The sequence below is a fragment of the Leptodactylus fuscus genome, chromosome 8, assembly GCF_031893055.1.
Source record: "Leptodactylus fuscus isolate aLepFus1 chromosome 8, aLepFus1.hap2, whole genome shotgun sequence".
NCBI lineage: Eukaryota > Metazoa > Chordata > Amphibia > Anura > Leptodactylidae > Leptodactylus > Leptodactylus fuscus.
Genome location: NC_134272.1, coordinates 21,742,295 through 21,886,473, shown reverse-complemented (window position 1 = coordinate 21,886,473; position 144,179 = coordinate 21,742,295). Strand labels below are relative to the sequence as shown.

At 42.6% G+C, this 144,179-nt stretch overlaps 10 protein-coding genes across 10 annotated transcripts; 5 read left to right on the top strand and 5 right to left on the bottom strand.

The window, feature by feature from the left end:
• Positions 1 to 3,729: 3,729 nt before the first annotated feature.
• Positions 3,730 to 4,629, bottom strand: LOC142217192 (taste receptor type 2 member 40-like). Its single transcript, XM_075285381.1, has one exon. It carries the CDS (start codon positions 4,627 to 4,629, stop codon positions 3,730 to 3,732), a length of 900 nt encoding a protein of 299 aa, XP_075141482.1.
• Positions 4,630 to 9,096: 4,467 nt separating this feature from the next.
• Positions 9,097 to 18,056, bottom strand: LOC142217191 (guanylate-binding protein 3-like). The gene is made up of 12 exons (XM_075285380.1): positions 17,867 to 18,056; positions 16,286 to 16,416; positions 15,721 to 15,830; positions 15,072 to 15,268; positions 14,669 to 14,917; positions 13,992 to 14,269; positions 12,344 to 12,556; positions 11,520 to 11,601; positions 11,005 to 11,340; positions 10,460 to 10,583; positions 9,717 to 9,790; positions 9,097 to 9,371 (listed from the first exon to the last, which is right to left on the bottom strand). Exons 1-12 carry the CDS (start codon positions 18,054 to 18,056, stop codon positions 9,097 to 9,099), a joined length of 2,259 nt encoding a protein of 752 aa, XP_075141481.1.
• Positions 18,057 to 24,505: 6,449 nt separating this feature from the next.
• Positions 24,506 to 34,192, bottom strand: LOC142217558 (guanylate-binding protein 6-like). Its single transcript, XM_075285847.1, has 11 exons — positions 34,172 to 34,192; positions 33,203 to 33,405; positions 32,947 to 33,074; positions 30,839 to 30,948; positions 29,304 to 29,491; positions 28,689 to 28,937; positions 28,328 to 28,608; positions 27,364 to 27,576; positions 27,143 to 27,245; positions 25,232 to 25,425; positions 24,506 to 24,763 (listed from the first exon to the last, which is right to left on the bottom strand). Exons 2-11 carry the CDS (start codon positions 33,381 to 33,383, stop codon positions 24,545 to 24,547), a joined length of 1,866 nt encoding a protein of 621 aa, XP_075141948.1. The 5' UTR covers positions 33,384 to 33,405; positions 34,172 to 34,192; the 3' UTR covers positions 24,506 to 24,544.
• Positions 34,193 to 36,315: 2,123 nt separating this feature from the next.
• LOC142217736 (uncharacterized) lies at positions 36,316 to 54,383 on the top strand. Its single transcript, XM_075286102.1, has 5 exons — positions 36,316 to 36,369; positions 36,727 to 37,072; positions 48,017 to 48,140; positions 50,544 to 50,617; positions 52,639 to 54,383. Exons 2-5 carry the CDS (start codon positions 36,745 to 36,747, stop codon positions 53,007 to 53,009), a joined length of 897 nt encoding a protein of 298 aa, XP_075142203.1. The 5' UTR covers positions 36,316 to 36,369; positions 36,727 to 36,744; the 3' UTR covers positions 53,010 to 54,383.
• Positions 54,384 to 55,157: 774 nt separating this feature from the next.
• Positions 55,158 to 67,116, top strand: LOC142216427 (uncharacterized). Its single transcript, XM_075284234.1, has 5 exons — positions 55,158 to 55,205; positions 60,787 to 61,083; positions 62,111 to 62,293; positions 65,500 to 65,519; positions 66,668 to 67,116. Exons 2-5 carry the CDS (start codon positions 60,813 to 60,815, stop codon positions 66,881 to 66,883), a joined length of 690 nt encoding a protein of 229 aa, XP_075140335.1. The 5' UTR covers positions 55,158 to 55,205; positions 60,787 to 60,812; the 3' UTR covers positions 66,884 to 67,116.
• A 13,484-nt stretch (positions 67,117 to 80,600) lies between these two features.
• PPIL3 (peptidylprolyl isomerase like 3) lies at positions 80,601 to 92,043 on the bottom strand. The gene is made up of 6 exons (XM_075286049.1): positions 91,957 to 92,043; positions 82,108 to 82,182; positions 81,763 to 81,856; positions 81,611 to 81,678; positions 81,256 to 81,374; positions 80,601 to 80,952 (listed from the first exon to the last, which is right to left on the bottom strand). Exons 1-6 carry the CDS (start codon positions 91,957 to 91,959, stop codon positions 80,826 to 80,828), a joined length of 486 nt encoding a protein of 161 aa, XP_075142150.1. The 5' UTR covers positions 91,960 to 92,043; the 3' UTR covers positions 80,601 to 80,825.
• Positions 92,044 to 92,206: 163 nt separating this feature from the next.
• NIF3L1 (NGG1 interacting factor 3 like 1) lies at positions 92,207 to 95,311 on the top strand. Its single transcript, XM_075285865.1, has 7 exons — positions 92,207 to 92,269; positions 93,134 to 93,575; positions 93,666 to 93,819; positions 93,892 to 94,018; positions 94,473 to 94,611; positions 94,694 to 94,777; positions 95,076 to 95,311. The coding sequence occupies exons 2-7, from the start codon at positions 93,152 to 93,154 to the stop codon at positions 95,258 to 95,260; spliced, it is 1,113 nt and encodes a 370-aa protein (XP_075141966.1). The 5' UTR covers positions 92,207 to 92,269; positions 93,134 to 93,151; the 3' UTR covers positions 95,261 to 95,311.
• Positions 95,312 to 99,405: 4,094 nt separating this feature from the next.
• On the top strand, positions 99,406 to 103,600 carry LOC142217423 (very long chain fatty acid elongase 4-like). The gene is made up of 8 exons (XM_075285662.1): positions 99,406 to 99,511; positions 99,682 to 99,748; positions 100,262 to 100,449; positions 101,129 to 101,209; positions 101,996 to 102,052; positions 102,312 to 102,426; positions 102,809 to 102,936; positions 103,384 to 103,600. The coding sequence occupies exons 2-8, from the start codon at positions 99,691 to 99,693 to the stop codon at positions 103,552 to 103,554; spliced, it is 798 nt and encodes a 265-aa protein (XP_075141763.1). The 5' UTR covers positions 99,406 to 99,511; positions 99,682 to 99,690; the 3' UTR covers positions 103,555 to 103,600.
• A 5,246-nt stretch (positions 103,601 to 108,846) lies between these two features.
• LOC142217190 (transmembrane protease serine 9-like) lies at positions 108,847 to 121,337 on the top strand. The gene is made up of 10 exons (XM_075285379.1): positions 108,847 to 108,995; positions 109,131 to 109,405; positions 109,585 to 109,754; positions 110,839 to 111,229; positions 115,707 to 115,733; positions 115,847 to 116,009; positions 117,728 to 117,996; positions 118,080 to 118,228; positions 120,800 to 121,018; positions 121,242 to 121,337. The coding sequence occupies exons 1-10, from the start codon at positions 108,847 to 108,849 to the stop codon at positions 121,335 to 121,337; spliced, it is 1,908 nt and encodes a 635-aa protein (XP_075141480.1).
• Positions 121,338 to 122,644: 1,307 nt separating this feature from the next.
• On the bottom strand, positions 122,645 to 128,319 carry LOC142217189 (serine protease 33-like). The gene is made up of 5 exons (XM_075285378.1): positions 128,286 to 128,319; positions 126,415 to 126,619; positions 124,228 to 124,499; positions 123,400 to 123,569; positions 122,645 to 122,875 (listed from the first exon to the last, which is right to left on the bottom strand). The coding sequence occupies exons 1-5, from the start codon at positions 128,317 to 128,319 to the stop codon at positions 122,645 to 122,647; spliced, it is 912 nt and encodes a 303-aa protein (XP_075141479.1).
• Between the last annotated feature and the right edge of the window lie 15,860 nt (positions 128,320 to 144,179).

The window sequence follows — 144,179 nt, the reverse complement described above, 5'->3', positions numbered from 1 at the left end:
CCGGACTGAACTCGTTGGGTGTCCTCACATAGCTGTAAGCATTTTATGGTAGGATCAGATGATCGTGAGAACACTGGTAATATAGGTGATTTTAATAATAAAAAAAAATGCTTTCATCTTATCTGAAGGTTTTGTGACCTATATGACATACACAGGTGTATCTGAACCCTCTGCAACATAAGAAACAAAGGGACTACCGAAATATCTGCTATACAAATACTGCACTGACCAGCTATTAAATATCGATTGGCTCCCCTACTTCATGTACCCACAAATGGAGTGTTTTATCAGTATATATAGTCTCTAGCACTGCTCCCAGTTATACACTCTGAGTCTATCTACAAGATATTGGAGTATTTCTGCATCTTTACCCTTATTATCAGATGTACAGGAATCATCCAACTGCACACACAGCAACATAGAGTTGTATTTTTTTTTTTTTTGGGGGGGGGAGGGGCATGAAGTTCTAGTATATCTGTCCCACAAGCTGAGTCATCATTATCAGCAGCAGCCTGTGCTGTATACACCCATAGGAAACAATAGGAGAGGAGTGCACGATGTATCGTGCACCAGTCTAATTAGCATATGACTAAAAATGGACTTATTCAGAAACCACCGAGGCAATCTACATACTAAAGGTAGATATGGAATAGCCTTTCTAAAGGCTATGCAAAGGTGTGATTAGTTAAAAAATGACTTTTCCTAATGATAGAGCCCCTTTAAACAGGCTTTAGTTTTAGTTTTCTGACCACCTCCTCCTTTTTCAGTGAAAAGACTGAGCAGAAGCACAGGCTGTGTGTGTCAGGGAAGTAATAAAGAGAGATAGGAGTCAGTCTGTTTCACTGTTAGAGCAGCAGCACAGGCTTTGTGTGTCAATGAAGTAATAGAGATAGATAGGAGTCACTCTGTTACACTGTTAGAGCAGCAGCACAGGCTGTTTGTGTCAGTGAAGTAATAGAGAGAGATAGGAGTCAGTCTGTTTTACTGTTAGAGTAGCAGCACAGGCTGTGTGTGTCAATGAAGTAATAGAGAGAGATAGGAGTCACTCTGTTACACTGTTAGAGCAGCAGCACAGGCTGTGTGTGTCAATGAAGTAATAGAGAGAGATAGGAGTCACTCTGTTACACTGTTAGAGCAGCAGCACAGGCTGTGTGTGTTAGTGAAGTAATAGAGAGAGATAGGAGTCACTCTGTTACACTGTTAGAGCAGCAGCACAGGCTGTGTGTGTGTCAGTGAAGTAATAGAGAGATAGGAGTCACTCTGTTACACTGTTAGAGCAGCAGCACAGGCTGTGTGTGTCAGTGAAGTAATAGAGAGAGAAATAGGAGACACTCTGTTACACTGTTAGAGTAGCAGCATAGGCTGTGTGTCAGTGAATTGATAGAGAGATAGGAGTCACTCTGTTACACTGTTAGAGCACTAGCACAGGCTGTTTGTGTCAGTGAAGTAATAGAGAGAGATAGGAGTCAGTCTATTTCCCTGTTAGAGTAGCAGCACAGGCTGTGTGTGTCAATGAAGTAATAGAGAGAGATAGGAGTCACTCTGTTACACTGTTAGAGCAGCAGCACAGGCTGTGTGTTAGTGAAGTGATAGAGAGAGATAGGAGTCACTTTCTTACATTGTTAGAGCAGCAGCACAGGCTGAGTGTGTCAGTGAAGTGATAGAGAGAGAAATAGGAGTCACTCTGTTACACTGTTAGAGCAGCAGCACAGGCTGTGTGTGTCAGTGAAGTAATAGAGAGATAGGAGTCACTCTGTTACACTGTTAGAGCAGCAGCACAGGCTGTGTGTGTCAGTGAAGTGATAGAGAGAGAAATAGGAGACACTCTGTTACACTGTTAGAGTAGCAGCATAGGCTGTGTGTCAGTGAATTGATAGAGAGATAGGAGTCACTCTGTTACACTGTTAGAGCACTAGCACAGGCTGTTTGTGTCAGTGAAGTAATAGAGAGAGATAGGAGTCAGTCTATTTCCCTGTTAGAGTAGCAGCACAGGCTGTGTGTGTCAATGAAGTAATAGAGAGAGATAGGAGTCACTCTGTTACACTGTTAGAGCAGAAGCACAGGCTGTGTGTGTCAGTGAAGTGATAGAGAGAGAAATAGGAGACACTCTGTTACACTGTTAGAGTAGCAGCATAGGCTGTGTGTCAGTGAATTGATAGAGAGATAGGAGTCACTCTGTTACACTGTTAGAGCACTAGCACAGGCTGTTTGTGTCAGTGAAGTAATAGAGAGAGATAGGAGTCAGTCTATTTCCCTGTTAGAGTAGCAGCACAGGCTGTGTGTGTCAATGAAGTAATAGAGAGAGATAGGAGTCACTCTGTTACACTGTTAGAGCAGCAGCACAGGCTGTGTGTTAGTGAAGTGATAGAGAGAGATAGGAGTCACTTTCTTACATTGTTAGAGCAGCAGCACAGGCTGAGTGTGTCAGTGAAGTGATAGAGAGAGAAATAGGAGTCACTCTGTTACACTGTTAGAGCAGCAGCACAGGCTGTGTGTGTCAGTGAAGTAATAGAGAGATAGGAGTCAGTCTGTTACACTGATAGAGCAGCAGCACAGGCTGTGTGTGTCAGTGAAGTGATAGAGAGAGAAATAGGAGTCACTCTGTTACACTGTTAGAGCAGCAGCACAGGCTGTGTGTGTCAGTGAAGTGATAAAGATAGAAATAGGAGTAATAGTCACTTTGTCACGCTGTTAGATCAGCAACACAAGCAGCAGGTGTGAATTAATCTTATATAGGCACATAGAAGAACAAGGCACCCAGACAGCTGCTTGAGAATCTCTGTTTGAGTCGCTTGCACATGTGGACGCTGGTGCATGTGTACTAGGTTTGGTGACAGGGCCTAAAATCGTGCATGCACATCATTAATAAAAAGCTAGTGGTGCAGGCAAGGGCACTTCTATATATGCCGGCAGTGAAGATAACCAGCTGGCTATTGTCAGTTTGGCACGCTGGCTATTAGCAATGAATGTATTGTCGGCAGAGGGAGTGTGAACGGACTTTTCTGTCAGCAATACAAAAAAAGAAAAAAAAGTGTGATATATTATCCAATCTGGCAGAAAATAATGAAGTCTATTCTAGTCCCACTAGGATACCCTCCCTGTCCAGTCCCACATTACTAACACAGAGTTGATTCTCTGTTGAGCTTTTTTTTTTTTTTTTTTTTTTTTTTATTTATTAAAACTGGTAAAACAAGGCCTATAACAATATGGTATCACCAATAGCTTAACAAAAACCCTAAATTAAAATTTCCATACAATTTTTAAAAACAAAATAGTGAGTTTTTTTTTCCATAAAGTCACCCCAAAAACATAAATGAAAGCTAAATTAAATATCATACTCGCAACTCAAAAAATGCATCTAAACATGCAATATATTGCTCACTAAACAAAGCCTCAGGGCCTCTTCCACATGGCGTAAGTGCTCGGCTCATTCCGAGCCGTATACGCGAGCGCTTCTAAACACTTCCCATTCACTTCAATGGGAGTGCTCATAAAGCCAGCTTTACGTGCGCTCCCATTGAAGTGAATGGGAAGTGTTTAGAAGCGCTCGCGTGTACGGCTCGGAATGAGCCGAGCGCTTACGCCGCGTGAAGGGGCCCTCATATGGCCAAACTGATTGCAAAAAGTAAAAGAATCACTGGAGTCTCAAGGCCTCTAATAGGCGAAGTCCTTAGAGGGACAAATTCTATAAAATTTTTATGCACAACCTTTATGATCAACATATCAACTTCAATTTTTAGGTCTCAGGAACTTCCCAAGAAGGGTCTTCCTAAATTTGCAGTTGCTTTGGATGATGATGATGGCTTCTGATATTGGGTAGGATATGGTAACAATCCAGATCGTGATCACTATGGCATCGGAGACACTCGTTGGGATGGTGAAGAGCGAAAACTGTGTTACGCTGTAGATGACAGAAATGAGAAGAAACAGGACCATGGTTCTCGTTGCGTTAATCTGGGTTTGGAATTTAGAACGAGTAAACCCCGGATTATTCTGTTTCATTGTCCACATATGGTTTATAAGAGACCATGAGGTGAATGCGGTGGAGACAAGAGCTATAGCGAAGGGTAAGAAGCATCCTAAGATAACACATATTATGGTGTAGGTTCCATTTTGAAGGAATGTTCCCTGGATAACCGTGAAGTCATATGTGCTGTTCCCAAAGTGATTTAGGCGACAAAACCAAAAACCAGGAAAACAGACAGCAACTGAGCCAAGTCCTGATACAAGAAGCAAGTGATGCAGATAAGACGAAAGACTCCTCTTCATCCAAACAAAGATCCGATGACCACAAATGGTGATATTGGTGCAGTAGTAGACGCAGAGCACCGCTGTCAGCCAATAGCTGTACATTGTCAAGACATTCAGAATCACTAGTATCCAGAGCAAGTCTTCATTTGTGAAAAACAACAGCGGCCAAAAATGAACTATTATATGTTCTGCAACCATGGTCAACTGTAGAAACACATTGACCAGAACCTTGGTGAGATGGACCTTATCAGATGAGGCAAATGAGAGTCCGTTTTTTAGGTTTCTCATGTAAACAAGCAGGATGTCCATGTTTAAGGCTATTCCCACCACATACTCAAAGCCTATAGCGATCAGGCCGACCAGTTCTACAGTAGTCATAGTGCCAAGAATCATGTGTCTTAGGACAGCAAGCAGCTTATTTCTGGCACTAGGACAGATGGAAATTTCCAGAGAGCTTTAGTTACCTATTTACATAATATTATACAAACAAGCTTTCTCTGACCTATACACGACTTCATCAAAGCCTTATACCTGAAATAGTCTCTCCATGGAAAATATACAATGTTAAAGGGGTTGTTCAGGAATTTGTAGTTTATGGCCTATCCTTAGATTAGGCCATAAATATCTGCTTAGTGGGGTGTTGACAGCCAACCCTACATGGATCAGCTGTCTAGTGGAGAATACAGTCTGTGTACTATATAGTGCATGGAGCCAGGCTTCAATGAGAGTTGGGCTCCAGTACCAGCGCATGGAACTATCTGTTTCTCGCCCTGTGTTTTGTATTACGGGTGTCGGAAGTGGCTCCCATAGAGTTAATCCATATGGGAGACAGCTATTGGCTCTCCACCAATCAGATATTTAAGGCCTGTCCTAAGGATAGGCAATAAACGACAAATTCCTGGACAACCCCTTTAATATTGCAAAGCTAGTCACATCTTTAAAGGGGATGTATCATCTGAAAATTACATATTGTACAAATCAGATCTTTTTTGTTTTGTTTCTTTTTTACTTATTCTATTTTAATTACAACTAAATGATGTAGCAGAGTGTAATGTAGTATTATTATATGTACTTATATGTCAGATTAGATAGTGTGAAAGTAAAACAGATTATCAAACAGCATGAAACACTTAAGAAAATCTGGTGGACTTTGGACTGTCTAAAAGTTAGTTTTAGTTTATCTGCCCCACTTTATGTCCATAAAACTTGTTGCCTAAGCCAATGATCTGTTGCTTATCTTCCCAAATCTTTTAATGGACCCTCCAACCCAATTCCCAATTCCCATCCCACTTGATGAAAGTCTTAGAGAGACTGGTTTTCACTCATCTCCGCCCTCTAGTGAGCTCTATTATCGGACGCCGTCATCCACCTTCTTCACAGAGCTCTTTCTCACCTGGAGAAACCCGGGAACACTGTAAGAATAATGTTCTTTGATTTCCACAGTGCTTTTAACACCATTCAGCCAGGGCTACTGAGGGATAAGATGAACCTTGTTGGAGTGGCCCATCACCTGTCCAACTGGATCCTAGACTACCTGACTAACGGCCCTCAGTATGTGAGAACCCGGGACTGTGTGTCTGACACTGTGATCTGTAGTACAGGGGCACCACAAAGTACAGTTCTTGCCCCTTTCCTCTTCACCCTGTACACTGCTGACTTTAGGTGCAATTCATCTAGCTGTTACTTACAGAAGTACTCTGATGACTCTGCTATAGTAGGTCTCATCACAGACTGAGACGACAGGGAGTACAGAGACTTAAATTGGGACTTTGGAGTCCAGAGGGCACTTATTATGGCCTTTTCCAACTCTGTAGTGGCATCAGCCATCTTCTTCGGAGTGTCTGTTGGGGAAGTAACATACCAGCCAGGGACACAAATAGGTGCAATAAGCTGATAGAAGATCCAGTGCTGTCCTTGGGAGCCCCCTGGACCCAGTAGAGGTGGTGGGTGACAGAAGGATACTGTCAGTGGAGAGCTCCATGCTGGAGAATAACTCCCATCCCATGTATGAGTCTGTGACAGCCCTGGGCAGTACTGTTTACTGTCATTGACTGACTGCTTCACCCCAAGTGTGAGAAGGAGCATTACCAGAAGTCTTTCCTCCCCGCTGAGGCTAGGCTCTACAATCAACACCCAGCTAAACAAAGATCATTCCATACAAGAACTAAAAGATCCTTAAGTTGTGATATCCCTTCTACTACAACATCATGTAATAGGAATGTGGCATCTAGAATATCTGATACACACTGATAAGACAGAGGGGCAGATAAACTAAAACTATCTAACTTTTAGATAGTACAATGTTAGACAGTCTTAGGCTCAGTTCACATCTGTACTGGCTCTCCATACAGGGATTCCATTCCCCTCTCTGCACGGAAACCGCACGGACCCCATTATAGTCTATGGGATTAACGAGTTTCCTAAAGTAACCACTTTTTTATGCGGATTAGGTTTAGATTAGGTTGCAAAGAGAAGGATCCAGCTTCTGCCACTATGAATCTCACTTGTGTCTCGATATTATCTACATCATGTTTATTCCCTCCCCATTATAAAATGGGGGAACACAAAGAACACTACAACTTGTCAAGTCTCCATTACCAGTCACTAGATCCCCAACATGAGTAATGAAAGAAACTATAACTAAATAACAATTTACAGTCTGAATTCTATCTTCTAAAACTTATCTTCACAACCTTCATGAAGGACGTATCACAACTCTTGTTAGGTCTCGGCCTCTCTGTTCCTTTTTTTTCTATCAAAGAACTTCCCAAGTAGGGTCTTCCTAAGCTTGGAGCTGCTTTGGATGATGATGATGGCTTCTGGTATTGGGAAGGTAATGATAATAAACAAGACCATGAGCGCTATGGCATCAGAGGCACCGGCTGGGATTGTAAAATAAACTAATTGTATTACATTGTAGATAAAAGAAATGAGAAGAAACAGGACCATGGTTCTCGTAGCGTTAATCTGGGTTTGGAATTTAGAATGAGTGAGCCCCGGATTATTCTGTCTCATTGTCCACATGTGGTTTATAAGAGACCATGCGGTGAAGGTGGTGAAAACAAGAGCTATAGTGAAGGGTAAGATACTGCCCAGGAAGGAGAACATTACTCGGTGTGTTACATCTTGAAATTGTGCTGCCCGGACAATCGTGGACTGATATGTAGCGTTCATGGCAAGATTTAAGTTACAAAACCAATATGTCGGAAGACTTATGGCAAAGGAAACAAGTCCTGATACAAGAATGATGTGGAGGAGGTAAGACGAGAGATTCTTCTTCAGCCACACAAAGATATGGTGACCACAATTGGTGATATTGGTGCAGTAGTAGACGGAGAGCACGGCCGTCAGCCAATAATTGTGAAATATCAAGAACATTGTAAGAAATGTCATCCAGAGATAAACCAAATTGACAATAAACAAATGTGTCCAGAAGACAGAGATTATATTATGTATAATCACCGTCAAGTGCAGAGAGAGATTGAGCAGAGCCTTGGTGACGTGGATTATATCAGATGGGGCCAGTGAGAGTCCATTTTTTAGGTTTCCTATATAAACAAGAAGGATGTTCATGTTTAAAGTTATTCCCATCACAAATACAATAGTTATAGCGACTACCAGAGAGATCAGGTCTGCAGTAGCCATAGTGCTGGGAGTTGTGTGTTTAGTAATAGCAGGCAGCTCAAGTACTGGACTGGGATGGATGAAAATATCCAGCGAGATTTAGTTACCCATTTACATAGAAGCAGATGCTCCAGCCCTAAACTTCTCCTTATCTGCTATATACAAACATAAGGTTATAGAACCAGTCATGAATAAAGTTCAGAAATGATACCACTTTCGATATGTGAAATCTATATCAGAAAGTGACATATTATGTAAAACAGCTTATAGTTTTATGATAAACATATATTTGTTGGTGTATATTGATTTAAAAAAATAATTTGACACAGTTGCGATTCATTAATATCTCCTGTTCTCTGCAGCTCATTTGTTAGCTTTGTTGTGTAGACTGGGATAGAATGAGCAGAGTCATCTCATGATCATTAGAATGCAGAGTAAAAGAGTCATCTCCTGTACATTGGAGTCAGTAGGGTCATTATTATTAGAGACTGTCATCAACAGACTCATCTTATTATCAAATGAGGATGGGGTCAGTGGAATTATCAAATTATTATTCCATAGTGGGTTAATCAGAGTAATATCATTGCCTTTAAAGGGTGGAATCATCAGAGTCGTCTTCTAATCATTAGAGGATGGGGTCATCAGAGTCATCTCATGATCATTAGAGGATGGGGTCATCAGAGTCATCTCATGATCATTAGAATGGGGTCAGCAGAGTCCTCTCATTACCATTAGAGATTGGGGGTCATCTGAGTCATCTCATTACGATTAGCAGGTGCGATTAGAAGGGTCATCTCTTTTTTACTATAGAGTATGACTATTAAAGTCATGATATTATCATTGAATGACAGGAAAAGCAAAATAAGGACAAAGTACATGAATTCCTATGCCGGCGAGGTATTCGATCGAATACTACTCACTCAACATTAATATTAAGGCATTTTTCTTTAACAGAATCCATTTGTGCAGATGATGACCATAAAAGAAAGAATGATAAGAAATAAAGGGAAAATGTAGATATTTCCTTGTAGATATTGTTGAAGATATTCCATAATGGAAAAGTGCATCTGTGCATCGTATGTGGGAGTCTTTACTGAACGTTACAGAAAACCAAGAATAGGCCAAGAAGAAGATTATAAAAAAGGCTAAAACCAGCTCTAGAGGGTATAGAGTCCAGTGACCATCACATGAGGACATCTAGAAGATCCTTGCTGTCTGTCTCTAGTTTATCATCCTCACTTTATTCATAAGTATACTTGCAATTTCCTGTTTGTTTAGGGCATTAGATTTGGTATTCAGGTGGTAATTGGCATAATCCAGGATGTCATAGAGGATGGTGAGGATGTTGAGGTGTTTACTCCGGATGGCCAATTGGTCAGACATGGTGTAGTTCTCTATGCAGTAAACCTTTTCCATTCCCATTTTTAAAAACTTGTCCTTCAAGGATGCTCCATTCCCCATTTTGCTCTTGGTTAAAACAACGAAGGGCAGGATTCCTGGGTGAGGGTAATATTATAAGATTATTCCTTTTATTACTACTATTACTGCACCACATTTACACAACATCACCAAATATCAAGCCTAGTGCTGCACAGTTCTCCTTCACGGGTCTTAAGAAAGCTAGGACTCAATGACTATATTTGATGGGCCAAGAGTTGTGGTAATATCTAGAAAACACTGTCTTAGGTAGAGAAAACATTTGCAGTTGATCTGACCACAATTTTGATTAGTGTCATACAAGTTCTTCTTCTATAGAGCAACTAATTTATAAAAATGGACAGAAAATGGTGGAAAAACTAGGGTAGGATCATCAGACAGGGATCAGCTTATGGACTACTTACTGGTGATCGAATGGGCTTGTTTTAGGAATTTCTTGATATTCTCATGCTCTTCACCATTGAGGCTTTGTTGGGAACTGGAATGGAAAAATTAACAAAAATTCTGGAAATTCTCAAATCAATGAATAACTGAAGACATCCAAGAGTTTTATGAAAACCCTTAGGATACATCATGAATCCTATCAGAATCAATGAAGAGTGAAGCCCCCTACTCCCCCCCCCCACCCCACACACATACACACTTATAGAACATGGCTCGTGGCCCACTCATTACCAGGGTTCATCTCCTTTTCTTTGTGTCCTCCTCTCCTTCCCTTTCTTCCCTCACTCTTCATCTTCTCCTCATTCTCTTAGTCTCTTTCTTAAACCCTAAGCAGAAGACCGTAGTTGTTTTCCATATATAGATAGTATAGAGATCCATTCATTTCTATAGCCCCATTGACACAAGCATATTTTTTTCAGATCAGTGTCCGGGCCATAGAAAACTTTGACAAAATATGGATCAGGTCTTATTCCTGTCTGTTTTTATAGCACAGAATCACCCATAATAGTGTATTAGGTCATACAAGTCTTTTTATTATGGCTGACAGATACAATATGGACATGTATTTACAGAATACGGATGTTTTTGTATTATAACCCTCAGTCGTGTGCATGTAGCCTTACTCTCCCCCTCTTTATCTCCTGTGATCATCCCACTTGTATGAAAACCATTCCTGACATTGCCTCTGTGTCTTTGCTGATACCTGTAAATCAGAACCGGCACAATCACATCAGTGGTGTCCTCGTTGGCTCTTTTTATCACCAGGTTGACACGTTCATCTTGGCTCTTACCCCACGTAACAAACTCATTCAGAGGCACGCAGTTACCTTAAAGGTATAAAATAAGAAAAAGTTCAGCTAGTCGCATAGACATAGAGACAATCCTCCTGGAAGCAGTTCATGTTTTATTCATCTAGTCCATAATGTGTTGGTGACATCACATCTATGACAAGCTATAGGCATGAGGATCAATACAATAGCAAGTGAACTGAATCACCCAACATCAACAGTGGCCTATGTGATTACGAAGTGGAAGGTGAACGGTGATTGTCGGAATGTTCCTCGAGTCGGCAGACCTCCGAAACTGAGAGATAGAGACCGACGGGTGCTGGCCAGAGAAACCGCACCCAACCGATGGCTCACATACACCAGGAGTTTCACCAGGCATCTACACATGACCTGTAACATCTTTACATTTTCGGAAACAATAATGTGCTTATTATAGGTAAATAATATAAATGGAACTTACTGAGTTGAGCATAAATTTCCCATTCTTGAGCAGAGTCCATAGTAGAAAAGCCTCGATTGTCGACAATCGTGATATTTTCTGTGAGTTTGTAGCCCCTCCGGTCTATGGTTTTTCCTCCCAGGCATGCCGCCTCGCCTGCATAGTCATGAAATCTGCCGCTGCCCGAGGCATATAGGCAGGAATTTACAAATGAGGATTTCCCATGGCCGGCAAAACCAAAGAGCTGGATAAGAATACGACTGAAGGGCCCGGCAGGCAGGCGGTAACTCTGTATATACTGGGAGAGTTGGGTGGGATCCGATTTATCAGTCAATTGGAAGATCATTGGCTTGGAAGCTGAAGGAAAACAGAATAGTGAGAATTAAGAGGATGGATCTTCTGTGATAAGATATGATGGTGGTAACTGGAGCAGGTCGAATCAATGGGTCAAGAGTTCGAGACCAAGATTCACATTCAGGAGAAAGAACACAGTAGAATTTTGTAAAACAATACTGACTTTTTTTTTGTTGTCTCACCTGACATCTCTTGGTCAGTCTTTAAGATTATTTTTTCTACATCTTCTAATGAGCTCAAAAATTGTTGGCGGACGTCTTCAGCCTTTTCAAAAATAGAGGGAATTTTACCATAATTTATAATAGATTTTGTACAAATATTCTGGGAAAAAAACTTCTACTTAAAGGAACACTCCAAGAACAGCTGATAGGTACTTAGTGCAAGGTCTGAGGGGGTGGAGCATGTCACAAAGATTGATGGTCTTTGATAGCCTATGTCATTCTCCACCCCCTCAGTCCCAGCATAAGGCATCATACAATAAGCTTTGCCCATACTGTTCTTCTAAGCCTTCTACCCCACACAGTGTTCTTCTAGCTGCTTGGACCTCCAGGTCTCTGTCACATCCTGTTCTTTGTTTACAATGTTTGGTAATTTTTGTAATGTTTATTGTAGCCCAATCCCATTGACTTGTATAGTCGTGAGGAAGCCAGAGGGTAAACCCTCAAAAATTTCCTAAAAATAAGCCATCAATATCAATGTCATTAAAAAAAAAAACCTGTAAATTCAGAAGATTTGGTATCTCTGTAGAGTCTGTCAGTTCATGGTACAGTTATATAAATACAAGGCGGATATATAGATGTTATACAGATCTTTTCCTAGTCTGATGAAGCCATGACCCCATGTCATACTGTCATCAAGCCTCCGAGCTACTTCATACAGAAATCTAAGAAAAGGCAATTCTGTGATGATATTAAAGACACATCAATGTCTTAGTAGTCAATGTGTATAATAGAATTCAACTTCAAAGAAATGGAAGACAAGCCATGAGGACCCCACTTGACCGTACCTTGACCCCTTTGTCCTGTTTTTGGTCATATTCCTGTATTATTGAGTCCCTGTCAGTAACAAATATTTTGTGTCCTCCGGCGACATGATATTTTTTCCCCTTGATATTTTGGACTAGATTACTCTTCAGCTTTTCCATGATTTCTTTACAACTCTGCTCGGAAGTCTCTTCACACTTTTTCCAGATTTCATCTTTTTTGTTCTGTAAGCCATTCTGGTCACCAAAAAAAATAAAAAATCAATTCATTGTGTCAATTATAATTTGTCAACTTTGCTATATTATACAATATGGAACCACCCCCACCCCCCACCCCCAATACACACAAAATGGAAATTCATTAAAGTGACAATCAACTAGGGTTGAGCCGATCTTGAGATTTCAGAATCGATTTTAAAATCCAATTTCCGATCATTTTCCAGCTGCTCCCGACTGCAATCGTGAAATTTGCTCAATCGCCGATTGGGATCCAATCTTTCCCGATCCCGATCGCTCACCCTAATTGTATATTATATATACAGTGGGGTTAAGTCTATCTTGAGATTTCAAAATCCGATTTCCGATCATTTTCCAGCCGATCCCGATCGTGAAATTTGCTTGATTGCCGATCGGGATCTGATCTTTCCCGCTCCCGATCGCTCAACCCTACTCTCAACCCTAAATGGAAGTTTTATCATGTTCCCAAAGTATTGTATGCCTTGGTCTCTCTTGTTCTTGCTGCCTCTATCTCTATATATCACTCCATGATGGTTGCTTATTGAGATCTGGTTAAACGCTCTCCCTATTTGAGTATATAGAGCTATGTGTCACTATTAACAGGTTTCAGGAATTCCTGTACCACAATGTCTTCCACCAGTAGGACAGAAACCCCTACAATAATTACTGATGATGACTAGGCAGCAGAAGAAGGAGCTGATGGTTCAGCCTCCCTAATCGTATACGTATGGTATTTCAACCTATTTAGCTGAATATAGGGGGATAGGATAATCACAGTGCCCCCAGCAGGCAGAGATGGTGTTGTCTCTAGCTGGTAGCTGATTCTGTGTTAAGTGATTATGGGATTGATAGCAAAGTAGAAAGTAAGAGAAAGCAGGAGGAAATCTAAAGCTGGGTATTTTTGGAAGTAGAGAAAACACACTTGCAAAAAGTACAGTAAGTACAATATACATAAAAAAGGGGCAACATGTGGTAAAAAGTCAGCTCTGGACAGAATTGTTATGGCTTATTCTTAGAATAAGTAAAATAGCTGATCGGCTTTTTGGGGCCACTTCTGACACCCATTTGTTATAGAGCACAGAACCAAGAGAAGTTGACTTAGATTCCAGTATGGTAGGTCCACCGACGATCAGATATTTATTTCCTATCCTAATGCCAGACAACCCCTTTAAAATTTGGTGCCTATATAGCTGCCATGTTACTGGAAGATTTTCCATATCCTAGATACAGGTGAATGTAGGACCTTGGGTGACAAGGTATGTTCCCCTTCAAGTGTAGTGATCGCTACCCAGTTTGGTATGGCGTAATGTCACCATTGGGTCCAGAATATCATAAAGAATCTTTTAGAATTGATGTTGTAATGCAAATTATTCTGATTGTATATTTCAACAGAAATACAATGCACCCTTTATAATATATGGAACGTATATGTGACCTTTAGCTCCTCCTTGTATTCTTCTAGACTTTTTTCATGTTTCACACACAACTTCTTAAAGTCTTGCATGATCTCCTCCACTGTAGCCTTATGGGCCTGCTGGAATTCCTCATGGTTGTTCACATGTCGGGACAACATCTTGTTTTCATAACTCTCAATAGATCTTTGTATCTCTTTCCGGTTTTCATTGACGAACATGGCTGACATAGAGCTGTCCAGAAAACCAATATCATGGTTTTTAACAACATCAAGGTATGACTGGAGGAGGTATGCAAATCCTGTAAGGAAAAATGAGAAAGTATATCAAATTGGTCCATTGGTCCACTGTGATTTCTTATGCATCAGAATGAATGTCAGGAAAATTTGCCCTAAATATGGTACCAAATGGACCCACACAATATATTGTCAGCGGGAGAGTGCTCCATTTGGTAGAATGTACAGATTTATAACCTGCATGGCCTTATGAAACATGTTTACCCTGAATGAGTTTGGTTCGAAATTCTGCCAAATGGTGACTACGATCTATAACCAGTATATTTAGTGCGGCAACTAACTAACATAGAAGGATCTTCTGCCTAACCAACAGAATTGATGAGTAGATGACCACAATATTACTGGTGACATAGGCATATTTCTTCCTTCTACCAATGTCCCCATGCAACCAACAAGAGACTCACTGGATCCTGTGACGGGTGTTCCACCTTTCAGTTGTTTTGGTGGAACTTTCTCTAGAATAAACTGGCAGAAGTCTTTGGTCTCTTCTACAAATCTTGATTGGAGCTTGTCCTCAGATACTTGGTCCATCATGCTCAGAATCGCTTTGTCTGATGATGGTAAATCGAAAACGAAACATTTTCTTTGAGGAAAAAAATCTCGGATTGTCTTTCGGGCTCTATTTTGTTCTTTTGTCCTTGGAGTTTTTGCAGCTAAAATATAAAACAACAGAACAATAGTAAGAACAAAGGTCCACGTGTCCATACGGAAGTCTACACAGCATGGTTCTAGAAAGGATAAGGAGAATTTGGTTTGGAAATATTTTTGTTAATTGTAGCTGGTGGACATGTCAATGGTAATACACACACGTTATGTCCTGCAGAGATTTTTCCAGGTACTCATCGGCAGTGACTGGTTGTCCATTCATCTCTAATTTGAGTGTAACATCTCGTAGAGTCCATACTAATATTGGCAACATGGGGTCCTGGTCCTTTGTAGGTACATCTTGGCCATTCTGTTTGGAAGCCCTGTGAGTGATGTCTTGGTGGGTTTCCGTCATGGAACTGAGTTTTTACGTTAAAGAAATTTGTGAAATTTAGGAAATAGAAGGGTCTACAACTGGCTGAAATGCATGGTGTATATATATATATATATATATATATATATATATATATATATGTATATATATATATATATATATATATATATATATATAATAAAAATAATCTTGGAGGTCAAGAAAATGCACTCAAACAGCACTGGGTTCGTCCCTAATGCTGCGAGAGAACTCTCTCCAGCACCGCCTCCATCTTCGTCAGCAGCATCCTGTTCAGTCTCTTCTTCCGGCGGTGGCTTCTAACTTCTAGGCCTCGGGCCTTGGGCAGAGCAGACTACACATGCCCACAGGCCACGAGAAAATGTCCGCTTGCACAGTATTTATACAACCCATAGCCATATGCTGTAGCATCAAACCCAACACCTGATACTTATGATGATCTTACACAAATAAGGATACTAGAGTTTCTTCACAGCATCTTGGTTTATAGCAGTTGTACTGTTATAGATGACAGCGCTGCTCATGAGCATGGCCAGTGACAAGATCATATGGTCATTCTGCACGTTGCCCTGAAAGACATTATTAATTCAAGAAATGGCGTACATTTGTAATATAACAAGTCAGTAAATTGGGTGGACTGTGGCCCCCCACGCCCTGGCCTGTCTAGGTTCCTGTCCCAATCCACCCACTGGTAAGCAGGGTTCAAGAGATATGATGCATCACAGTGCAACAAAAATTAAAAATTTTGACCGTTTTCTTTGAAAGTTTCAAGTAACAAGTGTTCTCAAACATGGCCATCAGGTGGTTGGTTTTGACAGTCAAGTGATTGATTGTGAAAGCCTGAACCCTCCTTATGCAGCCTCACCTATACCCCACCAAATTTTTAACAAAGTGGTTAGGTATCAGAAAAATTAGAAAAAAAGACTGATTGTTGGTGCAAAATATCTTAGAATAAAAATGGCACTTTTTTGTATCAGAAAATGGTCATGTTTAGTTTGAGAAATTCAAAATTGTCATGACTTACCTTGGTCACATTTCCAGTACCTTCGGTGTCTAGCAGGATGAGGGTGTGACCACTTTTGTTAGGGTGAGGGACACACTGCATCCAGATGCCCTTTGTCTTTGCATCATATGTATGTCCTAAAGAGAATCCACCTGCAGATGGAGATGACACCTTGTACATCACAATGTGTATTGTCTACGTATGGTGATAGTGTCTAAACCTGTATACAAAAATAACTTATCTACATCACAATCAAAAACCAATCCAACCAACCCTTGAGTGTCCAGAAAGCTGCATAGGTATAAGATTAAACATAGGAAATACATACAAATATTCCAATGAGAAATCTATTACGGAACAAGAAGTACAGAAGGTTCCTCTACTATGGGCCTCAACTTCAGATTACACACCTAGGAAATCCTCCTCATCCAGGCAACTAAATTCCTATGTCTACAATATACTGGTGGGGGGGCATATGAGGGGGACATTAATCTCATTAAAATGGTACAAGTCAGAGCCCCCTCCATCCATCCACCAGTGGAGAGAAGTCACTCATCACTGTCCTGTATCTGACTGGTAAGACAACTGGCTGCAGCAGGAGCCTCCCCTCACTGGCCTATATGCAGTAGGGCAAAATATTAACTTCCCTACATAAATTCCATTTCTCAGCTAAAAATTGGAGAGATCAACAGGAGAATGTCAAAGGTCAATTTATAAGTGATGAAGTCACATATTTGGCCATAAAAGAGGTGATGTCCTACTAGGTCCTACTAGTTTTAGATAATTGTCCTTGTGTTCTTCGAGGTTATACGTTATGAGAATCTGCTATTAGTTGATAGTATGTGTGGGGCTTGCTACAAAATAAAAGAAGGTACTAAAACAAAGAAATCACATACTATACATAACAGATGTGCATGGCCAAGTAAAAACAAGATTCCTGTACATTTACACAGTCCAGTCATATTAACTTGACCACTGCCTACTTTTGACGTCAACGTTAAATGCCCAATCGCAGAAGACACGTGTCATTAGCCATCTGGGTGCACTCATCATTGTGGAAGGCATGATGGACCAACACAAGTATGCATCTATCCTTGTGGACCATGTTCACCCCTACATGCGAATTGTTTTTCCTCAGGATGATGGCATCTACCAGCAGGACAATGCAACGTGTCATAAAGCTCGCAGTGTACGTGCGTGGTTCGAGGAGCACCAGGATGAGTTTACCGTACTCCCTTGGCCAGCAAATTCCTTGGACTTCAACCCAATCGAGAATCTGTGGAACCACCTTGATTGGGGTGTTCGCACCATGGATGCTCAACCGCGTAACCTAGCGCAGCTGGCCATGGCACTGGAGTTGGCATGGCTCAACATCCCAGTGAACAACATCACAACATCCCCTCTCTTCCTGCACGTCTCGCAGCGGTCCGCTCTGCCAAAGGGGGTTATTCTGGATTTTGACTGGTGGTCACATTAATGTGAATGGACTATGTATAATATGGCAGCTATATACATTAGGATAAACCTGATAAATGCTAGTTGCAATAAAACAAAATGTATTTTCTCCTAACAAATAAAAATTTAAATAATTTGACCTCTTACATTTTGAGTCTCCAGAGAGTTTGTTCATTAGATAGGATTTCCCAGACAGGTACGGCCCTACAATGGACACCACAACCAGTGGCTGCGAAATGTTCTCCAGAATCTTCTTGGCCTCTTCCTTTACAGATAAAGAATCTCCATTATTCTCAATCAGACAAATAGCTTCGGAGATTTTTGGGATTGGAGCCATGATTACCTGAAAATAAATTTTGGATTAATTTTTGGTAGGAAAACTTGCTTTCCTACTATGTGCTGCCAAAGTCTCGAGAGGTGAAAGTCACTGTAAGTAACTAGATATGAGCGAACAGTAAAATGTTCGAGATTCGATATTCGTTTCGAGTAGTCCCTCAATATTCGACTACTCGAATCGAATATCGAATCCTATTATAGTCTATGGGGGGAAAATGCTCGTTTCAGGGGTACGCAACATTCGATCAAATTGAACTTACCAAGTCCACGAGTGAGGGTCGGGCTGGATCCTCCAAGAAGTTTTCTCCGTGCAGCGTCCCCGCGGCGTCTTCCGGCTCTGAATTCACTCTGCCAGACATCGGGCCTGGGCAGAGCCGACTGCGCATGCACGCACTACAAGCCTGGCAGAGTGAATTCAGAGCCGGAAGACGCCGCGGGGACGCTGCACGGAGAAGACTTCTAAAGGTAGGAGAAGAACCAGCGTTGATTGGCCAACTGTATAGCATTCGGCCAATCAATGCTGGTTCTGCATCGAACTTTTCCATTCGAATAGTGAGTGGTACTCGATCGAGTACGAGTATTTTGAATACCGTAGTATTTGATCGAATACCTACTCGATCGAGTACTACTCGCTCATCTCTATAAGTAACATCAGTTAGAAGGGTTTCAGCCTTCAGTCGATCCTAAACAATCATGTTCGGAGAACTTCTTCCACATAGCAAAACATACTTGCCAACACTCCCAGAATGTCAAGGAGGCTCCAGAAGAAAGGGTTGACCTGGGGGATTTTGGGAAGAGCAGGTAAATTTTCCTGCCTAGGTGTTTTACACTTGACTTGAGCACTTTATGTGCTGGTCATGTCTGGAAAAGGAGTGTGGCTAACATATAAAGTGCCTGTGTCATGAAAAAGTTGGTATGGCTAATTCCATTGGGAAGTAACAAAGTTCAGAAAAGGTGAGCACAAGCCTTAAAATTTTCATGCCGCCATTCTCTCTGAGAAGTTTTTTCAAATATTGGCTAATTTTTGGGGAAAAGGTGATTAACCCATTTATGCCGGAGGTTGAAATTTTTGAGTCGTGTGCTATGAGGCTGCCGTTCCAATAATGGAACACGAGGCATAAACGGGTTAATGTAGGTTTATTAGTCAACAATGCTATCAACCACCAGAACACAAAAACAGGATGTGTTGACATAGAGACAGAGGCAGACCAGTGTATATCACGGGAGGTTGAAACTTTAACCCCTTGTAACTTTGCAGTGATCGAGACACGATCGAGTTAAGACATTTTCTGCATTTTTTATTTCTTTATTTTTTTACAGTTTCTTCCTCTTTCTTAAAGAGGAACCATTTCGATTGCTGGTCGCTCTTTCAACAGAAAAGAAAAATACTTCCCGTACAGAACACCACACAAGCTGATAAGAAAGGCGGCTTCATGTTACGTGTACTTTGTTCCTGACCTGAAATAACCTGCAAACTATGTTGATTATATCTTACAGCTAAAAAAAAAAAAAAAAAAAAAAAAAAATCAAAAATTTTATCTAGTGTTTTGAATTCTTGGTAAACAAAAAATAAAAATTTGGGAAAATTAAGGTTTTCCAAAGGAGGAGTTTGACTTTTTTCTAATTAACATTTATTTTAAAGAGGACCTGTCACCAAATACAAATACCAAATGCCATATGTCATGGGGTTCTCACTGCACTCCTGATCAACTTGGTGTTTTTATTTGTAATATCTTCCTGTCCCGATCCAAAAGATGCACCCCTGGGAAGATTATATGTGGACTAGCTCTTAGGGACCTTGCAAGTCTCATCTGTGGACAATGGTCCATGTGCGGGCCATAGTACCTGGACTGAACTCGGCCATCTACACAGAAGTTACTGAATCATAGTCATCATTATGTCAGTCCATTACTCTAGTGATTGGGGCTATTTGGAGCTCACTGTATCATAACTTACTAAGCAGTGGCTCCTATGCACATGGCCGTGTTCAGTCCAGGTACTATGGCCCACACACAGACCCTTTTCCACTCGGTCCTATGCAAGGGCCACTATTCACCAATTATGTATATAACAGTTTGCAGGGTGTTCTGACTAATTTCCAAAGCACACGAGTTAGAGGTCACAGGTAGTCTCAGGTAGTGATGGTTCCCACGTGTAGGGTCAGGTAATCGAGATTTCCAGCAGTCCATGTTGACTTACTGTATGGTATGGATTTCATCATCTCTTTGGATACCATGGTTCTCCTCAAAACTCCACCACTATGTGCTGTCTTTGGTGGTTTGCCTGGGGAGGTGTCAGGAGGAACTCTTCACTGGGGTAGTACAATACTCGGATTCTAGTTATCTAACTATCTAATGCCTCGAGGTGTGTTTGGGAGCTCTCTTTAGTAATCTGAGGTCTTCATGAAGACCCTAAGGCTATTTTATACTATGGCTCTACATGTGGCATAGACTCAGCTGACCTTAGTGTTCCATGTCTTAAAGTCCCAATGTACCCAGAATAACATGTACACCACAGATTATACAACTAACATGGCTGTCCAATCCAACCGATATCCCAGAAAGCTCCATTATTACACCCTGGGTGTTATCACCATCGTAACGTGACATAGCATAGCATTGGGAGATACAACCATGATAACAGTGAGCACAACATACTATGAGGGTGTAACCAAAGTGACAGGCCCATAAGTAACCCAATGCAATGGTTCAAGGATATAGATGGCGGAGGAGAACACCGACTGGACATAAACTAATACGGTCTAACCTTTAGACAGTGCAAACTTGGACTAGACAGTCTTATATTACGCCAGAATTTCCAAAGTGCTTGATGTTGTCTTTTACACTGTCCAGTCTAATTTTACACCACTTAGTAGGTGATTACTCTAAATAAATTTTTGATGCATCTTCTAAAATTTTAGCGCAATTTCTGGTGGACAATTTAGCATATTGAGTTCCATCCACATTACAACAAACCTCACCACCTGCTGAGCAAGGCGCAGAAACTGTCAGAACATATGTAAATCACATAGAAAATGAGATGTAATGCGTGTGCTTCAGATTTTTTGTGCAAATTATACCAGAATTCTGGTGCATTTTTGTTAGTTTGTCTTCTCCACTGACTATCCTGCAGTATTCTGTACGTTACGTATTGGCAAACCTAATTGTCCCCTCATCTGCTCCGAGCGGCAGAGACGAGGCTGAAGTCAACTTCCTACCACTGACATGTGTAAAGCAGTCAAATGTTCACAGACAGAGACTTACAAAAAATCTAGGTCCTCGCAGAAGACTTGAGTGACTTTTCACCTTAGTGTCCCCAGACTGTGTCTTGCATCTAGATCCAACCGAAGTCCTTCTAGAGGAGCTCAAAGAATATGACAAGAAAGCTTTATAATAAAGGGTTAAGAAGTTTAGTCCTTAGACAAGGGAATGTGAAAGTGAAAGGGAAGAACGTTGTTATTAATACTATCGCAGGCGTGTGCAACAAGCGGTTATATCAGAGGACACAGGACTGAGGTGGACTTTGTCTTCTGGTATCTGATTCAGCCTCAAGAGGCTTCCCTGACATACCACAGACACAGCTCCATAAAATTGTGCCAAGATTTGTCCAATAATGCTGCCCTAGACGTGACACTACCTAGACCAGACCTGGGCAAAGCCCGGCCCCCGGGCCATATCCGGCCCGCAGGCTGGAGAGAGAGAGAGAGAGAGAGAGTGTGTGTGTGTGTGTGTGTGTGTGTTTCTATATGTGTCTGTCTGTCTGTGTGTCTCAGTAACCTAGGGACAGAGATGGAAGGGGAATGTTATACTGGGACAGAGATGGCAGATGGAGGGGGGGACATGAGACTTGGGGGAGAGATGGAGGGAGGACATGAAACTGGGGGAGAGATGGAGGGGACATGAATCTGGGGGCAGAGATGGCAGATGGAGGGGGGAGATGAAACTGGGGGAGAGATGGAGAGGGGGCATGAAATGGGGCAAATAAAGGGGGATATGAAACTGAGGGAGAAATGGAGGGGGGGACATGAAACTGGGGGTAGATGAAGAGGGCACAGACTGGGGGGACATTAAACCATGGAGGAAGTTTTAGGGGAACCTGTATGCCTCTAGTTGCCCCCAGTTTAATGTCACCCTCCAGCTACCCCTACGGTTTTAATGTCTGCTTCCAGCTTCCCGATGTTAATGTCCCCCTCTAGTTGCCCCCAGTTTAATGTCACCCTCCAGCTACCCCTACGGTTTTAATGTCTGCTTCCAGCTTCCCGATGTTAATGTCCCCCTCTAGTTGCCCCCAGTTTCATGTCCCGCTCCAGCTGTCAATTTATTGCCCCCCTCCAACTACCCCCACTGTTTTTGTTTTTTTTTAATGTAGATTGTGAGCCCCACATAGAGCTCACAATGTACATTTTTCCCTATCATTATGTCTTTTTTGGAATATGGGATGGAAATCCATGCAAACACGGGGAGAACATACAAACTCCTTGCAGATGGTTTTATGCCCTTGGCGGAATTTGAGCACCAGGACTCCAGCGCTGCAAGGCTGCAGTGCTAACCACTGAGCCACAGTGTGGCCCCTACCCCCACTGTTTAATGTCCCCCTCCAGCTGCCCCAGTTTCATGTCCCCTCTAGTTTCCACCAATTTACACTGATGGCACCAGGAGAGGGACCTAATACTGTGAGGCAGTTGGAAGGGAACATTATAGTGTGGGGACATTTAGTGTACAGGTGACTGTAGGAGGATTATACTTTGTGGGGGCACATGGAAAGATGATTGGGAATGGGCGGAGTCAACGTAGAAGTGGGTGGAGCTAAATTTGCTGTGGCGCGGCCCTCTAGCATAGTTTCAATTTCTTATGCGGCCACATGGGAAAATTAATTGCCCACCCCTGACCTAGACGTTGCTTCAAGACACTGTCCTAAGACTATGCTCCAATATTCTGAACGAAGACACTGCGCTCCAAAACACTGCCCCATGCACCATGACACCGATACAAAGCACTGACCCAATAAACTGCCCCAAAACACCACTTCATGGCTTTGTCCCACAACTTTTCTTCATGGTTTTGTCCCATAATTCTGCCTTATGATTCTATCCATTTGAGTCAGTCTATAAAATAGGTCCATGACGTATGATGGACCAGGAACAATGCTATATCAGTAGCATTTTCCAAGGACTGACAATAAAGGAATCAGAAATTCTGTAGCCTAGGACATTAAGCATCTCCTCCTGGATCATCTTCTACGTGTACGGTCTATGGTTGTTGTGCTGTTGTGGTGGTTCTCTATCTTTATCAAGACTATGATAGATAAGACATCTGAACAGTACTAGAAACATGGTAGATGAGTCAGTAGGCCAAACCATCGACTCTGATATCTCTATTTTTACAAAACCCAATTCTGTCTCCTGCTTCGAGTCCTTCATAAATGGCTGACAGCCATGGAGGAGGGTGTTTAGTTTAGGTTTACGCATTTAATGGACGTTATAAACGTTTTAGCCTTAGATTTAGGGAGGAAGAAATAGGCTGGGTTGGGACTGGATGGGTATAACAATACAAAAGAAAACTTGTACTTGGCTGCTATCAAATGAATCCCTTTGGACACTGCTCATTGTATCTCCAGTAGTTTGCAGACCACAGATAACATCTCTGGGGGGGGGGGGGGAGGATGGTCATTTTCCCTCGGCTTTGGTCTAATCGCTCAATGTATTCTTTCTATAGCTATAGAAGCTGTACTCTCTTTGCCACCGTATTCGGCAATAGTTCAGAGATAGCCTTTCTCACGGAGTCTGTCACCTATTACCCGGAGAGACCCTTGATTCTTACTTTTCACAAGTGGTTTTGGTTTTCCAGGTCTTGCGGCAGTAGATATATTCTGTTAGGCTGGTCTGTGCAGTATCTTAGTTGTTTCGTTACAGCCTTTGCGTGCCTGGCTAGGTCATTAAATACTCCCTCTAGGAATTCCACTCCAAATAAATGTTCTATTTGAGGTCAATAAGTTCAGATAGAACTGGGACTACACCCTGCTAGAGACCTTGCATCGGAAGAATTTGGCAATCATATCTGTGTGAGTGTTGGTTTGCGAGCTGTAAGAATCCAAATCTCTTGCTCTTTCTACATTTCTACCGCTGTTATCTTTCAGTGTCATCTTGGGACCCAGCCAAGGCGAGTGTACAGATCTTTCTTTGAGAAACTTATGCGTGATTTTTTTATTTGGATGTAGGTGGGAAGGGGTGATAAAATATTATAAAACATTGCTTTTGTCTTCCAGAAATAGCACCTCACCTGGCCAGAGGTGGCTTGTGGTACTTCAGCTCAGACTCATTGACTTCAACTGGATCCATGAATAAGGTATAAAACTTAGCTGAAAAATAATCTATTGAAGTGTCTAGAAGAAAACAAAAAATAAGGCACGGAAATCTTCAAATAAGCATTTTATTTCATAAAGTCTGAGGTATTTCATCGCTGGTATAGTTTCTGGTTCCTCAGCCAGAAATTATTTTCTAAACAACTGCCTCACCCCCGAGAAGATGGCGCCAGCCAGAACCACAGATGGTGGCAGGAAACACGAAGCAATGGCCATAAAACCAGCTTCTACAAGGGGCAACCAGTTAAAGGATTTTGCTTCTTTTTCCTTTCTTGACAAATCATTAATCTGCTCCTGGTACATCATGGCATGTTCTTCATCACCTTGGGATCTGTATAAGTCCCGCTCCTGAGAAGACAAGAGGAAAGTGGCATGGTAATATCTGCAAGGGAGAAAGTAGCAGCCCAGACCACATATTAAGATAATATAAGAATAAGATATCTTCAGACTCTGGAGTATAATAGTTGGAGATCCAGAGGAGGTGCAGAAACATAACCACTGATACTCATCTTACCTCAACTCTCTTGGGCTCTTTTGACCCATCTGGTGGTCCATTACAGTAATTTTCTGGCCTCTTATGGCCCCCTGGCTGATGTCATGGTCTCTATTCTCAGGCCTTAGGGGTTCCCCAGGGTAGGTGATATCAGCTCAGAAGTCAGAGGATGACCAAAGATTACTGTAATGAGTGCAGGAGGAGATGAGTACCAGTGTTTATTATTTTTCAGTACCTCCCATAAACCTTTAGTTATTAAAGGCTGGGGTGTGAAGAGACCCTATAGGTGATAAGCTTTTGACATTGACATTTAGACTACGTACTTTTTCCTTAGTCCCCCTGATAGACTTTAATTGTTCCATCAGCAAGCGATTCTCGTTGTTCCCCTTTTCTACAAGTTCTCTAAAGTTCTCCTCCATGATCTTCCTTTGATGCTCCATCTTTTTATTCTCCTCAGATCGTTGACTTTCTTCTATTTTCAATTGTAGTTCCTTTGCTTCTTTACTCACTTTGTCTTCTGATGTTTAAAAATGTAGAAGAAATATTGGCTTATGTGAGGGTTTGATGTAGCTGACCGGAAACACATATTGCCCATATATGAATTTAACAATGAGCCTTCTAACATCACAAAAACATTTCCTCACGTAGGATCTATTATTATGGTTATTATTACATCTCCTTCATGGAACAAATCAGGGTACAAAGAAGTCCTTGAAGCAGAGATATAGCATGGTAGATGCAGTAGAGACATTCATGGTGCACAGACAAAGAATCCATGGAACACAGACACAGAGAGATCCATGGACCACAGAGGCAGAGAGATCCATGGAGCACAGACACAGAGAGATCCATGGAACACAGACACAGAGAGATCCATGGAACACAGACAGAGAGATCCGTGAAGCACAGAGACAGAGAGATCCATGGAGCACAGAGACAAAGAGATCCATGGTGCAAAGAAACAGAGAATCTATGGAGCACAGAGACAGAGAATCCATGGAGGACAGACACAGAGAAATCCATGGTGCACAGACACAGAGAATCCATGGAGCACAGAGAAAGAGAGGTCCATGGAGCACAGAGACAGAGAGATCTATGGACCACAGAGAAAGAGAGATCCATGGAGCACAGAGACAGAGAAATCCATGGACCACAGAGAAAGAGAGATCCATGGAGCACAGACAAATAGAGATCCATGGAGCACAGACAAAGAGTGATCCATGGACCACAGAGAGATCCATGGAGCACAGAGACAGAGAAATCCATGGACCACAGAGACAGAGATCCATGGAGCACAGACACAGAGAGATCCATGGACCACAAACACAGAGAATCCATGGAGGACAGAGACAGAGAGATCCATAGAGCAAAGACACAGAGAGATCCATGGAGGACAGAGACAGAGAGAATCCATGGAGGACAGAGACAGAGAGAATCCATGGAGGACAGAGACAGAGAAATCCATGTTGCACAGACACAGAGAATCCATGGAGCACAGACACAGAGAGATCCATGGACCACAAACACAGAGAATCCATGGAGGACAGAGACATAGAGATACATGGAGCACAGACACAAAGAGATCCATGGTGCACAAACACAGAGAATCCATGGAGCACAGAGACAGAGAGATTTATGGACCACAGAGACAGAGAGATCCATGGAGCACAGAGACAGAGAGATCCATGGAGTACAGACACAGAGAAATCTATGGAGCACAGAGACAGAGAGATCTATGGACCACAGACACAGAGAGATCCATGGACCACAGAGACAGAGAGATCTATGGAGCACAGAGACAGAGAGATCCATGGAGCACAGAGACAGAAAGATCAATGGACCACAGAGACAGGGAATCCATGGAGGACAAAGACAGAGAGATCCATGGAGCACAGACACAGAGAAATCTGTGGTGCACAGACACAGAGAATCCATGGATCACAGAGACAGAGATCCATGGACCACAGAGACAGAGAGATCCATGGAGCATAGACACAGAGAGATTCATGGAGCACAGAGACAGAGAGATCCACGGAGCACAGAGACAGAGAGATCCATGAAAAAGAGGCATAATGAAGTACAAGTAGATAAGGCACATACAGGTCTATGGAGTAAAGGCTGAAGTAGATAATAAGAGATTAGAGTTTTCGCCATCATTGGATTGTTTGGATGTGTCCTGCGGAAAATTTATCACACTCATTCACCAAACCCGTTGTTGTTTTGTGGTCACTTACCTTCTATTTTCTTCTGCTGGTCACTCAGAGCTTTATCATTCATCATGATGGTAATGCTAATCATTTCCTTGGACTTCTTAAAGTCCTGAAGAACATCCCCAGCCTAAAAATGATAGTAAATAAGTTAATAGAGAAAGTTAATTGAATCATCTCTTGGGACTATCATAGTATGGCTCTTATGGATGCATTTCTGCAGTAATGTCCAGTCACCCCATACCCACCTTTGTGCCCTTTCTTGGTTCATTATTGTATTTCTCTTCAATACGTTCCATTTCCTCTTTAAATATCTGGTACCCGCCCAATGTCACATATGACCCTTTAGTCAAGGAGTTCTCGAGGTCTTTGGAAAGCTCTTTGATCAACTTCTCACAATATCTACGAGACTCCATGTCGTTCCTCTTTAAAAATTCACTTTTTTTCTGCTCTTTAATCTCCTACAGATATATGAAGACAAATTCAAAGAACTACTCAAGAAAAAAATTACATTACCTCCTATACCATTAGCACTAGACAAAAATTCTCACATTTTGTATTTCTGGGAAAGTTATTGGGCAACCATCTACTCTTCCATTCATTTTTTTCAGGTTAAAGTCTAGTGGGATCATTATGACCTGCTTATTGAACCAATGGGTCACGACAAACATTTTTGAGCTAATTCTACGTATTGAAATTACGAAGTGAGCCTGCAACTAATCTTTTTCGAACAGTCCTCCCAATTGGCCATGTTGTGCTCTGCAGTGCATGGATGTGAGCAAAGGAAACTGTGGTTGGAAATGACTTGAAGACTTCATTAGATTGGAGGAGTCATTCACCATTAACCAGATCAGTCACTCAGAGCAGTTCCTTGTAGAGATGAGCGAACACTGTTCGGATCAGCCGATCCGAACAGCACGCTCCCATAGAAATGAATGGAAGCACCTGTGTCGCCGGCCGGCTGCCGGCAAAGTCAGCGTCACAGGTGCTTCCATTCATTTCTATGGGAGCATGCTGTTCGGATCGGCTGATCCGAACAGTGTTCGCTCATCTCTAGTTCCTTGGTTGTCTGAGCAATGAAGTACAGTCTGGAGTAACCCATGTGTGAACCACAAGCCAAGTAGATCATAACCACTTATCCTACTAGAGTTTTTTTCTGTAATTATTCCCTAAGATTATATTCTTGTGTCTTAATTTATAAAGTCAATTTACCAAAAATTGTTTATGGAAATGGAGTTCAGTGTCCTTGAATGATCTCTTTAAGAATATCTTTGATGCCTCCTTCTCACACTCTGCACTTAGCTCTAGAATCTGGTCGAGTGTCTCGGTGGGAAGCTTGACTTGTTCTTTCATTTTTTTCTCATAATATTCTGTTGCCTCCTTCACAGCTGCAGTGTTTTCTGCCACAGAAATATTTGCCACCATATCCTCCATGCAAGTAGCATTAGAAGAACTTATAGCTTCAGTGTAAAAGGTGGCCAATTTTGCCAGGGCTAGGAATGAAGAAGAAGTTACAAAAATATCCAAGAACTACATCTACACACAATCTCAAACCAATCCTGTAAATACTCACTTTCCCCAGTAACTTTGTGCATGTCACCCACACACTTGACTTCAGCATTATTATAAATATAGTCACAGAATTTCTTTGTCTGGGCCATGAATGCCTTACTCAGCTGGTCCTCAGATGTCTCATCCATGTTCTGGAGAACCTCTTTATCCCCCGTGGGAAGGTCAAACATGAAGCATTTCCGAGTCTTGAAATACATGCGGATGCAGTCTCTGGTCATGTTGCGCTGATCAACCTTCCGGGAGCTTTCGCCTTTTTTTTTTGACAGAAAGAAGTATCAGCATTTAGGTAAATGTACAGAATTCTTGTTGTGAATCTGGATGACTGATGGTGACACACCAAGACACAACAGTGACGTCAATGATATCTATGAGGAGGACCTTCTTTACTCAATACAGCCACCTCAGACACATCTATATCTATGGAGAGGACCTTCTTTTCTTATTACAGCCACCTCAGTCACATCTATGGTATCTATGGAGAAGACCTTTCTTACTCATTACAGCCCCACCAGTGACGTCAATGATGTCTATGTAGAGGACCTTCATTACAACCTCATTAGTGACCTCTATGTGTGTTTTTATTTCCCTATAGAGTACTGTTATTATGGTTCATTACCTTTCTGTATCATCAGGGCCTTCTCCAGGTATTCATCCTCAGTGATCGGCTTACCATTGAATACCAGTTTTAAAGTGACGTCTCTCACTGCCCATATGAAGATAGGGAAGTATCTGGAAAACTCTGCTTCATCGTTATCATTGTCTTTAGACCTCACTTTAATAAATTCAGCCATTTCACTCACATAACTGCAGAAGGGAGTTAAAGGTTAAAGACCCAAGTGTCAACGATTCAAAAAGTTCAATGCACATTCAAAAAAGTCAACTAGAGATGTGTAGGTATGTCACACTGTGATCATACATGACATAGAGAAAGGCTCATCAGCTACTAGACGTGAGCAAAGTGGTTAGGAACAAACCAGACTTGTCTCAAATTTTCAAAAAGATTCAGGTTTACCTCAAACTCCAAACTTTTAAAGTTCCCCGCCCATTATTATACTCTGGCATCTCTAAAGGACCATGCATCATGATGGCAATGCGTGCCATGTGACCAATGAGACCAAAGGACTTCAGGTCCCATGTTGGCCAAAAGATGCTGGAAGACAATCTCAAGGTTTTCCAGCAGGATCAGGATCCCAGTAGAATGGGACAATACTTCAGCTTGACCCTTCTCGTTTCCTATAATCGCAACCTGTTTAGGCTCCACCACAATGTGGGAAGTGAGCGGGGAATCAGGCTGAAGGCCACACTACAAGGACAAGAATGAGGGAGTGAAGCAAGGAATACCTGTATATAAAGCATAATACAGCTGATGAGCCTGCAATGAAAAAGAAAATCAAAGGGCTAGTTCACATGGGGCAAGAGGGGGCGGATTTTGATGCTGAATCCACCTCAAAATTCGCGCTCTCTCAAAAGAGGGCTATGTAGACCGCTAGCGTTCTTTTTTCTGTGAGCGGTCTGTTCCCGCTCACGGAAAAATAAAGTGAGCTGCCCTATCTTCAGGTAGATTGCGCAGCTGATTCAGCCGCGGTATCCGCCTTGCGACACCGCCGTCTGGACTAGACCCATTCATTTGGGTCTAATCCGGAGCGAAAAGCCGTGACAGAATGGTGGTGCACTGCACCAGCATCCTGTCGCAGCTGCCACGATGTAATGTGTTCATGCGGAGCCCCATGTGAAGTAGCCCTAAAAGATGCAGCAGCTCCTGGCGAATGCAACGATATGCACCAAAAATTCTGCATTTATCACAGAATTGCAGAATGCTGCTGCGCCATTTTGTGCTTCTTTGTTACTATACGATTTTGGATTATTTTTGTGAATCCTGCATTTTTTTTTACTTTCCCTTGCTTCTGTATTGCAAGCTGTTCCTGCCTCTCACTGAATGTTATTGTGTATGGAATAGGGGCTGTGCAATAAGTAGAGAAAATGAGGGTGGGGGTCACTTGAGACAGGTATATCGGACATTTATATCGGAGTTTTTGGTGTCATATGAAAAAGGAGATTCTCTTCGTGCACCATAAATTTTGGCATAAATGTAGACAGAACAGTGTCTGACTTCTCTGTTTTCAGCTTATATTGACTGCTTTTTAAGGATACTGTAGTTTCTCAATGGCGTCTTCATTAATAACGGCTTTGCTATTGTAGACCAGGGCGCTGCTCAGAAGAACGGCCAGGCAGAAGATCCACATGTCATGCATCTTGTCTCCCTGTAACAGCAGAATATTACCAGACCACAAGTTCTTAAAACTCCTCAAGTTCTGTCCCTAGAAATCTGGAATTACTTACGTTCATGATTAGAGATGAGTGAGTAGTATTTGATCGAGCAGGTATTCGATGGAATACTACGGTATTCGAAATACTCGTACTCGATCGAATTCCACTCGCTATTCAAATGGAAAAGTTCGATGCAGAACCAGCATTGATCGGCCGAATGCTATACAGTCGGCCAATCAACGCTGGTTCTTCTCCTACCTTTAGAAGTCTTCTCCGTGCAGCTTCCCCGCGGCGTCTTCCGGCTCTGAATTCACTCTGCCAGGCATCGGGCCTTGTAGTGCGGGCATGCACAGTCGCCTCTGCCCAGGCCCGATGCCTGACAGAGTGAATTCAGAGCCGGAAGATGCCGCGGGGACGCTGCAAGGAGAAGACTTCTCGGAGGATCCAGCCCGACCCTCACTCGTGGACTTGGTAAGTATAATTTGATCGAATGTTGTCTACCCCTGAAACGAGCATTTTCCCCCCATAAACTATAATGGGGTTCGATATTCAATTCGAGTAGTCGAATATTGAGGGGCTACTCGAAATGAATCTCGAATTTTGAACATTTTGCTGTTCGCTCATCTCTAGTCATGATATTATGCAGACAAGATTCAAAATGACTGTCAGTTTTCCACAGATATCTAGGTTGTGTACTATGGGGGAAATAAATTATAGCCTTCAACAAGTCTCTTCTCCAGAAAAAAGTTATTGATGCCTATAGTCTATGATAGAGATGGGCGAAACGTTTCGGCCTTAAAGAGGCTAGTCCCAAATATTCCAAATTGTGTAAGGGAATTGCTAATTGTGCAATCCCCTAGTGATGCTGCTGGAACAATGGAAGAAAGAAAAAGCAGAGACAGTGAGCCCTAAACATAAGCCAGCACGTCCCTTCCTAGTTGCCTGAACTGTCCTAAGCGACAGACGACAACTGGGCGCCAAAACCCTTCCTAGAAATAAGTGTCACACAGAACAAGACAGGACAAAACAACGCAGAAGCGAAGTCAGAAAGCCAAGGGTCAAAGCCAGAGAGACAAAGCAATACAAAATCGAAATCCAAGAGAATAGTCACAAGGGAAGTCAATGATCGGAGTTGAGTAACACAATAGAAAGAGCAGGTAGGAATCTAGCAAGGACAAGTCACAGGACAGATTCAAAATAGCCAGCAAGCCTGTGTGGGCTGATGACCTGTATATAGGGAGTCCAGGACCTGCCCCAGACTTGATTGATAGACAGGCTGTCAATCACACAGGCAAGATTAACTATTAACAGAGGGAAACAAGGTGCAGGAGATGGGGGTGGTGGGAATTCAATTACAGAGGTGAGGTAATAGAGCAGTATCCACACAGTGCAACAAAAAACTCTAAGCAAACAATCAAACTGAACACACCTCCTACGCCGCAAAGACCCGAACAGCAGAGACATTACAGTTTGTTTTTTAAATAAACCAAACAAATGGTGATTCTTTTCAAAGAAATTAAAATGGTCTCCTCAGACCCCAAAGTGTAGGAGGTGGAGACCCAATGGAGGTGACAAAAATTTTAAAAAAACATTCATATTCATTTTGTGTCACTTCCATTAGGCATCATCCTGGATTCTGTATGCTGAAACTAACAGCACTGATTGCTCAGGAATGGTGAGAGCTAGAGAAAACATTCCAACTGTGCTGGAATCAGAGCGGCACTTACTAAAAGATACAAAGCAATTGAGTTGGTTAATGTGCTTAAAGGTCCTCTTTAAGGCCGGGTTCACACTGAGTATTTTGGCTCGTAATGTGGTACGTAGATGCCGCGGGAGCTTTTGCGGGCCGTATACACTCCCATTGTTTTCTGTTGCTATTTTGCGCCCGCCGCAAAATCACGCCCGCAAAAGACTGTGGGCCTTTGTAACAAGCCGCATAGCGGAGCGCTGTGATACATTAGGTATATTTTAGCATTTTGCTGTTGACTGACCTTCTCCACATCTCCCAGACCTTCTGTGTCCAGCAGAACCAGAGTGTGACCCTCCCTAGTAGGATGAGGAAGACATTGCATCCAGATACCCTTGGTCTTAGCTTGTACAGTAGATCCCAAATCAAAGCCTGCATGAAGAGCAGATACAGACGCTGGAAGATGTAGCAGAGCTGAGTATGTTGCATATTATTTTGATATTTTCACACTATACATGTTCTGTATATAATACGTGATCCAATTCCCCAAAGTGACTCACATTTCTGACATCTGGCCAACTTGTTCATAAGGTAGGACTTCCCTGTCCTATACAGGCCTACAATGGCTACCACCACCACCGGCTGGCTAATTTTAGACAAGATCTCGGTGGCTTCGGCGTTAACCCGAAGTTTTCCATCTGCTGTGTTTTCGATCAGACAAACTGGGAGATCCATCTCCATATGTAATGGGAATGAAACGCGCCTAATAGGAAAAAAACATAACATGGGAAATAATGAACATAACAAGCACAATCTAATACATGATATGGTACCAAGATATCACAGAATGTACCACATCAGCCCTGACCGCAGGAGCTAACAATCTAATATCCCATCCGTATCATACACACATCAGGGGGATTTATTAACATTGGCGTCCTGTATACCAGTCTTAATAGATACCCTGCTGGCTGTGCTAAATGACTTGGTGTCCACCCTATTCAACAGACTTTAGAAGGGTCAAGCGGGGGCAACATGGTGGCTCAGTGGTTATGCACTGCAGGCTTGCGAAACTAGAGTCCTGGGTTCGAATCCTGCCAAGGACAACGCCTGCAATGAGTTTGTATGTTCTCCTCATTTTTGCATGGATTTCCTCCCATACTCCAAAGACATCCCAATGTACGCTGTTTTTCATATACACAAAATTCCAGTCCCATCAGACTTATCATAGAGGACCTCAAGAATGTCTGATCCGAGCTCAGAGGTAACCAGGGTGCAAGATGTTCCTGAAAATAAAGTTCATGCCCAGGACAAGAGAAGTGGTACTGTGCACAGCCCATATATACAGGCTAAGAACAGATACTGAGAATTACACCTAGTATACAGGACAAGAGAAGTGATACTGTGCACTCTCCATATATACAGGATGTGTATTTTTATCCTATTTTCTTTTAGATGACATGAAACTCTGTAGGAAGCGATACAACATACGTATTGATGAAGTTGTACTGTGTGGTGGATCTACTTACCCACTCACTCGTCTTACTGTCTGTTTCTCCTGCAGATCGTTCTTCTTATGCAATGTTGTATGGTTTCCTCTCTTTCACTTTCTGTGCGTGTCAATAGGGGAGGGGCAGGCAATTGCATTTTCAATAGAACTGCTATACAGAATTACTGCTTAGGCCCTGTTCACATCTGCATATGGGTTTCGTTCAGGGGTCTGCTTGGAGACCCCTGAAAGGAGATCTAACCTGCATAAAAAGGCGGTTACCTTTGGAAACCCACGGACCCCATAGACTGTAATGAGGTCCGTGTGGTTTCTGTTCGGTGGAGAGAAAAGTGCTGCTTGTAGGACTTATAATTAAACCAAAATAGTGGAGATTTGTTTCTGGTGACCTGAAATGACTGCTGCATTATAATCTAGTGTCTAGAGCAGGGGTCCTCAAACTGCGGCCCTCGGGCCACATGTGGCCCACCAAGCACTTCTGTCTGGCCCCGCAGACAACGCCGGCAGGCGTGCATTTATAATGAAGCTCCTGGGGAGCTCGGGCCAGGCCATGGAGCGCACTTCACTTTACCTATTGGAGGGCACCGCTCCCGATGTCTGTGCGACCTGCTCTGCCTCCGGCCCACTGTTTAAAAAGTTTGAGGACCCCTGGTCTAGAGTATAATAGGTAGGGGCCTTAGGGAGGTGACAAACCTTAAAAAAAAAAAAAAAACCTACTCACCTTACATTACTTCTCCTGGACTTTCTTGCAATGTTCATTACTCCCCTGAAGATATCATGGACTTTGGAACTCCACCCATTATGCTCTGGTGTCTGAAGAGACACTTGTATTTAAACACAACTTCAGCTGGGTTTGCCTTAGGGTAAGTTCATACAGGGTTTTCTGGTCAGGATTTTGAAGCCATACCCGCTTCAAAATCCTGACCAAAAAGACGGCTCCCATTGATATCAATGGAAGCAGGTTAGTTCTTTTTTCCGGGAGCCATTTGTTTCGGCTCCCAAAAAAAGAAGCAACATACTCATTCTTTCAGGCGGATTTGTCTCGTGACATCCACCTGAAGACACTCCTTCCTGATTAGGCCCATTCATTTGGGACTAATCCGGAGCGGAGTGTGCGACTGGATGCCGATGCACTGCACCGGCATCCAGTCGCAGCTACCTGTATTTTGGACCAGAACCCGAGGCAGACTGTGGTACTGTGTGCAATGGTGCATATCTGATCCTCTGACTTGTGGTACTGTAAGCAGAGGCACATATCTAATTCTAATATGTGGTACTCTGTTAAGAGCCATGTATCTAATCCTCCAGCGTGTGGTACTGTGTGCTGACGCGCGTATCTAATCCTCCAGCATGTGGTACTGTGTGGTGAGGCATGTATCTAATCCTCTGGCGTGTGATACTGTGTGTGGACGCGCGTATCTAATACTCTGGCGTGTGGTACTGTGTGGTGAGGCACGTGTCTAATCCTCTGGCGTGTGGTACTGTGTGCTGAAGCGTATATATAATCCTCCAGCGTATTGTACTGTGTGCAGACGTGCGTATCTAATCCTCCGACATGTGGAACTGTGTGCAGAGGTGCATATCTAATCCTCTGGCGTGTGATACTGTGTGCTGACCTGTGTATCTAATTCTCTGATGCGTGTATCTCAGTTTGGATATCAGTGTTGGATTGTGCATGTGGAGTGACCGTGCTTATGACAGTTGGAATATGAGTGAAAGACTTGCAGGTTTGTATTGGCTAATGCCAGTCAGTGTTTTGGGAAAGCTGTATCTCCAGAACGGTATGTCCGAATGAGTTGAGGCCTTATCTTAAACCTTCCCGGACACCTGAAGTATCTGTGTGTCAAATTTGATGAAGATCGGTCCACTCGTTTGGTCACACATAAAGAACAGACAGACAGACGGACAGAAATTCATTTTTAGAATATAGAGAGATTAAGTACAATACAGTATGTAAACAGCTGCAATATAAAATAGACATTTTTTATTATTTATAATGAGAATGATACCATAAAAACACACCCAAAGTGCAAAGAAAACCTCACACAGCAATGCTAAGTAAATGGCCAAGCAGTCATGGCTCTGAAAACATGCAGGGATAGAAAACACTCCGTTAGCAGCCTCACCCTAAAAGACGGCGAGGAGACTCTTTCACTTTCATTTGTAGAGAGAACAAAAGAAGTTTGAAAGTTCATCGGAGATTGTGAAGAAAAAAAACAGGTAAGAAGATTAGAAATAAGGCATAAAATAAAGATGAGACTTTGCTTTCTACTATATGTGACACAGGTCAGTATGTGGGGCAGGTGATCTCCAGCCTGTATCGTCTATTGATGTTATGCAGAAAGGATATTAACTCTATATCATCCACATTAAGTCCTTGGTTGACTTCCTCAATTCTCTCCACCATTGTTCTATTTCCACTGCCTGTTCCTTCAGATACAATTTAACTCCAAACCTTCTCACAATCTTACCCAATAATCTTCTATTCTCACAAATTTCCCGATTGTTGGTTGATTCCAGTATCAAATTAGTTATTACAGGTCAAAGATGATTGGATGTTCTTCTTTCATTGTCTAGTTTTGTCCATCAGAAGATATGGAAGATCTAGCAAAACTAAACGATAAGATCCTGACCTACCAGCTGGATGGCTCTACTTTGGGAAATCTTGGCTACAAACGTATCCTGCTCCAGGTTTGTGGACCTGCTGGTCATGGCAAGTCTTCACTTATCAACTCCTTCAAGTATGCCTTACATGGTGGAAAGTTCTCAGAATCAGCCCCTGTAGCACCAGCGGAGACCAGCCATGGTGGGTTCACCATGGTGAGACTACCATATGAGCTCACTGAGGTCATCACCCTAGTTGACAACCGAGGATTTGGAAAAATAGATAACTTTGAGAAAGAAGAAGTGTATGCTCAACTTGGTAAGTTATCCACTGTACTGTAATAGAGTTTCACTTACTGTAATATTTACATATAGTGCTCAATAATGAAAAGATAAATCTGTAAGGTATAGCCAAATATCATGAAATAGATGTGGGAGTGGAGTTATGTCTCCACAGGAAGGATGTAGAGACACATCTGTAGGGGTGCAGAGGTTGTAGTTTTATACGAGCCCTGGAGAGTGAAGAGTTCTAATAGGACCCACTGCCACAGGGAGAGAAGTAACCTCTATTAATGACATGATGGATAAAGACCCTAATGGTCAGTTCACATGGAGTTTTTTAGCGCTGATTTTGACACTGAATCCGCCTCAAAATCATCCTCCAAAAAAAGCCCCTCAATAGAGTTACATCCTATATTATGCTCCAGAGCTGCACTCACTATTCTGCTGGTACAGTCACTGTGTACATACATTACATTACTTATCCTGCACTGATCCTGAGTTACATCCTGTATTATACTCCAGAGCTGCACTCACTATTCTACTGGTACAGTCACTGTGTACATACATTACATTACTTATCCTGCACTGATCCTGAGTTACATCCTGTATTATACTCCAGAGCTGCGCTCACTATTCTGCTGGTGCAGTCACTGTGTACATACATTACATTACTTATCCTGTACTGATCCTGAGTTACATCCTGTATTATACTCCAGAGCTGCACTCACTATTCTGCTGGTGCAGTCACTGTGTACATACATTACATTACTTATCCTGCACTGATCCTGAGTTACATCCTGTATTATACGCCAGAGCTGCGCTCACTATTCTGCTGGTGCAGTCACTGTGTACATACATTACATTACTTATCCCGTACTGATCCTGAGTTACATCCTGTAACACCTGTATTATACTCCAGAGCTGCATTCACTATTTTGCTGGTACAGTCACTGTGTACATACATTACATTACTTATCCTGTACTGATCCTGAGTTACATCCTGTATTATACTCCAGAGCTGCGCTCACTATTCTGCTGGTGCAGTCACTGTGTACATACATTACATTACTTATCCTGTACTGATCCACAGTTACATCCTGTATTATACTCCAGAGCTGCACTCACTATTCTGCTGGTACATTCACTGTGTACATACATTACATTACTTATCTTCTACTGATCCTGAGTTACATCATGTATTATACTCCAGAGCTGCGCTCACTATTCTGCTGGTGCAGTCACTGTGTACATACATTACATTACTTATCCTGTACTGATCCTGAGTTACATCCTGTATTATACTCCAGAGCTGCACTCACTATTCTGCTGGTGCAGTCACTGTGTACATACATTACATTACTTATCCTGTACTGATCCTGAGTTACATCCTGTATTATACTCCAGAGCTGCGCTCACTATTCTGCTGGTGCAGTCACTGTGTACATACATTACATTACTTATCCTGTACTGATCCTGAGTTACATCCTGTATTATACTCCAGAGCTGCGCTCACTATTCTGCTGGTGCAGTCACTATGTACATTCATTACATTACTTATCCTGTACTGATCCTGAGTTACATCCTGTATTATACTCCAGAGCTGCCCTCACTATTCTGCTGGTGCAGTCACTGTGTACATTCATTACATTACTTATCCTGTACTGATCCTGAGTTACATCCTGTATTATACTCCAGAGCTGCACTCACTATTCTGCTGGTGCAGTCACTGTGTACATACATTACATTACTTATCCTGTACTGATCCTGAGTTACATCCTGTATTATACTCCAGAGCTGCGCTCACTATTCTGCTGGTGCAGTCACTGTGTACATTCATTACATTAATTATCCTGTACTGATCCACAGTTACATCCTGTATTATACTCCAGAGCTGCGCACACTATTCTGCTGGTACATTCACTGTGTACATACATTACATTACTTATCTTCTACTGATCCTGAGGTACATCCTGTATTATACTCCAGAGCTGTGATCACTATTCTGCTGGTGCAGTCACTGTGTACATAAATTACATTACTTATCCTGTACTGATCCTGAGTTACATCCTGTATTATACTCCAGAGCTGCACTCACTATTCTGCTGGTACATTCACTGTGTACATACATTACATTACTTATCCTCTATAGATCCTGAGTTACATCCTGTATTATACTCCAGAGCTGCGCTCACTATTCTGCTGGTGCAGTCACTGTGTACATACATTACATTACTTATCCTCTATAGATCCTGAGTTACATCCTGTATTATACTCCAGAGCTGCGCTCACTATTCTGCTGGTACAGTCACTGTGTACATACATTACATTACTTATCCTGTACTGATCCTGAGTTACATCCTGTATTATACTCCAGAGCTGCACTCACTATTCTGCTGGTGCAGTCACTGTGTACATACATTACATTACTTATCCTGCACTGATCCTGAGTTACATCCTGTATTATACTCCAGAGCTGCGCTCACTATTCTGCTGGTGCAGTCACTGTGTACATAAATTACATTACTTATCCTGTACTGATCCTGAGTTACATCCTGTAACACCTGTATTATACTCCAGAGCTGCATTCACTATTTTGCTGGTACAGTCACTGTGTACATACATTACATTACTTATCCTGTACTGATCCTGAGTTACATCCTGTATTATACTCCAGAGCTGCACTCACTATTCTGCTGGTACATTCACTGTGTACATACATTACATTACTTATCCTCTATAGATCCTGAGTTGCATCCTGTATTATACTCTAGAGCTGCACTCACTATTCTGCTGGTGCAGTCACTGTGTACATACATTACATTACTTATCCTGTACTGATCCTGAGTTACATCCTGTATTATACTCTAGAGCTGCGCTCACTATTCTGCTGGTGCAGTCACTGTGTACATACATTACATTACTTATCCTGTACTGATCCTGAGTTACATCCTGTATTATACTCCAGAGCTGCGCTCACTATTCTGCTGGTGCAGTCACTGTGTACATTCATTACATTACTTATCCTGTACTGATCCTGAGTTACATCCTGTATTATACTCCAGAGCTGCATTCACTATTTTGCTGGTACAGTCACTGTGTACATACATTACATTACTTATCCTGCACTGATCCTGAGTTACATCCTGTATTATACTCCAGAGCTGCGCTCACTATTCTGCTGGTGCAGTCACTGTGTACATACATTACTTATCCTGCACTGATCCTGAGTTACATCCTGTATTATACTCCAGAGCTGCGCTCACTATTCTGCTGGTGCAGTCACTGTGTACGTACATTACATTACTTATCCTGTACTGATCCACAGTTACATCCTGTATTATACTCCAGAGCTGCGCTCACTATTCTACTGGTGCAGTCACTGTGTACATACATTACTTATCCTGCACTGATCCTGAGTTACATCCTGTATTATACTCCAGAGCTGCACTCACTATTCTGCTGGTGCAGTCACTGTGTACATACATTACATTACTTATCCTGCACTGATCCTGAGTTACATCCTGTATTACACTCCAGAGCTGCGCTCACTATTCTGCTGGTGCAGTCACTGTGTACATAAATTACATTACTTATCCTGTACTGATCCTGAGTTACATCCTGTAACACCTGTATTATACTCCAGAGCTGCATTCACTATTTTGCTGGTACAGTCACTGTGTACATACATTACATTACTTATCCTGTACTGATCCTGAGTTACATCCTGTATTATATTCCAGAGCTGCACTCACTATTCTGCTGGTACATTCACTGTGTACATACATTACATTACTTATCTTCTACTGATCCTGAGTTACATCCTGTATTATACTCCAGAGCTGCGCTCACTATTCTGCTGGTGCAGTCACTATGTACATGCATTACATTACTTATCCTCTATAGATCCTGAGTTACATCCTGTATTATACTCCAGAGCTGCACTCACTATTCTGCTGGTGCAGTCACTGTGTACATACACTACATTACTTATCCTGTACTGATCCTGAGTTACATCCTGTATTATACTCCAGAGCTGCGCTCACTATTCTGCTGGTGCAGTCACTGTGTACATACATTACATTACATTACTTATCCTGTACTGATCCTGAGTTACATCCTGTATTATACTCCAGAGCTGCGCTCACTATTCTGCTGGTGCAGTCACTGTGTACATTCATTACATTACTTATCCTGTACTGATCCTGAGTTACATCCTGTATTATACTCCAGAGCTGCATTCACTATTTTGCTGGTACAGTCACTGTGTACATACATTACATTACTTATCCTGTACTGATACTGAGTTACATCCTGTATTATACTCCAGAGCTGCGCTCACTATTCTGCTGCTGCAGTCACTGTGTACGTACATTACATTACTTATCCTGTACTGATCCACAGTTACATCCTGTATTATACTCCAGAGCTGCGCTCACTATTCTACTGGTGCAGTCACTGTGTACATACATTACATTACCTATCCTGTACTGATCCTGAGTTACATCCTGTATTATACTCCAGAGCTGCGCTCACTATTCTGCTGGTGCAGTCACTGTGTACATACATTACATTACTTACCCTGTACTGGTCCTGAGTTACATCATGTATTATACTCCAGAGCTGCACTCACTATTCTGCTGGTACAGTCACTGTGTACATACATCACATTACTTATCCTGTACTGATCCTGAGTTACATCCTGTATTATACTCCAGAGCTGCACTCACTATTCTGCTGGTGCAGTCACTGTGTACATACATTACATTACTTATCCTGTACTGATCCTGAGTTACATCCTGTATTATACTCCAGAGCTGCGCTCACTATTCTGCTGGTGCAGTCACTGTGTACATACATTACATTACTTATCCTGTACTGATCCTGAGTTACATCCTGTATTATACTCCAGAGCTGCGCTCACTATTCTGCTGGTGCAGTCACTGTGTACATACATTACATTACTTATCCTGTACTGATCCTGAGTTACATCCTGTATTATACTCCAGAGCTGCGCTCACTATTCTGCTGGTGCAGTCACTGTGTACATACATTACATTACTTATCCTGCACTGATCCTGAGTTACATCCTGTATTATACTCCAGAGCTGCGCTCACTATTCTGCTGGTGCAGTCACTGTGTACATACATTACATTACTTATCCTGCACTGATCCTGAGTTACATCCTGTATTATACTCCAGAGCTGCACTCACTATTCTGCTGGTGCAGTCACTGTGTACATACATTACATTACTTATCCTGCACTGATCCTGAGTTACATCCTGTATTATACTCCAGAGCTGCGCTCACTATTCTGCTGGTGCAGTCACTGTGTACATAAATTACATTACTTATCCTGTACTGATCCTGAGTTACATCCTGTAACACCTGTATTATACTCCAGAGCTGCATTCACTATTTTGCTGGTACAGTCACTGTGTACATACATTACATTACTTATCCTGTACTGATCCTGAGTTACATCCTGTATTATATTCCAGAGCTGCACTCACTATTCTGCTGGTGCAGTCACTATGTACATGCATTACATTACTTATCCTCTATAGATCCTGAGTTACATCCTGTATTATACTCCAGAGCTGCGCTCACTATTCTGCTGGTGCAGTCACTGTGTACATTCATTACATTACATATCCTGTACTGATCCTGAGTTACATCCTGTATTATACCCCAGAGCTGCACTCACTATTCTGCTGGTACAGACACTGTGTACATACATTACATTACTTATCCTGTACTGATACTGAGTTACATCCTGTATTATACTCCAGAGCTGCGCTCACTATTCTGCTGGTGCAGTCACTGTGTACGTACATTACATTACTTATCCTGTACTGATCCACAGTTACATCCTGTATTATATTCCAGAGCTGCACTCACTATTCTGCTGGTGCAGTCACTGTGTACATACATTACATTACTTATCCTGTACTGATCCTGAGTTACATCCTGTATTATACTCCAGAGCTGCGCTCACTATTCTGCTGGTGCAGTCACTGTGTACATTCATTACATTACTTATCCTGTACTGATCCTGAGTTACATCCTGTATTATACTCCAGAGCTGCATTCACTATTTTGCTGGTACAGTCACTGTGTACATACATTACATTACTTATCCTGTACTGATACTGAGTTACATCCTGTATTATACTCCAGAGCTGCGCTCACTATTCTGCTGGTGCAGTCACTGTGTACGTACATTACATTACTTATCCTGTACTGATCCACAGTTACATCCTGTATTATACTCCAGAGCTGCGCTCACTATTCTACTGGTGCAGTCACTGTGTACATACATTACATTACTTATCCTGTACTGATCCACAGTTACATCCTGTATTATACTCCAGAGCTGCGCTCACTATTCTGCTGGTACAGTCACTGTGTACATACATTACATTACCTATCCTGTACTGATCCTGAGTTACATCCTGTATTATACTCCAGAGCTGCGCTCACTATTCTGCTGGTGCAGTCACTGTGTACATACATTACATTACTTACCCTGTACTGGTCCTGAGTTACATCCTGTATTATACTCCAGAGCTGCACTCACTATTCTGCTGGTACAGTCACTGTGTACATACATCACATTACTTATCCTGTACTGATCCTGAGTTACATCCTGTATTATACTCCAGAGCTGCACTCACTATTCTGCTGGTGCAGTCACTGTGTACATACATTACATTACTTATCCTGTACTGATACTGAGTTACATCCTGTATTATACTCCAGAGCTGCGCTCACTATTCTGCTGGTGCAGTCACTGTGTACATACATTACATTACTTATCCTGTACTGATCCTGAGTTACATCCTGTATTATACTCCAGAGCTGCGCTCACTATTCTGCTGGTGCAGTCACTGTGTACATACATTACATTACTTATCCTGTACTGATCCTGAGTTACATCCTGTATTATACTCCAGAGCTGCGCTCACTATTCTGCTGGTGCAGTCACTGTGTACATACATTACATTACTTATCCTGCACTGATCCTGAGTTACATCCTGTATTATACTCCAGAGCTGCGCTCACTATTCTGCTGGTGCAGTCACTGTGTACATACATTACTTATCCTGTACTGATCCTGAGTTACATCCTGTATTATACTCCAGAGCGGCGCTCACTATTCTGCTGGTACAGTCACTGTGTACATACATTACATTACTTATCTTGTACTGATCCTGAGTTACATCCTGTATTATACTCCAGAGCTGCACTCACTATTCTGCTGGTGCAGTCACTGTGTACATGCATTACATTACTTATCCTGTACTGATACTGAGTTACATCCTGTATTATACTCCAGAGCTGCACTCACTATTCTGCTGGTGCAGTCACTGTGTACATACATTACATTACTAATCCTGTACTGATCCTGAGTTACATCCTGTATTATACTCCAGAGCTGCGCTCACTATTCTACTGGTGCAGTCACTGTGTACATACATTACATTACTTATCTTGTACTGATCCTGAGTTACATCCTGTATTATACTCCAGAGCTGCGCTCACTATTCTGCTGGTGCAGTCACTGTGTACATACATTACATTACTTATCCTGTACTGATCGTGAGTTAAATCCTGTACTATACTCCAGAGCTGCACTCACTATTCTGCTGGTGCAGTCACTGTGTACATACATTACATTACTTATCCTGTACTGATCCTGAGTTAAATCCTGTATTATACTCCAGAGCTGCGCTCACTATTCTGCTGGTGCAGTCACTGTGTACATACATTACATTACTTATCCTGTACTGATCCTGAGTTACATCCTGTATTATACTCCAGAGCTGCACTCACTATTCTGCTGGTGCAGTCACTGTGTACATACATTACATTACTTATCCTGTACTGATCCTGAGTTAAATCCTGTATTATACTCCAGAGCTGCGCTCACTATTCTGCTGGTGCAGTCACTGTGTATATACATTACATTACTTATCCTGTACTGATCCTGAGTTAAATCCTGTATTATACTCCAGAGCTGGCTGGAGATCCCGTTACAGATTCCACACTGAGGCCCAGGATCTGACATCTATTACCACCTGAGTGTCTATATGAGCTATACTAAGACTCCCTTAGAGATGAGTGAACTGATTACTAGCAGGCTGGTTTCATTACAATTTTTCCAAAACTTTCAGGTTTGGCTGAACCCAAAATTGTTAGGGTTTTCCACCCATGCATAATTATTGTACTCTGTGGTCTCTTCAGACCCCAGAGAATAATAATCGGAAGCCCAGGAGGGGTGGATCTGCTGCCGCCCTCTTCCAAACTCTTGAATGACAGCAGAGGCTCTGGAGGACCACTGAGACCTGTGATTGGACCTCAGCAGCCATATGACGCTATTCAATGTCATGACACCATGGGAGAGCCCAGGAGAGTTGAGGGAAGGTGAGTATTATCAGTGTTTATTACTTTTTGTACCCCCTCTGGGATTAAACTTATTATACCCCTTACAGTATAATAAAAATATTTACATGTCAGACTGAACCTAAACCTGTGATAGGACCAGAAAACTGTCCCTGACCTCTGGCCAGCCTCATTCTCTCTGGAATCCTAATGTTCTGATGGCTCTGCTAGACATACGCCATTGTATTACAGTGACATCTGGTGGCAGCATACAACACTCCATGTGTAAATTCTCTCCGTCTAGACCAGTGAAGGCGAACCTATGGCACGCGTACGGTTGCCCTGATCACTCACTAATGGGGAATCCGGTGCAGGATTCCCTGTTAGTGAGCAATCGTTGCCTTCAGCTGGTTGTGCAAATACACATCCAGCTGAAAGCTGTCAGTGTAGATCAGTGTAGGCCATGCGTACCGCGCGGCCTACACGGATTACAGACTGTGACCTCTGAACAAGCGCGGGCGTGATGACGTAAATCATCAGCGGGTGCAGTGAACAGAAGAGAGGATGCCCAGCTGCTCTTCTTATGTATGTGTGTACTCTCTGGGTTGGGGGCTACTGTGGACATTTCATGTTGTGTGGGAGGGGGCTACTGTGTACCATTTCATTTTGCATTGGAGGGAGTTATTGTGGGCCATTTTATGCTGTGTGGGAGGGCGCTACTGTGGACCTTTCATGCTGTGTGGGAGGGGCTACTGTGGACCTTTCATGCTGTGTGGGAGGGGCTACTGTGGACCTTTCATGCTGTGTGGGAGGGGCTACTGTGGACAAGTTCATGTTGTGTGGGAGGGGGCTACTGTGGACCATTTCATGTTATGTGGGAGGGGGCTACTGTGGACCAGTTCATGCTGTGTGGGAGGGGGCTACTGTGGACCAGTTCATGCTGTGTGGGAGGGGGCTACTGTGGACCAGTTCATGTTGTGTGGGAGGGGGCTACTGTGGACCATTTCATGTTGTGTGGGAGGAGGGCTACTGTGGACCAGTTCATGTTGTGTGGGAGGAGGGCTACTGTGGACCAGTTCATGTTGTGTGGGAGGAGGGCTACTGTGGACCAGTTCATGTTGTGTGGGAGGAGGGCTACTGTGGACCAGTTCATGTTGTGTGGGAGGAGGGCTACTGTGGACCAGTTCATGTTGTGTGGGAGGGGGCTACTGTGGACCAGTTCATGTTGTGTGGGAGGGGGCTACTGTGGACCAGTTCATGTTGTGTGGGAGGGGGCTACTGTGGACCAATTCATGTTGTGTAGTGTATAATACTGTGTGGAGTCCAGCTGGAGCATATAATACTGTGTGGTGTCCACTGTGGAACATATAATACCATGTAGAGACTACTGTGGAGCATATAATATTGTCTGGGGGCCACTGTGTAGTGCATCGTACTGTCTGGCGACCACTGTGGAGCATATAATACTGTCTGGGGGCCACTTTGGAGCATATAATACTGAGTGGAGGCCACTGAGGAGCATGTAACACTAAGTTGGGGCAACTGTGGAGCATATAATACCAGATATAATATATCCAGTGATAATAATATAATTACTAGAGTGTGGGCCACTCTGGAGCACATTGTACAGGTTGGTGACCACTATGGAGCAGCCACTGTGGGGCAGATTGTACAGCATGGGTGCCAATGTGGGGCAGATTGTACTGTGTGGGGTCCGTTTACTATTTATATCACACAGTATCTGTTTTATAGCAGACATGATATTAGTACAGGCTGTAATAACATTTCACGGTCACTATAAAACAGATCCAGCGTGATGTAAATAGTGAACATTAATTGCCCAAAAGTACCAAATGCAGAGACCTTTACCTCTCAGTACAAGCTCTGTAAAGCCCCATTCACACGACTGTGTTTTGCGGGTCCATAACTGTTCGCAATTGTAGATCCACAGAACATTAAGGTTAAATTGGCGTGTTTGCTATAATTCAATGGGTTTTGGGTTGCAGTTTGGGCACTTGGTCTATAAAAAAGTTCACCATCACTCATCTAGACTACAATAACACATAGGGGGGGGGGGGGGGGGGTAGCCAGGAGCACATCTTGCATGAGGAAACCTGAGGCGAGAATAAACTGGGGGGGGGGGCATTTTTTTTTTTTTTTTTAAATCGGCAGCTACTTTTTGTGTAAATGGGGCAAAGAAAAGGGGGGTTTATACTGTGTGATTGTCCAGAAAAGGGGGGATCACAAACCATGAGTAGTGTCTATCAGTTATTAGATATATCAAACTGAAATGGCTGCTGCAAACACCAAACTATTTAGGACTAAAAATGATTAAGATTAATAGGGGGGCACAAACTTTTTCATAGGACTGTATCAGCAACAGTAAGCTAATATACAAGGAACAGCAGGACGAAGGCTGGTTCATTCTTGGGACTGGTGCTGTCTCTCGACCCTCCCGAACTGATGATAGACCTGATAATATCCATTTTTCCTACAAATGAAGGAGATGAGTAGAATTAGTAACTTACTACATGGAAGATTTCCCGCACCCTCCTACATTCCGAGTCACATGTTACATTAGTCTTCTCTCATTCCAGCCAATCTCCAACCTCTGAATGAAGAATTTGTGACGTTTCATCGGTCTTTTACGGACAGAATGAAGGCGGTGATACATGCTAAAGTTAATACTTGTGATCTGCTGGTGCCTATATTTGTCCACAGGTGAGACATGTATAACACTTGTATTCTAACTCTTCTCCTTGAGCTGGTGCAGTCACTGTGAGCCTATATCACACCACTGATCCTGTGTAGGGTTGAGCGATCGGGATCAGGAAAGATCAGATAGCGATCGGCGATCGAGCAAATTTCACGATCGGGATCGGCTGGAAAATGATCAAAAATCGGATTTTAAACAGGATCCTGAAATCTCAAGATCGGCTCAACCCTAATCCTGTGTTACACTCCAGAGCTGCGCTCACTAGTGCTGAAAAAAATCGCCAAAATAGCCAAATAGCGTTTTTTTTTCAACACTTTTCCTCCTATAAAAATTGAATTAAGAGTGATCAAACCATCAGATCTTTCCCCAAATGATATCCATAAAAACTTCATCTTGTCCCGCAAAAAAAGACACCGCACCCAGCTCCATACATCTAAATATGAAAAAGTTGCAGGTGTCACAACATGGCGACACAATTTTTTTTTTCTATTTTGCAAAAATTATCAGTACATTACAAATACTATATAAATTTGGTATTGCCATGTTCGTACTGACCCGCACAATACAGATAACATGTCATTGTTACCAAACAGTGAACGCTGTAGAAATTATACCCATATGAACTTGGCACAAATGCATTTTTTCTCCAATTGCACCTCATTCTGAATTTTTTTCCAGCTTCCCAGTAGATTGTAAAGGGTTTTGAATTTTTCCATTAAAAAGTAAAATTTGCACCGCAAACAATAAGCCATCATGTGACTCTGTACTAAAAAATGAAAAAGTTATGGCTCTTGAAATGTGAGGAGGAAAAAACTAAAGTTGAAACCGAAAAGTGACCAGGTACTTAAGGGGTTAAGCCTGATTGTGGAGCTTGACAGACAACAAGCTTAGTTGTATCTCCAGGTATCTGACAAAGAGGTCTTATCCAAGGACAATCTTTGAAGGAATCCTAACCCAGCCCCTTTCTTGGAGCTTTTTATGACTGGAGGTGACCAACTACATGTCCCAAATCTTACAATGTGCATTTTTCCCTATCAGTATGTCTTTCGAGTATGGGAGGAAATCCACACAAACACTGGGAGAACATACAAACTCCTTGCAGATGTTGCAAGGAGTTAGCACTGCAAGACTACAGTGCTAACCACTGAGCCACCGTGTTGTCCCCTTATTTTGGGAATATACTTGTCAGGACTTGAACCAAGGGACTTTGCCTCCCAGGCTGTAGCTCTTTAGCCTCCTGGATAGCTCCTGTGCTGATCTGAAGCCTAGTTCCCAGTGCCTCTAGTTTCAGTTCCCGCCTCTCTGGTTTGCTCCACCCTGTTCCTTGATTGAACTTCCTATTCCCCATCCTTGCACTTCCTGCTTTGTGAGACTATTGAGCCCTGCCTGTAATCTAGCTGCTCACTCCTGCTCTGCTGCTGATACTGATGTTAATCTTGTGCATCGACCCCTGGCTTCCTTCTGACTACAACCTTCTCTCTTTGACCTCCGATTTTGCTACTGTGTTACCTCTTAATACAGACTCGACTTGCGGACTACTCTCTTGCCTGACCCCTTTGTACTACGATATCTCCTGTTGCTGACTTGGCCATACGACTACATTATATTGGACCTCTGCCACCTGCTGGAAGCTACCTGCTATTGCATCTTCCTCTGCTTCAGGATATCCGTCAGCCTTTACATTTGCTCAACCTATTAATTTCCCCAAGTAATTTCCCCTAAAAAAGTCTGAACCTGACCCAGACCGTTACAATGTTATAACTCTGTATGGGCAGAATGATATGCTTGGAGAATGATGCAGAATGTTTTTACCAGTCCGGGGAATCCAAACATGAAGATGAAATCTGTAATCCCTTCAGCAGATATTTCATTTGGGGAGGTTATGAACCCTAATGGTCCATGTGCTTGAGGTCATTGAAGCGTCTATGTTTCCCATCCATAGTTCTGTATGTAGATGGTTATAAAACATGTATTATGACAACCATGCCTTTGATGCTGTTTTTCTTTTGCTCAATATAGATTTCAAGTAGCCATGGTGTTTGATTTAAACCACACGTGCACAGGAAGGGTCTCTACCCTTGGCTTCTCTGCATTGACCTGTAGATTGGATGGACTGCTTACACTGAATTAACATCCTTGAATCTATTATTTTCCTGCATCTCGGGGTGTAGATTGTGAATCGGAATTAACATACACAGTAGACAGATTCAGTCTTACTACAACAATGAACATTCATAACTAGACCCAAACAGTATAGGTATTAGGGTGTGCCCTCCCTGCTCTGGTTACTGGGGAAGGGGATGGAGTCAGCTAGATTACTTCATTATATCCTATTAGTGCATATGGGTGGTGGTCTCAGTCAACTCCAAAGCAGTGGTAAAAGTGTCACCATTCTCATTCTCTTCCAGTGTGGATATACAATTTGTTAAAGAAGAAAAAGAGGAAATTTTGGAGTTTCTTGAAACTGCTCACAAGATCACAGGTATGAGTATTTTCTGAATAAGGTGCGGTACTATAACTCATTGTACTAGTTATACTATGGTATGTAGTGATGGGCAAATTTCGCCAGATTCATTTTGTGAATATATTTGCCTGCCTGTTTGGTTTTGGATCAAACTTGTTTGGTCCTAAATGAAAGTGACATTATTACACTGTGAGACCTCTGCAGACCCAGGTTAATAAGTGGGGGCCCAGGGGAGGTGTAGAATTAAATTAAACCGCCTTACTATCCTTCTCTCACATCTCCTTCGAGGGTGTCTTTGATCCTCTCAAGCTTCTTCTGTCCTCCATGGTGCCGAGGGACAACTGAGACCTTTGATTAGGTCTTAGAGGTCACGTGTGGTGCACCTAAGTCATGACACGGTGACATAAGTTGTGACGTTGGACCATTCCACATGGCCACTGAGAGACAATCACAGTCCTTGGAAGTCCAATGGGGTCAATGATGGTACTCAGGAGATCAAGAGAGGCCAGAAGAGATGCCAAAATATAATGACAGAGTGTAATAATGATTTGTGGGTGTCTAACCCCAAATCTGAAATTTTTGGAAAACTCATAATGAAGTCGGCTCATTACAAAGCAGTTCACCAAACTCTAATAGTATTAGGGCCCCTTCTTACATTCACATTAACAAGCAGTATAGACAGGATCCTTGTGATGGGACAACCCCTTTAAGTGGCCACTATTTGAATGGTATCTTTCCATAGAGTTTATAAGCTGAGAAGATGAATCTTATACCATGTCCTGTACTAGGAGCAGGAGCATAAATAACAGAGTAGCACCTTAGTGGGCCCGGTGGGCACCTGATGTTTTGTTTTTTTAAAAACAATTTCAATAGGCTATTACCTACTGGAGTGACCCCAGGTAACAGTCTCTATTTACTTACCAATTCCCGCTCTTGTTCACAACTGCCTCCGCTTTTCCTTCTGTATCCCATATCATGTCCCTGGGCCCTCTGGAGGTCAGAAGGGGAAGCCGACACAGCTGTGAGCAGGAGCATGGATTGATAAGTAAAGCCGCGGCAAGAGTATTTTCTGAACAAACTCCAACAAATACTGCTGTTATTATACTTTGGGTTCTTTTCAGACCATAGAGTATAATGATCAATGGCCCATGGGAGGTGAGCAAACCTAAAAACCAGTGTTACTCATTTCTCCTGTGCTCCAGCATTCCCCAGACAGTCTCTGGGCCTCTTTAGCGATGTCCCAGATGTCATGTGGGGCAGGCAGACATCATTATTCCTCGCGACACCGGCCTGGACCATGTGACGTCTGTACCGACATTGAAGAGGGCCGAAACCAGCAGCCAGTGCGCCTGAGCCCAGGAGAGCTAAGTAACATTGTTTTTTAGGTTTGTCTTCTCCTCTGGGTCTTTGATCAATATATTATGGGGTCAGAAAATACACCAGATTATAATAATAACTAATGTTTGGCCATTATGGGGCATAATAATGTGTGCAGGGGCCACAGTGGGGCATAATACTGTGCGCAGGGGCCACGGTGGGACATAATACTGTGCGCAGGAGCCATGGTGGGATATAATACTGTATGCAGGGGCCACTATGGGACATTACACCATGTGACGGGGCCGGGGACGTTTTACTGTCTGGAGGCCACTTTGGGACATTATAGTGTGTGCACATGGGGTGTTATACTGTCTGGGGGCCAGGAAAGGGGTTGCTATGCCATGAGGGGGCCCAAGTCAAAAGTTTGATAGCAGGCCCAGTTTTTTCTAGTTACGCCCTTGCGTGAGAGATAACTACACACAGTCATCAGCATTGTAAAACTGCATTGTTACTATAACTCTGAGAATCTATTAAGCTAGAGAAATGGTGGCTTTCCAGTAGTTGCATAACTACAATTCCCAGCATGCCTTGAAAGATGTGATAGCTGTCTGAGCATGCTGATAGTTGTAATTTCAGAAGAGCTGGAGGTCCCTGATGTCACAGGACTGCCACAATGAGTCTCTTATGTGCTTAGTCTTCTGCCATCTTTTTTTTTCTAGGATTCCTCCCAGTCATTGTCCTTACGAAAAAATTAAGTGGTAATGCTGAAATAATGCATAAACAGTTTGCAGAGATGGACATGGAGAAGATATATGAAGTGGAAAATTATACCAAGGAAAACAATGGGAAAACGCCTGGGAAGGATAAAACCTTCCTCACCATCCTGTCTGAAATTCTGGATGTTGTGGATTTTGTGGCCAAAAATGTGGTCCCCAACTTGGATACACCAGAGGAGGAGCATAAAAAGCGAATGGAAATATTACTGGAGATAGCAAACAAAAATGATGCCGTAAGATCAATTATGAAAGCGAACAAAGAGAGAATAGAGAGTGCTCCACCGAAAAAGAAAGATAAATGTGTTCTCTTGTAGTCAATCTCAATGGCTCCATCAAAACCTGGTGCCAAAACATGTCAGCCTTGTATCTTAATGCCAAAGCTGCCTTCCTGGGTTGCAATCCCTCTAAGGCATCAGTATCTCATGCCTTCCCAAATAAATCAACCTTAGACCCCACTCAGACCTGCCCCTGAATGATCAGAGGTTTCAGCCGTGCAGGTCTCTTCATGGTTACCCTTCCTCATTGTCCAGGTTATAAAAAAAATGTAATACCTCCTGCAAATAGCGCAAAATATAATCTGTACTGTGTTCCCCACCAATCCCTCACTGAGTCTCCGATGGTCCTTCTAGTCTCTGTTTACATACTCTGCGGCCATTGGAGTCAATCATTGGCTATAGAGGTCATGTGGGCTAATACTAACATCATGGTTCCCATCGCTTAACCTCGGTACCAGTATTAGGAAGAGATGGCTGAACTTACATTTTTCATAGAAATTCTGCAGAGTTACCATATATACTCGAGTATAAGCCGACCCGAATATAAGCCGAGGCCCCTAATTTTACCACAAAAAACTGGGAAAACTTATATACTCGAGTATATACAGTAGTTATTATACCTATACGGAAAACAACAGCATTTGCGTAGGTATAACTGACATGTTGTGGTTTGCAAAAACCGGCCATAATCCCATCCACTTTGCAGGTAATGTACAATATAGCGTTTCTACCGTGGTCAAAACGCAAGAGGGGATCCCGAACCTAACATGAGTATCCAAACAGCATGTAGGGGTTAAATGTGAAGAAAGGCTACATTTGATTTTCTGTACCTTATAGACAGACATGGTCATGTTGTTACAAGGGGGAGCTCACTGCATAGGGCATTATACATTCCCCAGTAAGCGGGAGCCTTCTAAGCGCACAACGACGCTGGGCATTATGTAACTGAAACAGAGAACGAGTCTTATGAAATTAATTAGCATGTAATATTGGAAATTCACTTTCATAAAATGTTTCACTTATTTTTCTATAGTGTAATTTTATTAATTGTAAACCTATTAAAAAAATCAAAACATATAGAGCCGCCATATTAGAGCTACACATTTGCTTACATAGACAGTCAGTGCAGGCTGTGTGAGCTCATGAGATGCTGCAGTGAATGGGAGACAATGATCACAAAACTGTCCATAAACTATTACAGACTCCAGAAAGAGATGGAGTGAAGCTCCTTCCCCAAAATCCAAGGAATGCTGTATAGAGGTCATTATTAATTCCAACGCACTAATGAAAATAAGATGAGATGACTCTGCTGACCCTGCCCTTGAATGTATCAGTGCTAGTATTTCCCCTTGGCCTTCATTAAATTCATTATATTTATTACAATGTATACGCCATGCTTCCTGTTCTCATCTATTTCTACTTTCTGTGATGTTCAATCAGTATGTGCCTGATGTAGATGAGCGGGCTATCGCAGCGCCTAACGCGTCTTACCGCCCTTATCTTTTGTAATGATTTAATAAACAGATCATAATTCAGCAGCATTTTAATTGTTCCTGTTTTTACTCTGCTCTTGTGCCACAATCTGGGTTGTCACAGTCATCACCAGCGAGTGCAGCAGTGCCTCACCTATAAGGAGAACTTAGGAACCATAGTTGTCCCTGCCTTGCACAACCCTTGCGGTGATAGTCGTTCCAAACTCTCTTTTTGATCCATCAGTTAGGGGGCGTTCACACTACCGTCGGTGTCCGACAGCTAATGTCCGCGCAAAATCTTGCGCGGACATTAGCATCGGACACTAGATGTGTCCGTACATTTTGCATTGATTTAAATGGGACATCAGGTGCATTCTTTACAGTCCGTGTCTGTCCTTAAGGGTCCGTTCACAAAGATGTCCGATTTTTCAAGCGGACAGCAAAAACCTACATGCTGTGTGTTGGTTTCAGCATTGAGACGCTCTATGTCTCTGATAGCAAGTAAAGACACTACATGAAGTTTCGGTTGCACAGGACCGTCCATTATGTGACTGGCCTGTCTTCTCTTCCCTGATCCTGCTTTGGTCGCCTCCTCGGGGTCTTTGTCTCTGCCTCCCCCCCCCCCCCCCACAATCTCACTCAGATCAGGAAGGAAATGAAGAAGTTAATTCAGGGAACAGCTTTCGGTTTCATTTTGAGAATTTTGTTGTTTGTTCTGGGAGATTTTAGCACAGCAGAGCGAGCAGCAGAGTCGTCAGGAGAGGTCAGTATTTTGGGGTTGCACAGGAAAGGGTTAATATACATATATATATATATATATATATATATATATATATATATATATATAGGGGTTGGCCCTTAAGAAATCCAATACATAAGAGGGTCCCATAGCCCTTATCATGGTCTGATGCTGGGGGGTATTATATCTGCTGGGTGTAACCTTCTAGTATGGCAGCCATTCATAGCTATGTAAAATTATTACATAAAATACAAACATCACATTTGTCATATTGTATGTAAATAACAATGTGCTGAGCTGATAGAGCGCAGTACTGACACGTTATATCATATACACACTGTAACGCCATGGCAGACACAGAACAGAAGAGGCAAAACAAATCCTTGTATGTTAGGAACCTGTTGGCACCAATGAAAGTTTACATGAGCAACACCTGGACATAGAAGATCAGCCTGTGTAGCGTAGTTGGGTGGAAATGGAGGGTTAAAGGGTTAACTGCACCATCCCTGGAGTTTAAGAGCAATGAAACAGTTATTGGAGGCCTTCCTGGTGGTTTGGAACAGGAAATGGGTAATCTCAGCACCAGCGGTTGTGTATAGCACAGAAAGGGTTAATTTCTGTCTCCATTGTGGTCAAGGGGTCAATGCTAGTATCCTTAGCAGTCTTGGCTGAGAAAGGCGGTACGCAGCAATTAATTGGTTAATGTCCAAATTCCTAATGATCAAGGGCAGAGATCGTATTTATGGTAATATGTCTGGCGGTCTACAGCAGGAAAGGGGTTAATGTGAGGATCGCTGGTTGTCTGTGGGAGTAGATGTATTAAGGGTTAAATCCCGGTGGTTGCTCCCAGCATGGGTGGAGAGGGAGGAAGGCGACTGTAAGTGGAAAGTCATATAGACCTCTCATCATTCTAGGATCAGGCTGAGTGATTTAGGCAGGGCTGGTGTTGAGGGGGTGGCAGAATGGGCAATCGCCCAGGTCCCCAGTCCCCAAAGGGGCTCCACGGGCACCCAAAGTCAGGTCCGGCCATATCGATAACTGAAAGAGACCCAGAGTCATGTGCAGCAGTCATGTGCACCTCTCCTAGGCCTCCGGCGTCATCTTCTGGTCTTTAGGTGACATTACGCATTCTGGACGTCACCCTCTGCGGTTACATGGGGCGTGCTGGCGCATAAAAAGGGTAAACTATTATATATAAGGCATCTCTTATAAGGGATTGCTTTTATCTGTAAGAGGGGAACTATACTTGTTAAATGGGCTTATTTATAAAGGGGGCTATCACTTATAAGAGGGCTAATATTAATAGGGGGGATTATTTATAAGAGAGCAGGATTATTTTTACAGGGTGACTATTACCGATAAGGGGATATGGTACTGATATAGGGCACTATTTATAAGGGCACTATTACTGATAGGGGTGTAATATATAAGCAGGGACTATTGTTTATAAGTATTTATTGTTCTGAGACACAACTTATCTTATATATCCATTACTAGAGAGGCGTGTGGGCTTTAGTTTTTATTGGTATCGTCTTGTGTAAGATATGACATCATAATAGTCAGCCATTATTAGATATGATCAAATCAATTCGTCACAAAAATGAGAGAACAGTTCATGGGAGATGAACCCAAATTTTTTCAGGTTTGGATGAAACCTGTGAATATTTTTTTAAAAAAACAACTAATCTTATGAGGTTCACCCATCACTAGTCACAATAAAAATTAATTCCAAATTTTCAAAAAGTTTTCGATGAATCGCACGAAATAACGTTGCTACATTTGTTTATTAAAAGAAGGTCATTGGACCACATAATCTAATCCAGCCAATAGACCCCTATAAACTGATTACTATTCTTATTGGTTGGTTAAGATTGGCCAATGCCAGTGAGTTACTATTGGACTTTTTGGGACATGCGGTATTGTTCCACGTGTTCAATAAAGTCTAATAAACTACTTTTTGGGAGCAAAGAGGGCACATTCAATTGAGACCAAATCTAATCTGTTGGCCAAATCGATGGAATCTGATCCAACACAAATTTCAGAAAATTCACTCCTCTCTAGTCGGTATAGATGAGACAATAGCAAGACTGCTTTTAGGAGATATAGAGATAGTTCACCTTCACCTCCTGTTATCCTCTGTTCTACTTCTCTTCGATATCTCCATCATATTCCATAGTGCTTTTTAGATCTTTACATCACTTACTATCCCCAATTGTGGGACCATTTTCTCTACGGTTGTAGGAGATGTTACCACTAGAGATGAGCGAACAGTGTTCTATCGAACACATGTTCGATCGGATATCAGGGTGTTCGCTATGTTCGAATCGAATCGAACACCGCGTGGTAAAGTGCGCCAAAATTCGATTCCCCTCCCACCTTCCCTGGCGCCTTTTTTGCACCAATAACAGTGCAGGGGAGGTGGGACAGGAACTACGACACCGGGGGCATTGAAAAAAATTGGAAAAAGTCATTGGCTGCCGAAATCAGGTGACCTCCATTTTAGACGAATAGTGGATTTCAAATCCGGGTCATATGAGAATGTGAACTTTGTGACTATGAGACAGGGATAGCTGTACAGGCAGGGATAGCTAGGGATAACCTTTATTTAGGGGGGAATGTTATTAAAAATAACTTTTTGGGGCTCTATCGGGTGTGTAATTGTGATTTTTGTGAGATAAACTTTTTCCCATAGGGATGCATTGGCCAGCGCTGATTGGCCGAATTCCGTACTCTGGCCAATCAGTGCTGGCCAATGCATTCTATTAGCTTGATGAAGCAGAGTGTGCACAAGGGTTCAAGCGCACCCTCGGCTCTGATGTAGGAGAGCCGAGGGTGCACTTGAACCCTTGTGCACCCTCAGCTCTGCTACATCAGAGCCGAGGGTGCGCTTGAACCCTTGTGCACACTCTGCTTCATCAAGCTAATAGAATGCATTGGCCAGCGCTGATTGGCCAGAGTACGGAACTCGACCAATCAGCGCTGGCTCTGCTGGAGGAGGCGGAGTCTAAGATCGCTCCACACCAGTCTCCATTCAGGTCCGACCTTAGACTCCGCCTCCTCCGGCAGAGCCAGCGCTGATTGGCCGAAGGCTGGCCAATGCATTCCTATGCGAATGCAGAGACTTAGCAGTGCTGAGTCAGTTTTGCTCAACTACACATCTGATGCACACTCGGCACTGCTACATCAGATGTAGCAATCTGATGTAGCAGAGCCGAGGGTGCACTAGAACCCCTGTGCAAACTCAGTTCACGCTAATAGAATGCATTGGCCAGCGCTGATTGGCCAATGCATTCTATTAGCCCGATGAAGTAGAGCTGAATGTGTGTGCTAAGCACACTCATTCAGCACTGCTTCATCACGCCAATACAATGCATTAGCCAGTGCTGATTGGCCAGAGTACGGAATTCGGCCAATCAGCGCTGGCCAATGCATTCTATTAGCCCGATGAAGTAGAGCTGAATGTGTGTGCTAAGCACACACATTCAGCACTGCTTCATCACGCCAATACAATGCATTAGCCAGTGCTGATTGGCCGAATTCCGTACTCTGGCCAATCAGCGCTGGCTCTGCTGGAGGAGGCGGAGTCTAAGGTCGGACCTGAATGGAGACTGGTGTGGAGCGATCTTAGACTCCGCCTCCTCCAGCAGAGCCAGCGCTGATTGGCCGAATTCCGTACTCTGGCCAATCAGCGCTGGCCAATGCATTCTATTAGCCCGATGAAGTAGAGCTGAATGTGTGTGCTAAGCACACACATTCAGCACTGCTTCATCACGCCAATACAATGCATTAGCCAGTGCTGATTGGCCAGAGTACGGAATTCGGCCAATCAGCGCTGGCTCTGCTGGAGGAGGCGGAGTCTAAGGTCGGACCTGAATGGAGACTGGTGTGGAGCGATCTTAGACTCCGCCTCCTCCAGCAGAGCCAGCGATGATTGGCCGAATTCCGTACTCTGGCCAATCAGCACTGGCTAATGCATTGTATTGGCGTGATGAAGCAGTGCTGAATGTGTGTGCTTAGCACACACATTCAGCTCTACTTCATCGGGCTAATAGAATGCATTGGCCAGCGCTGATTGGCCGAATTCCGTACTCTGGCCAATCAGCACTGGCTAATGCATTGTATTGGCGTGATGAAGCAGTGCTGAATGTGTGTGCTTAGCACACACATTCAGCTCTACTTCATCGGGCTAATAGAATGCATTGGCCAGCGCTGATTGGCCGAATTCCGTACTCTGGCCAATCAGCACTGGCTAATGCATTGTATTGGCGTGATGAAGCAGTGCTGAATGTGTGTGCTTAGCACACACATTCAGCTCTGCTTCATCGGGCTAATAGAATGCATTGGCCAGCGCTGATTGGCTGAATTCCGTACTCTGGCCAATCAGCACTGGCTAATGCATTGTATTGGCGTGATGAAGCAGTGCTGAATGTGTGTGCTTAGCACACACATTCAGCTCTACTTCATCGGGCTAATAGAATGCATTGGCCAGCGCTGATTGGCCAGAGTACGGAATTCGGCCAATCAGCGCTGGCTCTGCTGGAGGAGGCGGAGTCTAAGATCGCTCCACACCAGTCTCCATTCAGGTCCGACCTTAGACTCCGCCTCCTCCAGCAGAGCCAGCGCTGATTGGCCGAATTCCGTACTCTGGCCAATCAGCACTGGCTAATGCATTGTATTGGCGTGATGAAGCAGTGCTGAATGTGTGTGCTTAGCACACACATTCAGCTCTACTTCATCGGGCTAATAGAATGCATTGGCCAGCGCTGATTGGCCGAATTCCGTACTCTGGCCAATCAGCACTGGCTAATGCATTGTATTGGCGTGATGAAGCAGTGCTGAATGAGTGTGCTTAGCACACACATTCAGCTCTACTTCATCGGGCTAATAGAATGCATTGGCCAATCAGCGCTGGCCAATGCATTCTATTAGCGTGAACTGAGTTTGCACAGGGGTTCTAGTGCACCCTCGGCTCTGCTACATCAGATTGCTACATCTGATGTAGCAGTGCCGAGTGTGCATCAGATGTGTAGTTGAGCAAAACTGACTCAGCACTGCTAAGTCTCTGCATTCGCATAGGAATGCATTGGCCAGCCTTCGGCCAATCAGCGCTGGCTCTGCCGGAGGAGGCGGAGTCTAAGGTCGGACCTGAATGGAGACTGGTGTGGAGCGATCTTAGACTCCGCCTCCTCCAGCAGAGCCAGCGCTGATTGGTCGAGTTCCGTACTCTGGCCAATCAGCACTGGCCAATGCATTTCTATGGGGAAAAGTTAGCTTGCGAAAATCGCAAACTGACAGGGATTTCCATGAAATAAAGTGACTTTTATGCCCCCAGACATGCTTCCCCTGCTGTCCCAGTGTCATTCCAGGGTGTTGGTATCATTTCCTGGGGTGTCATAGTGGACTTGGTGACCCTCCAGACACGAATTTGGGTTTCCCCCTTAACGAGTTTATGTTCCCCATAGACTATAATGGGGTTCGAAACCCATTCGAACACTCGAACAGTGAGCGGCTGTTCGAATCGAATTTCGAACCTCGAACATTTTAGTGTTCGCTCATCTCTAGTTACCACCATTGTTATTGACCAAGTTGCTCCTTGACTTTGCAGGAGATTCCATTGACTAACCAAGAAAGATGGCATGTTACAATTGTTTAGAGGTTGGAATATTTTCTAGGGATAATCCAACGTGCTACGAGTGCCTGATCGATGTGATCAAGTCTGCATGGGGAGTGAAGACCGTGCATTCAATACCCATCACAAACTCCATGAATGATTTTGAAAAATGGGTCCGGCGATGCTCCCTTGCCATCCTCTATCACAGCAAGACTAGAGGTCGGATCAATGTCACGGATGTGACAGACAGTCTGTATGATATGGAGCTAAAGTATCTATATACTACACTGGGTAAGTTTTGGATATTTATAACCAGACACTAACTAAAGTCTTGTGGGCCCCAGTGACAAACCTTGACTGGCGTCCCTATCCCCTCCCTACAGCATATTCTTGATAGCAGGAAACAGCTAATCTACAGGGGTCCTAACAGTCTAAGTGACCAGTGGGAGTGCCACATCTAGGGCCCCTGCTGATAAGCTGACTGAAGGGACTATGGACTTTTGTGAACGCCCTGACCACTTCACTTTTTACATTGCACAGTATGTGTTTTATAGTGACCGTGTGATGTAATTACAGTCTGTAATGGTAAGCCTTTGAAGTAAATAGGGAAGGTGCCCCACACGGTATAATATGCTCCACAGTGTCCCCCACAAAGTATAAAACTCCACAGTGGCCCTATACAATATAATGCTCCACAGTAGCCCCACACAGTTTAAAATGTTCCCAAAGCCTGAACACAAAATAATTCTCCACAATGGCCCCACACAGTATAATATGCTCCCCAGAGCTCCCACCCAGTGGAAACACACAGTATAAATTACTCCTACGCACCCCCCTTTGAGCCATGTCAGGCGAACCCCACAAAATTTGTTTCTACAAACATTTTAGGTTCAGCCTTCCAGTTTGTTTCGATGCTATTATTGTACACTTGGTTGTTCTCAGACCCCAGGCCTGAGTGGTGACCCTTGGTGTATAAGATATCAGTCTTAGGCCAGAAGAGCTCCGAAAAACAGAAGCCCTGGCGAGCCCTTTGTTATTTTAATCACCTCCCTTGGGCAGGTTTCTATTGGAAAGGGGGCCCAGTTGCATTTCCATACATCACATGACACTAGGCCCCTTAACAAGATGTATAGCGGAAGTAGTGGTCAGCGAACCAGGCTTACCCCAACTGCAGTCATGGTGCTGCAGGGCCCCGACCATCTCCAGCTGGCTGTGGGCCCTGTACCCTCACGGGCTCGGTCACGGTTCTATCCCCTGCGACCATGATTGTTACTCCACTGTCCAACATACTGCAACATATTCTCTGTGGTTTGTGCAGGAAAGGAGAAAGTAATTGTTGTGATTGATCATCTGGAGAACAGAAATGAGAAGGAGAAGACCCGAATCCTGAACAATCAGCCCAGTATACACAACCTGGCCAGTCATCTCTTTCTCTTCAACGGCAACGAAGAAACCGAAGGAGCAAAAGTGAAGAAGTTTATAAACCTAATAACACGTCATGGTAAGTAGCAAACATAGCCAGTGCCAAAGGTAACATCTCACACATCTCTATTACCAAGGATCTGACTCCATACTGTGTCCTGGGCCTGTGCAGATTCTGGGGTGCCAGGGAATAGTACATACAGTCCTATGAAAAAGTTTGGGCACCCCTATTAATCTTAATCATTTTTAGTTCTAAATATTTTGGTGTTTGCAGCAGCCATTTCAGTTTGATATATCTAATAACTGATGGACACAGTAATATTTCAGGATTGAAATGAGGTTTATTGTACTAACAGAAAATGTGCAATATGCATTAAACCAAAATTTGACCGGTGCAAAAGTATGGGCACCTCAACAGAAAAGTGACATTAATATTTAGTAGATCCTCCTTTTGCAAAGATAACAGCCTCTAGTCGCTTCCTGTAGATTTTAATCAGTTCCTGGATCCTGGATAAAGGTATTTTGGACAAACAATTCAAGTTCAGTTAAGTTAGATGGTCGCCGAGCATGGACAGCCCGCTTCAAATCATCCCACAGATGTTCAATGATATTCAGGTCTGGGGACTGGGATGGCCCTTCCAGAACATTGTAATTGTTCCTCTGCATGAATGCCTGAGGATTTGGAGCGGTGTTTTGGATCATTGTCTTGCTGAAATATCCATCCCCGGCGTAACTTCAACTTCGTCACTGATTCTTGAACATTATTCTCAAGAATCTGCTGATACTGAGTGGAATCCATGCGACCCTCAACTTTAACAAGATTCCCGATGCCGGCATTGGCCACACAGCCCCAAAGCATGATGGAACCTCCACCAAATTTTACAGTGGGTAGCATGTGTTTTTCTTGGAATGCTGTTTCTTTTTGGACGCCATGCATAACGCCTTTTTTTATAACCAAACAACTCAATTTTTGTTTCCAAAATGAAGCTGCCTTGTCCAAATGTGCTTTTTCATACCTCAGGCAACTCTATTTGTGGCGTACGTGCAGAAACGGCTTCTTTCTCATCACTCTCCCATACAGCTTCTATTTGTGCAAAGTGCGCTGTATAGTTGACCGATGCACAGTGACACCATCTGCAGCAAGATGATGCTGCAGCTCTTTCGTGGTGGTCTGTGGATTGTCCTTGACTGTTCTCACCATTCTTCTTCTCTGCCTTTCTGATATTTTTCTTGGCCTGCCACTTCTGGGCTTAACAAGAACTGTCCCTGTGGTCTTCCATTTCCTTACTATGTTCCTCACAGTGGAAACTGACAGGTTAAATCTCTGAGACAACGTTTTGTATCCTTCCCCTGAACAACTATGTTGAACAATCTTTGTTTTCAGATCATTTGAGAGTTGTTTTGAGTAGCCCATGATGCCACTCTTCAGAGGAGATTCAAATAGGAGAACAACTTGCAATTGGCCACCTTAAATACCTTTTCTTATGATTGGATACATCTGGTTATGAAGGTCAAAGCTCACTGAGGTTACAAAACCAATTTTGTGCTTTTTCGCACCGGTCAAATTTTGGTTTAATGCATATTGCACATTTTCTGTTAGTACAATAAACCTCATTTCAATCCTGAAATATTACTGTGTCCATCAGTTATTAGATATATCAAACTGAAATGGCTGTTGCAAACACCAAAATATTTAGAACAAAAAATGATTAAGATTAATAGGAGTGCCCAAACTTTTTCATAGGACTGTATAAGTACTGGATCTTTAAAGGGGATTTATTATTGGTACAGGGAAAGAAATAAGGAACAGGAATACAAGAAAGTAGGGAAGGAAGTGCTGACCTAACTGTGAACTTACATTCTGATACCAGTCATACATACACCACAACTCCGCCATCTCACAAGTAACCTCCGGCCTTCTTCATTCTGTTTCTCCAATCACGGAGAGAACAAACCAACTTCATTTAAAAAGAAACTCCACGTTGTGAAAACTGAGCATTTTTGTTGCAGATTTTGCTGTGGCTTTTTGAACCAAAGCCAGGAGTGGACTGAGCAGACGGTAGAAGTATAAAAGCTTCCTATATATTTCCCATTCTTTTTGTAGACATTCTTGGCTTTGGCTCAAAAAAATGCAGCAAAATCTGAAACAAAATAATCTGCGTTTCCACAACGTGGGGCCTCAGCCTTAGAAACTCTTTGATGATCAATAACCGGTTAATTGGAAGTCAGAAACCTTCGATTGTGAATTGGCTCTTTTAGAGTCGGACCAACTCCAAAATGGCCAGAATGGCAGCCTTGCCCATGGAGACATTGGCCCTTCCATTTGAGGCTTACAATATGGTGGGACTTTCGATTTTCCTGCCTCTCTTTTTCCCACATTGGGGCTCTGCATTGTCTGTGATTTTGGTGCAGTGGATCCCCATTGAAATCACCCATGTTCTCACACCAGTCTCTAAGTATGTTTATGTCGTCTTTAGGGGAGCTGGGATTCCCTAACGCCATTCTTGTGGCATAATCCACATGACAATGATTCGCCATTGAATACAGGAGATTAGTATCATCCTCTGACATATCAGGGCAGTTAGAAACAGTCCTATATAAGGACAGATAAGTATTACAGAAAGAACTGGATCACTGTACTTGACACCCTTAGAGTATGTTCACCTGCCTCAAAATCCGCCTGCAAAAATGGCTCCCATAGACTTCAAGGGAAGCCACTTGCTTTCTTTTTCCCCGATCGCTAATAGCGGAAAAAAGAAACAAGATGCCCTATCTTGCCACAAATTCCCATATAGACCTCAATACAATATAAAGATGTCCCATAGTGGGCCCTCCACACAGTATAATGTCAAACATTGACCCCTTCTCCAAGTATAGTGTCCAATAGCACCCCCTTCACCTGGTATAATGTTCCATAGTGGCCCCTCTACACAGTATAATGTCCCACAGTGGTCCCTTCACCAGGTATAATGTTCCATAGTGGCCCCTCTACACAGTATAATGTCCCACAGTGGTCCCTTCACCAGGTATAATGTTCCATAGTGGCCCCTCTACACAGTATAATGTCCCACAGTGGTCCCTTCACCAGGTATAATGTTCCATAGTAGCCCCTGTACACAGTATAATGTCCCACAGTGGTCCCTTCACCAGGTATAATGTTTCATAGAGGCCCCTCCACACAGTGTAATGTCAAACAACGGCCCCTTCACCAAGTATAGTGTCCCATATGTGATTTGCTGGAGGTGTATTACATTCAGCCTGATTTTCCTATTTCTTATTTTGCAGCATTCAGAGCCCTGATCTTGGTAAGCATAATAAATGATATAATATGTGTAATATAGCTATATAATATAGACGTGTCCTCCTGGATCTATCCACATATTTGTGTGTCGAGAGATCATCAGCTTTTCAGGATAATACTGTTTTACAACATAGGAGGAAAATTATCATGAGGGGAGATTTTATGAGAGTAATAATGGAAGGGCTGATGTAGGGGCAGTGAGGGGTACAATAAGATGTATACAGGAGGCCTGATGTATAGAGATAGCTAGCAAAGATTTTTGGTGAAGGAAAGAAGCAGCAATATACAGTATATAGTAGGCAGCGGCGAGAAAAAACACATAGAAAATCAGAAGAGGTTAATGTAAGAAAAAATAGGACCCTCAGCCTGTCAGCTGGACCCAAATAGTATAAAGAAATGGGGTCAAGTGTTATCAAGTATTAGAAATAGTGCTAAGTGTGAACCTTGTATGGGGCACCAGGATCAGGCATGTGTCAGTGTTATACGGATGCCCCCTGTGACAGTGTGTCAGTGTTGTACGGTTTCCTTCTGTTACAATGTTTCAGTGTTGTACGGCTGCCCCCGGCTACGTGTCAGTGATGCATGGCTGCGCTCCATTACAATTTGTCAGTGTTATATGGCTAATCTCCATTACATGTGTTAGTGACACACGGCTGCCCTCTGTTATAATGTGTAAGTGTTGTACAGTTGTCACCTGTTACATTGTGTCCGTGACATACAGCTTCCTCCTGTTAAAATGTGTCAGTGATATACGGCTTCCCCATTACAATGTGTCAGTATTGTATGACTGCTCTCAGTTACAATGTGTCAGTGAAGTATGGCTGCCCCGTATAACAACGTGTCAGTGTTGTATAGCTGCCCCCCTGTTATAGTGTGTCAGTTTTGTACGGCTGCCCCCTGTTACAATGTGTCAGTGAAGTATGGCTGCCCCGTGTAACAACGTGTCAGTGTTGTATGACTGTCCCGTTAGTGTGTCAGTGTTGTATGGCTGCCCCATATTACAATGTGTCAGTGTTGTACGACTGTTGTGCATTACAACATTTCAGTGACCTACGGCCTCCCTATTACAATGTGTCAGTGTTGCACGGCTGCCCCCTATAGGCCGCTGCTGTAATTTCTTCTTTACACCTATGTTCTTTCTTTCTCTTTCAGAGATTTACCATTTGGCTGACTTTCTTCTTTGTCGTTCTGTTCATTGTGATCATTATCGTCAGTGTCAAATATTCCAAACTGCCCGAAATCGAGAATGAGACATCCACACCCGAAATGCCCAACATCACCTGGCCCAGCACCCCAAATACTACACCCCAGAGCAGCGCCCCTGTGCTAGACAATGTGACCTCTCAGGCCATAAACACTACAGGGTGAACAGCACCATGGGGGGGGGGGATGTATTAATCCTCTCGCACCTCTTTTCTTCCAATTCCATGTTTGATGGTGTATGATGTGTGTACAATATTTATCGCGCGATTGCGCCTATTTTTGAAAGTATTCTGACATGACATTTTTATACCTGCCTAAAATTTTTGAGGTGGTCTCTACAATAGCAGAACATGGAGGCCGAGTGTAACCATGCACAGCTTTAAGGCTTCTTGTTTTTCCTATCCTGAATGTTCTTGTATTTTGTATCTTTTTGTAAGTTTTTGTATTTTTGATCTCTTTGTATGTTCTTATATTTTGTATCTTTTTGTACGTTTTTGTCTATTATCTGCGTAAACTTTCCTATCTTACTTACTGTCGTGTATTCTCTTATTTTTTCACTCGATCAGCCGTCTCTTCGGATTGCCATTTAGCTCCCTTGGAAAGCTGTGTGACACCCAATACTTGCACATTTCATCCCACATCCAGGTTTTTCTGTGTTTGTATTCCCTGCCATGGCAGCGGTCTCTGCACATAGAGCTCATATTGTTTGGCAGTGTTGACTGTATTTGTGCGGTTGTTGCACCCAGCTTTTCCACGCCTTCCAAGGAATCTGCCAAATAACGTGCCAGAGTAACATATTAACATAGTAACAGTAGATAAGGTTGGAAAAAGACACAAGTCCAACCTAAAAACCTACCACGCTGATCCAGGGCATAGCATGTATTGGCAGAATCTTGAAAAGCTGGGTGATATCTCCTGTAGTGGTTGTTACCCAGCTTTTCCAGAGACAGAAGTGAACAAACTAGAATTTTCAATACTTTGGGACCTGCTGGGGAGGTTACGGATCTACAAAGGAGGTCACGACACTACATTGTCCATTGCTTTTCCTGACACTGATCATTTTTTGCATTCCGTTCTCGCTGCTGTCCTGCCCCTTTAAGGCGATGCAGCTGAGCTTTCTCTGCATCCATTCCCAGAACTTGAGTCATAACGAAAGTGAAAGGATCTTTCATCTCCAAGAAACAGAATCCCAAAATACAACTAGAGCTGAACCTCGACCTGTCTACACCAGAACGAGAGCGCAGAGTTGTCACATAGAGAGACCGCAATAGACAGTGACAGCTGAGACCCCACATAACAATGAACAAGACATCTCCATTAGATAGTGAAAGCCAAGACCCCAGGATGAGAAGGAACGAGACCCCTCCAGTGAGCAGGTATGGAGTTACATATCAGATTGTGTGTATCGTGGTGTCTCTCTAAGGCTTGATTCACATTTGCGTATGGGTTTCCGTTTTTGGGATCTGCTTGGGGACCTCCTGAACGGAAGCCGAATTCGCATAAAAAAGCAGTTACCTTAGGAAACCTGCGGACCCGATAGACTATAATGGGGTCTGTCTGGTTTCCACACGAAAAATGTAGAGAGAAAAGTGCTACTCACGGCGCTTTTCTCTCCGCGTTTTTCATGCGGAGAGGGGAACGGAATCCCCGAACTCAGATGTGAACTGAGCCTAAATGTAAATATTCTATTCATAATTCAATTAAATTAATTTGCAACCTAAATCTAATCGCCTAAAGATTCAACGTAATGTATTAACCCCTGAAGGACCAGCATATTTTGGGCCTTAAAGGGATTCTATCATTTAAACTTAATTTTTTGTAGATCACACGTCGGAGTATCCTTAAGAAAGGCTAATCGTCTGCTACCTTTAGATGTCTTCTCCGCACCGCCGTTCCATAGAAATACCAATTTTCGCCGGTATGCAAATGAGTTATCTTGCAGCACTGGGGGCAGTCCCAAGCACTCAAACAGCACTGGGGGCGTCTCCAATGCTGCAAGAGAAATCTCCAGCCCTGCCTCCATCTTCTTCAGGAACATTCTTTTCATGCGTCTTCTTCTGGCGCAGGCGGTGAAATTTGTAGGCTGACTGCGCATGCCCACAGGCTACAAGAAAATGGCCTCTTACTTACTGTAGGCCCATTCATTTGAGCCTGCTCCAGAGGGGGAAACCGCGACTGTCGGAAGCAGCAAGAGTCGTGACAGGCGGGTTTTGACCCGAGAGCCGTGTCACTCTTGTTGCCAAAATCCGCCCTACCACCCCCCGTGTGACCTTACCCTTAGTTTAGTGCCATCAGGACTGAGCTGCCATCTATGACTACAGCTCAACTATAGGAGGTATTTGACAAGCCTTTCACTGCCCTATACCAACAAGGACTTCACTAATAAGCTTTACATTGCCGTAGACTAGAAGAGACTTTAGCTTGTCTCACTGGTAACATAAGCCTCCACCATGTTTAGAAGGGATGTGAAACAGTATCAGTGTGCTAACAATGAAATAAAACTGGATTTGATGATTAATAACAGTCTATTTTTAATCTTAATCATATATATATATATATATATATATATATATATATATATATATACACAGAAGTGCAGCCACCACTAATACAAAATCCACTAATTAAAAAAAACTGAGTCACAATTGTTGCCAAATCACAAAGCAATGTGCAGAGAAATGACTGGAAAAAAACAGTGTGAATGTGGATGGCAACAGCAACACTATTTCTGGTCTTGAAAAAAACTAGAATAAAGACTTTTTAAAAAAAAAAAAAAATCAATGAACCACAAATATTCTAATTTACCATGGTGTCTTTTTGTACTCTGAGGGTGCATTCACAATGAGTAAACGCTAGCTTATTCTGAACGTAAAACACGTTCAGAATAAGCGGCGTCTAAAGCAGCTCCATTCATTTCTATGGGAGCGGGGATACGAGCGCTCCCCATAGAAATGAATGGGCTGCTTCTTTCACTCCGTGCAGTCCCATTGAAGTGAATGGGGAGTGCCGGCGTGTACGCTCCGGCATGAGCAGAGCTTGCCGTATACGCCGGCACTCCCCATTCACTTCAATGGGACTGCACGGAGTGAAAGAAGCAGCCCATTCATTTCTATGGGGAGCGCTCGTATCCCCGCTCCCATAGAAATGAATGGAGCTGCTTTAGACGCCGCTTATTCTGAACGTGTTTTACGTTCAGAATAAGCTAGCGTTTACTCATTGTGAATGCACCCTCAACCATGTCTTTATCTTCACTGACATAGGTTCAATTCCTAGTAGTCATGTGGCATCTGCTCAGAGAGAAATACCTCATAGCCCAAGACTTCCTCTTCTTTCTCCTCTTTTTGATGAGTTGAATGAGATCTTCCAGCACTTTTTAATGTAGAGGTGGAAGACAAGAGAGTTAGTAGTACTAGTGGCAGGAGGTTCGCCCATCTCTAATAGTGAATATTGCTGATGATGATTTTAATGGTTTTGAGGACGAGAATGTATTTTGGTGTTTTCAGCAAGAAGACGACAAGTTCATCTTCAAAAGTTGGTGGTGGCTTATGTTGTATTCCAATACCAAAGTAAGTAAATCCCTGTTTTTGATCATTAATAGCTCAGTGATGATAATAGTGATTATATTGATGATGGTGACTAATATGGTGGTAATAGTGATTATAGTGATGGTAATGTTGGTAACAATGACTATAGTGATCATAGTGATTACAGTAATGATGGTGATTATAGTGATGACGGTGACTATAACGATGGTGCTAGTGATTGTAGTGATGGCGGTGACTTAATAGTGATGATGATGACTATAGTGATGATAGTGATTACAGTGATGATGGTGACTGTGATGGTAGGGACTATAATGTTGATGATAGTGATTATAGTAATGATGCTGATTACAGTGATTATATTAATGATAACTACTATAATGATGGCGGCTATAGTGATGATACTGATTATGGCAATGATGGTGACTTAAGTGATGATGATAGTGATTATGATGACAATAGTGGCGATAGTGATGAAGATGGTGGTTATAGTGATGATGGGGATTCTAGTGGGGATGAAGGTGACTGTAGTGATGATGATAGTGAATATAGTGATGCTGGTGACTATATTGATGATGATGGTGATTATAGTTATGATGGTGATTATAATTATGATACTGCTGCTACTAAATTGGACCAAGTGTGTTGCCTGATCTGTTTGTGTTTTATTCTAGGAAACGGTCTACAAAATCAGGTAAGAAGCTAAAGTCACTGCCACAAAGTGATATTGTAGTAACAAGCCACACTACGGGGAGATGGTAAAAATAATCCCCATCCTCAATCCCCTGAAGTTCCATGTAACAAAGCTTCATCACTGTACAGTGAACAGCCTTCAACTATCTGATAGACTTTGGGGCAGACTTATTAAAGGGATTTTCAATTTTATTTTATTTTTTAATTCCAGACAGCAGGAAAGAAAAAAAGGAGACTTTCCATGTACAGGTCCTTCCATGCCAGGGGTGCAGATCTGGACCCAAGGACTTTTAAAAGTGATGATGTCACGTCAACAGTTGACACGACTGCTCATTCATCATTGACCTCAGCAGTCATGTCGGAGTTCATGCTGGGTTACACTGGCTGACCGGTCGTATGAACTATTCACGTGACGACATCACCCGCCGTCTGACAGGGACTAGAAGTTTCCGGGATCAGATCGGCACCATTGGAACACAATAGCCCTTGTTGGGTGAGTCTGCCTCAGGTTCCGGTCCAAAATACGGGTAGCTGCAACTGGATGCCGGTGCAGTGTACCAGCATCCAGTCGAGAGGGAGTGTCTTCAGGCGGGTGTCGCGAGGCGAATCCGCCTGAAAGAATGAGCATCTCGCTTCTTTTTCGGAAAAAAGACCTGACCAAAAAACTCTGTGTGAACTTACCCTTAGAGTTATCAGCTTGGACTGCAGGAGGACAGGAAAGAGATTTTCACCATCTTAAGGACACAGATCATTATCTGCACTGATACACTGTAACAAGACCTCAGAGATGGTTACAATGTTGAATTAAAATGTAAAGTATAAGAAATTTTCATTGTACAATGATTACACTTTATTGACTGAGGACTGACCTCGGCCCTTTAAGAAATTACCCTCATCATCTTGAAATTTAAGATTGCATGCTCACGTATGTATAGACATATGATACGTGTGACGCAGGGTGTGTATAGACATATGTGACGCGGGGTACTACAGTGTTAGTGACACTAATGTTTTACTCCTTTTACTGATAACGGGAGGGCTCTGGCTGACATTACAGGGTGTGGACAGACATGTATTACACACTGCATATACATCCCCCCTGAAAGCAGTCCTGAAAAGTAATAACTATGACACAATCCAGGGTATGAAATGATCCACCATGATTTACATCGCTGCCTATCACCCACACAGGTAACAAAGTCAGACACCAGGAGAAGGATCCACAGGAAGATGAAAGAAGGACGAGAGTTATTCAAGAGCAGCCACATAATAAGTGCAAGTATACAAACAGATACCGATCCGGATTAAGGGTTAAGATTTTAGTCCGTTTCTGCCCTGTGTATTTGTCTTATGCATCTCATTTGTGTCTTATATGTCTTTTCTGTATCTTATGTGTCCAGTCTCCTGTTTTCTGTACGTTATCAAATAGGTTTTTCCAGCCCTAGTGTGATGATGATGACCTATGGGCCCCCCTAGCGCCTGAGCCTAGTGGTAACTGTGACCCCCTATAGCCGTGATGGCGAACCTATGACACGGGTTCCAGAGGTGGCACACACAGCCCTCTCTTTGAGCACATATCTGTGGAACAGATTATACTAAGTGGGGGCCACCGTGGAGCAAATTGTACTGTGTTGGGAACAACGGTGCAGCAGATTATACTGTGTGGGGCCACTGTGAAGCAGATTGTACTGTGTGGGGCCACTGTGAAGCAGATTATACTGTGTGGGGGTCACTGTGCAGCAGATTATACTGTGTGGGGGTCACTGTGAAGCAGATTGTACTGTGTGGGGCCACTGTGAAGCAGATTGGACTGTGTGAGGGTCACATTGGAGCAGAAAGCTCTATAAAGCCCTGCTCACATGACCGTATTTTGCAGGTCCGTAATTGTCTGCTATTGTGTATCCGCACATTATTAAGGTTAAATTGTCATGTTGGCACTTTGTGATAAATTAGTGGGCTTTGGGTTGCAGTTTAGGCACTTGGTCTCTAACAGGTTGGCCATCTCTGCCCTATAGCTATACCAGTGGTTTTGTCTCCTGTCTTGTGTATTATCTGAGTCCCGTCTGTGTCTTGCATATTTGCCAATTATACTGAATTTTCCGTTACCAAATAACATTCCTGGCAAATTTGGACACAAACTGACCAAAAAGAGGTAGGAAGGGAAAAGTCTTACTGCAACCTGGGCCCCCAAAGGCCTACAACTTACCCGAAGCAGGTAGTCCAATCCATTTTGGGTTGCGCCTCAGGGAGGCCATCTTGGAGTCTCTATTCTCCTAACATCAGACAACAGTCCCGTCTTTCCATCCTTTGCTCTTCATCTTCTCATGTCTACTCTTCGTAGGTGATCCCACCGATGGAAAAAGTTGTTCATTTGAAGAGAAAATGAAGAATATACGAAGCGCAATGAAAAGTAAATGTCGTGTTTTACTTTGGCTCCAGTTATCTAATAAAGATTGTAATATATTTTATTTTCTCTTTTTAGGTTCAGCAACTTTCACACCGGTAAGTGGATAGGGTTTCATCTAGTTCGGTCGTGACCTGAAGCTCTTGTACCCCAATGTAACGGGTCCTCCAGTCTACCATGTGATGTCTATAATACTTGGAGGACTTTATGTGGTGGCTCCATGGCCCTAATGTGACTGTTATCTCTGTAGCCCCCTAGAGTTACGCCCCTGTTCTCCCAATGGGATTTAAGGTTCACTTGGGTTTTTATATGCACTAGAATGCCATGAGAACGTGTCTGATCTGGTGTATTTCATCTGGGCTGATCCTGAGATGATCAAGAGCCAATTGTTTGGCCTTGAACCGTCATAAAAAAAAACCCTTCAGTCAAGACTGGAGTCAGGGATCAACCAAACCGGGCGTCCATCAGCTAAGAGTCCCAATCTGGCCCACCATTACAAATCATAGAGGGCTTATCCAGACTCCTTTCTATTTGGTGACATATTCCAGATCTTGGGGAAATGACTGACCTTTGTTTGAGTAGTATTGGTGGCCATTTTGAAATTCACCTTCCCGAAAGTAGAGGTCAATGTGATTTTTGGTCAACTTGAAGGAAGATGGAGACTCAGAGAGGAGTAAAAGGCATTCCCTATTATGTCAGTGATATTGAAATGGTTTTTGTATTTTTTTTAAAGTTAAAAGTTGGGATTTTTACAAGGTCGGCAGAATGTGACTACGAATGGCTGAAAAAGAAGCTGGAATCTAAACAATTCCAAAAGGTTGTGGAGACCGTCAGACCTTTTCCTATCACCAATAATGGATACCAGCAGTTCTTGGAAAATGTGGCTTGGTGCAAATTTGGGATTCTCTATCACACCCAGAACAGAGGACGGATTAATATCACCGACGTCAGAGACTCGCTATACGACATGGAGCTACAACACTTGTCTGAGATGCTAGGTATGAGAATATGAGAGATAAAGATATCTTCTAGAGCAGGAGACTCTTGTTAACAAGTATTTACCATCCAAGAAGTCTAGCATTTACATATAGAGTCTATAGTATACATTTAGTCACTGACCGGTGGTTAGACATCTGTCTGATCAAACAACTATCATAACAACCATCATAACCTAAGTTTTATCATGGGCATCGAGACATGTAACCACTGTGCCAATTAACTAGATTGTCTTTGGGCCACTCCTAAGCGAGATACCTAAGAAACCCTCCTGGTATTCGCATCTAAACCCCCCGCATGGGGATCTGGACTTTGCTCCTGAAATGTTACTAGGTTTTTGAGTGGTTCTGATTTAATTGGCGCCCAGCGAGGGTCAGAGAGGCACCAGTGATCAGGGAGCCCCTAGGGGTCTGAGTAAGCCTCAATAGCCCACAGTGCTCAGAGACTGGTTGCGGATACATTAGCAGGTGCATACACTGGCCTTTAGTATACACTGGAGCTTAGTATTATTGAGGAGGACATGGAGGGCTGCAGTAAGGTAAGGCCCCGGATTGGCGGATTTTGGTCCCGAGAGTGGCGCAGGAAGCCGCGTCACAATAGAGCCAAAATGCGCCAGCCACGACTGCTTCCAACAGTCACGGCTTCCCCTCCGGAGTAGGCTCAAATGAATGGGCCTACTCTGCAGGGTGCTGCCATGAGGCGGATGCCGGGGCTGAATCAGTTACGGAGTCCTTCTAAAGAAAGGGCAGCTCGTTTTGGAAAAAAGTAAGCTGGCGGTCTACATAGACCTCCATTGTGAGGGGGCGGATTATGACGTGGTTTCAGCGCCGCCTCTTGCTCCGTGTAAACGGGGCCTAAGGGCACATGCAGGTGGCCATGATTTGCGGATGTTACAGGTTTCACTCTTAGGGGTTCCGCGTGAACACATTCTGTCGCAGCTGCTGCAACAGGATGCCGGTGCATTACAAATTAATGGGCCTAGTCCAGAGGGTAGTGTTGTGAGGCGGACGCTGTCTACTTAGGACTAGCAATTTATACTTAGTTACATAGTTCGTGGGTTGCAATAGATCCAGGCCCATCAAATGCCACCATTTCACCATAAACCCAAGTTGATCTAGAGCATTGTCTTCTGTCTCCTCCTCTGCGTCCTTTCCAGCCATCATTTCTACTGTTGCCCGGTCCAGGTTTTTACTATGTTTTTTATGATACCAGGTTGTTAATATTTCTTTATGTTCCTAAATACAGAAAGGAAGAACGTGATTGTGGTGATCGATGACTTGAAGGACAGTAGTGAAGAGCATAAGGACATCCTCCTGAAATCTCAGCCCAGCCAAAAGAAATGGGCTAAAGACATTTTCTTATTCACTAAAGAGGAAAAAGGAGAAAAATAGGAAGAGAAGACGAACCTCATCGTCTCCGTTCCATCGTTACCAGCTGCTTTACCATGTGACGTCATTGGGACAGGGAAGAGGCTGCGGCGCTCGTGAGTGCTCCAACCTCTTCAAATAGCTGATCGAGTGGGTTCTGAGTTGTTAGACCCCCACCGAAAACATTGATGACCTATCTAATATTCACTAATCATCAAAAACTAATGTGTCAGATTAATATATTTTACTAATAAAGCTATATACGGTATATACACTATCCCGAGAGTAATAGTATAAAACACAATGTGAACAACAAGGCTGACTCCATCTCATTTTTATTATCTAGGCACGGCCAAAAGAATAAAGAAGTCATGAGTTTAGGATTGTGTAGCAAATGGAAGATGGCACCAAGAATGTAAACAATTATAGGGGTTGCACAAACAAAAAAAAATTGCAATTTTTGAATTTATTTTTTTTTTACTTCCTTGACCACTTTCCCAAAAGATGTAGCATTTCTCATGTGGACTCTTAAAAAAAAACATAAAAAAGGAAAAAGAAATGTATTGAAGTCTTCAGAATAGATGCATCAGCTGTCAGTGTCCATGTTAGAGGGCCAGGACCCCTCCCCAGGCTTCGCGTGTCTCTAGTTGACCTGCCCCTATAGATCTATTTTTGTCAATAATGTATAACAAAACTATAGGCATATCTTAGATCAGGGGTCCTCAAACTTTTTAAAAGGTGGGCCAGCTCACTGTCCCTCGGACAATTGGAGGGCCGGAATATAGTTTAAAGGGATTCTACCATTAAAATCACATTTTTTCTCGATAACACATAGGAATTGCCTTAAGAAAGCCTCTTCTTCTCCTACCTTTCGATTTCTTCTTTGCCCCGCCGTTTGGTTAAAATTCCGTTTTCTGTCTGTATGCAAATGAGTTATCTTGCAGCACTGGGGGCATCCCCAATGCTGCGAGAGAACTCTCCAGCGCCGCCTCCAACTTCTTCTGGAACGTCGTCTTTATGCGTCTTCTTCTGGTGCAGGCAGAGCCGACTGAGCATGCCCACAGGCCACAAGAAAATGGCTGCTTACTTACTGTGCAAGCGGCCATTTTTCTTGTGGCCGCGGACATGTGCAGTCGGCTCTGAGCGAGGCCCAAGGCGTACAAGTTTCACCGCCTGCGCCGGAAGAAGACGCATGAAGATGACGTTCCAGAAGAAGATAGGGGTGGCGCTGGAGAGTTCTCTCGCAGCATTGGGGACGCTCCCAGTGCTGCAAGAGAACTCATTTGCATACCGACAGAAAACGGAATTTTAACTGAACGGTGGCGCGGAGAAGAATAGCCTTTCTTAAGGCTATTCTGACGTGTCAACGACAAAAACAGTTTTTAATGGTAGAATCCCTTTAAAGCTGACCCAGCGGAATGCACAACCAAACACAAGTGTGAATGCCCCCTGAGGTGTTATTAATCCTACAGTAAGAGATTATAGTGCTTACTTCAGGGGGCACAGATAGGGTCTGGGATCCAGGAAGTCAGCAGGCACTAAACCAAACTAGGGAGGTGGCTTTGCCCACTGTAATTTGGGCTGCCTCAGGTCAGGTCACGTTGCTATGCTGACCTGACTGACGAAGTGACGCGGAGGAGTACAATTGACTATACCGGGCCAGGCCATGGAGACAGCGCGCTTCACTTTACTGATTGGAGGGCACCACTCCTGATGTCTGCGCGATCTGCTCTGTCTCCGGTGTCCGCCTGTGTCCTTCTGTCACATCGCAAGTATGCGATGTAAGGAGGATACCGGAGGCAGAGCAGATCGCGCAGACATCAGGAGCGGTGCCCTCCAATAGGTGAAGTGAAGCGCGCTACATGGCCTGGACCGAGCTCCCCAGGAGCTTCATTATAAATGCGTGCCTGCCGGTGGTGCCGGCGGGCCGCATGTGGCCCGCAGGCCGTAGTTTGAGGACCCCTGTCTTAGATACTAAGATGTTCTTGTCTCTATATATGGAAGGTTTCCAATACAGGGTTGACACACCCGTGGCCTCAAAGTCCTGCCTGCTTTTCAGAAAAACGGCATGAGAGGCGTAAAGCTTCAAATTTTTGCCGGCGTTACGAGCGCTCCCATTGAAGTGAATGGGAAGTGTTCGGGAACCGTCCGCTGCGCTCGCGTGTACGGCTGTGAGTATTTTTACAAGTCCGGCGTAACTCCGTGTGCATGCAGCCTTTATTCCACCAGAAAACTGGCTTGGGAGAGGGATGATAAATTCCCCCAATGACTACCTTCTGAACATCATATGCTCGCTCTGAATATGACTGTACATAAATATGCTTTTAAGGTTAAGGCCCCACATTGCGGAAACACATTTTTTTTGTTGCAGATTTTTTTTGCGTATTTTTTTTTTTTAGCCAAAGTCAGGAGTGGAGCAGAAGGCAATAGTATAAGAACTTCCTATATATTTTCCATTCCTTTTGTAACTGTTCTTGGCTTTGGCTAAAAAAAAAAAAAAAAAAAAAACACAACAAAATCTGCTACATAAAAAAAAGGTGCATTTCTGAAAAGTGGGGCCTTGGCCTAAAAGAGGCTTCACCAGAGGGTTATACCATGGCTTTCTGCAGTAGACAGGCTCCGAAGTAGCATGTCACTCTTTTCTGGAGTGCTTTTTTGGTGGTTGTTTTTTTTCACTCCAAATATCCACTTCTATTCCCATGCGCTGGAAACAGATGGCGGAGGTCGGGGCTCTTACGGCTGGGCAATGACTTTATCGAGCTTCACGTGACCGCTGAGGTCCAATCACAGATCGAGCAGTGACATCTGGGACGCGTTTACCTCAGTCGCAGGCAGGCGAGCCGAACAAGATGGTGAGGAGAAAGTATGCCCAGGAGAGGTGAGTATAAGTGTTTGTTATTTTTAATCACTTCCCCTGGGCCTCTAATTATTATATTCAGGGGTCTGAGGTGACCCCAGACCCAGAGTGTAATAATATCACTGGCTTTTGGGAGCATATTATACTGTATAGGGGTCACTGTGGAGAATATAATATTGGGTGAAGCTCCTTGACTACTTACATCACAAGGCATCTGTTTTATAGCAGTCATGAGCTATTATTACAGCCTATAATAACATTGATTGTCATTATAAAACACATACTGTGTAGTGTTGAGCGAATAGTATTCGAATCCTAGTTTCGAATACCTCGCTCCCATTGGAATGCATTGGAGCCGTCCACCGCTTAACCCCTTTGCGATCGTCTGCTCCCATGCATTCCTATAGGAGCGGAGGCATTCGAATCTAGGATTCGAATACTATTCACTCAACACTAATACTGTGCAATAAAAATAGTGAAGGGGTCACAACACTCGCAAAAACACTAGAGCACCTTCAAAGAGTTGATAAACAGAGGCCCTGTAGGAATGTACATTGTGATCCCTATATGGGGCTCACAATTTTACATTAAAAAAAAAAGGATAAGCTCAACCAAAGCTCTTACTCCCGTCAGTGCAGTCTGGGGAGAGGCTATCATGTTATGTTGAGACAGAACTCATTTGGATGTTCTGACAGTAAGCAGTCTCTAGGTGGCGTTCCTGTTGTTCCTTAATGTGAGAGTGGAGGTGACGGCCGCACCCTAAACTTTGAATACTTTCATTTTCAAGTGTCTTGAGAAAATGGAAAGTTTCCTGAGCTCCATGGCCAGAATGAGAGAGTACATTGGGGGCTTATCGCTGTTCATGTTAGACAAGTTGACAAAAATGCTTTTTCACTGTGAGAAGTCTGACAAATTTTATTGCAATCTCTCTCAGTGTTATACAAATCCATTTTACAGCTTAGAACAAAACTAAAACCCTTAAAGAGGACCTTTCATGGATTTGGGCACAGGCAGTTCTATATACTATATATATAACGCGTTCCTCCCCGCTCACACTGTACAGCGCTATAGGCGCTGCTGTGGAGAAGGACGTTCCTGACCGACTGTCAGGAACACCCTTCTGACTGTAAAGAGATATGGTACCGGCACCGATAGCTCTTCACCTGGGGCGCAGATCGGGAAAGCCGACAGTGCGTTGAATTCAGCAATGCAATTGTATTTTCTCTGTAATCATTTATAAACCTTAATAAAATTTGAATTCTAAAAACAAATAATAATAGTCGCTGCTATTAAGAACTATAAAAAAAAGTCATGTCACATATTTCCTTCCTCCCTTACCTTGCAGCCAGTTGTCAGCTTTACTTCTTCAAGGTGCCTTCATATTGGTAGTTTTTGGAAAATAAAATAGATTAGAAAATGAAATAGATTTATTGATTTAAAAAAAAATAAATAAATATATCGAAGTGCACGCGCAATACTAATGGTGTCACCCTCTAATGGTAACATAGATGGATCTGATAATGAGGTATTTCCAATGTAGTTTTAGGCGGGGGCCCCACGTGCGTGGTATAAACTCCACAGAAATAAACAAAGTGTTTTACAGTCACTGCATAGTGCGAATCTCATCCACACATTGCGGAAAAATACACGCAGTGGACATATACGATTTCCAAAACCGTTGTGGTTTTGGACATTGCAGCAGGTCAATCATACCTACAGAAACGCTGGCGGTTTCCCTATAAGCATAAATTAAGCATAAAGTCCACAGAGAGAACATCCAGTTTTACAAACATGGAAACCTTACTTAATGTGGCTGACGCCTATTTACCCAGGACTCCTTCACATTGCCACATGGGGGTGCTCTCATCTGTACAGCTCATGCGGTGACATCACCAGGGTCAGGGCCGACATCCTGAACACTGGCGGACATATACTGCAACCTCCAAGAGGAAATGAATGCATGGCTGTGTATAAAGGCAGCACAGATTTTATAGAAAATCAGATTTTTATTTTTTTGTCTCCAACAAAATATGTATAAAAACACTCAAAAAAAACCTAAACCCTAGGTGTCACTATCACCTGATGTCCCTGGGGCAGGAGACCACACAGTACAGGACGTGTGCCGGAGTCTGAGCCGTATAAACACTCTGTGCTGCTGACGTACGCTGTGTAGCATCTGATACAGATGAGGTGGGGAAGATACGGGAGGAGGAGTCCATGGCTGGTCATCTGTGCTGATCTGTACAGGTCAGAGGGCGAAGGGGTTGGCGTGTATGGTGACATCTTTGATTCGCACTTCTGTCAGGGGTCGGAAGGATTTCTCATGTACCGGAAGTTTCTCCAACTCATCCAAAGTGTCCAGACCATCGATGACCCTACAGAATGAGTGACAGATAGGACAAGACATCAAGAGACAGAGCTCATCTCCTGAAATGCTCTGTGCTGCTAGGGACCCTGCTCCTTCCACAATGTGTCTCTCAGTCTGTGACCTCCCCTAAAAGATCAGCACACTCCTCTCTTGAAATACTCTGTGCTGCTGAGAACCCTGCTCCTAACTGATGTAACTCACTGTCTGTGACCTCCCCTATATGTTAAGCAAATTCCCCTGCAGAAATCCTCTGTGCTGCTGGTAACCCTGCCCCTTCCACTATGTACCTCTTTACTATCACATCACTTACTTTCCAAACACGGTGTACTTCATGTCCAGATGTGGCTGTTTCCCATATGTGATGAAGAACTGGGCGGCGTTGGTATTGGGGCCGTTATTGGCCATGGATACGACGCCGCGCACGTTGTGCTAGGACAGAGATGTGAGACCAGTTATAAATACCGTATCACACCTATATAGTATAACAATCATATAACGCCGCCAGTCTGATAGTCCGCCACTACTCCGATAAGTAAGTGGTAGGAGGAGGAGCAGGTAAGAAGAGCTGCAGGTAAGTTGTCTGATAATCCGTCAGGTATGTGGCTATTTTCTTCCATGCTGGACTATCAGATTTTTGGATTATCGACTGCTGGACTCCAACCCACCTTCAAGTATTCGCTGAACTCGTCTTCAAATTTTCGTCCCCAGATGCTCTGCCCGCCCTTCCCTGTCCCTGAATAATAAGAAGATCAGGATCAGAGTCGGAACACAAGAGAACGCACAGAGATATAACGTACGAGATCAGCGGCGCCCTCACCTGTTGGGTCTCCCGTCTGCACCATAAAGCCTTTGATGTTGCGGTGGAAGAGGCAGCCATTGTAGTAGTTACTGGCGCACAAAGCCAAGAAGTTCTATCAGACAAGATGGAGGTGTCAGGAAAGGAAAGCAAAAACGTTAGCGCCTCCCTTGTAACGGAGATGGCGACAGACAACCAGTGACATAGGGGGCGTGACAGAGGTGACTAAGGCGGTTATATATCAATCACTATATACAAGATGGTATCGTATGTCCGTAGCCTGACTCTGGCTCCTTCCACCATGCCAGTCTGTATATCAGCACCCTTTGTATATCACCACTTATAGGTCTTACCGGCTTCACTCACCTCACTGGCCTTCGGCGCTCTCTCACAGAACACCTCGATTTTGATGTCTCCCAAATCTGTGTGAAGTGTCACGGCCTGAAATAACAAAAGATGGAGTCAGACATGATATATAGAAGTCAGTATCGCAGTAGACAGAAAGTGACGTCAGAGGTATCCCGATACTTAGATGACAGTGTGAGACTTATGGCAACACATAGAAGATGGAGGCAAATGTAACGCAATAGATAAGACAGAGCGATACCTATCAAAATACACAAAGAATGGCACTGGATGTATCACAATATACAGAAGACGTATGGCAGTATACAGGAGGCGGTGTCAGATAGATGGCAACACACAGGACATGTTGCAGTATATAGAAGATTTATCAGACGTATCACAATATAACACATCGCAGTATAGAGAAGAAGTATGGCAGTATACAGAAGACACCAGAAGTATGGCAGTATACAGACGATGTCAGACATACGACAACACATGGACATGACATCAGATGTACAACAATATAACATCGCAGTATACAGAAGAAGTATGGCAGTATACAGAAGACACTAGACGTATGGCAGTATACAGAAGACACTAGACGTATGGCAGTATACAGAAGACACTACAAATATGGCAGTATACAGAAGACACCAGACGTATGGCAGTATACAGAAGAAACTAGAAGTATGGCAGTATGCAGAAGACACCAGAAGTATGGCAGTATACAGAAGACACCACAAATATGGCAGTATACAGAAGACACTAGAAGTATGGCAGTATACAGAAGACACTAGAAGTATGGCAGTATACAGAAGAAACTAGAAGTATGGCAGTATACAGAAGAAACTAGAAGTATGGCAGTATACAGAAGACACTAGAAGTATGGCAGTATACAGAAGACACTAGAAGTATGGCAGTATACAGAAGACACCAGAAGTATGGCAGTATACAGAAGACACCAGATGTATGGCAGTATACAGAAGACACTAGAAGTATGGCAGTATACAGAAGACACTAGAAGTATGGCAGTATACAGAAGACACTAGAAGTATGGCAGTATACAGAAGACACTAGAAGTATGGCAGTATACAGATGGTGTCAGACATACGACAAGACATGGACATGGTGTCCAATGTATTACAAAATAATATGTCGCAGTATACAGAAGACACCAGAAGTATGGCAGTATACAGAAGACACTAGAAGTATGGCAGTATACAGAAGACACCAGATGTATGGCAGTATACAGAAGACACCAGAAGTATGGCAGTATACAGAAGACACTAGAAGTATGGCAGTATACAGAAGACACCAGATGTATGGCAGTATACAGAAGACACTAGAAGTATGGCAGTATACAGAAGACACCAGATGTATGGCAGTATACAGAAGACACCAGAAGTATGGCAGTATACAGAAGACACTAGAAGTATGGCAGTATACAGAAGACACCAGAAGTATGGCAGTATACAGAAGACACTAGAAGTATGGCAGTATACAGAAGACACCAGATGTATGGCAGTATACAGAAGACACTAGAAGTATGGCAGTATACAGAAGACACCAGAAGTATGGCAGTATACAGAAGACACCAGATGTATGGCACAGTATACAGAAGACACCAGATGTATGGCACAGTATACAGAAGACACCAGAAGTATGGCAGTATACAGAAGACACTAGAAGTATGGCAGTATACAGAAGACACTAGAAGTATGGCAGTATACAGAAGACACTACAAATATGGCAGTATACAGAAGACACTAGAAGTATGGCAGTATACAGAAGACACTAGAAGTATGGCAGTATACAGAAGACACCAGAAGTATGGCAGTATACAGAAGACACCAGAAGTATGGCAGTATACAGAAGACACCAGAAGTATGGCAGTATACAGAAGACACCAGAAGTATGGCAGTATACAGAAGACACCAGATGTATGGCAGTATACAGAAGACACTAGAAGTATGGCAGTATACAGAAGACACCAGATGTATGGCAGTATACAGAAGACACCAGAAGTATGGCAGTATACAGAAGACACTAGAAGTATGGCAGTATACAGAAGACACTAGAAGTATGGCAGTATACAGAAGACACCAGATGTATGGCAGTATACAGAAGACACTAGAAGTATGGCAGTATACAGAAGACACTAGAAGTATGGCAGTATACAGAAGACACTACAAATATGGCAGTATACAGAAGACACCAGAAGTATGGCAGTATACAGAAGACACTAGAAGTATGGCAGTATACGGAAGACACCAGAAGTATGGCAGTATACAGAAGACACTAGAAGTATGGCAGTATACAGAAGACACCAGATGTATGGCAGTATACAGAAGACACTAGAAGTATGGCAGTATACAGAAGACACTAGAAGTATGGCAGTATACAGAAGACACTACAAATATGGCAGTATACAGAAGACACCAGAAGTATGGCAGTATACAGAAGACACCAGAAGTATGGCAGTATACAGAAGACACTAGAAGTATGGCAGTATACAGAAGACACTAGACGTATGGCAGTATACAGAAGACACCAGAAGTATGGCAGTATACAGAAGACACTAGAAGTATGGCAGTATACAGAAGACACCAGATGTATGGCAGTATACAGAAGACACCAGAAGTATGGCAGTATACAGAAGACACTAGAAGTATGGCAGTATACAGAAGACACCAGATGTATGGCAGTATACAGAAGACACTAGAAGTATGGCAGTATACAGAAGACACCAGAAGTATGGCAGTATACAGAAGACACTAGAAGTATGGCAGTATACAGAAGACACCAGATGTATGGCAGTATACAGAAGACACTAGAAGTATGGCAGTATACAGAAGACACCAGATGTATGGCAGTATACAGAAGACACCAGATGTATGGCACAGTATACAGAAGACACCAGAAGTATGGCAGTATACAGAAGACACCAGATGTATGGCAGTATACAGAAGACACTAGAAGTATGGCAGTATACAGAAGACACCAGAAGTATGGCAGTATACAGAAGACACCAGATGTATGGCACAGTATACAGAAGACACCAGAAGTATGGCAGTATACAGAAGACACCAGATGTATGGCAGTATACAGAAGACACTAGAAGTATGGCAGTATACAGAAGACACTAGAAGTATGGCAGTATACAGAAGACACTACAAATATGGCAGTATACAGAAGACACCAGAAGTATGGCAGTATACAGAAGACACTAGAAGTATGGCAGTATACGGAAGACACCAGAAGTATGGCAGTATACAGAAGACACTAGAAGTATGGCAGTATACAGAAGACACCAGATGTATGGCAGTATACAGAAGACACTAGAAGTATGGCAGTATACAGAAGACACTAGAAGTATGGCAGTATACAGAAGACACTACAAATATGGCAGTATACAGAAGACACCAGAAGTATGGCAGTATACAGAAGACACCAGAAGTATGGCAGTATACAGAAGACACTAGAAGTATGGCAGTATACAGAAGACACTAGACGTATGGCAGTATACAGAAGACACCAGAAGTATGGCAGTATACAGAAGACACCAGAAGTATGGTAGTATACAGAAGACACTAGAAGTATGGCAGTATACAGAAGACACCAGAAGTATGGCAGTATACAGAAGACACTAGAAGTATGGCAGTATACAGAAGACACTAGAAGTATGGCAGTATACGGAAGACACCAGAAGTATGGCAGTATACAGAAGACACCAGAAGTATGGCAGTATACAGAAGACACCAGAAGTATGGCAGTATACAGAAGACACTAGAAGTATGGCAGTATACAGAAGACACTACAAATATGGCAGTATACAGAAGACACTAGAAGTATGGCAGTATACAGAAGACACTAGAAGTATGGCAGTATACAGAAGACACTAGAAGTATGGCAGTATACAGAAGACACTAGAAGTATGGCAGTATACAGAAGACACTAGAAGTATGGCAGTATACAGAAGATACTACAAATATGGCAGTATACAGAAGACACTAGACGTATGGCAGTATACAGAAGACACTAGAAGTATGGCAGTATACAGAAGACACCAGAAGTATGGCAGTATACAGACGATGTCAGACATACGACAACACATGGACATGGCATCAGATGTACAACAATATAACATCGCAGTATACAGAAGAAGTATGGCAGTATACAGAAGACACTACAAATACGGCAGTATACAGAAGACACCAGACGTATGGCAGTATACAGAAGACACCAGAAGTATGGCAGTATACAGATGGTGTCAGACATACGACAAGACATGGACATGGTGTCCAATGTATTACATAATAATATGTCGCAGTATACAGAAGACACCAGAAGTATGGCAGTATACAGAAGACACTAGAAGTATGGCAGTATACAGAAGACACCAGATGTATGGCAGTATACAGAAGACACTAGAAGTATGGCAGTATACAGAAGACACCAGAAGTATGGCAGTATACAGAAGACACCAGATGTATGGCAGTATACAGAAGACACTAGAAGTATGGCAGTATACAGAAGACACCAGAAGTATGGCAGTATACAGAAGACACCAGATGTATGGCACAGTATACAGAAGACACCAGAAGTATGGCAGTATACAGAAGACACCAGATGTATGGCAGTATACAGAAGACACTAGAAGTATGGCAGTATACAGAAGACACCAGATGTATGGCACAGTATACAGAAGACACCAGAAGTATGGCAGTATACAGAAGACACCAGATGTATGGCAGTATACAGAAGACACTAGAAGTATGGCAGTATACAGAAGACACCAGATGTATGGCAGTATACAGAAGACACTAGAAGTATGGCAGTATACAGAAGACACTAGAAGTATGGCAGTATACAGAAGACACTACAAATATGGCAGTATACAGAAGACACCAGAAGTATGGCAGTATACAGAAGACACTAGAAGTATGGCAGTATACGGAAGACACCAGAAGTATGGCAGTATACAGAAGACACCAGAAGTATGGCAGTATACAGAAGACACCAGAAGTATGGCAGTATAAAGAAGACACTACAAATATGGCAGTATACAGAAGACACTAGACGTATGGCAGTATACAGAAGACACTAGACGTATGGCAGTATACAGAAGACACTAGAAGTATGGCAGTATACAGAAGACACTAGAAGTATGGCAGTATACAGAAGACACCAGATGTATGGCAGTATACAGAAGACACTAGAAGTATGGCAGTATACAGAAGACACTACAAATATGGCAGTATACAGAAGACACCAGAAGTATGGCAGTATACAGAAGACACCAGAAGTATGGCAGTATACAGAAGACACTAGAAGTATGGCAGTATACAGAAGACACTAGACGAATGGCAGTATACAGAAGACACCAGAAGTATGGCAGTATACAGAAGACACCAGAAGTATGGTAGTATACAGAAGACACTAGAAGTATGGCAGTATACAGAAGACACCAGAAGTATGGCAGTATACAGAAGACACCAGAAGTATGGCAGTATACAGAAGACACTAGAAGTATGGCAGTATACAGAAGACACTAGACGAATGGCAGTATACAGAAGACACCAGAAGTATGGCAGTATACAGAAGACACCAGAAGTATGGCAGTATACAGAAGACACCAGAAGTATGGCAGTATACAGAAGACACCAGAAGTATGGCAGTATACAGAAGACACCAGAAGTATGGCAGTATACAGAAGACACTAGAAGTATGGCAGTATACAGAAGACACTAGAAGTATGGCAGTATACAGACGATGTCAGACATACGACAACACATGGACATGGCATCAGATGTACAACAATATAACATCGCAGTATACAGAAGAAGTATGGCAGTATACAGAAGACACTACAAATACGGCAGTATACAGAAGACACCAGACGTATGGCAGTATACAGAAGACACTAGAAGTATGGCAGTATACAGAAGACACCAGATGTATGGCAGTATACAGAAGACACTAGAAGTATGGCAGTATACAGAAGACACTAGAAGTATGGCAGTATACAGAAGACACCAGATGTATGGCAGTATACAGAAGACACCAGAAGTATGGCAGTATACAGAAGACACCAGAAGTATGGCAGTATACAGAAGACACCAGATGTATGGCAGTATACAGAAGACACTAGAAGTATGGCAGTATACAGAAGATACTACAAATATGGCAGTATACAGAAGACACTAGACGTATGGCAGTATACAGAAGACACTACAAATATGGCAGTATACAGAAGACACTAGAAGTATGGCAGTATACAGAAGACACTAGAAGTATGGCAGTATACAGAAGACACTAGAAGTATGGCAGTATACAGAAGACACTAGAAGTATGGCAGTATACAGAAGACACCAGAAGTATGGCAGTATACAGAAGATACTACAAATATGGCAGTATACAGAAGACACTAGACGTATGGCAGTATACAGAAGACACTACAAATATGGCAGTATACAGAAGACACTAGAAGTATGGCAGTATACAGAAGACACCAGAAGTATGGCAGTATACAGAAGACACCAGAAGTATGGCAGTATACAGAAGACACCAGAAGTATGGCAGTATACAGAAGACACTACAAATATGGCAGTATACAGAAGACACTAGACGTATGGCAGTATACAGAAGACACTAGAAGTATGGCAGTATACAGAAGACACCAGAAGTATGGCAGTATACAGAAGACACTACAAATATGGCAGTATACAGAAGACACTAGAAGTATGGCAGTATACAGAAGACACTAGAAGTATGGCAGTATACAGAAGACACCAGAAGTATGGCAGTATACAGAAGACACCAGATGTATGGCAGTATACAGAAGACACTACAAATATGGCAGTATACAGAAGACACTAGACGTATGGCAGTATACAGAAGACACTAGAAGTATGGCAGTATACAGAAGACACCAGAAGTATGGCAGTATACAGAAGACACCAGAAGTATGGCAGTATACAGAAGACACCAGAAGTATGGCAGTATACAGAATACACTAGACGTATGGCAGTATACAGAATACACTAGACGTATGGCAGTATACAGAAGACACTAGACGTATGGCAGTATACAGAAGACACTAGAAGTATGGCAGTATACAGAAGACACCAGAAGTATGGTAGTATACAGAAGACACCAGAAGTATGGCAGTATACAGAAGACACTAGAAGTATGGCAGTATACAGAAGACACTAGAAGTATGGCAGTATACAGAAGACACTAGAAGTATGGCAGTATACAGACGATGTCAGACATACGACAACACATGGACATGGCATCAGATGTACAACAATATAACATCGCAGTATACAGAAGAAGTATGGCAGTATACAGAAGACACTACAAATACGGCAGTATACAGAAGACACCAGACGTATGGCAGTATACAGAAGACACCAGAAGTATGGCAGTATACAGAAGACACCAGAAGTATGGCAGTATACAGAAGACACTAGAAGTATGGCAGTATACAGAAGACACTAGAAGTATGGCAGTATACAGAAGACACTAGAAGTATGGCAGTATACAGAAGACACTAGAAGTATGGCAGTATACAGAAGACACTACAAATATGGCAGTATACAGAAGACACCAGAAGTATGGCAGTATACAGAAGACACTAGAAGTATGGCAGTATACGGAAGACACCAGAAGTATGGCAGTATACAGAAGACACCAGAACTATGGCAGTATACAGAAGACACCAGAAGTATGGCAGTATACAGAAGACACCAGAAGTATGGCAGTATACAGAAGACACTACAAATATGGCAGTATACAGAAGACACTAGACGTATGGCAGTATACAGAAGACACTAGAAGTATGGCAGTATACAGAAGACACCAGAAGTATGGCAGTATACAGAAGACACTAGAAGTATGGCAGTATACAGAAGACACTAGAAGTATGGCAGTATACAGAAGACACTACAAATATGGCAGTATACAGAAGACACTAGACGTATGGCAGTATACAGAAGACACTAAAAGTATGGCAGTATACAGAAGACACCAGAAGTATGGCAGTATACAGAAGACACCAGAAGTATGGCAGTATACAGAAGACACCAGAAGTATGGCAGTATACAGAAGACACCAGAAGTATGGCAGTATACAGACGATGTCAGACATACGACAACACATGGACATGGCATCAGATGTACAACAATATAACATCGCAGTATACAGAAGAAGTATGGCAGTATACAGAAGACACTACAAATACGGCAGTATACAGAAGACACCAGACGTATGGCAGTATACAGAAGACACCAGAAGTATGGCAGTATACAGAAGACACTAGAAGTATGGCAGTATACAGATGGTGTCAGACATACGACAAGACATGGACATGGTGTCCAATGTATTACAAAATAATACGTCGCAGTATACAGAAGACACCAGAAGTACGGCAGTATACAGAAGACACTAGAAGTATGGTAGTATACAGAAGACACCAGAAGTATGGCAGTATACAGAAGACACTAGACGTATGGCAGTATACAGAAGACACTAGAAGTATGGCAGTATACAGAAGACACCAGAAGTATGGCAGTATACAGAAGAAACTAGAAGTATGGCAGTATACAGAAGACACTAGAAGTATAGCAGTATACAGAAGACACCAGACGTATGGCAGTATACAGAAGACACCAGAAGTATGGCAGTATACAGAAGACACCAGAAGTATGGCAGTATACAGAAGACACCAGAAGTATGGCAGTATACAGAAGACACCAGAAGTATGGCAGTATACAGAAGACACCAGAAGTATGGCAGTATACAGAAGACACCAGAAGTATGGCAGTATACAGAAGACACCAGAAGTATGGCAGTATACAGAAGACACTAGAAGTATGGCAGTATACAGACGATGTCAGACATACGACAACACATGGACATGGCATCAGATGTACAACAATATAACATCGCAGTATACAGAAGAAGTATGGCAGTATACAGAAGACACTACAAATACGGCAGTATACAGAAGACACCAGACGTATGGCAGTATACAGAAGACACCAGAAGTATGGCAGTATACAGAAGACACTAGAAGTATGGCAGTATACAGAAGACACTAGAAGTATGGCAGTATACAGATGGTGTCAGACATACGACAAGACATGGACATGGTGTCCAATGTATTACAAAATAATACGTCGCAGTATACAGAAGACACCAGAAGTATGGCAGTATACAGAAGACACTAGAAGTATAGCAGTATACAGAAGACACCAGACGTATGGCAGTATACAGAAGACACCAGAAGTATGGCAGTATACAGAAGACACCAGAAGTATGGCAGTATACAGAAGACACTAGAAGTATGGCAGTATACAGAAGACACCAGACGTATGGCAGTATACAGAAGACACTAGAAGTATGGCAGTATACAGACGATGTCAGACATACGACAACACACGTACATGGCGTCAGATGTATCACAATATAACACATGGCAGTATACAGAATATGGCGACAGACTATAATAATTGTTATTATTATTACACACAACGTGACTGTCGCAGCTGACTACACACACATAACGTATCAGCATCGCTCAGCGTCGGAGAATGACATCATCACCACAATCGCTCGCTGGTCACACGACACTTGATACGATTTTCACACCAATATCATTCCTAAAAGTCACGATTTACAGCTGCGGCGCTAAGTGATGCCTGGATGGCGATGTATGACGCGTCCCACAACAACAGAAGTAAACTTGTCAATGAGCGCTTATTACACAGGGAGGGGGCACTTACTTATTCACACAGTGACTGCTAAGTGTAGACTTATGTAAACCAGCACCACAGAGGCTGATAATACTGGCAGAAAACTCACCATTGTAAACGATAGAGCCAAACAGACGCAGGATCGATCCCCACACGATCTCCCTCAGATGGGTGTACCAACATGGCCGCCCCCGCCTTTCCCTCCTCTCCTGTGGGTGCAGTAACATGGCTATTTCCGGGAGCTCCGCCCCCTTCCACTGTTGTGGGTGTAGTAACATGGCGGCTCCTAATAGTGAGTACGGGAGGGCGCCGGGTGTTGTAAGATGGCGGCTCTTCCGGTCGGAAGAAAGTGACGTCATTGTGGGTGTAACAACATGGCGGCGGCCTGAAGCTGCAGGTGGTGACTTGTGTGGGAAGGACCGGTGAGTGCGGGCATAGGGGGCGCTAGAGGGGCTAATGACACTACTAGGTGATATGTGTATTAGCTCTGCCGCCTGTCAGTGGTATATATAGGCTATTGCTCTCTGTTATCAGCCATTGTATCCTGGGAATAGCCTGGAAATCTGATGACTTGCCTCTGTTGCTCCCTGTTATCAGCCCCATGTGTATTACATTCCTTGTGTCTTCTTTTTGGTGCAGATCAATTTAAACAAATTTGCACCAACATGAGCTCTTGCCTGTTGCACCCCCCTCCCCCTCCCCGCCATTTCCGTAGATAGACCTGACATGCTGTGATTTCCAAAAACACGGCGGTTTTGGAAATCGCGGCGTGTCCGCACCGCGGTTTTTACTGCAACGTGGGCATGGGATTCACTAGAATGCCATCCACTTTGCACTTACTGTAAAACGCCGCGATTTTTCCTGCAGCATTTCCGTCCTGTGCAGCCTAAAAGGGATTTTCTGAGATTTATTTATTAATGACTTATACATAGGTGGGGGTCGGACCCCCGGGACCCCTACAGATCAGCGGTTTCAGAGTTCACTGCTTTGTTCTTACTTGTGCTGATGACTTCATTGGTCACAATGGAAATGGGCTGAACTGCAATACCAAGCACAGCCACTAGGATATAGAGGGCGCTGTGCTCAGTATTCAGTCCCCCCACGATTACATATTGATGACCTATCCTATGGGGGATGTCCCAGAATACCCCTTTAATCCTCATGTGGGTTCAGAGTCCTCCTTGAAATCTTCCAGTAATGTAAATGTGTGAACAAAGCCAAAGGTCTACAGCGTGCGCTTTATCTATAGCTTCGTTATCATGGCTGTTTTCTTGTCTTTGCCACAGGCTCCTCCCCTTTCCTGAATGCTGCACTGTCGCCCCCTGTGGCCCCTCCTCCGCGCTGTATCGCTGCAGTCTCCACGCCGTCACATGATGGACCTGTCCTCAGTTGTCTCCCGCCTAGACGCGCTTGCTCCCCCGGCCCTGGCGGAGAGCTGGGATAATGTCGGCCTCTTGGTGGAGCCGAGCCCCCCGCACCAGGTCCGGAAGATGCTGCTGACCAATGACCTGACAGAGGATGTCCTGGAGGAGGCGCTGCAGGCAGGGGCAGATCTGGTCCTGTCCTATCACCCGCCCATCTTTAAGGCTCTGAAGCGTCTGACCTGTGCCCACTGGAAGGAGCGGCTGATGGTGAAGGCTCTGGAGCGGCGCCTGGCGGTCTATTCTCCGCACACGGCCTGCGACGCTCTTGCCAATGGGGTGAATGACTGGCTGGGGCGAGCACTGGGTGAGTAGTGGTCCCGATCCTGGTGCCCCAGATATCTGCCGGCCACACTGATCATTGAGGGTCACGTGACCTGATTGTCTGTCTGTACAGGAGCCTGCGTGTCCGTGCCGCTACGCCCCTCCACTGCCCTCTCACACCCCAGTGGATATGGACACGTTCTGGAGTTTGGGGGTAACATCCCCGAGTCTTTGCTGAGCAGAGTCAGCGCCCTGCAGGGGGCGTGTGTGCGCAGCTTCCCTCTCAGGTAACCTACAGATCCCTCGTGTATATATACTTTATATATCGCTGTATACACCTGACACTGTGTGTCATCCAGGAACGAGGATGAAGGCGCCGCTCAGGTACGGCTCAGCTGCTCCCACAATGCTCTGCGGCAGGCCCTGGCTATACTGTCAGAGGATCCAAAGGTGTATAGGGGTGCGGAGCTGCTCACCCTGCAGAAGGTAAGACAACCGGGGGCCAATACAGGACCTTAGAGGTATATTCTGTGCCTCACTGGCCCCCTCTGCTGGACACATCACACTGCCCTCTGGGGTTTATAATTTTTATCTCTGTAGCCCCTTGAGCTGGACACCTTATACTGCCCTTTGGGGTATATTCTCACTAGCCCCCTCTGCTGGATATATTATACTGCCCTCTGTGGTAAATTCTCTTTGTCTCTATAGCCCCCTCTGCTGGATATGTTATACTGCCCTCTGAGGTAAATTCTCTTTGTCTCTATAGCCCCCTCTGCTGGATATATTATACTGCCCTCTGAGGTAAATTCTCTTTGTCTCTGTAGCCCCCTCTGTTGGATATATTATACTGCCCTCTGAGGTAAATTCTCTTTGTCTCTGTAGCCCCCTCTGTTGGATATATTATACTGCCCTCTGTGGTAAATTCTCTTTGTCTCTATAGCCCCCTCTGCTGGACACAGGGATGGGTCGCCTCTGCACTCTCTCAGAGCCGGTGTCTATTGCTGTTGCTGTGGAGCGTGTGAAGAGTCATGTGGGCGTCGGGCACCTGCGTCTTGCCCTGGGGCGAGGGAAGACTCTGGGTGAGTGACTCTGGTAACTTTTAGATAATACACAGCTTTCTTTTCTTCTGGTGATTTCTTCAATCCTTCCCTGTTTTCCCAGAATCCTCTGTGAGTGTCATGGCCGTGTGCGCCGGATCTGGGAGCAGCATACTAAGCGGCGTACCCGCTGATCTCTACGTAACAGGTAACTGCACTGGGGTGACCGCCATGTTGGATGCCTTGCTGGGTAGACGACCACTATGGCTGAACTTAGCGATGAAGGCATTGTCCGGGATTAGACCAACATGACTGCTTTCTTTTGCAAACAGCGCCCCTCCTTTCCACAGGCTGTACATGATATTGCGGTTCACCTTTTCTGAAGTAACTCTGGCTAAGCTGCAGTACCAGATACAACCTGTGGACAACTGTAGTGCTGTTTGTAGAGACAACACCTTTTCCCGTTCTTGCTGCTGCTGATGAGAGAACTCTCTTTCTTCCCACAGGCGAGATGTCGCACCACGAGGTCTTGGATGCGGTAGCGGAGGGTCGCAGCGTTATCCTGTGTGAGCACAGTAACTCAGAGCGGGGGTACCTGCGGGAACTACAGGCGCAGATAACACAGTGTTTGGAAGGGAAGGTAGAAGTTGTGGTGTCCCAGACTGACCGAGACCCTCTGCTGGTGGTGTGAGGAACAGCAGGCGCCACTGATCACTGTGTGATAAACAATAAAGGCTGCAGATGATTGTACGTCAGGAGTTATGTCGCCTCCATTCATTGGCACTGCGCCATCTATCTGTCATGTTGTGGTTATATCTAAAGTGTGCAGACGACATGGGTGCTGCCATCTTTTCTATCTCACTATCCTCCAGAATTTCATCGGTTGTAGGATCCCAGGATTATGATGAGATTACCTCTATTACATGGCGCTATAGGCAGCATGTAATAGAAGTCAATGGATTTCACTGGCAATAAAAAAAAGCCATCTTTTCCTGCGTAAAAACGCAGCGCCGTGCACATAAATATAAATAAGTTACAGGGGTCACAATGTGGTGACACATTTTTAATATTTTTTTTTTTTATTTTGCAAAGTTTTTATTTTTCTCAAAGATATCAAAACCTTGCAAATACTATATAAATTTGGTATCTTCATCATCATACCGACCTGAGATTGTGTCAGTAGGCCGATCTCTTATTGATGATCTATCCTGAGAAATGATCAATAAAAATGAGACGGAAACCCCTGTTATAGAGTCCACGTGCCCCCTTATCCCCATTATATTAATGCCCCCAACAATCTCTTATACAAGCAATTCTCCCTTATATAAATGTTCTCCCCCTACAGACGTAATGTCCCGCTATATAGTGAAATAAGGTTTATAAGGGTTAAGGCCTAGTGGGTGCGGATCAGCTGTGATATTTCTGTGACGTGACTTCCACCATGGATAACGGATTATAGTGACGGCCCCTGCCTGAGGACATAACACAAGGACCATGAAAGGGAAGCGGCCAGATCTGCTGCTCCATGTCAGCAGGGCCGGCTTGCTAGTCCTCTCATAAATAATAACACTCTTAATACCCCCTTATAAATAAGCCGAGGGGGGGGGGGGGGATGCAGCAGCTACTTGAAAATTTCAAAAATTAAAATGGTCGGAGTTTGTGGGTGCTGGGAAAGGGGAGGGGGTGTTTTGGTCTCTGTCTGCCCCTTCCCTGAGCTTGAGGACTGAGTTTTTTTCCCCCACTTGGATTTCAGCCTGGCTGTATATAGGGTATCTGCAGTGCTCCTATTAACCCCTTCCCGAGGGAACAGGAGCACTGCAGATCCCCTACATTCAGTAGACCGGGCACTGTCAGACACAAGGATACTGAATGTGTATGTGTGTCACAGTCATTTTCTACTTCTATATGTATTCCAGGGAAAGGAGGGATTTAGAACCTTAATTTTTTTATTATATTTTTTTAAAGCCTCTTTTTTTTTTTTTTTTTTTCCACTATTTTTTTGGAGATTCTATACATTGATATTGCGGCTGGTCATAGACACCCACCCCCCGAGGAAAAAAAAAACAACCCAGAAACAATAAAAAAATAAAAGGAATAAAAAACTGAGCTTGACTTAAGTATAAGCCAAGACTGTGCTGAAAAACTCAACTTATACTTGAGTATATACGGTGTGTATATATATATATATATATATATATATATATAATATATATTTATATATAATGTCCCCCTTATTATAAATAATTATTCCCTTATCAAAGCCCACCTTAAGTTTTCCCCTCATAATAGCCCCCTTGTATTTAATAGTTTCCTCTCTTATACGTAATAGCCCCCTTATTTATAAGTCTCCCCCTTATAACAATCCACCTTACATATAATAGTTCCTGTCTTATAATAGCCCCCGTATATATAACAGTTCCCCGTTTATATATAACAGATTCTTCCTTATATATAATAGTTCCTCCCTCACACATAATAGCCCCTTATATATGTCTCCCCCTTATAACAGCCAACCTTATATACAATAGTTCCCTCTCATAATAGCTCCCTTATATATAGTGGTTTCTCCCCTATAATAACCCCCAGTTTGCCCCCCAACACTAGCCCTGTATATCAGCATAGTAAACATCACACCTTCATCTACCCAGTGTAGCCCTATATAAAACGTATACCTCCATCTATCCAGTATAGCCCTATATCACCAGTATATTTATATACCCTTTGTGTGCCCTTTAAGTCCTGCCACCCCTATACCTGGTATTTTGTGTTCTGTATGTCTGGCGATGGCTGTAAAGTTTAACTGTGGAGTTTGGGCACAGTTTGATCCTTTCCGCTGTCGTTCTGACACATTCAGTTTGAGAGTCTGTAATGGCTGCCAGCTGATGGCGCTCTTGGGCTGGGTAGGAGCTGACGTCTCAGCAAGTACAGGTGAGTGACCCGCACACTTGGTGTTAGTCTGTCCATTCTGTGTCTTCTCTGTTATTACTTCTGAGACATAGTATCTCTGTGAGGTTTGTGTCTTGCTTTGTGACAGTGAGGATTGAAAAAAGACCTTGTATGCTGCTGTAGGGGATGGCCAGGTCCTCACTGGGGGTATGGGTGGCTCATGTGTCTATCTTGTGTTGTCTGTGACATCATTCTTCACCATGGCAGTTTGCAGTACCCAGCTTTACCAGACACTGATCCCTGCATAACCAGATTGCTACAGGGCCTTTAGAGAAGAGTTTTGCCTCTGTATTTGTTGTGTATTGGCTGTCACCCACCATCACCAGACACTCAAACCCACATAACCAGACTGATATTGGTGGCAGTTGTAAAAAAAAGAGTGGAGCTGCTGCTGCCACTCACTATTCTGCTGGTGCAGTCACTGTGTACATACATTACATTACTTATCCTGTACTGATCCTGAGTTACATCCTGTATTATACTCCAGAGCTGCGCTCACTATTCTGCTGGTGCAGTCACTGTGTACATACATTACATTACTAATCCTGTACTGATCCTGAGTTACATCCTGTATTATACTCCAGAGCTGCGCTCACTATTCTGCTGGTGCAGTCACTGTGTACATACATTACATTACTAAACCTGTACTGATCCTGACTTACATCCTGTATTATACTCCAGAGCTGCACTCACTATTCTGCTGGTGCAGTCACTGTGTACATACATTACATTACTTATCCTGTACTGATCCTGAGTTACATCCTGTATTATACTCCAGAGCTGCGCTCACTATTCTGCTGGTGCAGTCACTGTGTACATACATTACATTACTAATCCTGTACTGATCCTGAGTTACATCCTGTATTATACTCCAGAGCTGCGCTCACTATTCTGCTGGTGCAGTCACTGTGTACATACATTACATTACTAAACCTGTACTGATCCTGACTTACATCCTGTATTATACTCCAGAGCTGCACTCACTATTCTGCTGGTGCAGTCACTGTGTACATACATTACATTACTTATCCTGTACTGATCCTGAGTTACATCCTGTATTATACTCCAGAGCTGCACTCACTATTCTGCTGGTACAGTCACTGTGTACATACATTACATTACTTATTCTGTACTGATCCTGAGTTACATCCTGTATTATACTCCAGAGCTGCGCTCACTATTCTACTGATACAGTCACTGTGTACATACATTACATTACTTATCCTGTATTATACTCCAGAGCTGCACTCACTATTCTGCTGGTGCAGTCACTGTGTACATACACTACATTACTTATCCTGTACTGATCCTGAGTTACATCCTGTATTATACTCCAGAGCTGCGCTCACTATTCTGCTGGTGCAGTCACTGTGTACATACATTACATTACTTATCCTGTACTGATCCTGAGTTACATCCTGTATTATACTCCAGAGCTGCACTCACTATTCTGCTGGTGCAGTCACTGTGTACATACATTACATTACTTATCCTGTACTGATCCTGAGTTACATCCTGTATTATACTCCAGAGCTGCACTCACTATTCTGCTGATACAGTCACTGTGTACATACATTACATTACTTATCCTGTATTATACTCCAGAGCTGCACTCACTATTCTGCTGGTGCAGTCACTGTGTAATTACATTACTTATCCTGTACTGATCCTGAGTTATATCCTACATTATACTCCAGAGCTGCACTCACTATTCTGCTTTTTGTAGTGATTTTTAGAGTGCTCAGTGATGTAATAACTTGCAGAATGTATAGACGTACAGTCAGTTCTAGGAGACAATGGGTTAACCTATGTGACATAATGAGGAGGAGGGGAATACTAGTTATCCCCCTCCCAGCCTTTCTGTTGTGTAATGAATCCTCCATTCAGTAGGGATTACACAGGGTTATTGTGACAGATTAGGGTGAACCAGTGCTGGGACACAAGAGCGGCAAACACAGACGAGGAGGGACGGAGCTGTCAGGATCGGGCTGTACAGGTGAGACCGAGGACACCTCAGTATCTGTCTCCTGACCATCTACCCTGGGCTTAGTTTCCAGGTTGCTTTGCAATGACAGTTATGTAACTAGGAGGGAGTCGGAAACTTCCTGTGTCAATGAATGACTTGTATAATGTCTTGTGCTGCCCCGTACTTTGTGTATATTACAGGTCTGCAGGATGGGGTCCACGTGGGAGGCAATTCAAGATTTCTACATCTGGGCTTTGGAGAATGGAGGTGAGACAATGAAAGGTTCTATCCTCTGTAGGGTGTCACAGGTTCATGCTAACACTGACACCCTGCTCCTCCCACTGTAGGGTAACATTTATGGATCATGAGGCACTGTACAAAATGTATTGAACTAGGTTGATGGTTTAACAGCAAAAAAACAAGCATGTTGTAGCCCTTTCTGGCCGGTACGGTGGGTCATAGTGGTCATCGTTGTCAGTGATCTTGGGTGAGGGACAGATGATCCTTATACTGTGATGGCTGAAACCATCGGGGCTGATTTATGACTGGTGATTTACCCCAATCCCTGCCACACCTGAGATTGTGCCTAATTCATGACCATGCGCACCTCAATAGAAATCTACGCCAGATCCAAGTAAACCGTAATGAATCCGACGAGGCCAAAGACTCCCACCATGCCCCTTTAAGGGAAGGAATTGTACATTACACAGAATTTGAGTTGTAATTTGAGTTATTATTGTTTGGTGCTCCTATAACTCCAACTTTTCCTGTTATTAACAGACAGCCGCACGGACCCCTGGCTCCTTGTTTACTCACCCGTCCCTATCATCCTGATCTTCGGCATCTACCTCATAATTGTGGCCCTTGGCCCTAAAATAATGGAGGGGCGAGAACCCTTCACTTTGCGCTCTGTCCTCCTGATCTATAACCTGGCTCTGGTGGGGCTGTCAGTCTATATGTTTTATGAGGTGTGTCTTCTCTTTATCATCTTTAAGTTCTATTAACTCTACCTTGATCGACAAACCCCTATGCTGTCTATAATCCCACCTAATAGACCTGAGCTTCTATATACTCCTCCCTTATCTACACAGATCATCCATACCATGCAGTACAGGCTCCTTCTTGTTCCACACAGACCATCCATACCATGCTGTACAGGTTCCTACTTGTTCTACACAGACCATCCATACCATGCTGTACAGGTTCCTACTTGTTCTATACAGACCATCCATACCATGCTGTACAGGTTCCTACTTGTTCTACACAGACCATCCATACCATGCTGTACAGGTTCCTACTTGTTCTACACAGACCATCCATACCATGCTGTACACGCTCCTACTTGTTCTACACAGACCATCCATACCATGCTGTACAGGCTCCTACTTGTTCTACACAGACCATCCATACCATGCTGTACAAGTTCCTACTTGTTCTACACAGACCCTCTATCTCCATACCATACTGTCTATGATCCCATCCACCAGATGTGAGTTTCTATATACTCCACCCTCATCTACACTGGTCCTTTACCTCCATACCATGCCATAACCACATCTAACCATCCATAGTTTCTATAAACCAGTTACCTCCATGGCATCATAGACTTGAGCTACACCCGTCTGATACTGGTTATTTTTTCTTCAGTTCCTGGTAACGTCGGTACAGGCGGGGTACAGCTATTTCTGCCAGCCGGTGGACTACAGTAACAGTGTTCTGGGTTTACGGGTGAGTGACATCTCCTATATATTATTATAATATAGGGACAAACTCCAGTTACTGGAGTCCCCAAACATAACAGAGAATCCAAAAATAATGATAAGGATTTCGGGAGAGCATATTAACTCTTGGTCTGAAGTCTTGGTGTCTCTGAATGGTTGATATCAACTATCTAAAGCCATCTAGTTGAAGAAGGATATGAAATGGCAGACGTTACTTTAAAGTGTAACTCTGCCCACAGTCTACAGTACTGACAACTCTTCTAGATATCACCAATGCTGAGAAAGTCCGGACACCGGCCTGACATAAGCTTTGTAGAAACTATTAGTGGGGAAAAGAGTCCCCAACCTCAATCAGACCCCAGAACAGACCCCAACCTTAGTTAGACCCCAGAACAGACCCCAACCTCAATCAGACCCCAGAACAGACCCCAACCTTAGTTAGACCCCTACCTCAATCAGACCCCAGAACAGACCCCAACCTCAGTTAGACCCCAGAACAGACCCTTCAATCAAGGTGTGCTGGAGGAGACACTGTTTGCCTCGAAAGCATCGGTTCTTCCATAGATTGGATACGAGTTGTCCCGGGTCTAGATCACAACCCCCAAGTTAGGGGCTGCTGCTCTGTATATTAACAGTGATGTTGTCACAAGCCCTGCCCTATTATTACCAGCACTGACTATAGTAGTAAGTGGTCTCCATATTGTGACATGGAATCTGAACAATTGGGTGTTACTTTTTGGGGTCCAGCTGTTGGGGAGGTCCATCTTGACCTGATGTTATTGGTCTCTTGTAGATGGCGCGGGTCTGCTGGTGGTTCTTCTTTTCCAAAGTGATTGAGCTTCTAGACACAGTGAGTATGGGGGCCACTGCGGTCTGTTCACCCTCCATGATCCTTTCATTGGGTGGTATATCCAGGGAATGGCTGATAAGCTAATATATGGGGGTGTACAGGCTGTAATAAAGAAGTACAGGGGTGTGCTGTATTAAAGTGGTATCTGTGATATATTTAGTAATCTTGGATGAATCTCTCCAATTTGGGGTGTATCAGTATTTTGGGGTATATCTCAGTCCTCAGACACATTCCTCATGGTATCTTCTCTTATTTGCAGATCTTTTTTATCCTAAGGAAGAAATTCAATCAGATTTCATTTCTTCATGTTTATCACCACGCCACCATGCTCTTCAACTGGTGGGCGGGGGTCAAATATGTTGCAGGGGGTCAGGGTAAGTATGAATGTGAATTGTGTCCCCAGCCTCCCTCTGCCCTGACCCCTCATCCCAGTTTTAACTCTTTCACTGATCCACCAGTCACAGCCACATCTCTATCTTGTTTCTTAAAGAACCAGCCCTATAAAATAAAGAATAAATCTGACGTCCATGAGACATCCAGCTACTCTCCATCATAGCCACCCCCAAATGGCTGGTTATCCAGCGTTCCTACTCCTCTGAATGTCAGATCTGTCTGGCTATAAGTGACTCCTCCTTCACGTTGCACTAGGCAGGTTCACACATGGGTCTACACTAGATATAAGATGCTCGGGTATTGGGGTTCTCAGTGATGAAAGGCACCACTATCTCTTCCGTCGACTCCCTCTTGTCTCTTCAGCGTTCTTTATTGGGATGTTGAATTCCTTTGTCCACATCTTCATGTACCTGTATTATGCTCTCGCTGTGCTGGGACCATCGGTGCAGAAATATCTGTGGTGGAAGCGATACCTGACCATCCTGCAGCTGGTAACTTATGTTATATATTACATCATATAGTTATATATTACATCACATATGTGGATGGCCACCCAAGTTGCTATAAAAAGTCGTCCTCCTGGAGAGTGATCTTCAGAGGGGTTGGTGGCACATTATAGGATAATGGTCTTCCTGGAGGAGTTTTCTTCCATTGTGGGGTAGTGGTCTTCTAATGATATGTTGTTCTGGGTTGGTGGTCTTTTAGTGGTATGTTTTTATGGGGGAGTTGTCTTTTAGGGGGTATGTTCTTCTAGGGGAGCTCATAATGTTATTCCCCCATCAAATAGAATGGGGCATACAGGGTGTGGGACCAGGGAGAAGATACACACTCATTGCAGATGGTACCTTGGTCAGATTCTGGCTCCCAATGCGGGAGCCCAGGGTGTTAACTAAATTCCATTACAGCATTATTAGGACCTCTTTCTCTCTTTCCTGTAGACACAGTTTGCAGCGATCGCCCTTCACTCCGGATACAACCTCTTCACAGACTGTCCGTTCCCGGATGGCTTCAATTTAGCCGTCTTCATCTACATCATCACCCTCATCATCCTCTTCCTCAACTTCTACTTCCAGACCTACCTCCGCCGGCCCCATAAGAAGAAGGTGTGAGCGCTCAGGGGCCACAGTTTCATGACTGGTGCCACGTGTGGTAACAGTGTATTATGTGACCTCCAGCTGAAGGGACATGAATCTTCCAATATGGCGCGTTCAGGGCTCTGTCAAGAGGCTTAATATATTCATGAACTTATATCAGAGTCTTCCCGACCTCTACCTCATACAGAACGTGGGGTGGGGAAGCGCAGAGGCAATCTCCCCCCCCAATGACATCACTACAGCCAATAAATTATTTTTAGAGTTGCCTTTGCTCCTGTGTACATGCGTGTAACATGTAGAGTTTGGTGGCGAAGTGTATAATGGACAGGCTACATCTGTCATATCTATGTATGGCCAAGGTGTAGATTCCTCCCATGGACTCTGCTCCTTCCTCAGTATACAGGCCGCACTTTGCACAAAAATTTTTATTGCTGAAATGATAATGAGACCAATCGCGAAGCCTCCTCTCAACCGTATTTACAACATGTCATAAAGCAAACTGGTCTATAGAAGGGAAACAAACAAGATGAAAGGTATAACTCTGTGACAGCTTTACTTCCATGGATGGCTCCGTACACCTGGGCACCAAGTTGAGGTCACACCAGGACTGGAGTATGGGAGTGAACTTTGCACACAAGAACTTCAGTAACTCTTAAATCCCGGACCAAAACGCCCAAAATTCAGCAATTGATAACCAGGATTCGTGCCCCCCTACAAACTTATAACACAATCAAAAAATATTTTAATTTCTTAAAATGACATATGTCATTTGGTAAATTGTTCAAATCAACCCAGATCAACATTTTAGCAAAGACTGGGGCCCCAGCAAACTTTTGACTTGGGCTTCCCCTTTGGCATAGCGTCCCCTTTCCTGGCCTCCACACAATATTATGCCCCATTAACATAAACTATAATGTCTCAAATTGGCATCCAGATATTATAATGTCCCATAGCGGTCACTCCATTCAGTATTATATCCCACAGTGGCCCCTGCCCACAGTATTGTGGCCCCTGAACACAGTATTATGTCCTATAGTGACTAGAGATGCTCGATATTTGTTTCGAGTAGCCCCTCAATATTCGACTACTCGAATCGAATATCGAATCCTATTATACTCTATGGGGGGAAAATGCTCGTTTCAGGGGTAGGCAACATTCGATCAAATTGAACTTACCAAGTCCACGAGTGAGGGTCGGGCTGGATTCTCCGAGAAGTCTTCTCCGTGCAGCGTCCCCGCGGCGTCTTCCGGCTCTGGATTCACTCTGCCAGGAATCGGGCCTGGGCAGAGCCGACTGCGCATGCCCGCACTACAAGAAAATGGGCGCTTACAGTCAAAGCGGCCATTTTCTTGTAGCGCGGGCATGCACAGTCAGCTCTGCCCAGGCCCGATGCCTGACAGAGTGAATTCAGAGCCGGAAGATGCCACGGGGAAGCTGCACGGAGAAGACTTCTAAAGGTAGGAGAAGAACCAGCGTTGATTGGCCGACTGTATAGCATTTGGCCAATCAACGCTGGTTCTGCATCAAATTTTTCCATTCGAATAGCGAGTGGTACTCGATCGAGTACGAGTGTTTCGAATACCGTAGTATTCGATCAAATACCCACTCGATCGAATACTACTCGCTCATCTCTAATAGTGACCACTGCACACAATATAATGTTCCATAGTGGCCCCTCCACACAGTATTATGTCCCACAGTGGCCCCTGCACCCAGTATTATGTCTCACAGTGGCCCCTGCACACAGTATTATGTCCCACAGTGGACCACCCATGAACTATTATTATACTCTGGGGTCTTTTCAGACTCCAGAGTATAATTTTCAGAGACCCAGGGAAGGTGAGAAACATAAAATCCAGTGCTACTTACTTTTCCGGTTGGACTCCTTGTTGATTTTGACCCTCTTCAATATTGGCACAGATGTCACGTGGGCCAGGCCAGCGTCACAACCCATAATGACACTGGCCTGGTCCACATGACGTCTGGGACATCACTAAAGAGGCCAAAGATTGCAAAGGCTCACACTGGTAACGCTGGTTTTTATGGTCTCTCACCTCCCCTGGGCCTCCAATGAGTTTACTCTGGAGTCTGAAAAAAACGCAGATTATAATAGTAGCAGTATATGTTGGGGTTCGTCCAACAAATACTCTTTCCATGGGCCCACGGCCTCACATACCGATCCCCGCTCCTACTCACAGCGGCCTCCGCTGATATGGGATGCAGTAGGAGGTGGAGATGGCCGTGAGCAGAAGCGGGGATCGATAAATAAAGAGGGCCCGTTATCTGCTGGGGTTACTCAGTAAAGTGTATATTGACATAATTGTTATGTTTATTTGGTTTACTGACCATTCCCAGTATTGTGCAATGGGTAATATGCAATGATACAAAGCACTCTTAACCTGTCTATTGAGGTGGTGGTCAGGGGTGCACCGTGCACCTTTCCAAAACAATTTGAAGTCCATCATTTTGCAGTGAGAAAGAATACTCACAAATAAAAATATTTTAGACTGGAGTGAACCTGCAAATTTACCTCAAGATCAGGCAACGTTCAGAGAAGTTGTAAAAAACCCCAAGAACTACAGCACAGCACTTAGACTGCTTCTAAGTTATAGAGTGTTTGGAGACCAAATATCTAGTGTTTATTCAGCCTCATATAAATGATGCCACTAAAGGTTAGAGATGGGTCAACCCCTCAGGATTTGTTTTGTTTCGGGTTCGGGTGGCTTGGTTAACTGATTTATTTCAGGTCAAACAAGTTTAGTACAAACCACACCTTAAGTTAACATAAAACATAATGTATAAAGCTGTCAGGACTCCTAGGTCTGTATATGTATAAATTATAGTGTATAACACTGTCAGGACTCCTAGGACTATATATCTATATAACATAGTGTATGACACTGTCAGGACTCCTAGGACTATATCTATATAACATAGGGTAGGACACTGTCAGGACTCCTAGGACTATATATCTATAATACATAGTGTATGACATTGTCAGGACTCCTAGGACTGTATACAGTATATAAAACATAGTGTATGACACTGTCAGGACTCCTAGGACTATATCTATAATACATAGTGTATGACACTGTCAGGGCTCCTAGAACTATATATCTATAAAACATAGTGTATGAAACTGTCAGGGTTCCAAGGACTCTATATCTATAATACATAGTGTATAGCCCTGGCAGGGCTCCAAGGACTATATCTATAATACATAGTGTATGACACTGTCAGGGCTCCTAGGACTATATATCTATAATACATAGTGTATGACACTGTCAGGGCTCCTAGGATTCTATATCTATAATACATAGTATATGGCACTGTCAGGGCTCCTAGGACTATACAGTATATCTATAATACATAGTGTATGACACTGTCAGGGCTCCTAGCATTAATATACCTATGGAGAGGTACAGATACCTTTTGGTGTGTCGGCCTCCTGGGCAGATTGTTCTCAGATCCGTAGTAGATTCCACCACACTAGTACATTCTTTCCCTGACCACCAACACTGGTTTTTCCAGCTAATATTTTGCTAATGAGACCATCAATCCTTCCACTAGAAATATAAGAAAACAGTATAAGCTGCATCCAATTACTATCCATTATCATGTAAATTCTGTGGACATGATAAGGACCCATTCAGCATGTATAACCCTCTCCAAGGCATTGATTGGGGGATCTCTGCGGAATTTCTAAAATATCCACACTTGATGAGATTTATTTATTTTTTTTACTGAGTTTTAAGTTTTGTCCAGCATGACAATGGTCTGATTACTGACCTATAAACAGCAGCAGTTTATTGCTCTGCTCTAGTGACGTCTACCAATGTCTCTCAAGACATGGTCATCTAGAAAAAGGGGTGATAGTATTTTGGAATGTTTTTAGAATTGCACATTGAATTTGTTTTCTTTGGAGGGCGAGGTCTTACTAGGCCTTAGATCCTCCAACAATATTATATTTAAGGGCCTGCATGATTGTCCTTCCAGTATCTCCTTCTAGCAGAACAGGGATCATACTGTTATACTGTATGGAGGCTGCTATGGGACATAATACGGTGTGGAGGGACCACTATGGGACATTACGCTGTCTTGAGGTGACTTTGGGACATTATAGTGTGTGTAAATAGGCTGTTATATTGTGTGGGGCCAGGAAAAGGGGTGCTATACCATGGATCCCCCCCCCCCCAAGTCAAAAGTTTGCTATGGGGCCCAGTCTTTGCCAGTTATGCCCCTGAGCACCCATTAACCATCTTTCACTGTGCTAGACCACCTACACTACTCCAGACCACCCTGGACTATCCTACAACACCCTTCACCACACTAAGTCACACCACATTGCCCTAGATGACCCTTATGCTAGCCCTTACATGACCCTTACAGCCCTAGCATTGTCCCATATAGCTCTGACAACTTAAACCTAAATGTTAATGATCAAAAACTGGTTGGGCAGCTTCCTGCTCTATATAAGTTGAGTTTTCAGTGTCACAAGACATCAGCACTCAAATGGTCCCTAATGTCAAGAGGACAATCACAGCCAACAGAATAACACCATGCAGAAGCTTCTTGTGCTCCTCACACTTCTCTCACAGCAAGGTAAGACCCCAGGACCACCTCACCCTACATCCAATATACAATGCTGGGTTATGTTTTAGAATTTGACCAGCACACATGGCGGCTCCATATCTGAACACCTTAAGACTGATGTTCTTACTTCCTGTCTTGTCCCATTCTTCGCAAACATTAAGGTTCCAGCCCAAGAATAGAGTTGTAGAGATCCATTTATGACTTAATAATCTATATTGTCTCAATGGTTGGTGCAGTAGGTCTTACCTCTCATACTTTTGTCTCTTCTCTCGTTGTTGCCCCCTTCAGGATTCCTGGGTGTTCTGGGGTTGACAGGTAAATATATGTTCCATGGTATTTATGTGAATGTTACATATGAGAAAGCATCTGAAAATTACCCATACAGTGAAATCTCTTTGAGACAACTACAAAGAATTGCATTAAAAAGTAGTCCTCTATGGGGTGGTCTTCTCAAAGATGGTCTGTATGAAAAAGTTAAAATCTGTCACAGAAAATGTGGTCTGGGTAATGGGGTGGTCTTCTCAAAGAGGTGGTCGTTTGGAGAGACTTCACTGTGTTTGATTCCAGAACCTTCTAATTCCCCTGCAATAGTTATCAGTAGTTGATAGCGTCTCTGGCCCGTCTCGCTCAATCCTTGCAATGTATGAGACTGGATGATGCAGTGTATCAGTATCTTATGACTTCTCCTTGGATGGTGCAGATGGTGGAAAGCCAATGATATCAGAGAGGATCGTAGGAGGACTGGATGCGACAGTCGGAGAATGGCCGTGGCAAGTCAGCGTGCAAAGCAATGGCTTTGCAGAGTGTGGGGGGTCACTTATCAATGACTTTTGGGTGCTGACCGCTGCTCATTGCTTTGAGACGTAAGTTTTTGCTCATGCTTTTAATATTATAGACTACAGACTGTGGAGGAGATATTCAATGTTTGGACTTGACGGACTTGTGTCTTCATCCAACCTTACCAACAGTATTATATTCCCTTATCACTTCCCTTGCAGGCCGGTGAACATCTCAGCATACACCATCTATCTTGGAGCATATAACTTATCAGACCTGCAGGACCCTCGGATTGTGGTCAGACAAGTGAAACAGGTCCTCATAAATCCCTACTTCACAAATGAAGGATCCAGTGGAGATATTGCCTTGGTAGAGCTGGAGAAACCGGTCACTTTCACTAACTTAGTATATCCCATCAGCTTGCCATCAAAGTCAGTGAACCTGCCAGAAGGAACCCGGTGCTGGGCAACTGGCTGGGGAGCCATTAAAGATAGAGGTAAGACCAGTCATAGACTATGATCTAGACTACCTCCCACCATGTTAACATTTAGAGCCATACATACATAAGGATTTCATATCTAAATATTAATACTCTAAATAATCCATAGAGGCCTCCACTCTAGGGGTCATCTCAAGACATCTGTCAGGTTGTAATGAAATATTCTCTCTTTACAGTACCACTTACTGACCCTAAAATTCTACAAGAGATCCAGGTTTCTCTGATTAGCAATACAAACTGTGAATCCATGTACCAGAGCTCCCTGGGCTATAACCCCAAATTCAAGCTGATCCAGAAAGACATGCTCTGTGCTGGCTACAAGGAAGGAAAGAAAGACACATGCCAGGTATATGCAGATATGGAACTACATCGCAGATACATGTACATTCGGGCTCACTTGAGCATGGTTGTATCCACAACCAAGCCACAGCCATACCCCTCTGTCTCATCCAGGCCAATCTGTCTCCTCCAAACTCCTCTGTCCCAAGCAGACACCTCTGTTTCCTGCAGATTCCTTTGTCCTTCTGAACCCTCTGACCTCTCCAGAATCATGTTTGTTTGTTTGTTTGTTTGTTTTTTTTAATATTTCTCTCCAGAATCCTCAGTTTCCTCAAGAAACATCTGCCCCTTCCAGACACATCTGTCTTCTCCTTATCTTCCAGATTCCTCTTTCCCTTTTATGTTCCATGTCTCTTCCAAATACCTCTGTCCTTCAGATTTCCCTATGTGCTCCAAATTACTCAATCCCCTCCTTACTCCACTCCAGATTGTATTGTCCTCTCCAGATTACCCTGTCCCCTTCCTCTACAGGTTCCCCTATGCCTGCAGATCTGTCTGTCCCCTCCAGACCCCATGGTCCTCTCCATACACCTCTATCCCCTCCAGATTCCTCTTTTTCCTCTAGACCCTCTGTTTCCTTCATATTACTCTCTCCCATCCATGGTTCTCTGTCCCTCCAGAGTCTTCTGTTCCTCCAGACTCCTCTCACCCTTCTATCCCTCCAATTACTTTTGTCCATTCCAGATTCCTATTTCCCCTCAGACTCCCTATCCTTTCCAGATCCCACTATCCCCTTCATGCTATTGCTACTCCTTTAGAGCCCTGTTGTCCCCTCCAGTCACCTCTAGTGGAAGTTTATCATTCCTGAGAACAAAAAAAAAAAAATCCAGAAGCTGAAATTCCAGATGCCCCTTCTTCTACAAATATGATCTACCAGGGATCAGGAGACCCCACAAATATAAGCAGTTATCAGGCCATCCACACCACAACATGCTCCAACATGTCTTGGTCTTATGTTTTATATTAAAAATTTATTTAGTCTGTGACTATTTGCCTTATTTTCACAAGTGACATCTTCGTGGACGGTTGGGTCATCATAAAAGGTTTCCTGATATGGTAAATATGTTTTTAACAATGTTTTTTGTTCACAGGGTGACTCAGGAGGACCCCTTGTCTGCAAAGTGAATGGTGCCTGGGTGCAGATGGGCATTATTAGCTGGGGTTTAGGATGTGCAGAGCCCAATCGTCCTGGGGTCTATACGAGAGTCCAATATTATCTGTCCTGGATTGAGGCACATGTGACATCCGTGGAGAACAGAGATGGACTGGACAGTTCACAATTGATCCAGGACATCAATATGATTCATCACTTTAAATTCCAGCCACAAAACAGTAACTTTAGCTATATCCTGTATGAGCAAAACGATACAGAGAGTGGGCGCCTAGCCGACAATACCGCCGACCCCATGATCGCACTTCTAGTAGGCAATAGAGCCCATTCAAATCGTTGGTCTATGGTCAATGTCATGTTGATCCTCCTGGGTCTGGCTATTCTTCGATAGTTCAATGAACCTCCTGCCTGCAACACCCGTTGTGGGATGGTCCACCAATCGATTCACCAAGAACAGGACTCTTCACAACAAGGGTGTTTAGAACGATTCCAATTTGATTCCATTCTATGGCTATTGATCCGTAAATTTTTTAGAATTTTTGGCTGTCTATAAGCCTAGGAAGGCTACAAACACTCACCACCTACCTACGCCTTAGGGTATGTTCACATGGCGGAAAATGGATTCCGCATGTGAACATACCACGCAGCTAGCCGCGACGGAATGCCGATGCAGTGCACCGGCATTCCGTCGCGGCATTCCGCCCCAAATGAATGGGCCTAATCGGGAGGGAGTCTCATGCCGTGGACGCCGGGGCTAAGTCAGCCGCGGACTCCGTGGCAAGATAGGTCATCTCACTACTTTTTTCCGCTACTAGCTAGCGGAAAAAAGAAGCGAGTGGCTCCCATTGAAGTCAATGGGAGCCGTTTTGGCAGGCGGATTTTGAGGCCGATTCCGCATCAAAATCTGCTGCCAAAATGAACTAACCCTTATATCGTAGCTATTTATATAAGCCTTGTCAACATAAATATTGAGACTTGTATGAAATGTATATAATGTCTGGTCTTATAATATAAGGCAAGAAGATGTGCGTAATATATCTATTATGTACTTAATAAATTTTTGGATTTTATACCTCAATGAGTAGAATACTGTAATTATTGACTAATTATTGATAAAAGACTAAGATGACTCTGTTACTAGTTAGGGTTAGTATGGTCAGTGGGTTAGGATTCATGGGTTTAAGCATTAAGGGGTTAAGAATTATGGGTTATGATTAGGGTTAATGTGGCCATAGACAGAAGGGTTGGGTAAGGGGTTAATAGGGTTAGAGATTGTAAAGTTACAGTCAGTATGGTTAAGTTTAGAGGTTTGGGGTTAATAGGGCTAGGTTTAGGGTTAGTGAATTAGAGTCCAGTAGGGTCACCATTAGTGGGTTTTCTATTAGTGGGTTAGTAGAATAAGATTATTGAATTAGGGTTTTACGGTTAGTCTGGATTACAGTAAAGATTAGCGGTTTATGGCTATTGGCATGTGGTCAGTAGAATTCTTCTTATGTTAATAGGTTTGGGTCTATTAGGGCTATATTTAGTATCTGCTAAGGTTAAGGTTAGGGGGTTAGGGTTAAGACTAGTGGGTTACAGGTAGTTTGGGTTATGGTTAGTGGGTTAGGTTTAGGATTAGTAGAAAATATATTTGGTGATTAGGGTTAAGGTTACTGATTTAGGATTAGTAGGGTAAGATTAGCAGGTTAGGGATTGTTGATTAGAGTTTATAAGGTTAAGGCTAATAGGTTAAGGTAGGGGTAAGGGGTTAGTAGGGTTACAGTTATTGGAATAGGATTAGTAGGGTAAAGTTAGTGGGTAAGGATTAATTTTGGTCAATTAGGTTTATTAGGGTTATGGTTACTGGGATAGGATTAATAAGGTAGGGGTTTTATTTTATAAAGTCTTAGTGTTTATAGGGTTATGACTAGTCGGCTTAGAGTTAGTTGGCTATGGTAAGGCCCAGGGTTAGTGGTCTAGAGTCCTTCTGATCATAGGATCACCTGATATACTGAACATGGTGGCCCTTTCCTTCTTGCTCTGCAGCCATTAGTGTCAGTCCATATAGGTTACATACAGTCCTATGAAAAAGTTTGGGCACCCCTATTAATCTTAATCATTTTTAGTTCTAAATATTTTGTTGTTTGCAACAGCCATTTCAGTTTGATATATCTAATAACTGATGGACACAGTAATATTTCAGGATTGAAATGAGGTTTATTGTACTAACAGAAAATGCGCAATATGCATTAAACCAAAATTTGACCGGTGCAAAAATATGGGCACCTCAACAGAAAAGTGACATTAATATTTAGTACATCCTCCTTTTGCAAAGATAACAGCCTCTAGTCGCTTCCTGTAGCTTTTAATCAGTTCCTGGATCCTGGATGAAGGTATTTTGGACCATTTCTTTCTACAAAACAATTCAAGTTCAGTTAAGTTTGATGGTCGCCGAACATGGATAGCCCGCTCTCAAATGATCTGAAAACAAAGATTGTTCAACATAGTTGTTCAGGGGAAGGATACAAAACGTTGTCTCAGAGATTTAACCTGTCAGTTTCCACTGTGAGGAACATAGTAAGGAAATGGAAGACCACAGGGACAGTTCTTGTTAAGCCCAGAAGTGGCAGGCCAAGAAAAATATCAGAAAGGCAGAGAAGAAGAATGGTGAGAACAGTCAAGGACAATCCACAGACCACCTCCAAAGAGCTGCAGCATCATCTTGCTGCAGATGGTGTCACTGTGCATCGGTCAACTATACAGCGCACTTTGCACAAGTAGAAGCTGTATGGGAGAGTGATGAGAAAGAAGCCGTTTCTGCACGTACGCCACAAATAGAGTTGCCTGAGGTATGCAAAAGCACATTTGGACAAGGCAGCTTCATTTTGGAAACAAAAATTGAGTTGTTTGGTTATAAAAAAAGGCGTTATGCATGGCGTCCAAAAAGAAACAGCATTCCAAGAAAAACACATGCTACCCACTGTAAAATTTGGTGGAGGTTCCATCATGCTTTGGGGCTGTGTGGCCAATGCCGGCATCGGGAATCTTGTTAAAGTTGAGAGTCGCATGGATTCCACTCAGTATCAGCAGATTCTTGAGAATAATGTTCAAGAATCAGTGACGAAGTTGAAGTTACGCCGGGGATGGATATTTCAGCAAGACAATGATCCAAAACACCGCTCCAAATCCTCAGGCATTCATGCAGAGGAACAATTACAATGTTCTGGAATGGCCATCCCAGTCCCCAGACCTGAATATCATTGAACATCTGTGGGATGATTTGAAGCGGGCTGTCCATGCTCGGCGACCATCTAACTTAACTGAACTTGAATTGTTTGTCCAAAATACCTTCATCCAGGAACTGATTAAAAGCTACAGGAAGCGACTAGAGGCTGTTATCTTTGCAAAAGGAGGATGTACTAAATATTAATGTCACTTTTCTGTTGAGGTGCCCATACTTTTGCACCGGTCAAATTTTGGTTTAATGCATATTGCACATTTTCTGTTAGTACAATAAACCTCATTTCAATCCTGAAATATTACTGTGTCCATCAGTTATTAGATATATCAAACTGAAATGGCTGCTGCAAACACCAAAATATTTAGAACTAAAAATGATTAAGATTAATAGGGGTGCCCAAACTTTTTCATAGGACTGTATATTGGATTAAACTTCACACGTAATGGAAATCAAGACAAAGGCAAACTGTGATGTAGTCCTGCGACCTGACTGCCACCATTGATAATGGATTATTATAGTGACGGCCTCTGCCTGAGGACATAACGCAAGTACAATAGGAGGGAAGCGCGGCCAGATCTGCTGCTCCATGTCAGCATAGTAAACATCACATCTCCATATATCCAGTGTAGACCTATATAACAAGTATACATCCATCTATCCAGTGTAGCATTATATAGCCAGTATAGTCCTATATGACAAATATACCTCCATATATCCAACATGTCTCCATATACTGTATAAAGTGTAGCCTTACATAACCTGTATACCTCCAAATAGGTAGTGTAACCCTATCTAACTAGTATAGCTCCATATAACCAGTATATTTGTATGCAGGGGTGGGCAGGCCATACTCCACTTTAACTTTAAGGTAACCACTTTTCTATGCATATATGTTTCCATTCTGGGGGGGGGGGGGGCGGGGGTCCCCAAAGTGGACTCTCTGAACGTAAATGCAGATGTGAACCGGGCCTCAGAGTGAGTGATGAATGCTGTGCTCTAGTTGAGCAGAACAGCAGTATAAAGCATAGGGGATGGACAGAGTAGCCGCCTGAGCCTAAGGAGATTTAACACATTTCAGACTAGCTCAGACGCTGTTCACAACTAAGTACTCACATAGCAGTCAGCACCAAGTCAGCAGGTGGCCCATGGACATAAACCTTGGGTGGTGGCTGACTTATAATTCTAGACATTTCCAATTTCACAGATATTTTCTGCAACTCTCACAATGAACGTCTTCTCATCTATTGTATATCCTGTATGTCATGGAGATCCTCCATCCAGTAGAGTGGCCGGGAGGGCATCACGTCTGTGGGCCAGAACCGGTCTGGCAGCTTTAAAGCTCTATATAAGCCCTGTCACCCCGCATCCAAAATATAAAGAGTGACCATCGCCTATGAGCAGGAGGACACCATCAGCCCCAGCGATAGGTGTAACAGCATGAAGAAGCTTCTCCTGCTCCTCACACTGCTCACACAGCATGGTAAGACCCCGAGAACCTTCCCCGACCAGCTACTGATTCATCCTCCTTGTTCTTCTACCATTGTCATCCTCATTGTAGCTCTGACCCTATTCCCCATCCTTATCATGTCAGTACCATGTTTCTAATACCTTTATCCTATTCTCAGGATTCCAGGTGGTCGGAGCACTGGCAGGTAAGTCCTATCTATGGATCAGACCATCCTGAGCCCTGTAAGTTAGACCCTAATTTTATATCCATATTTAGAAGCATTAACATGAATATTGTGTAATTGTTCTAATGTAACAGGTTGTGGCAAGCAGACAATACCTCTAAGGATTGCGGGAGGAGAGGACTCTACCCAAGGGGAATGGCCCTGGCAGATCAGCCTGCAGCTCAATGGCACCGCGCAGTGTGGGGGCTCACTTATCACAGATTCCTGGGTGCTGACAGCCGCCCACTGCTTTGTGAAGTAAGTTGCTGGTGTTATTGTATTATGTACAGAAAGTCCATTCCTGGAGACATGGTTAGGCTAACTGGGCTGTTTCTGAGACTAGTACGCCATATCTGATATACAGAGAGAGAGAGAGAGAGAGATCTAGTGTCTGGTTATCTGGCTGGGGACCGGGCACTGCCATGGGTCAACTTCAACCCCATATAAAGAGATGTTGTAAAATCTCTATGGTAATGACTCTTGGAACAAGACTGTAATACAAGACTTAATGAGTATACGGTTAGTTGTATGCATGAGATAGAGGAAGGGGTCCGGTTTTGATTGTGGGCCCTGAATTGCTTGATGACTATTGATTTAGGGAGGTTTCCCATTTTCTGTTCCGAATCTCTCGATGCGTAATACATGCCTAATGTTTCAGAGGACTATTTAGGATAATCTGTCATGAGCTTGTACATGCGGAGTAACACTAGATCTGGCTATGATATGGCTTGTATTCTGCACATTTAGCTTTCTGAAAGAAGTGGAGAAGCCTGACTCATGTCCCCAAAACAGTGATTCTTAAGCCTGACTCATGTCCTAATTCAGTGATTCTTAAGCCTGACTCATGTCCCAAAAAACAGGGGTTCTTAAGCCTGACTCATGTCCCAAAAACAGAGCTTTTTAAGCCTGACTCAAATATCAAAAACAGGGGTTCTTAAGCATGACTCATGTCCCAAAAACAGTGGTTCTTATGCCTAACTCACATCTGCAAAATAGGGTTTCTTAAGCCTGGCTCATGTCCCAAAAACAGGGATTTTGAAGCCTGTTTCATGTCCCTAAAACAGGGGTTCTTAAGCCTGATTAATGTCCCAAAAACAGTGATTCTTAAGCCTGACTCATATCCCAAAAAACAGGGGTTCTTAAGCCTGGCTCATTTCCTAAGAACAGGGATTTTTAAGCCTGACTCACGTACCAGAAACAGGGGTTCGTAAGCCTGACTCATGTTTGCAAAACAGGGTTTCTTAAGCCTGGCTCATGTCCCAAAAACAGGAATTTTTTGCCTGTCTCATGTCCCCAAAACAGGGGTTCTCAAACCTGATTCATGTCCCAAAAACAATGATTCTTAAGCCTGACTTATGTCCCAAAAAACAGGGGTTCTTAAGCCTGTCTCATTTCCCCAAAACAGGGATTTTTAAGCCTGACTCACGTACCAGAAACAGGGGTTCTTAAGCCTGACTCATGTTTGCAAAACAGGGTTTCTTAAGCCTGACTCATGTCCCCAAAACAGGGGTCCTTATGCCTAACTCACGTCCCCAAAATAGGGTTTCTTAAGCCTGGCTCATGTCCCAAAAACAGGGATTTTTAAGCCTGAGTCACATCCCCAAAACAGGGGTTCTTAAGCCTGACTCATGTCCAAAAAAAAAAAGTTCTTAAGTATAACTCACGTCCCCAAAATAGAGGTTCTTAAGCCTGACTCGTTCCGAAAACAGGGGTTCTTAAGCCTGACTCATGTCCCAAAAAAAGGGTTTCTTAACCCAGAATTCTGACAACCAGCAATCAAAACCTCCCCTTATAGTCAATGTCACTGACAGAAGAATTAGCAGAAGTATACATGAGACATATAGATGGTTCTAAGAAACATTGTCTGGCGCTTGTTACTGGCTGGAAATCTGCCCATGTGAATAGACATTTAGAGTTTGATTGATACCATCTGAATAGATTTGTATCTTACCCCCTTGTTGTCTTGTGCACCACAGGCCTGTGGATATCTCCTCATACACCGTCTACCTCGGGGCGCACCAGTTGTCAGACCTGCAGAACACGGTATCGAGGACTGTAAAGCAAATCATTATTCACCCCAACTTTACAAGAGAGGGATCCAGCGGGGACATTGCTCTAGTACAACTGGGGCAACCTGTACATTTGACTAATTTCATCCTTCCGGTGTGTCTACCATCACCGTCTGTCAAGCTGTCGGCAGGTACCCTGTGCTGGGTGACGGGATGGGGTAATGTGGCCGAAAAAGGTAAATTAGAGGTCCTGAAATGTAGAATTGATGATGGGTATGGTGCCCATATCAGCTGACATCACTACTCTTGGTCTCCGCAGTGCCCCTCGCTGCCCCCAAAATTCTACAGGAGGTGGAGGTAGCGCTGATGGACAACAAGAACTGTCAGACTATGTACCAGTCCCATGGAGAGATCCAAGAGGACATGATCTGTGCCGGCTACCGAGGGGGGCAGAAGGATTCCTGTCAGGTATGGGGAGATGTTGGGGGTTGTAGTCTATGATTTCTAGTAAATATTTTAGTTGGTTGTGTTGTAACATTCATTGGGGAGGATTAAATGGGAGGGAAATATTGCATTACATCTAACACCTCCGTCCTAAGATGTCACTCCATGGCCACCCCCGACTGAGACCGAAAAAAGTCACATTTGATTTAAAAAAAACAAAAAAACATCAGATTTCATATTCATTCTCTTTTCAAACTTTGTGAATGAGAAGGTAAAAAAAGGCAAAAAAAAAAAAAAAAAAATCGCAAAAATATTTTTGCAAAAAAACATTCAAAAAGCAGCAATTCCCAAGTTTGCTTCTTACTGAAGCCAGGATTATGGAGTGACTATAGGCCTGATACATTCTGCTCTATGTGCTCACTTGTGTGAAGTATCTTTCCATGCACTGCCAGCAGAGGGCAGTAGAAGGCTATATACCAGCAGATAATGTGCTGGAGATTTCTTGGGAAGAATATGCAAATCTGACTTCCATGATGTAATTAGGATGCCAGTGCCTCAAGTATGCACACCAATAGAGGGCGCTGACTGAGAATGTACAAGTCTATTTTACATGATGTAAGTAATATAAAAAAACAAACAAACAAACAAAAAAAAAACTTGAGAGTCTTCAGTAGTTGATACCTTTTTAATGGCTAACTAATAATGATGACAGATTACAGTAATCTGTCATCATTACGAGTTAGCCATTAAAAAGGTATCAACTACTGAAGACTATCAAGTTTTTTTTTTATATATATATATATTTCCTACCCACTGGCTAACACGGTACGAGAACAAACATTTTCCTTATACATGATGTAATTAGGAAGACACAGTCTCAGTCAAGCAAGCCTATAGAGGGCGCTCCCTTTAACATCATGCCAACCTTCTCAGAGGCCTTTGTTTGCAATGATGTTGGGATTATACCAGATACAGACTTCTCAGCCAAGGACAGCTATTTCTTCTGAGACATCTTGGAAGTTACAGAATATAATGAAAAACATCTTCTTTAACTTTTTAAGGATATGGCCTATTATTCACTTCCAGTGCAGGGTGGGAAAGGGATAAATATAATCCATGATGGACCAAGAATATTCAAGATAATAGTAGTGCCCTGTAGTACTGTCAGGTGTGGTAGTGTCCTTCAGTAGTGTTAGATATAGTAGTGTCAGGCGCAGCGCCGCACCTCCCATGAGGCGACCTGAAGTTACCGCTTCAGGCAGCACTATGCCAGGGCCTCGGGGAGGGCGGCATTTTTGCTTACCAGGCTAAGCCAGTCCAGGACAAGCTGTCCTGGACTGACTTAGCTTCACCGTCACCGAACGGTGGATTGGGGAGGCCACTGGAGCAGTGCTCAGGCAGAGAGCAGGTCCTCTCCCTGCCTGCTCTCTGCCTGCTAATGCTGCTCCGCCACGCCCCCTTTGCTCCACCCCGCCCCCTTCGCTCTGCCACGCCCCTTCACACCGCCCCCTCCTCCCGAGGGGGGGGGGGTGGCTTTCTGTCGTCTGCCTCGGGCGGCAAAACAGTTGGGTCACCCCTGGTCAGGCGTAGTAGTGCCCTTCAGTAGTGCCAAGTGTAGTAGTGTACTTCACTAGCATCATCTGTAGTAGTGCCATTCAGCCGTGTCAGGTGTAGTAGCACCCATTAGTACTGTCAGGTGTAATAGAGCCCATCAGTAGTGTCAGTTGTAGTAGTGTCAGGTGTAATAGAGCCCATCAGTAGTGTCAGGTGTAGTAGAGCCCTTCACTAGCATCAGATGTAGTAGTGCCATTCAGTAGTGTCAGGTGTAGTAGTGTCCTGTAGTACTGTCAGGTGTAGTAGAGCGCTTCAATGGTGTCAGGTGTAGTAGTTTCAGGTGTAGTAGAGCCCTTCAGTAGTGTCAGGTGTAGTAGTGTCCTGTAGTAGTGTCAGGTATAGTAGAGCGTTTCAATAGTGTCAGGTGTAGTAGCACCCATTAGTACTGTCAGGTGTAGTAGTGCCCTTCAGTAGTGTCAGGTGTAGTAGTGTCCTGTAGTAGTGTCAGGTGTAGTAGTGTCCTGTAGTAGTGTCAGGTGTAGTAGAGCGTTTCAATAGTGTCAGATGTAGTAGTGCCATTCAGCAGTGTCAGGTGTAGTAGTGTCCTGTAGTACTGTCAGGTGTAGTAGAGCCCATCAGTAGTGTCAGGTGTAGTAGTGTCCTATAGTAGTGTCAGGTGTAGCAGTACCCCTTAATACTGTCATTTATGGCGGTTCTTGTATTCTACTCATACATTGGCTCATAGTATCATTAATAATGTTTCTTCAATATTGGGTTACTCTGAACACGCGCATGTTTGGGTCTGTGATAAAACAGCACTCCTGGTACATGGATGATACTCCTGCGCTGTCTATGAGTGTAGTGCACCCAGACATTTCATTATTGATCTCAGGCCACAACATAAAGATGAGTAGGACTAATAGCACCAATGGCAAAGCACCCAATTACACTTCTATAGCTGCATCTAATATCCGACCACTTACCTGTACAGTCTGAGTGTAAGTACTATTCACTTACATTGATTATCGTGTATTATTTCAGGGTGACTCTGGGGGACCCCTCGTGTGTAATGTGAATGGTGTCTGGCTCCAACTTGGCATCACCAGCTGGGGTATTGGATGTGCAAAGGCCGATCATCCTGGAGTTTACACCAGAGTCCAGTATTACCAGTCCTGGCTCCAGCACTATGTGCCCTACACCAATGGGAGAAGCACAATACAATCAGTAGCCGGCGGTGGTACCAAGGCTGGGGGAGTCATGGTAAACATCCTGGTGACCCTCCTCTGCTTGTGGCTGCTGTTGTGAATCCATCTCTAGGTCTGACACGTCACTCCATTATGTCCCAGGATTTCCCAGGGTGCCTATGGCTCACATTGGTTGTCACCCAAACAAGCCAACAAATGATGCCAACTCCGGACCTTCCTTGTTTATGGGAACACTTAAGACAGAAGACCTAAGACAATCCATCATACATTGTTTCCAGGATGACAAATGTCCTGCAGATCTGATCGGAAAACTAATAAAACTGCCCTTCACAAATCTGGAGCAGATCCTACGATCTCCGACATGTCTGTTCTAGAAAATACTTGCCTACCCAATAATTCTGGAATTTATTTTTCATAAATTTCCTTTGTTTTCGTCTGTTAATCTACCTGCAAATTTATGAATAAATTGACAACAGGATCTTACAAAATGGGGACATGTTTTTACGCAGTCGGCGATTGACCAATCAGTGCGGCCATTGTCCTATTTGACATAGGGAATGGTAGCACCTAGTTGTCAAAGATACAATAATAGGCCACCATTATTATATCATTGTAATAAATACGCATATGATAGACCGCCATGTATTATTTACATCCAGGAATACAAATCTGGAAATGAATTTTATTTATGTATGATTTTAAACATCTCAGGTTGAATATAAAAGGCATTGACTTGTAGTCTACCATTTGTAAAACTTCCATAAAGATCCTGCAGGTATCTTCCATAGTCAGGTTTTGCCTGCAGAGCGCCCCCCTAAGCATGGAAGAAATGGAAGAAGTGCCAGATAGTGATGCCACCATTATTATATACATAATCCAGGGTCCCTGATCCGGTAATTGTGGGGTCTCATCCAACAGAACTTGTGGGTTTTCATCACAACCACCTCCATTCTATGTGCGGCTCCATTGGATCCTGAGCTGACCCCCCCATAACCTGATTTATCTGGGAATGGGCAAGATATCCACAGTTGTAACCATCTTTGTCACAATGTCCAACATTATATCCAGTAAACCATGAAAAAAAAAAATTATACACATAGACAATATACAAGGACAATCCAGAGTAAGCAAGAAGATGAAATAATGAGGAAGATGAAATGAGACCACATGGCACAATAAGATAGATGAGATAGGAGACATAATGATGAGGAAGATGAGGAGATGCAATGATGAGGAAGATGAGAAGACACAATGATGAGAAAGATGAGACACACTGGTGAAGAAGTTGAGGAGATGCAACGATAGGACAATGGAGAGACTCAATAAATAAGAAGATGTGGAGAGACAACAATGAGGCAGATGAGGAGACTCAACAATGAGGAAGATGAGGAGACTCAACAATGAGGAAGATGGGTAGAGCAATGATGAGGAAGATGAGGAGACACAATGCTGAAGTAGATGAGGACAAACAATGATGAATAACTTGAGGGGGCACAACGATGAAGAAAATGAGTAGACTCGATGAGAAAGATGAGGAACCTGATGAGAAGACACAATGTTCTCCAGGTCTTGTAGAGATTACTTGTATAACCAGCTGTATAGTCGGAGTAGTCACTTATATAATTTTGGGCTATACAGTCCCAGGATAAAGTTTTGAGTCCTTTTCTTCATGGGAAATAAATCAGCTGTGCAGTATCAGAGAGACCACAAGGAGCAGCACTGAGGCCCCCAGACTGGGAGAGGAGGATGAATTTGGCTGGCTTCTATAATAATTGATCCATGACATATAAGTTGGTACATAGGTGTAGACTCCAGGGCGGTTTGGTGTAGCACAGTCTTCTCCCCAGCTTACAATGCCTGCCTGGTACCAATACCCATACATCTTACAAATCAGAGGACCCCCGGAGTCGCCCTGCACAGAGAAGATAAGGTCACGTATAGTCACATCATATAGGAAGTAATTGACATAATGACTGAGACAAGCTGCCCCATGACATCGGGCCTAACCCTCTCCTCACCGGGGTGGCACCAAGAGAGTAATCTGTGCTACCCTCCACTGCTACCACTGTTTCCCCGAAAATAAGACACCCCCCCCCCCCCCACTTCACCTCCTGGACCACTTACAACCGGCAGTCATGCCGACACTCCGCTAAGGAAGTGCTGGCATGACTGCCGATTGTTTCCCGCTCCAGCAGCTGCATAAGACATCCCCTGGAAATAAGACAGGTCATATATTTTGGAAGAGAATCTAATATTAGACACTGTCTTATTTTCGGGGAAACAGGGTATTTCGGTTAGAGGTGTATTGTTGTATATTATATTATTGTTGTACTGAACATTGTATCAACACCGTAACAATGAACCAAACACAACATATAAAACGTTACAATGTCCAGAATCATATTCTACAGCTCATGGACCATGTCCGGGGCTCACCGTGCAGGAATCCTTCTGTCCGGCTTGGTATCCAGCACAGATTTGGTCACTCTGGATGATGGGCGTGCTGGAGTTGGTAGCTGACCCTATGTGATACATCTGGTCACATGACTCCCGGCTGATCAATGGAAGCATCAGTTGCTGGAGGGTTCTGGGGAAGGCTAAAAATACTGTAGGAACACAAGTGATGGAACATAGATGGTCACATTGTACATCATGGCACGGTTGTGGCAGAAGTCTCCTGAAATTCTAAACACTCCCCTCCCCCACACTTCCAACATACTCCATAGGAGGCCAAAAATATCTGAGGGAATCATAAATAGATGTAATAACACACAAAGCATGCCAGACGCCAAGTCAGCAACTACCTGGCACCGCGCCCTGACTGTGCCCGCCTTATCACCCGTAATGACAGAATTAAACACGGAAAGACAAACGTTGTGAAATGTGTAACATGAGATTACAGGGAGATTATAGCTCATAAATCAGACATTAGGGTGACAGGGGCTGGCAGGGAGTCACAGCACCCCCTACAGGGCAAGGCAAAGTATAACACTAAAAACATGGAGAACAATATAGACATATAATGTCGGAACACAGGAGGCTCCTAATATCAGTCATTTTACTGCAGCTTCTGAAGAACCTCTTTGAGATACAGTTAGAGAACCTTTATGGCAATCAGTAACTGACTCCTTTCCTCTCAAAGAGGTTCCACAGAAGTTGAGATGCCTATTCTGAGATGTGACACACTGCCTGTTATACTGGCAGAGTCATGGAAATGAACAGCCTCAGGATAGCCTGTAGAATGTTGGGGGCCCTGCCACTCACCGTCCGTCTGTGTCCTGCCCCATCCCGTCACATAGCAAATGGTTCCTGGTTGGAAGACCATGGAGGCTGATGGCATACACACTGGCATGATGTAACGGGTGTAGGTGACTGGTCTGGAGAGGTGCACTAGGGCGATGTCTCCACTGCTCTGAGGACCTGTGAACTGTGGGTGGATGACAAGATTGTCCACCTTGGCTTCCAAAGCATTAGGATTAGGGATATCCAGCTTGTGGCCCCCGAGGTAGATAGTGTACTGTGAGAGGGATAAGGACCTGCAAGGTAAAGAAACAAGAATTTATTACTGACCTCAGAGCTGCAGAAATATCCATCTACCCTCCATCTACCCTCCATCTACCTTCCATCTGTCCTCCATCTACCCTCCATCTACTCTTCATCTACTCTCCATCTACCCTCCTTCTACCCTCCATCTACTCTCCATCTACCCTCCATCTACTCTCCATCTACCCTCCATCTACTCTCCATCTACCCTCCATCTACCCTCCATCTGTACTCCATCTACTCTCCATCTACCCTCCATCTACTCTCCATCTACCCTCCATCTACCCTCCATCTGTACTCCATCTACTCTCCATCTACCCTCCATCAACTCTTCATCTACCCTCCATCTACTCTTCATCTACCTTCCATCTACCCTCCATCTACCCTCCATCTACCTTCCATCTGTCCTCCATCTACCCTCCATCTACTCTTCATCTACTCTCCATCTACCCTCCTTCTACCCTCCATCTACTCTCCATCTACCCTCCATCTACTCTCCATCTACCCTCCATCTACCCTCCATCTGTACTCCATCTACTCTCCATCTACCCTCCATCTACTCTCCATCTACCCTCCATCTACCCTCCATCTGTACTCCATCTACTCTCCATCTACCCTCCATCTACTCTTCATCTACCCTCCATCTACTCTTCATCTACCTTCCATCTGCTCTCCATCTATCCTCCATCTACCCTCCATCTGTCCTCCATCTGTCCTCCATCTACCCTCATCTATCCTCCATCTACTTTTCATCTACCCTCCATCTACCTTCCATCTGCTCTCCATCTATCCTCCATCTACCCTCCATCTGTCCTCCATCTGTCCTCCATCTACCCTCATCTATCCTCCATCTACTTTTCATCTATCCTCCATCTGTCCTCCATCTACCCTCCATCTACCCTCCATCTACTCTCCATCTTCCCCCATCTACCCTCCATCTACTTTTCATCTACCCTCCATCTAGCTTCCACATACTTGCCACCTACCCTCCATCTATCCTCCATCTAATCTATATCCACTCTCTCCACCTACTCCATCCATCCAGCTACCTGCAACTTCTTGTAGCTGAGACAATAAAGGAAGATTCTACCTGTCACCTGGAATATGGCTCACTTGCCCCCGTATCAGCAGAGCACTCACATAAAAGGTGCAGTAAGGTGTCATTCTCTGTCTGGTTGTGCTGACTGCCAGGTGTGATTGGCGGCGGGCATGATAGAACCCTGGCACAGTGACAGTGAGAATCTGGCAGCTAACCAGCAGGTAATGGCTTCTGTACGCTGTGCCCACGCCCAATGTACCAGCCACACAGAAATCAATCAATACCACCCCAACGTCTACTGCTGTCTAATACAGGAGTGCTCTCTAAGGATTAGACGCTTTACATGATGGGGGTTGTAGTGCATGCATAGGAGGTACAGAAGCTCTGCAGATAGGATTAGCAGACAGTATCACACATGAAAGGATTAGATACACAGGTAAGCAGACAGTTTCACACATGAGGGGATTAGATACACAGCTCAGCAGACAGTTTTATACATGAGGGGATTAGATACACCGCTCAGCACACAGTATCATACTTATCACCCATACTTAAGAAACCATCCCTCGACCCGTCCTCTCCAGCCAACTATCGCCCCATCTCACTACTCCCATACGCCTCAAAACTGCTCCAGCAACACGTCCACTCAGAACTCAACTCCTATCTCTCATCTATTGTATGTAACCCCCAAGGCACCATGGAATTAATGGTGCTATATAAATAAGTAATAATAATAATAATAATAATAATAATAATAATATTATTATCACGCAGATAGAATTAGATGCACAGCTAAGCACACAGTGTCACACATGATAGGACTATATACACAGGCACTTTGTATACTATCTTTTAGATCATTGACTTACGTGTCGAAGCAATGCGCAGCGCTCAGCACCCACTGCGAAGAGATCAGGGAGCCCCCACAAACTGGTTTCCCATTGATCATTACACTGGCTTGCCATGGCCAAGCTCCTTCTGCTGCATCTGTTCCACCAACTATCCTCTCAGAGAAGGACGGTGAGCCACAGACAGGGGGCGACACCAGCTCGCAGTACACAACTGCTGGGAGGACTGAAAATGATAGACATGAGATGAAGGACACGTCACTGTATGATAATATACATATTACATGGGGTGAGAGGGGATTGTAGATAGGGTATAGTCCCACCTGCTATATACTGGAGGTGTAACATGAAACTCAGTGGTTCCAAGGCAGAAACTGTAACAGGGCCCCAACTACCATGTGATCAATATCCCCTCTAATACAAGAAAACTAAATATTTATCATATAAAGTTTTTCACATCAAACGTTTTTTTTTTCAAGTGTTTTTCATATATAGTGAATGATACAATGCAACCAGTCCTGTATATTATATACTACCAGCAGAGTTGTATACAATGTTACCAATCCTGTATACTGCATACTGCATACTGCCATGATTGGTATATAAAACGTAACCAGCAATAAATAGATTGTATTCACCTCTCCCACAGTCATCCTCTCCCCTCCTGACATGGCTGATAACAGAGAGTAATAGATTGTATTCACCTCTCCTACAGTCAGCCTCTCCCCTCCTGACATGGCTGATAACAGATAGTAATAGATTGTATTCTCCTCTCCTACAGTCAGCCTCTCCCCTCCTGACATGGCTGATAACAGATAGTAATAGATTGTATTCACCTCCCCTACAGTCAGCCTTTCCCCTCCTGACACGGCTGATAACAGGGATTAATAGATTGTATTCACCTCTCCTACAGTCAGCCTCTCCCCTCCTGACATGGCTGATAACAGAGAGTAATAGATTGTATTCACCTCTCCCACAGTCATCCTCTCCCCTCCTGACATGGCTGATAACAGAGAGTAATAGATTGTATTCACCTCTCCCACAGTCAGCCTCTCCTGTCCTGACATGGCTGATAACAGATAGTAATAGATTGTATTCACCTCTCCTACAGTCAGCCTCTCCCCTCCTGACATGGCTGATAACAGATAGTAATAGATTGTATTCACCTCTCCTACAGTCGGCCTCTCCTCTCCTGACATGGCTGATAACCGATAGTAATAGATTGTATTCACCTCCCCTACAGTCAGCCTCTCCCCTCCTGACATGGCTGATAACAGATAGTAATAGATTATATTCACCTGTCCTACAGTCAGCCTCTCCCCTCCTGACACGGCTGATAACAGAGAGTAATAGATTATATTCACCTGTCCTACAGTCAGCCTCTCCCCTCCTGACATGGCTGATAACAGATAGTAATAGATTGTATTCACCTCCCCTACAGTCGGCCTCTCCCCTCCTGACATGGCTGATAACAGAGAGTAATAGATTATATTCATCTCTCCTACAGTCAGCCTCTCCCCTCCTGACATGGCTGATAACAGAGAGTAATAGATTGTATTCACCTCCCCTACAGTCAGCCTTTCCCCTCCTGACATGGCTGATAACAGAGAGTAATAGATTATATTCATCTCTCCTACAGTCAGCCTCTCCCCTCCTGACATGGCTGATAACAGATAGTAATAGATTGTATTCATCTCTCCTACAGTCAGCCTCTCCCCTCCTGACATGGCTGATAACAGAGAGTAATAGATTGTATTCACCTCCCCTACAGTCGGCCTCTCCCCTCCTGACATGGTTGATAACAGAGAGTAATAGATTGGATGCCTTAGTCTCTGGCTATTGATACAATTGTACAGTGAGAATATTATCACCATCCTTACTCTACTACTCACCGGTCTGCAGCAGAATGGCCACGATTCTCCTCATCTTCTCGCTGGTGTTGCTGTGATGTTCTGCAGAGGCTGGACTCGTCTCGGCTCCTGAAATATCTTGTCATGTGGAGGTCCATGGATCCTGGAATGTGGCCGGACCTGCCCTGGTGCCCGGAGGGCTGGCTGTTTCTACAACCTCATCTGCTCCAGATATTTACAAACAATAAGTGAACACGTGCTGAGAGTGCAGAGCAGCAGAGATGATGTAGTGTCAGATCTGTGCATCATCTCTACACTCATCATCATCCATTGTTCTAGGTTTCAATGCACAAAATTAGTCAGAGCAGAGAAAAAGACAAAACTGAAACTCACAGATACCCTACATGTTCATGATAACGTCTGATCCATATGGAGTAGTATTATAGTAGTTACATTCTTGTACATAGGGGGCAGTATTATAGTAGTTATAGTCTTGTATAGAGGAGGTAGTATTATAGTAGTTATATTATTGTACATAGGGGGCAGTATTATAGTAGTTATATTCTTGTACATAGGAGGTAGTATTATAGTAGTTATATTCTTGTACATAGGAGCAGTATTATAGTAGTTATATTCTTGTACATAGGAGTAGTATTATAGTAGTTATATTCTTGTACATAGCAGCAGTATTATAGTAGTTATATTCTTGTACATAGGAGCAGTATTATAGTAGTTATATTCTTGTACATAGGAGTAGTATTATAGTAGTTATATTCTTGTATATAGGAGCAGTATTATAGTAGTTATATTCTTGTACATAGCAGCAGTATTATAGTAGTTATATTCTTGTACATAGGAGTAGTATTATAGTAGTTATATTCTTGTACATAGGAGTAGTATTATAGTAGTTATATTCTTGTATATAGGAGCAGTATTATAGTAGTTATATTCTTGTACATAGCAGCAGTATTATAGTAGTTATATTCTTGTACATAGGAGCAGTATTATAGTAGTTATATTCTTGTACATAGGAGTAGTATTATAGTAGTTATATTCTTGTATATAGGAGCAGTATTATAGTAGTTATATTCTTGTACATAGGAGCAGTATTATAGTAGTTATATTCTTGTACATAGGAGTAGTATTATAGTAGTTATATTCTTGTACATAGCAGCAGTATTATAGTAGTTATATTCTTGTACATAGGAGCAGTATTATAGTAGTTATATTCTTGTACATAGGAGTAGTATTATAGTAGTTATATTCTTGTATATAGGAGCAGTATTATAGTAGTTATATTCTTGTACATAGCAGCAGTATTATAGTAGTTATATTCTTGTACATAGGAGTAGTATTATAGTAGTTATATTCTTGTATATAGGAGTAGTATAGTAGTTATATTCTTGTACATAGGAGCAGTATTATAGCAGTTATGTTCTTGTACATAGGAACAGTATTATAGTAGTTATATTCTTGTACATAGGAGCAGTATTATAGTAGTTATATTCTTGTACAAAGGGGGCAGTATTATAGTAGTTATATTCTTGTACATAGGGGCAGTATTATAGTAGTTATATTCTTGTACATAGGAGTAGTATTATAGCAGTTATATTCTTGTACATAGGAGCAGTATTATAGTAGTTATATTCTTGTACATAGGAGCAGTATTATAGTAGTTATATTCTTGTACATAGGAGTAGTATTATAGTAGTTATATTCTTGTACATAGGACCAGTATTATAGTAGTTATATTCTTGTACATAGGACCAGTATTATAGTAGTTCTATTCTTGTATATAGGAGGTAGTATTATAGTAGTTATATTCTTGTACATAGGAGTAGTATTATAGTAGTTATATTCTTGTACATATGAGTAGTATTATAGTAGTTATATTCTTGTAGATAGGAGTGATATTATAGTAGTTATATTCTTGTACATAGGAGTAGTATTATAGTAGCTATATTCTTGTACATAGGAGCAGTATTATAGTAGTTATATTCTTGTACATAGGAGTAGTATTATAGTAGTTATATCCTTGTACATAGGAGTAGTATTATAGTAGTTATATTCTTGTACATAGGGAGCAGTATTATAGTAGTTACATTCTTGTACATAGGAGGCAGTATTATAGTAGTTATATTCTTGTACATAGGAGGTAGTATTATAATAGTTATATTCTTGTACATAGGAGTAGTATTATAGTAGTTATATTCTTGTACATAGGAGTAGTATTATAGTAGTTATATTCTTGTACATAGGAGCAGTATTATAGTAGTTATATTCTTGTACATAGGAGCAGTATTATAGTAGTTATATTCTTGTACATAGGAGATAGTATTATAGTAGTTATATTCTTGTACATAGGAGTAGTATTATAGTAGTTATATTCTTGTACATAGGAGTAGTATTATAGTAGTTATATTCTTGTACATAGGAGGTAGTATTATAGTAGTTATATTCTTGTACATAGGAGTAGTATTATAGTAGTTATATTCTTGTACATAGGAGCAGTATTATAGTAGTTATATTCTTGTACATAGGAGTAGTATTATAGTAGTTATATTCTTGTACATAGGAGCGGTATTATAGTAGTTATATTCTTGTACATAGGAGGTAGTATTATAGTAGTTATATTCCTGTACATAGGAGTAGTATTATAGTAGTTATATTCTTGTACATAGGAGCAGTATTATAGTAGTTATATTCTTGTACATAGGAGATAGTATTATAGTAGTTATATTCTTGTACATATGAGTAGTATTATAGTAGTTATATTCTTGTAGATAGGAGTGGTATTATAGTAGTTATATTCTTGTACATAGGAGTAGTATTATAGTAGCTATATTCTTGTACATAGGAGCAGTATTATAGTAGTTATATTCTTGTACATAGGAGTAGTATTATAGTAGTTATATCCTTGTACATAGGAGTAGTATTATAGTAGTTATATTCTTGTACATAGGGAGCAGTATTATAGTAGTTACATTCTTGTACATAGGAGGCAGTATTATAGTAGTTATATTCTTGTACATAGGAGGTAGTATTATAATAGTTATATTCTTGTACATAGGAGTAGTATTATAGTAGTTATATTCTTGTACATAGGAGTAGTATTATAGTAGTTATATTCTTGTACATAGGAGTAGTATTATAGTAATTATATTCTTGTACATAGGAGTAGTATTATAGTAGTTATATTCTTGTACATAGGAGGTAGTATTATAGTAGTTATATTCTTGTACATAGGAGTAGTATTATAGTAGTTATATTCTTGTACATAGGAGCAGTATTATAGTAGTTATATTCTTGTACATAGGAGCGGTATTATAGTAGTTATATTCTTGTACATAGGAGGTAGTATTATAGTAGTTATATTCCTGTACATAGGAGTAGTATTATAGTAGTTATATTCTTGTACATAGGAGCAGTATTATAGTAGTTATATTCTTGTACATAGGGGCAGTATTATAGTAGTTATATTCTTGTACATAGGAGCAGTATTATAGTAGTTATATTCTTGTACATAGGAGATAGTATTATAGTAGTTATAATCTTGTCAAAATCCAATTGAACCAAAAAATAATCACTATAATCCAAAGGCAAAAACTAAAACTTAGCTTTTATTTTGTATTTTTAAAAAGATTAATCCCGAGTGTAAAATATCAAATAAATTTCCTAACACCCAACCAAAAACAGGGGAATATTAGCATATTTCTTCTTCTATTCCTATTCATTATCTAGGACCAGCGTTCATTCTAAATTCTTTATCTCAAAATATTAGAGCAGCCACGCTTGGTCCTTAAATGGTTGGTACAGGTGTGTAACTTTAACAATCCGAGTTAAAAATTGTTTCACCTCAGATCAATAATCAATGAGTGACTGTATTGATGGGATTCGATTGAGTTATCCCACTCCACTCTTAAACTGCTGTAGCGATTGTCAATGCTTTTTTGTATACATAGCAGGAAACCTAATAGTATCCTCTAGGTCCCTGTTCACATATGAATACTTCCATTCATTAGTTTCAGACTCTATCTCATTAGACTTCTGTAGCAATTTATCAGCATTTTCTTATATATGTATAACAGGAAACCCTATGATACCCTCTAGGTCCCTGTTCACATGTGAATACTCAAACTCAGTTGCAAATTTGGTTTCAAACTCTGTCTCACTCTGTCTCGTCTCAACGCGTTTCCCTCTCTAGAAAAGAGTTCATCAGGCGACCCAATACTAAATCTGAATGTTTTTTCACAGATACACAAATAGCCTGCCTCTTTAAATCAATGCTATGGCAGCGCAGCCCTTCCAAGCCTAGTATCACCTATCATTGACCTGTAAGGTTGCCTAAATAAATCAAAGTGTGCTTCCTCAATAATAACGATGGGCAGTGAAAACCGCCGTTCCCCGTGCCTTGATGGTAGGCACGGGTAAGAGAATGAAAGCCGAAGGCATGACGATACTAGACGTCCTTTTATACCCGGGACTAAAGGTGCGACTTACCCGGTCTCTCGCGCGTCCCGCTCCGGAGTGAGGGCATGTCCCGGGGAACGCACCTAGACCACACCCCCACCCTACCAGTGGACAGCGCGCGCGAGACTCGGTTACCATGATAACGGTGACGCTCATAGCGCACCGTGCATAACAGGAAGACATCAAAATGATCTGTAAAGCCGAGGCCATATCGGAATCCTTAGAATATACCATATTTCCTGCCAGTTCAATTATCTCCTACTAACAGCAGGTTAGCCGCTTATAATACATACACAAATAAAGAACGCAAGATGTAAATAAAAGTCAGCGTTTTCTAAAACAAAAGACGCAAGATGTAAATAAATGTCAGCGTTTTTAAAAATAAAAAACGCAAGATGTGACTATGAATCAGCGTTTTTTAATGATCACCTGATCCCACCAGGATCAGATGACCCCATCTCCGGTATAACTCAAATCCATTAAGATCCGGGCGTTTTGTACCAATAATAAGCAGCCCAAAAAATGTTCCTAACCTAAACCCCCCAGATCACTTATAACACCCTCTCACTGTCCATTCAGATCATCATTTTTTATCATGTCTTCTCACAAAATCAATTGGTCCAAAAAACGACCAGATGTGATCATTTAACCAAAATGGCGTGATATCGGTATACGATCAGATCACGCCTTATGATCTAAACCAAACCCTAACCCTATTCACAGCATCCAATCATTCTAGAAGAGAAACCCTCCTCCTAAATAAATGCTGCGAAGGAGATAGTCTCATTGAGACCATCCGGTTTCAAACTCCTCAATCTATAGGTCCATTTGGCCTCTTGTTGTAGCAACCTTCTATTCAGATCACCCCTTCGTATGGAGTGTTTAACCACTTCAATGCCCTGAAATGTCAACATAGTTATAATCTTGTACATAGGAGTAGTATTGTAGCAGTTATATTCTTGTACACAGGAGCAGTATTATAGTAGTTATATTCTTGTACATAGGAGCAGTATTATAATAGTTATATTCTTGTAGATGGTAAGTAGTATTATAGTAGTTATATTCTTGTATATTGGAGCAGTATTATAGTAGTTATATTCTTGTACATAGGAGCAGTATTATAGTAGTTATATTCTTGTACATAGGAGCACTATTAGTTATAGTAGTTATATTCTTGTACATAGGAGAAGTATTATAGTAGTTATATTCTTGTACATAGGAGTAGTATTATAGTAGTTATATTCTTGTACATAGGCGCAGTATTATAGTAGTTATAGTCTTGTACGTAGGAGCAGTATTATAGTAGTTATATTCTTGTACATAGGGTCAGTATTATAATAGTTATATTCTTGTAGATGGTAGGTAGTATTATAGTAGTTATATTCTTGTATATTGGAGCAGTAATATGGTAGTTATATTCTTTTACATAGCAGCGGTATTATAGTAGTTATGTTCTTGTATATAGGAGCAGTACTATAGTAGTTATATTCTTGTACATAAGAGCAGTATTATAGTAGTTATATTCTTGTACATAGGGTCAGTATTTTAGTACTAATATTCTTATACATAGGAGCAGTATTATAGTACTAATATTCTTATACATAGGAGCAGTATTATAGTATTTATAGTCTTATATATAGGAGTAGTATTATAGTACTAATATTCTTATACATAGGAGCAGGATTATAGTAGTTATATTCTTGTACATAGGAGCAGTGTTATAGTAGTTATATTCTTGTACATAGGAGCAGTATTATAGTAGTTATATTCTTGTACGTAGGAGGTAGTATTATAGTAGTTATATTCTTGTACATAGGAGTAGTATTATAATAGTTATATTCTTGTAGATGGTAGGTAGTATTATAGTAGTTATATTCTTGTATATTGGAGCAGTATTGTGGTAGTTATATTCTTGTATATAGGAGCAGTATTATAGTGGTTATATTCTTGTACATATGAGCACTATTAGTTATAGTAGTTATATTCTTGTACATAGGAGCAGTATTATAGTAGTTATATTCTTGTACATAGGAGCAGTATCATAGTAGTTATAGTCTTGTACATAGGAGCAGTATTATAATAGTTATATTCTTGTACATATGAGCACTATTAGTTATAGTAGTTATATTCTTGTACATAGGAGCAGTATTATAGTAGTTATATTCTTGTACATAGGAGCACTATTAGTTATAGTAGTTATATTCTTGTACATAGGAGCAGTATTATAGTAGTTATATTCTTGTACATAGGAGCAGTATTATAGTAGTTATATTCTTGTACATAGGAGTAGTATTATAGTAGTTATATTCTTGTACATAGGAGATAGTATTATAGTAGTTATATTCTTGTACATATGAGCACTATTAGTTATAGTAGTTATATTCTTGTACATAGGAGCAGTATTATAGTAGTTATATTCTTGTACATAGGAGCAGTATTATAGTAGTTATAGTCTTGTACATAGGAGCAGTATTATAGTAGTTATATTCTTGTACATAGGAGCAGTATTATAGTAGTTATAGTCTTGTACATAGGGTCAGTATTATAATAGTTATATTCTTGTAGATGGTAGGTAGTATTATAGTAGTTATATTCTTGTATATTGGAGCAGTAATATGGTAGTTATATTCTTTTACATAGCAGCGGTATTATAGTAGTTATATTCTTGTATATAGGAGCAGTATTATAGTAGTTATATTCTTGTACATAAGAGCAGTATTATAGTAGTTATATTCTTGTACATAGGGTCAGTATTTTAGTACTAATATTCTTATACATAGGAGCAGTATTATAGTACTAGAATTCTTATACATAGGAGCAGTATTATAGTAGTTATATTCTTGTACATAAGAGCAGTATTATAGTACTAATATTCTTATACATAGGAGCAGTATTATAGTATTTATAGTCTTGTATATAGGAGTAGTATTATAGTACTAATATTCTTATACATAGGAGCAGGATTATAGTAGTTATATTCTTGTACATAGGAGCAGTGTTATAGTAGTTATATTCTTGTACATAGGAGCAGTATTATAGTAGTTATATTCTTGTACGTAGGAGGTAGTATTATAGTAGTTATATTCTTGTACATAGGAGTAGTATTATAATAGTTATATTCTTGTAGATGGTAGGTAGTATTATAGTAGTTATATTCTTGTATATTGGAGCAGTATTGTGGTAGTTATATTCTTGTATATAGGAGCAGTATTATAGTAGTTATATTCTTGTACATAGGAGCACTATTAGTTATAGTAGTTATATTCTTGTACATAGGAGCAGTATTATAGTAGTTATATTCTTGTACATAGCAGCAGTATTATAGTAGTTATATTCTTGTACATAGGAGCAGTATTATAGTAGTTATATTCTTGTACATAGGAGCAGTATTATAGTAGTTATAGTCTTGTACATAGGAGCAGTATTATAGTAGTTATATTCTTGTACATAGGGTCAGTATTATAATAGTTATATTCTTGTAGATGGTAGGTAGTATTATAGTAGTTATATTCTTGTATATTGGAGCAGTAATATGGTAGTTATATTCTTTTACATAGCAGCGGTATTATAGTAGTTATATTCTTGTATATAGGAGCAGTATTATAGTAGTTATATTCTTGTACATAAGAGCAGTATTATAGTAGTTATATTCTTGTACATAGGGTCAGTATTTTAGTACTAATATTCTTATACATAGGAGCAGTATTATAGTAGTTATATTCTTGTACATAAGAGCAGTATTATAGTACTAATATTCTTATACATAGGAGCAGTATTATAGTATTTATATTCTTGTATATAGGAGTAGTATTATAGTACTAATATTCTTATACATAGGAGCAGGATTATAGTAGTTATATTCTTGTACATAGGAGCAGTGTTATAGTAGTTATATTCTTGTACATAGGAGCAGTATTATAGTAGTTATATTCTTGTACGTAGGAGTAGTATTATAATAGTTATATTCTTGTAGATGGTAGGTAGTATTATAGTAGTTATATTCTTGTATATTGGAGCAGTATTGTGGTAGTTATATTCTTGTACATAGGAGCACTATTAGTTATAGTAGTTATATTCTTGTACATAGGAGCAGTATTATAGTAGTTATATTCTTGTACATATGAGCACTATTATTTATAGTAGTTATATTCTTGTACATAGGAGCAGTATTATAGTAGTTATAGTCTTGTACATAGGTGAAGTATTATAGTAGTTATATTCTTGTACATAGGAGTAGTATTATAATAGTTATATTCTTGTAGATGGTAGGTGGTATTATAGTAGTTATATTCTTGTATATTGGAGCAGTAATATGGTAGTTATATTCTTTTACATAGCAGCGGTATTATAGTAGTTATATTCTTGTATATAGGAGCAGTATTATAGTAGTTATATTCTTGTGCATAAGAGCAGTATTATAGTACTAATATTCTTATACATAGGAGCAGTATTATAGTATTTATATGCTTGTATATAGGAGTAGTATTATAGTACTAATATTCTTATACATAGGAACAGTATTATAGTAGTTATATTCTTGTACAATGGGGGAAGTATTACAGTTGTATGGGGGAAATTGTTTTAAAATTTATGTACACAATGGTGATCGTCTCATTTACGTCACACAAGGTCTTGTCTTCTTCTGGTCTTGTCTGTTGCTTCTGATGTTGTAACATGTGCCATGCTTCGAATATTATTCTGGCAGCAGGGGTTGTTTCTCAGGCTGAAATTACTGGTAATGTTAATCACCCTATTATCACCCTATTGTTTGCAGGTTTTTAATTGCTGGATCATAGAACAATATGAAGGAAACAATAGACACTAAAGAACCTTCTTTAATGGATCTATGACTAATACCCAATTTGGAATCCTGTCCTGTTTTTGCTATAAACGTCAAAGATAGGGTCAAAAAAATAACATGTGACTTCTCTGACAGCTTCATTGGGTGATCTATAACTGGACCATACCATTTATAAGGGGCCAAAGGAGAAAATGTGACCTCCCTCAGCTTTGCTAGAACTGGAATTATAAGTCAAACTGATTATTAGACACTAGAGATGAGCGAACACTAAAATGTTCGAGGTTCGAAATTCGATTCGAACAGCCGCTCACTGTTTGAGTGTTCGAATGGGTTTTGAACCCCATTATAGTCTATGGGGAACATAAACTCGTTAAGGGGGAAACCCAAATCCGTGTCTGGAGGGTCACCAAGTCCACTATGACACCCCAGGAAATGATACCAACACCCTGGAATGACACTGGGACAGCAGGGGAAGCATGTCTGGGGGCATAAAAGTCACTTTATTTCATGGAAATCCCTGTCAGTTTGCGATTTTCGCAAGCTAACTTTTCCCCATAGAAATGCATTGGCCAGTGCTGATTGGCCAGAGTACGGAACTCGACCAATCAGCGCTGGCTCTGCTGGAGGAGGCGGAGTCTAAGATCGCTCCACACCAGTCTCCATTCAGGTCCGACCTTAGACTCCGCCTCCTCCGGCAGAGCCAGCGCTGATTGGCCGAAGGCTGGCCAATGCATTCCTATGCGAATGCAGAGACTTAGCAGTGCTGAGCCAGTTCTGCTCAACTACACATCTGATGCACACTCGGCACTGCTACATCAGATGTAGCAATCTGATGTAGCAGAGCCGAGGGTGCACTAGAACCCCTGTGCAAACTCAGTTCACGCTAATAGAATGCATTGGCCAGCGCTGATTGGCCAATGCATTCTATTAGCCCGATGAAGTAGAGCTGAATGTGTGTGCTAAGCACACACATTCAGCTCTACTTCATCGGGCTAATAGAATGCATTGGCCAGCGCTGATTGGACAGAGTACGGAACTCGACCAATCAGCGCTGGCTCTGCTGGAGGAGGCGGAGTCTAAGATCGCTCCACACCAGTCTCCATTCAGGTCCGACCTTAGACTCCGCCTCCTACAGCAGAGCCAGCGCTGATTGGCCGAATTCCGTACTCTGGCCAATCAGTGCTGGCCAATGCATTCTGTTGGCGTGATGAAGCAGTGCTGAATGTGTGTGTTTAGCTCAACCACACCGGTGGAGTAGTTGAGCTAAGCACACAGATTCAGCTCTGCTTCAATCAGCGCTGGCCAATGCATTCTATTAGCTTGATGAAGCAGAGTGTGCACAAGGGTTCAGCTCTGCTACATCAGAGCCGAGGGTGCGCTTGAACCCTTGTGCACACTCTGCTTCATCAAGCTAATAGAATGCATTGGCCAGCGCTGATTGAAGCAGAGCTGAATCTGTGTGCTTAGCTCAACTACTCCACTGGTGTAGTTGAGCTAAACACACACATTCAGCACTGCTTCATCACGCCAATAGAATGCATTGGCCAGCACTGATTGGCCAGAGTACGGAATTCGGCCAATCAGCGCTGGCCAATGCATCCCTATTGGAAAAAGTTTATCTCACAAAAATCACAATTACACACCCGATAGAGCCCCAAAAAGTTATTTTTAATAACATTCCCCCCTAAATAAAGGTTATCCCTAGCTATCCCTGCCTGTACAGCTATCCCAGTCTCATAGTCACAAAGTTCACATTCTCATATGACCCGGATTTGAAATCCACTATTCGTCTAAAATGGAGGTCACCTGATTTTGGCAGCCAATGACTTTTTCCAATTTTTTTCAATGCCCCCGGTGTCGTAGTTCCTGTCCCACCTCCCCTGCGCTGTTATTGGTGCAAAAAAGGCGCCAGGGAAGGTGGGAGGGGAATCGAATTTTGGCGCACTTTACCACGCGGTGTTCGATTCGATTCGAACATGGCGAACACCCTGATATCCAATCGAACATGTGTTCGATAGAACACTGTTCGCTCATCTCTATTAGACACGTTATTTTATCTATTTGCAGTTTTTGGTCAAAGGCAGATGAAAGCTTCAGTCTTTGACTGTATAAAGATTGTGATGTCTTAATAGTTTTTATATTTTTTAATAAAAATTTTATAAAAAATTTTATTAAAGGTTACAGTCCTTATTGTCTGTGAGCTTCCAATTCTTAGGTACCCTTTGGGATAGAGATAATTGATTCTGGCAAGAGAAAAATACAGGACACAAGACTGCACGTCATGTGTGAAGTGTTCTTAGTGACCTTAGAGCAATCCATCTATTTTATAGTCATTTGCCTTACAATTTAATACTAGGTTCCATCCAATGGGAATGATGCCTTTAGGGCATCACTTCCAATCATAATTACCATACTGTAAAGATGCTCTTTATCAACAGACTTGGCCATAGACTAAAACAGAATCTGGTCCAACAATATCCATATATGTCACATCTACCTTAGATCTTACTTTAGGTATAAAACCTCCTTCACAAATAGTCATTTTTTTCAACACTTGTCCTTTTGGCCATGGAAGCCTTCTCCTCACCTTTCCTCATATTTCTGTGGGGCAGCTTGTTTCCGGGGATGTCAGAAATTAGTCCCAATTTTAAGTTTGTTTTGGATCAACCTCCAGTGCAGGTGGAATGACTTGTAAGTCTCCGTACTGCCTATGTAGGCAAACACTCTCCCTAATGTGGATGAGTGCCCCCATACCCTGGTCAGAGTGCACTCTGTTCTCCTAATTCCATCCAGGAGATTAGATTTGCATATTTTTTACCCATAGTCACAATTAGTAAGTTATTGCATCTGATTCCTAAAAAAAAAAAAAAAAATAAAAAAAAAAAAAATCCCCAGTTAATAGAAGTAAAATATTTTTCAATGAAAGATATCTGATTCAAAAATTAGAAGTAAAAGATTAATAATTAGAGATGAGCGAACAGTGTTCTATCGAACACATGTTCGATCGGATATCAGGCTGTTCGATGTGTTCGATTCGAATCGAACATCACGTGGCAAACTCCAAAAAAATTTGATTCCCCTCCCACCTTCCCTGGCGCTTTTTTGCACCAATAACAGCGCAGGGGAGGTGGGACAGGAACTACGACACCGGAGGTATTGAAAAAAATCGGAAAAAGTCATTGGCGGCCGAAATCAGGTGACCTGCTGTACAGGCAGGGATAGCTAGGGATAACCTTTATTTAGGTAGGAATGTTATTAAAAATAACTTTTTGGGGCTCTATCGGGTGTGTAATTGTGATTTTTGTGAGATAAACTTTTTCCCATAGGAATGCATTGGCCAGCGCTGATTGGCCAGAGTACGGAATTCGACCAATCAGCGCTGGCTCTGCTGGAGGAGGCGGAGTCTAAGATCGCTCCACACCAGTCTCCATTCAGGTCCGACCTTAGACTCCGGCAGAGCCAGCGCTGATTGGCCGAAGGCTGGCCAATGCATTCCTATTGGTAGCAGTGCTGAGCCAGTTCTGCTCAACTACACCGTGTGCCGGTCAGCCCATCTGATATAGCAGAGCCGAGTGTGCACACTCGGCTCTCCTACATCAGATGTAGCAGAGCCGAGTGTGCACACTCGGCTCTGCTACATATGATGTAGCAGAGACGAGTGTGCACACTCGGCTCTGCTACATCTGATGTAGCAGAGCCGAGTGTGCACACTCGTCTCTGCTACATCTGATGTGCCGGTCAGCCCATCTGATATAGCATTCACTCCTTGATTTCACCTAAAAGTTCACAAAATTCAAAAAGTGGAATTGAAGGACTTGATACCGATGTATTAATTGTAAAGAATCCTACAGTGTTCATAACAGGCTCCCAAGTTCTTTCCGATACACTAGTAAAATAATAACAAGCTCAGGATTAGATAAAAGGTAACGACTTCAATGAACATCAGGGGAGAATGACTGCTATGTAAGAGGAATTCATCAATCTTAAAGTGGTGGAGACACTGATATTATTATATCCCTTATAACGACTTCTTGTAGTCTGTTCAACTTCCTGGCGAGCTTCACGGCCAGGCTTTAAAAAGGTCTGTTATTTATGTTTTTTTACTTTTTATTTTGTAAACTGTTTGCTTGTCTGTCTTTTTCTTTCTATAAGCACTGGGATGTTTGTGTAAATTTTAAAATTTGATACAATTTTCCTTGGCTCTAAGGGAGCGTTCACACTACCGTCGGTGTCCGACATGTAGTGTCCGCTCCTAGTGTCCGCTCAAAATCTGTCACTGACACTAGGAGCGGACACTAGATGTGTCCGTGACACCTGCCATTCACTTGAATGGGCATCGGGTGCGTTCTTTTGCACTCCGTGCCCGTCCTTCCCTGTCCGCAAGAGAAGATGTCCGACTTCTCAAGCGGACAGAAAAACCCTGCATGCAACCTTTTGTATACCAGTGTTCTAGAGGTTCCCTTTGTTGTTCCAGAACTACTTAACTTGGCAACCTTTTGTATACCAGTGTTCTAGAGGTCTCCTTTGTAGTGCCAGAGGGTACAGATGTGAGGGGTCTGGGTCTATCAGTGTCTTGCCAACAGTCCTTCTTTTATGGCCATCCAGGATTACACGTGCTTGTGTGGTTGGTTAGTTGTTCAGATCTCTGACAGATGCAATAATAGAGTATTACTGCATATATACTGTTACAGGAAGGTAGTAAGAAGTATTTTGCAGTGTCTATATATACAAGAAAAGAGAATTGCTACTGAGCAATGTCCATATATACTGGACTAGAAAGATTGGACTGTGCAATGTTTTAATATATAGGATAAGAGCACAATAAACACAAACCATCACACAGTACCACACACCTACCTTACACATGTTCTCTTCAGTGGTGGAGCCTTACAAGGTCTTCAGGGCATTAACAATGTTCCTATGGCTTTAATTTTAAGGTTCTTAAATGGAATTTGCATCCATTTATACCAAGGAAACCATCACATGTAATGTAAATTTACTGTAGTTTCGACTTCCAAGTTGGCGGGTGGTCTGGGTAGCCATGAGGCCACCAGGTCCTTGGACCCCAGATGCTACTCACATTTCAAACCACCATTACCTTTGATTGAATGTACAGTAATGTGGAGACTGACATTGAGCACTGGGTTCACCACCCAGGGGTCTCCATCGGGCAGATTCTGATCCTCTACATCACCATTATATAACACAATACATCCTGGATTCTATATATATCTCCATAATGTCTCAATCCTGTTATACATTCTTCACATTAAATTCCAGAATTGTACGTCACTTCCAGAATAGGAATAAATGTGCGAATCTCGTCATCTACTAATTATATACATGAACAATGGAGAATGGGTGGAGTAGGTCGACTGATATTGAGCGTGTTGGAGTTAGCATGTGTGTACAAGCCCGTCTAAAATAAACCATACAAATCATAGACACGTGTGTGGAACAATGACCTCAATAATTAGCTTACCCAGAAACTAGCAGTGTAGAATGAAGAACCTCCACATGGACATATCTTCTGGTTACTTTATTGACATGTTATGGGGCTATCTGGATTATGTAGTTGTCTCCATTAGTTTAGTAGGACACCGACCATAGGTACAAGCAGTGACTTCTTCATCATACCTCTACAGTAGATTGTGTTTGGTCAACGCCTCAAGGAAAACACAAAGTCTGAACATTTTGTTAAGATCGAATTTACAAGACTTGAAGATGTTCCAACAAGTTCACACAACTGTGGTCTCCTCAGTAATGAAGATGGGTCCAGAGGCTCAAAGGTAGAAACAAAGGATTTGTAATCACATGAAGTGCTGGGATTTAGATTTATTTAATTCTGTCAGTTCTAATGTTACAATATATTAACCACGAAGTAAGGACCTTGGCAAGGCCCAATTGTCAACCAATGTATGACAGTTCAGAAGATAAAGTAAAGATAAAATGAGTTAAGGCCACAGTGGTTTCTAAGAGTCAAGAAAGGCCACCATAGTGCATAGAAACATGATAAGCCCACAGAGTGAAGTCCATAGAAAGGCCACCGAGTTAAGACAAAGTCAGGTTTACAAGGTTAACACCATGAAAAGACCACCACAGAGTTAGGACTATGGAGCCACCACTGTGTTAGGACCAAGCTAGGCCCACAGACTTAAAACCATAGGACATCCACAGTATTAAGACTAAAACAGGTCCACAAATCTAAAACCACAGAAAGAGTCAAAACAAAGATAGGTTTGCAAAGTTAAGACCATGGAAAGACCACCATTGAGTTAAGATTAAGAGAAGACAAGATGCAAGGAATGACATTTTGTCAATATTAGATCCACAGCATAAGATCATAGTAAGGTCATACAGTAAATGATTTGGCCACATAAGACCATGGTGGGTTCTTGGAGAGCAGGAGACTACTACAAAGCGCAGAACGTCCAGGTTAAAGTTACTCTAGGTCCATAATGTTAAGACAACCATATAACCTTGGGCTGCTGGGTAGAGAATTTTGGGAATGTATGCCATCATGGAGGTTCACATAAGGTTGTTTATGTTATTAAGCTGCTCAGTAATTACTGTATATTATAGATACTAGATGTGGAAAACTCCATGTTGTACCAGCAGATATGACACCATAACAGAAGAACAGTAGAAGACCTAGTCGCTAATAC

Excerpts from the sequence above, each read along its gene's own strand:
- LOC142217558 (XM_075285847.1), bottom strand. The coding sequence starts at position 33,383 with ATGGAGATGGATCTCCCAGTTTGTCTGATCGAAAACACAGCAGATGGA. Across the intron at positions 28,609-28,688 it reads GCACAAAGTTACTGGGGAAA|CCCTGGCAAAATTGGCCACC; the intron begins GTGAGTATTTAC and ends CTTCATTCCTAG. Across the intron at positions 27,246-27,363 it reads AACCAAGAAAGGGCACAAAG|GCTGGGGATGTTCTTCAGGA; the intron begins GTGGGTATGGGG and ends TATCATTTTTAG.
- LOC142217192 (XM_075285381.1), bottom strand. The coding sequence starts at position 4,629 with ATGACTACTGTAGAACTGGTCGGCCTGATCGCTATAGGCTTTGAGTAT.
- NIF3L1 (XM_075285865.1), top strand. The coding sequence starts at position 93,152 with ATGCTGCACTGTCGCCCCCTGTGGCCCCTCCTCCGCGCTGTATCGCTG. Across the intron at positions 93,820-93,891 it reads GTGCGCAGCTTCCCTCTCAG|GAACGAGGATGAAGGCGCCG; the intron begins GTAACCTACAGA and ends TGTGTCATCCAG. Across the intron at positions 94,612-94,693 it reads GGGGCGAGGGAAGACTCTGG|AATCCTCTGTGAGTGTCATG; the intron begins GTGAGTGACTCT and ends CTGTTTTCCCAG.
- LOC142217191 (XM_075285380.1), bottom strand. The coding sequence starts at position 18,056 with ATGGCTCCAATCCCAAAAATCTCCGAAGCTATTTGTCTGATTGAGAAT. Across the intron at positions 15,269-15,720 it reads GATGCTGTGAAGAAACTCTA|TTCCATGACGGAAACCCACC; the intron begins GTATCCTTATTT and ends GTAAAAACTCAG. Across the intron at positions 11,341-11,519 it reads GACTGACCAAGAGATGTCAG|CTTCCAAGCCAATGATCTTC; the intron begins GTGAGACAACAA and ends GTTTTCCTTCAG.
- LOC142217736 (XM_075286102.1), top strand. The coding sequence starts at position 36,745 with ATGGAAGATCTAGCAAAACTAAACGATAAGATCCTGACCTACCAGCTG. Across the intron at positions 48,141-50,543 it reads GTGCCTATATTTGTCCACAG|TGTGGATATACAATTTGTTA; the intron begins GTGAGACATGTA and ends ATTCTCTTCCAG. Across the intron at positions 50,618-52,638 it reads AACTGCTCACAAGATCACAG|GATTCCTCCCAGTCATTGTC; the intron begins GTATGAGTATTT and ends TTTTTTTTCTAG.
- LOC142216427 (XM_075284234.1), top strand. The coding sequence starts at position 60,813 with ATGGCATGTTACAATTGTTTAGAGGTTGGAATATTTTCTAGGGATAAT. Across the intron at positions 61,084-62,110 it reads GTATCTATATACTACACTGG|GAAAGGAGAAAGTAATTGTT; the intron begins GTAAGTTTTGGA and ends TGGTTTGTGCAG. Across the intron at positions 62,294-65,499 it reads AAACCTAATAACACGTCATG|CATTCAGAGCCCTGATCTTG; the intron begins GTAAGTAGCAAA and ends CTTATTTTGCAG.
- PPIL3 (XM_075286049.1), bottom strand. Across the intron at positions 81,857-82,107 it reads GAGCGCCGAAGGCCAGTGAG|AACTTCTTGGCTTTGTGCGC; the intron begins GTGAGTGAAGCC and ends CTTGTCTGATAG. Across the intron at positions 80,953-81,255 it reads AAGTACACCGTGTTTGGAAA|GGTCATCGATGGTCTGGACA; the intron begins GTAAGTGATGTG and ends CTCATTCTGTAG.
- LOC142217423 (XM_075285662.1), top strand. The coding sequence starts at position 99,691 with ATGGGGTCCACGTGGGAGGCAATTCAAGATTTCTACATCTGGGCTTTG. Across the intron at positions 100,450-101,128 it reads CAGTCTATATGTTTTATGAG|TTCCTGGTAACGTCGGTACA; the intron begins GTGTGTCTTCTC and ends TTTTTTCTTCAG. Across the intron at positions 102,053-102,311 it reads TGATTGAGCTTCTAGACACA|ATCTTTTTTATCCTAAGGAA; the intron begins GTGAGTATGGGG and ends TCTTATTTGCAG.
- LOC142217190 (XM_075285379.1), top strand. The coding sequence starts at position 108,847 with ATGATATCAGAGAGGATCGTAGGAGGACTGGATGCGACAGTCGGAGAA. Across the intron at positions 111,230-115,706 it reads TGTCATGTTGATCCTCCTGG|GATTCCAGGTGGTCGGAGCA; the intron begins GTCTGGCTATTC and ends TCCTATTCTCAG. Across the intron at positions 121,019-121,241 it reads CCAAGGCTGGGGGAGTCATG|GATGACAAATGTCCTGCAGA; the intron begins GTAAACATCCTG and ends CATTGTTTCCAG.
- LOC142217189 (XM_075285378.1), bottom strand. The coding sequence starts at position 128,319 with ATGAGGAGAATCGTGGCCATTCTGCTGCAGACCG. Across the intron at positions 126,620-128,285 it reads GGCCATTCTGCTGCAGACCG|TCCTCCCAGCAGTTGTGTAC; the intron begins GTGAGTAGTAGA and ends TATCATTTTCAG. Across the intron at positions 123,570-124,227 it reads GGGCAGGACACAGACGGACG|TATTTTTAGCCTTCCCCAGA; the intron begins GTGAGTGGCAGG and ends GTGTTCCTACAG.